General features: G+C 44.5%; 5 protein-coding genes and 77 non-coding genes across 85 annotated transcripts; 4 read left to right on the top strand and 78 right to left on the bottom strand.

The window, feature by feature from the left end:
* The first annotated feature begins 16,353 nt into the window (after nt 1-16,353).
* On the top strand, nt 16,354-37,136 carry zgc:110158 (uncharacterized protein LOC553590 homolog). Of its 2 annotated transcripts, none has more exons than XM_068339011.1 (18): nt 16,354-17,394; nt 21,995-22,067; nt 22,418-22,479; nt 24,935-25,019; nt 31,051-31,140; nt 32,864-32,947; nt 33,827-33,886; nt 33,969-34,035; nt 34,642-34,706; nt 34,806-34,867; nt 34,949-34,994; nt 35,293-35,328; nt 35,599-35,650; nt 35,834-35,904; nt 35,988-36,066; nt 36,159-36,187; nt 36,280-36,381; nt 36,978-37,136. In XM_068339011.1, exons 1-18 carry the CDS (start codon nt 17,339-17,341, stop codon nt 37,005-37,007), a joined length of 1,149 nt encoding a protein of 382 aa, XP_068195112.1. In that variant the 5' UTR covers nt 16,354-17,338; the 3' UTR covers nt 37,008-37,136. The 2 variants fall into 2 exon arrangements, with proteins under 2 accessions (XP_068195112.1, XP_068195111.1); XM_068339010.1 differs by having other exon boundaries at nt 35,599-35,653.
* Nucleotides 37,137-41,912: 4,776 nt separating this feature from the next.
* Nucleotides 41,913-47,622, top strand: LOC137611210 (RNA polymerase II elongation factor ELL-like). Of its 3 annotated transcripts, none has more exons than XM_068339282.1 (12): nt 41,915-42,315; nt 43,332-43,376; nt 43,462-43,583; nt 43,840-44,000; nt 44,585-44,883; nt 44,994-45,118; nt 45,411-45,912; nt 45,990-46,071; nt 46,157-46,211; nt 46,311-46,482; nt 46,630-46,674; nt 46,762-47,622. In XM_068339282.1, exons 1-12 carry the CDS (start codon nt 42,181-42,183, stop codon nt 46,870-46,872), a joined length of 1,854 nt encoding a protein of 617 aa, XP_068195383.1. In that variant the 5' UTR covers nt 41,915-42,180; the 3' UTR covers nt 46,873-47,622. The 3 variants fall into 3 exon arrangements, with proteins under 3 accessions (XP_068195384.1, XP_068195383.1, XP_068195381.1); XM_068339280.1 differs by having other exon boundaries at nt 41,916-42,315; nt 45,990-46,077; XM_068339283.1 differs by lacking the exon at nt 46,630-46,674 and having other exon boundaries at nt 41,913-42,315; nt 45,990-46,077.
* Nucleotides 47,623-47,996: 374 nt separating this feature from the next.
* Nucleotides 47,997-48,070, top strand: trnat-agu (transfer RNA threonine (anticodon AGU)). Its single transcript has one exon. It is a non-coding gene; the product is annotated as a tRNA-Thr (tRNA).
* A 15,764-nt stretch (nt 48,071-63,834) lies between these two features.
* On the bottom strand, nt 63,835-63,908 carry trnat-cgu (transfer RNA threonine (anticodon CGU)). Its single transcript has one exon. It is a non-coding gene; the product is annotated as a tRNA-Thr (tRNA).
* A 229-nt stretch (nt 63,909-64,137) lies between these two features.
* Nucleotides 64,138-64,211, bottom strand: trnan-guu (transfer RNA asparagine (anticodon GUU)). The gene has a single exon. It is a non-coding gene; the product is annotated as a tRNA-Asn (tRNA).
* Nucleotides 64,212-64,532: 321 nt separating this feature from the next.
* trnat-agu (transfer RNA threonine (anticodon AGU)) lies at nt 64,533-64,606 on the bottom strand. Its single transcript has one exon. It is a non-coding gene; the product is annotated as a tRNA-Thr (tRNA).
* Nucleotides 64,607-64,766: 160 nt separating this feature from the next.
* Nucleotides 64,767-64,840, bottom strand: trnat-ugu (transfer RNA threonine (anticodon UGU)). The gene has a single exon. It is a non-coding gene; the product is annotated as a tRNA-Thr (tRNA).
* Nucleotides 64,841-65,069: 229 nt separating this feature from the next.
* trnan-guu (transfer RNA asparagine (anticodon GUU)) lies at nt 65,070-65,143 on the bottom strand. Its single transcript has one exon. It is a non-coding gene; the product is annotated as a tRNA-Asn (tRNA).
* Nucleotides 65,144-65,343: 200 nt separating this feature from the next.
* trnat-cgu (transfer RNA threonine (anticodon CGU)) lies at nt 65,344-65,417 on the bottom strand. The gene has a single exon. It is a non-coding gene; the product is annotated as a tRNA-Thr (tRNA).
* A 452-nt stretch (nt 65,418-65,869) lies between these two features.
* On the bottom strand, nt 65,870-65,943 carry trnan-guu (transfer RNA asparagine (anticodon GUU)). Its single transcript has one exon. It is a non-coding gene; the product is annotated as a tRNA-Asn (tRNA).
* Nucleotides 65,944-66,173: 230 nt separating this feature from the next.
* On the bottom strand, nt 66,174-66,247 carry trnat-cgu (transfer RNA threonine (anticodon CGU)). Its single transcript has one exon. It is a non-coding gene; the product is annotated as a tRNA-Thr (tRNA).
* A 197-nt stretch (nt 66,248-66,444) lies between these two features.
* On the bottom strand, nt 66,445-66,518 carry trnat-agu (transfer RNA threonine (anticodon AGU)). The gene has a single exon. It is a non-coding gene; the product is annotated as a tRNA-Thr (tRNA).
* A 160-nt stretch (nt 66,519-66,678) lies between these two features.
* Nucleotides 66,679-66,752, bottom strand: trnai-uau (transfer RNA isoleucine (anticodon UAU)). Its single transcript has one exon. It is a non-coding gene; the product is annotated as a tRNA-Ile (tRNA).
* A 504-nt stretch (nt 66,753-67,256) lies between these two features.
* On the bottom strand, nt 67,257-67,330 carry trnat-cgu (transfer RNA threonine (anticodon CGU)). The gene has a single exon. It is a non-coding gene; the product is annotated as a tRNA-Thr (tRNA).
* A 452-nt stretch (nt 67,331-67,782) lies between these two features.
* On the bottom strand, nt 67,783-67,856 carry trnan-guu (transfer RNA asparagine (anticodon GUU)). The gene has a single exon. It is a non-coding gene; the product is annotated as a tRNA-Asn (tRNA).
* Nucleotides 67,857-68,086: 230 nt separating this feature from the next.
* trnat-agu (transfer RNA threonine (anticodon AGU)) lies at nt 68,087-68,160 on the bottom strand. The gene has a single exon. It is a non-coding gene; the product is annotated as a tRNA-Thr (tRNA).
* Nucleotides 68,161-68,364: 204 nt separating this feature from the next.
* trnat-agu (transfer RNA threonine (anticodon AGU)) lies at nt 68,365-68,438 on the bottom strand. The gene has a single exon. It is a non-coding gene; the product is annotated as a tRNA-Thr (tRNA).
* Nucleotides 68,439-69,174: 736 nt separating this feature from the next.
* trnat-agu (transfer RNA threonine (anticodon AGU)) lies at nt 69,175-69,248 on the bottom strand. The gene has a single exon. It is a non-coding gene; the product is annotated as a tRNA-Thr (tRNA).
* Nucleotides 69,249-70,078: 830 nt separating this feature from the next.
* On the bottom strand, nt 70,079-70,152 carry trnat-ugu (transfer RNA threonine (anticodon UGU)). Its single transcript has one exon. It is a non-coding gene; the product is annotated as a tRNA-Thr (tRNA).
* A 214-nt stretch (nt 70,153-70,366) lies between these two features.
* On the bottom strand, nt 70,367-70,440 carry trnan-guu (transfer RNA asparagine (anticodon GUU)). Its single transcript has one exon. It is a non-coding gene; the product is annotated as a tRNA-Asn (tRNA).
* Nucleotides 70,441-71,106: 666 nt separating this feature from the next.
* trnan-guu (transfer RNA asparagine (anticodon GUU)) lies at nt 71,107-71,180 on the bottom strand. Its single transcript has one exon. It is a non-coding gene; the product is annotated as a tRNA-Asn (tRNA).
* A 617-nt stretch (nt 71,181-71,797) lies between these two features.
* On the bottom strand, nt 71,798-71,871 carry trnat-agu (transfer RNA threonine (anticodon AGU)). The gene has a single exon. It is a non-coding gene; the product is annotated as a tRNA-Thr (tRNA).
* A 197-nt stretch (nt 71,872-72,068) lies between these two features.
* Nucleotides 72,069-72,142, bottom strand: trnat-agu (transfer RNA threonine (anticodon AGU)). The gene has a single exon. It is a non-coding gene; the product is annotated as a tRNA-Thr (tRNA).
* A 231-nt stretch (nt 72,143-72,373) lies between these two features.
* On the bottom strand, nt 72,374-72,447 carry trnan-guu (transfer RNA asparagine (anticodon GUU)). The gene has a single exon. It is a non-coding gene; the product is annotated as a tRNA-Asn (tRNA).
* Nucleotides 72,448-73,233: 786 nt separating this feature from the next.
* On the bottom strand, nt 73,234-73,307 carry trnan-guu (transfer RNA asparagine (anticodon GUU)). Its single transcript has one exon. It is a non-coding gene; the product is annotated as a tRNA-Asn (tRNA).
* Nucleotides 73,308-73,628: 321 nt separating this feature from the next.
* On the bottom strand, nt 73,629-73,702 carry trnat-agu (transfer RNA threonine (anticodon AGU)). Its single transcript has one exon. It is a non-coding gene; the product is annotated as a tRNA-Thr (tRNA).
* A 197-nt stretch (nt 73,703-73,899) lies between these two features.
* On the bottom strand, nt 73,900-73,973 carry trnat-agu (transfer RNA threonine (anticodon AGU)). Its single transcript has one exon. It is a non-coding gene; the product is annotated as a tRNA-Thr (tRNA).
* Nucleotides 73,974-74,515: 542 nt separating this feature from the next.
* Nucleotides 74,516-74,589, bottom strand: trnat-agu (transfer RNA threonine (anticodon AGU)). Its single transcript has one exon. It is a non-coding gene; the product is annotated as a tRNA-Thr (tRNA).
* Nucleotides 74,590-75,225: 636 nt separating this feature from the next.
* Nucleotides 75,226-75,299, bottom strand: trnat-agu (transfer RNA threonine (anticodon AGU)). The gene has a single exon. It is a non-coding gene; the product is annotated as a tRNA-Thr (tRNA).
* A 294-nt stretch (nt 75,300-75,593) lies between these two features.
* trnat-agu (transfer RNA threonine (anticodon AGU)) lies at nt 75,594-75,667 on the bottom strand. The gene has a single exon. It is a non-coding gene; the product is annotated as a tRNA-Thr (tRNA).
* Nucleotides 75,668-76,490: 823 nt separating this feature from the next.
* trnat-ugu (transfer RNA threonine (anticodon UGU)) lies at nt 76,491-76,564 on the bottom strand. Its single transcript has one exon. It is a non-coding gene; the product is annotated as a tRNA-Thr (tRNA).
* Nucleotides 76,565-76,779: 215 nt separating this feature from the next.
* trnan-guu (transfer RNA asparagine (anticodon GUU)) lies at nt 76,780-76,853 on the bottom strand. The gene has a single exon. It is a non-coding gene; the product is annotated as a tRNA-Asn (tRNA).
* Nucleotides 76,854-77,215: 362 nt separating this feature from the next.
* Nucleotides 77,216-77,289, bottom strand: trnat-agu (transfer RNA threonine (anticodon AGU)). Its single transcript has one exon. It is a non-coding gene; the product is annotated as a tRNA-Thr (tRNA).
* Nucleotides 77,290-77,486: 197 nt separating this feature from the next.
* trnat-agu (transfer RNA threonine (anticodon AGU)) lies at nt 77,487-77,560 on the bottom strand. Its single transcript has one exon. It is a non-coding gene; the product is annotated as a tRNA-Thr (tRNA).
* A 230-nt stretch (nt 77,561-77,790) lies between these two features.
* Nucleotides 77,791-77,864, bottom strand: trnan-guu (transfer RNA asparagine (anticodon GUU)). The gene has a single exon. It is a non-coding gene; the product is annotated as a tRNA-Asn (tRNA).
* Nucleotides 77,865-78,652: 788 nt separating this feature from the next.
* Nucleotides 78,653-78,726, bottom strand: trnan-guu (transfer RNA asparagine (anticodon GUU)). Its single transcript has one exon. It is a non-coding gene; the product is annotated as a tRNA-Asn (tRNA).
* Nucleotides 78,727-79,084: 358 nt separating this feature from the next.
* On the bottom strand, nt 79,085-79,158 carry trnat-cgu (transfer RNA threonine (anticodon CGU)). Its single transcript has one exon. It is a non-coding gene; the product is annotated as a tRNA-Thr (tRNA).
* A 197-nt stretch (nt 79,159-79,355) lies between these two features.
* trnat-agu (transfer RNA threonine (anticodon AGU)) lies at nt 79,356-79,429 on the bottom strand. Its single transcript has one exon. It is a non-coding gene; the product is annotated as a tRNA-Thr (tRNA).
* A 768-nt stretch (nt 79,430-80,197) lies between these two features.
* Nucleotides 80,198-80,271, bottom strand: trnat-agu (transfer RNA threonine (anticodon AGU)). The gene has a single exon. It is a non-coding gene; the product is annotated as a tRNA-Thr (tRNA).
* A 294-nt stretch (nt 80,272-80,565) lies between these two features.
* trnat-agu (transfer RNA threonine (anticodon AGU)) lies at nt 80,566-80,639 on the bottom strand. Its single transcript has one exon. It is a non-coding gene; the product is annotated as a tRNA-Thr (tRNA).
* Nucleotides 80,640-81,458: 819 nt separating this feature from the next.
* trnat-ugu (transfer RNA threonine (anticodon UGU)) lies at nt 81,459-81,532 on the bottom strand. The gene has a single exon. It is a non-coding gene; the product is annotated as a tRNA-Thr (tRNA).
* Nucleotides 81,533-81,749: 217 nt separating this feature from the next.
* Nucleotides 81,750-81,823, bottom strand: trnan-guu (transfer RNA asparagine (anticodon GUU)). Its single transcript has one exon. It is a non-coding gene; the product is annotated as a tRNA-Asn (tRNA).
* Nucleotides 81,824-82,358: 535 nt separating this feature from the next.
* On the bottom strand, nt 82,359-82,432 carry trnat-agu (transfer RNA threonine (anticodon AGU)). The gene has a single exon. It is a non-coding gene; the product is annotated as a tRNA-Thr (tRNA).
* A 160-nt stretch (nt 82,433-82,592) lies between these two features.
* trnat-ugu (transfer RNA threonine (anticodon UGU)) lies at nt 82,593-82,666 on the bottom strand. Its single transcript has one exon. It is a non-coding gene; the product is annotated as a tRNA-Thr (tRNA).
* Nucleotides 82,667-83,170: 504 nt separating this feature from the next.
* Nucleotides 83,171-83,244, bottom strand: trnat-agu (transfer RNA threonine (anticodon AGU)). Its single transcript has one exon. It is a non-coding gene; the product is annotated as a tRNA-Thr (tRNA).
* A 462-nt stretch (nt 83,245-83,706) lies between these two features.
* trnan-guu (transfer RNA asparagine (anticodon GUU)) lies at nt 83,707-83,780 on the bottom strand. Its single transcript has one exon. It is a non-coding gene; the product is annotated as a tRNA-Asn (tRNA).
* A 321-nt stretch (nt 83,781-84,101) lies between these two features.
* trnat-agu (transfer RNA threonine (anticodon AGU)) lies at nt 84,102-84,175 on the bottom strand. Its single transcript has one exon. It is a non-coding gene; the product is annotated as a tRNA-Thr (tRNA).
* Nucleotides 84,176-84,373: 198 nt separating this feature from the next.
* trnat-agu (transfer RNA threonine (anticodon AGU)) lies at nt 84,374-84,447 on the bottom strand. Its single transcript has one exon. It is a non-coding gene; the product is annotated as a tRNA-Thr (tRNA).
* Nucleotides 84,448-84,678: 231 nt separating this feature from the next.
* Nucleotides 84,679-84,752, bottom strand: trnan-guu (transfer RNA asparagine (anticodon GUU)). Its single transcript has one exon. It is a non-coding gene; the product is annotated as a tRNA-Asn (tRNA).
* A 787-nt stretch (nt 84,753-85,539) lies between these two features.
* Nucleotides 85,540-85,613, bottom strand: trnan-guu (transfer RNA asparagine (anticodon GUU)). Its single transcript has one exon. It is a non-coding gene; the product is annotated as a tRNA-Asn (tRNA).
* Nucleotides 85,614-85,934: 321 nt separating this feature from the next.
* On the bottom strand, nt 85,935-86,008 carry trnat-agu (transfer RNA threonine (anticodon AGU)). Its single transcript has one exon. It is a non-coding gene; the product is annotated as a tRNA-Thr (tRNA).
* Nucleotides 86,009-86,205: 197 nt separating this feature from the next.
* On the bottom strand, nt 86,206-86,279 carry trnat-agu (transfer RNA threonine (anticodon AGU)). Its single transcript has one exon. It is a non-coding gene; the product is annotated as a tRNA-Thr (tRNA).
* A 160-nt stretch (nt 86,280-86,439) lies between these two features.
* trnai-uau (transfer RNA isoleucine (anticodon UAU)) lies at nt 86,440-86,513 on the bottom strand. The gene has a single exon. It is a non-coding gene; the product is annotated as a tRNA-Ile (tRNA).
* A 229-nt stretch (nt 86,514-86,742) lies between these two features.
* trnan-guu (transfer RNA asparagine (anticodon GUU)) lies at nt 86,743-86,816 on the bottom strand. The gene has a single exon. It is a non-coding gene; the product is annotated as a tRNA-Asn (tRNA).
* Nucleotides 86,817-87,017: 201 nt separating this feature from the next.
* trnat-cgu (transfer RNA threonine (anticodon CGU)) lies at nt 87,018-87,091 on the bottom strand. Its single transcript has one exon. It is a non-coding gene; the product is annotated as a tRNA-Thr (tRNA).
* A 160-nt stretch (nt 87,092-87,251) lies between these two features.
* Nucleotides 87,252-87,325, bottom strand: trnat-ugu (transfer RNA threonine (anticodon UGU)). Its single transcript has one exon. It is a non-coding gene; the product is annotated as a tRNA-Thr (tRNA).
* Nucleotides 87,326-87,828: 503 nt separating this feature from the next.
* trnat-agu (transfer RNA threonine (anticodon AGU)) lies at nt 87,829-87,902 on the bottom strand. The gene has a single exon. It is a non-coding gene; the product is annotated as a tRNA-Thr (tRNA).
* Nucleotides 87,903-88,670: 768 nt separating this feature from the next.
* Nucleotides 88,671-88,744, bottom strand: trnat-agu (transfer RNA threonine (anticodon AGU)). The gene has a single exon. It is a non-coding gene; the product is annotated as a tRNA-Thr (tRNA).
* A 291-nt stretch (nt 88,745-89,035) lies between these two features.
* On the bottom strand, nt 89,036-89,109 carry trnat-agu (transfer RNA threonine (anticodon AGU)). Its single transcript has one exon. It is a non-coding gene; the product is annotated as a tRNA-Thr (tRNA).
* Nucleotides 89,110-89,936: 827 nt separating this feature from the next.
* Nucleotides 89,937-90,010, bottom strand: trnat-ugu (transfer RNA threonine (anticodon UGU)). Its single transcript has one exon. It is a non-coding gene; the product is annotated as a tRNA-Thr (tRNA).
* A 215-nt stretch (nt 90,011-90,225) lies between these two features.
* trnan-guu (transfer RNA asparagine (anticodon GUU)) lies at nt 90,226-90,299 on the bottom strand. The gene has a single exon. It is a non-coding gene; the product is annotated as a tRNA-Asn (tRNA).
* Nucleotides 90,300-90,965: 666 nt separating this feature from the next.
* trnan-guu (transfer RNA asparagine (anticodon GUU)) lies at nt 90,966-91,039 on the bottom strand. Its single transcript has one exon. It is a non-coding gene; the product is annotated as a tRNA-Asn (tRNA).
* Nucleotides 91,040-91,656: 617 nt separating this feature from the next.
* Nucleotides 91,657-91,730, bottom strand: trnat-agu (transfer RNA threonine (anticodon AGU)). Its single transcript has one exon. It is a non-coding gene; the product is annotated as a tRNA-Thr (tRNA).
* A 197-nt stretch (nt 91,731-91,927) lies between these two features.
* Nucleotides 91,928-92,001, bottom strand: trnat-agu (transfer RNA threonine (anticodon AGU)). The gene has a single exon. It is a non-coding gene; the product is annotated as a tRNA-Thr (tRNA).
* A 1,091-nt stretch (nt 92,002-93,092) lies between these two features.
* trnan-guu (transfer RNA asparagine (anticodon GUU)) lies at nt 93,093-93,166 on the bottom strand. Its single transcript has one exon. It is a non-coding gene; the product is annotated as a tRNA-Asn (tRNA).
* Nucleotides 93,167-93,487: 321 nt separating this feature from the next.
* trnat-agu (transfer RNA threonine (anticodon AGU)) lies at nt 93,488-93,561 on the bottom strand. The gene has a single exon. It is a non-coding gene; the product is annotated as a tRNA-Thr (tRNA).
* A 755-nt stretch (nt 93,562-94,316) lies between these two features.
* On the bottom strand, nt 94,317-94,390 carry trnat-agu (transfer RNA threonine (anticodon AGU)). Its single transcript has one exon. It is a non-coding gene; the product is annotated as a tRNA-Thr (tRNA).
* Nucleotides 94,391-94,684: 294 nt separating this feature from the next.
* On the bottom strand, nt 94,685-94,758 carry trnat-cgu (transfer RNA threonine (anticodon CGU)). Its single transcript has one exon. It is a non-coding gene; the product is annotated as a tRNA-Thr (tRNA).
* A 620-nt stretch (nt 94,759-95,378) lies between these two features.
* Nucleotides 95,379-95,452, bottom strand: trnat-agu (transfer RNA threonine (anticodon AGU)). The gene has a single exon. It is a non-coding gene; the product is annotated as a tRNA-Thr (tRNA).
* Nucleotides 95,453-95,773: 321 nt separating this feature from the next.
* Nucleotides 95,774-95,847, bottom strand: trnan-guu (transfer RNA asparagine (anticodon GUU)). Its single transcript has one exon. It is a non-coding gene; the product is annotated as a tRNA-Asn (tRNA).
* A 271-nt stretch (nt 95,848-96,118) lies between these two features.
* trnat-cgu (transfer RNA threonine (anticodon CGU)) lies at nt 96,119-96,192 on the bottom strand. Its single transcript has one exon. It is a non-coding gene; the product is annotated as a tRNA-Thr (tRNA).
* A 1,070-nt stretch (nt 96,193-97,262) lies between these two features.
* On the bottom strand, nt 97,263-97,336 carry trnat-ugu (transfer RNA threonine (anticodon UGU)). The gene has a single exon. It is a non-coding gene; the product is annotated as a tRNA-Thr (tRNA).
* A 230-nt stretch (nt 97,337-97,566) lies between these two features.
* On the bottom strand, nt 97,567-97,640 carry trnan-guu (transfer RNA asparagine (anticodon GUU)). Its single transcript has one exon. It is a non-coding gene; the product is annotated as a tRNA-Asn (tRNA).
* Nucleotides 97,641-98,425: 785 nt separating this feature from the next.
* Nucleotides 98,426-98,499, bottom strand: trnan-guu (transfer RNA asparagine (anticodon GUU)). Its single transcript has one exon. It is a non-coding gene; the product is annotated as a tRNA-Asn (tRNA).
* A 708-nt stretch (nt 98,500-99,207) lies between these two features.
* On the bottom strand, nt 99,208-99,281 carry trnat-agu (transfer RNA threonine (anticodon AGU)). Its single transcript has one exon. It is a non-coding gene; the product is annotated as a tRNA-Thr (tRNA).
* Nucleotides 99,282-99,478: 197 nt separating this feature from the next.
* On the bottom strand, nt 99,479-99,552 carry trnat-agu (transfer RNA threonine (anticodon AGU)). Its single transcript has one exon. It is a non-coding gene; the product is annotated as a tRNA-Thr (tRNA).
* Nucleotides 99,553-99,689: 137 nt separating this feature from the next.
* Nucleotides 99,690-99,763, bottom strand: trnat-ugu (transfer RNA threonine (anticodon UGU)). The gene has a single exon. It is a non-coding gene; the product is annotated as a tRNA-Thr (tRNA).
* Nucleotides 99,764-99,992: 229 nt separating this feature from the next.
* On the bottom strand, nt 99,993-100,066 carry trnan-guu (transfer RNA asparagine (anticodon GUU)). The gene has a single exon. It is a non-coding gene; the product is annotated as a tRNA-Asn (tRNA).
* A 185-nt stretch (nt 100,067-100,251) lies between these two features.
* trnat-agu (transfer RNA threonine (anticodon AGU)) lies at nt 100,252-100,325 on the bottom strand. Its single transcript has one exon. It is a non-coding gene; the product is annotated as a tRNA-Thr (tRNA).
* Nucleotides 100,326-100,667: 342 nt separating this feature from the next.
* d2hgdh (D-2-hydroxyglutarate dehydrogenase) lies at nt 100,668-104,362 on the bottom strand. The gene is made up of 10 exons (XM_068338915.1): nt 104,197-104,362; nt 103,328-103,706; nt 103,181-103,238; nt 102,957-103,096; nt 102,679-102,872; nt 102,420-102,588; nt 102,190-102,333; nt 101,962-102,104; nt 101,663-101,828; nt 100,668-101,580 (listed from the first exon to the last, which is right to left on the bottom strand). The coding sequence occupies exons 1-10, from the start codon at nt 104,197-104,199 to the stop codon at nt 101,300-101,302; spliced, it is 1,677 nt and encodes a 558-aa protein (XP_068195016.1). The 5' UTR covers nt 104,200-104,362; the 3' UTR covers nt 100,668-101,299.
* A 380-nt stretch (nt 104,363-104,742) lies between these two features.
* On the bottom strand, nt 104,743-110,306 carry acvr1l (activin A receptor, type 1 like). The gene is made up of 10 exons (XM_068339135.1): nt 110,174-110,306; nt 109,499-109,597; nt 108,417-108,674; nt 108,130-108,341; nt 107,947-108,046; nt 107,392-107,538; nt 107,002-107,277; nt 106,722-106,919; nt 106,509-106,639; nt 104,743-106,416 (listed from the first exon to the last, which is right to left on the bottom strand). Exons 2-10 carry the CDS (start codon nt 109,584-109,586, stop codon nt 106,285-106,287), a joined length of 1,542 nt encoding a protein of 513 aa, XP_068195236.1. The 5' UTR covers nt 109,587-109,597; nt 110,174-110,306; the 3' UTR covers nt 104,743-106,284.
* A 1,957-nt stretch (nt 110,307-112,263) lies between these two features.
* Nucleotides 112,264-115,441, top strand: otomp (otolith matrix protein). The gene is made up of 9 exons (XM_068339567.1): nt 112,264-112,351; nt 112,484-112,620; nt 112,768-112,870; nt 112,947-113,132; nt 113,270-113,444; nt 113,569-113,636; nt 114,513-114,697; nt 115,031-115,202; nt 115,333-115,441. The coding sequence occupies exons 1-9, from the start codon at nt 112,264-112,266 to the stop codon at nt 115,341-115,343; spliced, it is 1,125 nt and encodes a 374-aa protein (XP_068195668.1). The 3' UTR covers nt 115,344-115,441.
* The last annotated feature ends 17,152 nt before the right edge of the window (nt 115,442-132,593 follow it).

Here is a 132,593-nt window from a genome sequence, read left to right as displayed (position 1 = left end):
AGTCTCTGATCGGATCGTCAACTGTTGCGTAACAGCCTGCAGCTCGCCGGCGGGGGGGTTGGTGTGTGTGTGTGTATGTGTGTGTGTGTGTGTGTGTGTGTCGGGATTAACGCGTCCATAGGAGCAGGATGTCAAAACATGCCGTTTTATTTTAAAGTATCTTCACGGGGGGGTAAGGAAGCCCAAAGGGGTCAAAACATTTCGGCGTTATCGTTCAGAATTAAAGGTTGGATGAAGATGGAATCCAACATCTATAGGGTCTGTAGGGGTGGGGGGCTTTAACTGGGGAGGGGGGGGCCCTTATAGCTAGGTTTGTGTAGGTGTGACCTTGGGAAGTGATGACCTCATCAACATCCCCGCCTGCAAAGCTAATCTGCTGCGTTCTGAAGGATGCTCCTGCGACGGAGCCGTCCGTGAAGGTGACATTGGCGAGTGGACCGGCGGCGTGGAACCACACCCCTCTCCGAGGAGCGTTCAGATGGGGGGGGCGTGCACACGGAGGCCTGTTGTGGCTGCACATGCATGCAAATTCTGCACGCATATTAATCGTGTGGCACAGCTGTGAGGATGCGTGTACACCGACGGCGTAACCGTGGTAACTACATGCAACGTGACTGGAGTCAGCTGACCGATGCCTGCAGCAGGTGTCGAAGCCCGGGGGGGCGGGGGGTTAAAAGGTCAGATGGCGACCTCTTAATCCAACCAGATTCCTGATCATGGGCATCTCTGGATTCGAACCAGCAACCCCCCCCCCCAGAAAGAGTGCGATGAGGGAGTTGTTGTTTTTTTACCTGCCCTGACCCGACCTGAGCCGCACGACGCCGTCAGCTCCTCTGAATGTCTCCCACCCTTCTGTGAACAGATGCCCTTGAGCAAGGCACATCCAGCTGATGTGGGGGGGGGGGTGGACCGGGGAGAGGCAGCAGACAGATGGTGAAGCCGTCCTCTGTTGCTATGAATGGAGCAGAACGAGTGGGAAGCGTCTCACAGCATGAATAAACGTCCACAGCTTCTATGTCGCTGCATAAGTTTCACCAACACTCTTTAAATCATGACACCCCCCCACCCCACCCCCCCACTTCATGTTGTTGTTATTATTTATTTATTTATTGCCTATGAATGTTTGTGTGATAAACAACACACATCCACTTAACAGACACGCGCGCGGGAGCCCCCCACCCCCACCCCACCCCTTCCTCACTCCTCATCCTCACCGTTACATCCTCAACCGCTCCAACGGACGACGGTTATAACGCGGCGCCAAGCGCGCGTGTCGTGAAATGTGTGACGTGACATTTTAAACGACACATCTTTTTATGTCATTTTTAAAAAAAAATTAAATAATAATTATTATTATTGTTATATTATAAATTATTATAAGTGTTTAAATGCTGCAGAATGTGTTCAGGATGATTTTTTTATTTTTATTTTTATTTTTTAAAGGCTTGCTCTGTGACTTTTTATTAATCCACAACCGCGCGTGTTTTGCGGGTTTTTCTTTTTTAGTTTGTTTTTTTTTTAACGCGTGTTGCGTGGCGTGATGGTTCGAAATGCCTTGCGTGAGTGAATGGAGGCTGTCTTGTTTTGTGCATGTAGAGCGGCCGACTGGTCTGCGCCTTCCCTTCCACGGTGTTTCTCTCAGACTCGGAGGAAAGCATGAGTGGCCGGTTTCAAGCTCCCCTCTCGCTGAATTGATTCTACTATGGGTCCTCCAGAAACGCGTTGCTGCCACACGGGGGAGTTCAACTCCCAGTTACTCTTTATAAATCCAATTTAAAACACATCCAACACGCCATATGTGATAAAAGTATATTTATTGCGTGTTTATGAACGTTTATATTCCATTAAAACATACCTGTATGCAGACGAGACGCACCTTCCAGCCAACACACGTTTGCAGCTCCCCCTCTGTACCCAAAGATGGTACGTTCCACAATTTATTCCAGGGAAAGACTGACAGTTTTTTGGGTCATGAAGCAGCTGTTCAAGTCAGTGGTTCGCCCTCCCGCCGCAAGAATAAGGAATTAGTACATTTCAAATTAGATAACTACAAACGTCGTCGCTGGGAGAGATAAAGTATGACATTGTGGCCGTGGTGGAAAAATAACAATTCCAACTCGATCAAGAAAATATTTATTATGAATAAATAATAATAAAAAAAAAAATTAAAAAAATCCACAGTTGATTTTTTTTTTTTAGCACATCCACATGAACAATGTTGGGTGTGTTGTTTATATTTAGCTGTAGTTTAAGTGCAGTAAATTCCTTGTTGAATTCTTGTGATATTAGAGGCGAACGGCTCGCGTCTCTTCCACACACACACACACACACACCCTACTGTAGTCGACCTACAGTAGAAAGTGGAGTTGAACAATGGTGGAGTAACTGTTTAGTAGCTCCAGTCAACGTCAATCCATCAGCCGTCGTCTATCGGCTCAAATCAGACGTTTCATTCTTTGCTCTCTCTCTTTTTTTTTATTTTAAAAAGCAGACGCTTCAAACATCCGGGCCGGACTCAACCTGGTTATTATAAAATTTCACGATCAATCAATACGGATTGCCAGATTGCCTTTCCAGTCAGGAGTGAATGAATGTGTGCATATAGTGCTGCATACTGGTTTATTCCCTTGCATGTGTGTGTGTGTGTGTGTGTGTGTGTTTGCAACATGGGTCAAGCCCCTTGGAAACAACAGCAGAGGTCCTCTGCTTTTAAGTGGATTAAAAACTCCAGCACAATCCCCCGGGCCAGCCGGCGTTGGACGGAGCGGGTGTAGTTTAGATGAGGACTTAAGACTGATTATCTCTCATGCTGCCTTTGTTTTTGCTGCTACTGTGGCGTATACGGGTAATACTGGCAAGGATGTGGAAATCTGTCCGCTATATTAGCGCTGTTGTCGTGTTTGGACCATCTGTGTTGAATCTTTTGCTAAACTTTCAGCAGAGATTCCTCAGCTCTGGAGCTCTGTACCTGCAGAGGCCTGATGTTTAGTCTGCCATCCTGCAGTCGCCTGGTCTTATCTCTGCCTCAATATGTGAGCCTCTGTTTTGGTTTCCCTGGATCCCAGAGTGTCATTCCCATAATTCCTGCTCCGTCTCAGCACCGATTAACCAGGTCAATACATCTGGACTCCATTTGTTGCATGCTACAAAAAAAAAAAAAAAAAAAAATCTAACCCGCTAATGTCTCGTAAAATTCAATTTTTCGTGAATGTAAATATTTATTTCATTGTTTTTATATCTCAGATATATCAGTTTGCATGAGATACAATCTCCGTTTGAACGATTAAAGGTGCGGCGTGTGGGATTTACAGGGATTTGGAGAGAAAAATAGGATTTATATCTAGAATAATTTTTCATTAAAGGGATGAAAATAACAAAAACAACTTTTTTTGACAGTTGGCATTTTTAGTAAACACTGCAAGGGGAGGGGTGACCGGTTAATTCACAACTGTGTCTGCTAATTCAATAAATTTGCAGCTAATTCAAAGAAATAAAAAATTCGGGAGAAGCTCAAAATAACCCTAAAAAAGCGGTTATTTTATTTTAGCCATTGGTTAGACGTCACGCCTTTTTTTAGATGCTAGCATATTCATTTTGTTAAACCTGAGGGTTTTTAACACCCTTCTTTGAAGGACTTGTGTGACACCCCCCCCCCAGGCTATTGTCCGCCGTATACGACCCAACGACGCAGAGACGCCATAAAATCTGTGTTTAAGGAAGTAATTCTGATTCCAAACGGCAGGGATTCCAGCCCAGCAGATAACAAAGTCTTTGGTGTTTGGAAGTCAACAAGTTCCACTGATCTGATGGCATACTTGAAGACGCCGATGCAGCGTCTTGTGTTTGGGGTTTTAGAACAGGGGTCCCCAACCCCCGGGTCGTGGACCGGTACCGGTCCGAGGGTCAGTCGGTCTTATTTCCGTTTTCTTTCTGACCTGATTCCGAACGATGTTTAGTTTTAAACGAGTGGATTCCCTCCTCCACATCTGTCTAGGAGTCACTCTTGACGCTTGTGGAGATGCTTGCCTCGGTCACATGACTACCCTCTTAAAGGGGCCGCTCCGGCTGCTAACACAGAATACATTAGCGCTACATTGAAACTCCCAATCTAGTACAACCAACAAGAAACAAACGTTGGTGTGACGTTATGAGGACGCTGCTAGTAAAGTTGGTACAAACTGGATTCACGTTTATTATTATATTTAGAAAAAAAATCAGTTTTTATGACGGTTGTATCTTTTTGTTTTTTTGTGTTTATCTACCACGTCTTAAAGGACAGTCTATGAAAATATTTTCTGACGTTAAACCGGTCCATGGAGAATTTTTTTTCTTTATTTATAAGGTAAAAGATGATATTTATGATAGTGTTAAGGCGGCAGATTAAATCTACCGACAAAGGATGTCAGTATCAGTAGGGTTGGCTTGTGATGCTGCCCCCTACAGGCAGTCGAGAAAATCCCGACTCATTTTGATTTCCGTATTTGTGAATGGCAGGAGACGTTTTATTCTGCTGACTCGTACGAAACGACGCCGAGGCGTTGCGTTTCCGAGCTGGCGGGGCGACAAACTTTTCACGTTCCCTCAGGATTTGCTTCCGTCGTCGTTCCGTCTGAATTCCGGTTGGGTCCCAGCGAATCCTCCAGCGTCGGGATCGAGTTACAGTCGTTGCACAACGCAGCATATGTGGGAAATAAAATCATAGCTGGAGCCATCTTTGTTTTCACTGTGACACCCACAGCACCCCCCCCCCCAAAAAAAAAAATCTCACCCCAACCCTCACCCCTTCGCCATAGGGAGGCATTTCTCTCTCAACCAATCAGATGCGGTTTCTGTTTGTTTGTTGTTTTGTTTGTGCATCAGGTAGGATCACACAAAAACACCTTGATGGGTTTTTAAGGAAGCTCGGTGGGAGGGGCTTGTAACAGTCAGGATAAAGGGGCGGGGCTTTATTTTCTTTTTACATTGATGAGATTTTTAAAAATATTTTCCAGCCATTGGGTAGAAAGCCAAACATTTTGGACCAAAATTTTGCAATTTTTTTTCCCCATAAGATGAAATTTTTTGCTGATTTTATATAAACTACTTCACATATTTCTATATTATATGTAATTCTTCAATATAATACACCAAATGTTCTGGTTCCAATACTTTTCATCTTTTCCTTTAAGACTTCTTCTTATCAGTTGGACTCAAACCTGTCAACAGATTTCCATCAAGCCTGTCGGTTTAGGCTAATACCTGGAATGGGATTAGAGTTTAATTGAATTAAAACAGATCATTGAGCCTTTCTGGATCCATCGCGCGTATCGATCGCGTCCTGTAAATGAACTTTTTAATACATTTCAGGTAGTTTTTTATGTCCGTCTCCATCGGCTCCCATCCTCAGGACACATCTGGATCCTCGGGTCGGGAATGATGAGGATGATGTCACCGACCTCGCCGTCACATGGGTCGCTCTGGAGGAGCAGGTAGAAGCGGACGCAACTTTTGTTTTTGTGATAAAAATACTCGAAACTTCCTCCCAACGCCGGCGCCCCATTGGTGGAAAAGCCTCGGGGGGCGAAACGGGATCAGGCCCCACCAAATGTGCGGTGGATGCACATAGACCTGCGTGCATGTGTGTGTGCTTCACATGCATGTGTGTGCGCACGTGTGTGTGTGTGTGTGTGTGTGTGTGTGCACATGTGGGGATGTGGGCGTGGATGAAGGTGCATGTGCAAAATGTGTGTGAGTGTGTGTGTGTGTCTGCTCCCGCCAGCCTCTAATGGGGATCATGTGTGGAGTCAGCAGCGCAGACACACAAAAACATGCTAACCTCCACACCCCCCTACACACACACACACACACACACACACACACACACACACATGCACAGTGCGCATTAACACGCACATGCAAACACACACAGGCGTGCACAAAAAAAAAAAAGAAGCACACACCCAGAGCGTGCCTCAGTCAGCGAGAAGAACTCCTAGGGGAGATAAAGCACCAGCTTCTCTGTGTGTGTGTGTGTGTGTGTGTGTGTGTGTGTGTGTGTGTGTGTGTGTGTGTGTGTGTAGTAGAACACACACTCTGTTTCAGAAGGATGGGGGTTTGGTGGTGGTGGTGGTGGTGGGGTGGAAGGCGGTGGGGGAAGGGAGAGAGAAGAAGGGGGGGGGGTGTGGAGAGAGAAAAGAGAAAGATATGGGCAGTGAGCACAGGCGAAGGGATGGAAGGTGTGTGTGTGTGTGTGTGTGTGTGTGTGTGTGTGTGTGTGTGTGTGTGTGTGTCCGTGTGTGTTAAAGAGAAGGAGAACAAGTAGAGAAGGAGAGAAAGCAGAAGATCGGGGGTGAGGATAGAGTGAACGGCTGAGAAAAGAGAGAGAGAGAGAGAGGGGTTGAGGGGCCCCGTCGGGGGGGTGGGGGGTGGGATGGGGGGTGGGGGTGAGGCCCTGTAGTTTTAGCCGAGGGGCGAGACAGTCAACAACACAAGTATCCAACGCTCCACACACAAACCGAGACGACAACACGGCCGAGCGCACAAACCTGCTCTGCGTGTTCAGTCATCCCTCCATCATTTGTCTTTTATTCTCATTTGTAATCATTGAGACGTTACACACACACACACACACACACACACACACACACACACACACACACACACACACCAAACTTTTAAAAAAATGTAACACAAAACACCTAAAAATCCTCCCCTCCACATTTTAGATTAGTTAGCGTAGCCGCCGAGCATCCATCGATGACGCCGCAACGGCGGCGGTTGGAAAAACGGGACGCCTGACGCGCCGTTTTTTTTCCAGAATGGTGACAGAAATCCATCCTGAGAAGAAACGAGTCGACCAGTTTTGAAAGAAACACAACATCTGTCGGCCGTGCAGACAATTATACCGCCACACACTCCTGTTTGCGTCTGGGATTAAAACTAAAAACAGGTCCAGGAACTTGTTCAAACGTTTTTTTCCCGGGGATAGAAAAGTCTGGATCCAATTTGACGTCCGAGTCGACGCGTCTGTGTCGCCGGCGTTCAGGTCCGATGTAAGACTGTGAGAACTTTATGTCGAGATTCCGCACGCCGAAGGAAACCGAAATTCACCGCAGGAGCCGAGTTCGTTTCCAAATATGTGAGTTAATGATGTGTGAGTGAAAAATAAGGCTTTAAGTTTGAGGAGGAAAAGAATCTTGGGGTTTTTTTTAAGGCGGGCCCATTTTTGCTTTCATTCTGACCCAACTTGTAGCTTGTTAGCAGGTAGTGGCAGTTAGCGGCTACCTTTTTGTTTTTCAGGACTTTTGTTTTCTCCTTTATTAAATATGTTCTAATAAAAAAAATTATATTTTAATCTGTTTTGTGAGACATTTAATTAAATAAGAAGTAAAAAACAAATAAACTTTATTAGGGATTGATAAATATTTAGCATAACTACGTTACAGGACGGTAGCATTTAGCAGCTTGTAGCGGTTAGCAGCTAACTTTTTCAAAGGCGGTTGGTGTCATATTCTAGTTTCATTTTTAAAAAATAATTTTTAATAACTGAAGAATATGTTCGTTTTTGTAAAACTTTTAACAAAAATAAATAATATTATTATATAAATTAAGCGAACATACCAGGATTTGTTCAGTGTGTACTGCTGCTAGTAGCAGTTAGCAGCTAGCCTCTTTTTCAAAGGCGGTTGGTGTTGTCATATTCTATTTTTTATTTTTTTTTAATATTTTTTAAAAACAGGAATATTTTCATTTTTTTTGCCAAACTTTTAACAAAAAACCCCCAAATAAATTAATAATACTATCATATAAATTAAGCTAACTTACCAGGTTTTGTTCAGTATGTACTGGGACAGAAGTTCTTATCGTCCAATCAGAAGACGGGCTCAACTGTCATGTGACATGGAGAGTATATTGTGTTTTTATTACACTGTTCTCTCCTACGGAAGACGCTGCCTGACACACATGCTATGATGTCACACTGGATCTAACAAGGCCAATAAACACCAGCTAGCGTTAGCGTAGCTCGGTCTCGACTGAAGACGTGAAACCGTCTCAGTGAAAACTAACCACGTCGTCTGATTGTGATTAACACTTTGTACTTCCATTAATTTAGTGCAGTCCTGTCACTTTTGGTTTTTGGCTCCGAATGTTAGTGCTTTCCCGTGACGTTATTAAAATTATTTAAAAATTAAAATAAGATGTCAAATTCTGCTGAATATGAACTGCCTCGGTTTGGCTGGAGCGACACTCTCCGATTATGATCCGCATAAAGTTCCTAAAGCTAACCCAGAGCCCGTATCCTACAGGGGAGGTATTAGCGCTCGTGGCGCGGTCCAGGTTGTAGACGGGTTCAAGAAACACTAAAAACGGGAACGCAGACGTGACGGAATTCACTTTAACGCCTGAAGCTGTTCGCGCATGTTCACTTTAAACAGTTAACCTGTCACCACTTTTATTACCACTTTGAATGTGTCACATCGAACGAGTGTTAATTTAAATAAAAACAGTAACAGATCCTGAGTTTGAGCATGAAATATCTCGTGTTTCTGCTGTTTTAAGCAGCGTTTCAGTTAACTTTACGTCCTTTAGGCAAATAGACAAACAAACTGATGGGATGCTAAAAAGCCCGGAACGGCTGAATGAGGTGAAAGGTTGGTAACTTACATATTAGTTTGACACGGGTCGGTGTGTGTGTGTGTGTGTGTGTGTGTGTGTGTGTGTGTGTGTGTGTGTGTGTGTGTGTGTGTGTGTGTGTTTGTACTTGTCACTCCCCGGAGGCGTTTTGCCGTCAACCCCAGGAACTTGTGTGTCTGACTGTAAGTCAGTCCTGCCCCGTCACAAATAGGCCGGGTTACGTTAGAGAATGTTTCATAAGCTGAAGCTGACCTCTTTCCGTCATGCGTTCCCCCCCCCCCACCCCTCATAGTCACCCCCCCTCAACACCCTTCCCCCCTTACTCTTAGTGTTTCCTGCACACCCAAACATCAAACCCATCGATACACAAACTATCCTCTACCTCTTTGTGTTGTTTTCTCTTTTTGTGCGTCTCCTCTCCACAACTTCCTCCACAACTCCTCCTGTCGTCACGTTCAACCCGTACGAACCTTCTCGTTAATATTTCCTGCTTTCCGTTTTGCTGTTTTTTTAGCTCCAGACCAAAACCTGCAGACAAAACTCGGGGTAAAACACCTGAATGTGCAGCAGCAGCAGAAGTTTTCATTTTATAAAAAAACACACCAAAAAATGAACATGCGTGTCTGCGTGTGCAGGTGTGTATGCACCTTCATCCCGAAATGTGTGTATGCACTCTGCATGTGCGTGTGTGTGTGTGTGTGTGTGTGTGTGTGTGTGTGTGTGTGTGTGTGTGTTAGCATGTAATTGCATGCATGTGTGTCCGGGTTTGTGTCCGACTACCACTTGACTGCCATCTGAATCTGTGGCACGTACAGCAGAGCTGTGAAACAGCAGATAGACAGACAGGAGGAGGGCGGGTGAGGGGTGGGGGAGTGGGAATGGGGGTGGGGGGGGTGAAGGAGTAAGAGAACAAGTGAGGAAGAGGTGGAGGGGGTGAGGACAGAGAGGAGGAGAGGCAGGCAGAGACAGAGAGTGAGCATGAGAGAGTTAGACAAATAGAGATACAGAAAGAGAGAGACAGGCTCTGTGGGGGGGTTTTGGGGTTGGGGGTGCTGGGGGGGGCCATCAGCACACAGAGGCAGTCTGTGGTCTTCCAAGCGGCAGCAGCAGCAATAAAAATAGGGGAGAAGAAAAACAACGATTGCATGAAAGATTAAATTCCTGTTGGAATAGGAAGTACAGGGCGGGTGAGGGGGGGTGGTGGTTAGGGTGAAGGTACCGGGTACGGGACACCTTCACCGTAAGAGGCCCCCCACCTTGGATTATGGGTACCTGGTTGCCGGTGATGAAAGTCGAAGTTCGTCCGAATGGTTTTCAGAAAAAGAATTTCCCAGAGATCAGCTGACTCGCCCTCAAAGACGTGAGTCATCACAAATCGATGAGGCGCAGCAGCTTTTTAGCTTTAGATCAAATTTGTGTCTGCTCATGTCTTTGCATCGATCGACTCTTTTGGCGAGGGCCTTCGCTGATCAATTCACGCGTTTCAGTCTGAACTCAGACCGACTCGTTTCCGTTCGCTGTGAACAGAATCCAACAAGTTGAAGCACATTAACCGCTGGGTGGCAAAGAGAAGGAGATTCTCGGAAAGCGTAGGAAATTACTGAATGAGAAATGGTTCGCAAGTGTTTGCGGCGTTCTAGCTGTTGTTACTTGTTCAACCCAAGATGCTTTCTTTTTTTTTTCTTTTCTTTTTCGTGCTATAGAGGGAAGTCTTTTGCAAACGAATTCAGAAAGAATCAACCTAAAATTCTACTTCCTGTTATGTTAACGTCTTGGAATCCTTCAGATTTAGACTTGGTGAAATATAAATTTGATATGAGCTAAGTGTTAGAGCGTGGCAGGTTGTGTCTTACATTTGAGGATCTCTTGGAAATTCTTTTACTTTATATTTTGAGGTTCTATGTGGCGGCACAAAACCTCGATCTTTGTCTATCTTTGACTTTCCACTTTTGGACACCTTAGATCGCCCAAAGCCTCATTGATGCTTTGTCTACCTCTGTCTATGCATCCATACTTCTGTTGCTCTTGATGTCGGCATCATTACGACCGGCGGAGGGCATTAGGCTTCAGTCTGTCCGGCCTTTAGGTCCATCACGACTGGAGGAAAGAGTCGAACAATAGACGAGACAATTATAGCACACGTATTGTGAAGAGACGTAATGTCTTTTGGCGCTCAGACCCAACAGGAAGTAGATCACCAACGGAAGACGTCTCATTGAGTCTGTCCTGCCAGTTGGAAGGAGACTTCCTCTCCCCAGTAGAATCTGGGTAATGGTTGTGGTGAGGAGTATCTCAGTGGTCGGACGACTCTCTAGAGGGTTGTCCTAATGGGGGTAGGGGTTTCTTTGGAGGTGGCCAGGGATCACGGGCTGAGGTGGGGCAGGGATGGAGCCGAGTCACGGTTCTGGAAAGACGGCATCCTACAAGTTTGATAGTTTAAAGCCGGGAATGACGGGGAAGTCCGCTGGATATTGAGGAGGGAGCTGGTCTTCCTGTCTGAACTTCTTCCAAGCTTTGTTTGTCACGTCTTGCTTGAACTGAAGCAACAATCCTCCCCTGCAGTTTCCAGTGCTGCTTCGTTTCTGTCGGTATTGAATAGAACACAGGAGACAATCTGTGTACTGTAGGTTCATAGTCATCCAAAACTGTTCAAATCAATCCACTGGACTCGAAGAAAGTCTCTTGAAGATGTTTTGCCTCTCATCCAAGAGGCTTCTTCAGTTCTCATGGTGACTCGTCTTGTCCCAGTTTATGGGACACTTTCTTAAAGTCCAGTGTATTGATTTAAACAGCTTTGGATAACAGGTGACATTCAGAAACATTCGTACGTGTCCTTATTTGTTTTCAACGTGGATCATGAATGGGCCTTCGGATGACGGTACATCCCAAAGTAACGCATTAAAAACCAACAGGAAACAGTCCAAAGCTTTTAGGCGATTGGTTTCGTTTAGTTGGGGATGATATTTCCTCAAATATCGATGCGCCATCTCGTTTTCTGAAACAACAGTTTGGAGGTTTTTTTTATTGTTTAATCAACGGCGGTACGGCACAAAGAAAATCATTGTCCTTGTGTTAACAGCAACTCTTAAAGGAAAAGCAGGTTCGCACAAAGGAACGCAGAGGGGCGGTGGGAAGGAAGTGATTCGCAAAAAAGCTGGCTCTGGTCCCGCGTCGCCTCTCACGACGGAGACGCTCCGACAAACGGACTGATTGGCGCCGCCAATGGCGCAATTCAATTACAAATGAACATGTGAACGCCTCCGAGAGCGAAGTGGAGTGATGAAAAATACAGGTTTGGCATGATTGAGCTCAAACCTGTTTAGAGCTGGCTCGTGTGTGTGTGTATATATATGTGTGTGTGCGTGTGTGTGTGTGTGTGTGTGTCTTTGCATGTGTGTGTGTGAGAAAGTAGGGGCTTCGTTAGGAGTAATTACAGCTTTGCCATGTAAATAAGCTTGTCATAGAGGAGGTAGACACACCCACCGCTTTTTCAGACCCAATTAACCTAAACTCCCCTGGAATTCACTCACCTAACAATCTGCAGCACTTGCAGATACATTCCAGACTCTTCCCCGCACTTAATTAAAGTGTAAATATACGTACGCTCCGGCTCGGGGGTTAAACTTTCCCTTTCCACGATGAAACAGATGGTAAAGTGTGTGTGTGTTGGGAAAGTTGTGAATCTGTGTGTGGCGAGCGGCTAAAGCTAGCCAGGTGATATCTGGATGCAGAAGGCATCGCCCCCCCCGGGGTAACTGGATGCTGCAGCCGGGGTGAGTAGCATCTATCATCTCAGCCGTTGATGAATGTCCGTCCGGAGCGGGGACCGTGGTGGAGGGGTGGTGGAAGGGGGTAGGGGGGGGGCAAGAAATGACTTGTGGTGGTGGAAGGAGAAAGGAGAAGAAGAAGGGGAGGTGGAGAGATGGGGGAGAAAGGGCAAACGGCTGGAAGATGGGGGGGTGAGATGGAGATGGAGGTCCGAGAGTGGCAGAGATGAGAAAACCAGGATGGAAGGATGAGAATCCAAAAGTAGAGGAAGAGAGAAGAGATGGAGGAAAGAGGTGAGGAAGAGGAGAAAAAGACAATGTGGAAGAGGAGGATGGTGGGATGGAGGGGGAAGTTTGGTGGAACAATCAGGTGAGAAACAGGTAAGAACCCAAAAAAAGACTCCATTGTTCCTGGGGCGACACGCCCAGAACAAAAATATTTGTGGATGTGGACCAAAGGTCTGCCGTTCGCGACGCACCAATCAAACTGGTTACAGGTACAACATTCTTCCTGAACCGTAACCGGCGACCAACGGAACCCGGAAACGAGGTGAACTCCTGAACCCAACAGTCACCAAATATGAAAACAAGAGCGGGGAGTGGGAGGTTCTCTATTCAACGCAAAGTTCAAACGAACGTCTTGAAGGCCATTAATCAACGTTAAAGATGACAATGGGAACGATTATAAATGAATGAACGCACTGTAGAAACCACAGAGGACTTATGGGATATATTTAGTTTATTTCCTCATGTCTCTGTAGAGTCGATGACGCCAGCTGAAGCGAGTCGAAGCTGTTGAGGTTGTCATGTTGTTCTTTATTAAATTTTTTTGGATTTACATTTAACCCTTTAAAGACCATGAACTAATTGCCACAAAAATCAAATTTTTGAAAAAAATTTTTTGTCCTAATGGAACCTTCTGACAAATTTGTCAAAAAATATTTTAACATAAATTTGTTTTATTGACGCATTCTTAAAATAATAACTTAAGTCTTTTTTTCCCAGATTTTTCAGGAAACAAAAAAAGAAGAAGTATTTGTTGATGATTTAGGCAAAAAAAGTTTTTGTAAAAAAAGACTTGGGGATTCATTTCAAGAGGGCTTTAATTTGTATAATATTTTACTAAATATTGAATTTTCCTGCATGCAAAATGCAGATGCATGCATCTAATTGTATACATCAGGTCTTTCAGGTAAAATATATCAAACGTATGAGGTAGAAGCCTCAAAATCCTGAAAGACCTTAAAGGGTTAAACCCTTTTTTCATACAAACATAAATTCCTCTTTAATTCACGCTTTGTTGAGCTACAATTTTTCAAAATATTCATGTGCATAGAGATAATTTATTCACAATTAAGTTTTTATTCACCTCAAGATGTTCTCAACAAATTTCAATTACATTTGAGGAGAAAATCTGAGAAAAATAATCAAAAACTGGAGAAAAACTAAAAATAAAATAACATTCAGGCATTAAAAAAAATATGTTGAGATGAATGTTTGCGGGAATTATTCACAGATGGGGAGGAAGTTTGTGTCCTTCTATTTACAAATACGGTCAAAAAAACACCCACAAAAATGTTGGAACGCCGTCAGAAGATGGAAGAACTGAAGATGGACGGATAAACCTTCATTTTCTCCTCTGCAGAGAGGACGGAAGGAACGAACCTCCACAACGGAGCTGATGGTGTCTGTTCCGTGCCGGAGCGTTCCCGGCGTTCTCGGAGATCCGTGCGTTTTCCGATCAATACGGAGCGACGATGAGACAGTGATGGAGTTTGTGGTGGAGCTTTAAAGACATCTCCAGCATCTGCCTCCATCCAGATTGTCTGGAAAACCTTCAGTCGGCCTCCGCAGGAAAAATGTGGATTTGGTCTCAGAGCTAATTTTTGTGTGGAATTTCAAATTTGTTGAAAGTTTTTAGACATAAAGAGAATTGCAAAATTTTCTGTCTTTACTTGGAACTTTGGAAAAATGAGGTGAAAACACAATAGCAGATTAATATTCATCATCTAGAACACGTGTATCAAACTCAAGGCCCGGGGGCCAAATATGGCCCGCCACGACATTTTATGTGGCCCGCAAGGGCATAAAAGGTCAAATTGTCTAAAAATAAATAGATCAAAAGTGTGCTTTGACCAAAACTACATTTCCCACAATGCAGTAATTCAGCCCATTTTAACATCGACAAAAACGTTTTGAACAAAGTTAACGTCCTAACTTGTGTTTGATGTTATTTTTCTTTATTCATTGATAGTTTGATCCTTGATTGATTAATTTCTGTGGGTTTGATAACCTGATAAATTAAAAGGATTTATGTTAAAACAGAGAAACAGGGAAACATATTTTTTTTTCTATGTGTAGCTGTAATTTATGTCACTTGAATAAGTAATAAAATCAGCTATTTATCATTAAGGAGTAGTTACATTTATTTTACAAAACATTGAGTTACATTTATTTAAATTTATTAGTTACATCTGGCCCTTTGAGGACAGACGTTATGCTGAGGAGGAAATTCCAGGATTTGTTCCTCGTTATTGTGACTTAAACTGGATCAAACCTCAACGATCTTTTTTCAAACTGTTGTTTTGAACCCGTTTGCTCACGTGAAGCCGATTCCGGTCGGACGGCTGTCTGACAGCAGATCGTTTTGGGTTGGGCTCCTGGGCTCGTCGCTCCCCGCCGGCGGTTTGACATCGCCGAAGGGGAGCGACGAGCAAAGCGACAAATTGAACCGGCTCCTGTTCAGTTTTTAGTGAAATGGATCCGACCCCCCCCCCCCACCCAACCCCCTCAACAGACAAGGACCGACCACGACAATAACCCAGAATTCAGAGCGACAAATGACTCTGACCCTCTGACGGGAGGGTGACATCACTGGAAGCAGGAAATGATGTCACACTTGACCGGAAGGTGACATCATCGGGAGGTCGTGCCAATTTGTGAGGAGGAGGATTACTGACGGGAAGGAAGAACATCGCTTCATGTTCCATAATTATTCTTCTTCTTCTTCTTGTTTCAACGTGATTATCTTGTAATTTGGCTTTTATGAATAAATGTACTTTTAAAAATCAATTAAAAATCAAATCTTCTTCTTCATTAAGTCTGCACATGTCGAGGTGTTTATATTTTCACCTTAAAAACAGTTTTGAGGGTATGTATTCTATAACTCCGTCAAACACACAAACACACACACACACACACAAGCACACACACACACACACACACAGTCAGCTGTGTCCTTCCCACAGCTAGTACCACAAAAACAGAACACACTGCCTGTCCCTGCCTTACATGCACACACACACACTCACACACACACACACACACACACACACACAAGCACACAGACATGCACACACACACACACTCACACAAACTCTGCAACTGCCCTCTACACACTCTTAAAGGGACATGCCGCAGACTTACACTTAGCGTCACCTATAGCTACATCCCATATCGTCATGTTGTGTATTCTCACACACGACACACACACACACACACTCTGACACACACAGCGGCGTGGCGTCTGCAGGAATGTTCAGGGAGCGGCTGAGAAGATAATCACTTTATTTTTTAACACTGCGATAACAAAACAGGAAAGGGACAGCGTGATTTTGTGTTTGCGTGTTTTAATTGTTGTGTTTTGTTAACGTGTTAATGAATGAATGAATGAATGAATGAATGAATGAATGAATGAATGAATGAATGAATGAATGAGTTAGGTGCGAGTGACACCATGAATGTTAAAACTGATCCACTGGATGTGACTCCTTTAACAGACGTCTAAAAACGGATGGAAAAAAAAAACTTCCAACATGTAAAAATAACAGGAGTATTTTTGAGATTTTGTCTGAAAATGAAGCAAAAATTAAAATCATGAAACTGTCAAGAGGCAGAAAGTTTAAAAAATGTGCAACCGGATACCAGTTTGAGAATAAATATTGAATTCTTATTAATTAAAATAGAATTAAATATGATCTGACATTCATATTTCCAACTGAATAAACTGAGTTAGAACAAGAACATCTCAGAATTTAACATTCTGCACTGAGGGCGAGTCACTGTGGTGACAACTGGGGTATCAGGATACCTCAGGTGGGCAATAAATGCCCCCCAGGTGTCACATGACTAGAAAACAAAACCTTGAAACTCCCGTGAAGTAAACACGTCTCCTGCTACGCAACGATCAGAGGCGGGGGACATCCCGTATGGGTCGCCAGTTCACAATGGAACAAACATCTGAGCATGTTAGAGTCACCAGTTGTTCTTTATTACATGTGAATGTGGCGGAGAACACGCTAACAACACGCAAACTTCACACGGCATAGCTCCAGGTCAGGATTTGAACCCCTTGCCAAAAAAAAGGAGGCTTTATCCACCTTAACCCCAGTTGTATGTGCATCCGCTTAACATTTAAATAATTAATATATATTAAAAAAAATAGAAAACATATATATAAAATATATAAATAAATAAAATATATAAATAAATTCACTATTTATATAAAAACAAATCTAAACTAATCCCTGAACTTGAAAGTGTCCAGAAGACAACATGAACTTGAGCGAAGTCGACAAAAAAAAACAAAAAAAACAAAACAAAACTGAGACGCTGTCTCTTTAAGAAGCCCCCACCGTTTCACAACAGGGGGGGTGGGAGAAGAATCCAGGAACAGCGATTGAAAAAAAAAAAAAAAAAAAAAAAAAAAAAAAAACTCCACCAAGTGGACCGTTTCAAGTTCCCCCCTCCGGCTGAAACCCTGCCTGATTTGTGGGCAATGTTGGGGATGTAGAAAAAAAAAAAAGAAAAAAAAAAAAAGAAACCGGAGCGAAGAGAGCGCGAGCCAGAAGTCGCGAGACAGCACTAACTGGGTAGCTATGGAGATGGTCGGTTTTCCTGCTAGCTTCCTTTGACAGGTGTCGAGTGGGGTAAAATAAAGTAGCAGAACAGCCTCCAACATGTACGGCAAGGGCAAAGGAGCCGTGGTCCCCTCCGACAGCCAAGCGAGAGAAAAGTAAGTCCGTTATCGCGCTGTCACAACACGGGTAGACGCGGCGAGAGCGCTCGCTAAAACTTGCTAACTGCTCGCGGGGCGCTCGAGGTACTTGCCCCGGTGTGTTTAGCTAGCTGCCCCCCGCTCGGGTAAGGAGCGTGGAAAGGAGGAGAAAAAAAGGAGAAAAAAAAAGAAAAAAGTCACGCATGGGGTAGTTTATTCTACCCCCCCACCCCACCCCTCCAAAGCGACTCGTTTCCATCCTCCCAACTCACGCAGGGTATGGCTGCTAAGTTAGCCGGAGCGCAGCTAGCCGCCGCCGCGCAGCCGCCGCCAGCTGCGCTCCGTGTTGTTCCTCCGGTGGAGCTACAACAACAACAACAACAACAACAACAACAACAACAAAAGGAGGAAAGAATGGCAGCTTTGGGAGTTGTGTCTTCTTCGTGGAGGAGGTGGTGGTGGTGGGGGGGTTGTATCTCCACGTGTTTCCAGGGGTTTTTAAACGTGAATGCGCACCGGCGGTGGAGGAGCGCAGCGGCGGGTGAGTCCCACTCGTCCACCCCCCCACCCCCCAGGTGAAGGGGAACAATGCTGCTGGAGGGACGCGGTGCGTTAGCTAGCTGGCTTTTGTGTTGGGAGCAGCAGGTAAAAATAGAATACAGCTGTTTTATATTGGGGGGGGGGGTTGATAAGAAATTGCACCAGAACACCTTTCGGAGCGTTCCGTGTTGCCCCGCCGGTTGCGGTGCATCCGGTCGGGGGGGGGAAGCCTGAGTCGTAACTTTCACGGCCCCCGTTCCGTGTCGCTTCTGTCATACCGAGTTGTGTGAATGACTTTTTTTCCTGGGGAGGGAGGGAGAGATGATGATGATGGTGGGGGTGGGTGGGGGGTAAACTCCTCGTGACTGTCCCGGGAGAGGCAGATGTCGGGGTGTTTTATCGGTGGCGGTAGCTTTGGGGGTGGTGGGGGGGGTGAAGCCGGAGCCCTCCGATCCCTTTGTCTCCACGCCGCCTCTTGTTCGCTCGGGAGGCGCGTGTCGCTCGGTTTACGATCGGTCACGATTCCCGCGGTTCGCACGCGAGCTTTGAGGCGTGAATTCGAACTACTTTTACCCGCGGACGCGCGCGTCTTCGTGCGTAACGGGGTAATTACGCACCTGAGGAGGTAAATAAAAGCATCAGCGCACGTGAAGGGGTTTGGGTTTACCCCTCCCCACCACCACTGAGGGGGAGTTGGATCACCGGTAAATACCCCCCTCACCGGGGGGTCACCGGATCGGGGTACCGGGGGAGGGGGGGGGTGGGGCATTTTCCTCCCATCTTTTGCGCCTCAAACTCCTCATCGCTTTCCTGTTGAATTATTGAGACGCAGCGGAGCAGCTGCGCTCCACTTTGCGTCAGAGTTGGGAGACAGGAGAGGATGGGGGGGGGGGGTCATCCATGTTTAAAGCGGGGGGGCAGGATGTAAGGTGTGTTTGGTGGTGAACGTGTGGAGGTGGAGGCGTATGCGCCCTCTGGATGTCCCGTCTGGGAACAGAAGTGGGGGAGGAGAGGAGTGAGGGCCGGAGGTCAGGAGGTCACCTTGGGTTGGAATGGGGGGTGGATAGAGGGCGGGGGGGGGGGGTATGCAGGCAGATGCGATCAAAGTTCACAAGTTTTGTGATTCTAGCGTTATGGTGTAGAAAAATGATGTCACAGGTCATAAAACTCCAAAAACTCATGAATAAGTGTATAGATCACCCCCCCCCAAACAACCCTCCCCCACCAGGATCCAGTCAGAACTATCCCATATCTGCTTCTTCCTCTCCACTGCCTCCTCTTCCTCCTCCGTGAGCTAGCCTCTGAGCTTTAATAATGCAGCAAGCCAGGTGCATACACACACACAGCTCCTTCTGCAACACACACACACACACACACACACACACACACACACACACACCACACATACACCTCACATACACCACACACACACACACACATAAAAATTTCATTGAAGGCCTCTTGGGGAGGGATCTACAGTGTGATCCTCCATCCTGGGACTGAAGACCGGGTGTAACGGCTCCCCTCTGCCCTCCCTGCAGGAAGCTGGTGTCTTAAAGCTTCCTGTGAGTCTTTACCAGAGGTTTACAACAAATCAGTCAGGTGGGGCTGTGTGTATGGAGAGGGGGGGGGGGTCTTGATCAGTAAACAGAAACGTGCATTGATCCGTCCATCGGTGCTCAATTTACCTGGAAGCAGCTGCGTCCTCCACTCCGGACCGCCCGTCACTGGGAGGACAGAGGTCGGATTCCCCTGGATGAGTCGTGTGTGTGTGTGTGTGTGTGTGTGTGTGTGTGTGTGTGTGTGAGCTGCAGCCTTTATACTCCTGGGTGTGTTGGTCATACGTGCAGTGATCATTATATCCCACTATGTGTTGCAATCAGTGAACAGACGGAGTCCAGGCGTGGGTATTGTGTGGGGTGATACCCAGATCGTCTCCGTTCCTTCATTCATGTTTCATATCTCGGTGCTAATCTGTTTATTACCCCCTCAGAACGGGACGACCCACTGCACATAAACATACAATGCACCCCTCATGATGCATGACGTCCCAAATCCTTATTACACCTGTAATTAACCCCTTCATAGCACCAGACCGGCTCGTGTCTGAGGTCCAGGGAATGTTCCCGATTAATTATAAGATGACAACAAAATGACATTGAACTCCAAGTGAGAAAAGTCTTGGCCCTTTTCCTGCATTTGCACTCGCTGGAAGTTTGATTAATGAAGCCAAAGATGCCCAGCAGAAGGCGTGTGGATAAATTCACAACCTGATTGGACGGCGTTAGTGACTTAATATGCAATGGAAGCCACCAACGTGTTGTTAGGAACTCGCTTTAGTAGTCTTCCAAGTCCTGTGTTACACAAACAAAGTTTTGCTGCAGGGGTTGGGGGGGGTCATATCCTGGTTCTTTGGTCTTCATACCTGGACCCACTTTATTGGCGACGTCATGCTTCACCACGCTTGTTGACATGAGCGTGTTCCCAGAAACACGCGTCACGGTCAGACAAGATTTACATCATGGAGGGTGGATGTACATCCGCCAGCTGTCCTCCCCCCCACCTATCCACGCCACAGTCATGTGAAGGATGGGGGTGTGATCATGTGACACCATTCGGCAGTTACTGTCTGTTAGCTTATCCACGTCGTACAGACTAGATTTGCATACCAGCAATTCAGACTTCACACATTTGCATAACGTTAGCAGTGGCAGCACGCCGGCGGCGGATCGCCTCTCCGTCGCTCCACGGAGGAATTTTTAAAAAAAAAATTCTCTTAAATACAACATGGGTCTTAAATGCTGATGCAGCGATTATAACAACTCGTGATGATTAAAAACCAGAGCGCCTCCTCAGGTCAGACGTACGATTACGGATAATTAACATACAGAAATAAAGATTAGCCTCACAATCGCCAAAATACAACCGTTTCCTCGTCTTTAAAACCAGAATTGTCCAATATTTTTAGACGGAGTGCACACCAGCTTTATTATCTCCAAGCATGTTCCATTGATCAGCTCATTGACTAATGATTGGGGGGGGCGCGGAGCTACTGTCCCTCTCATTAGGACCTTATTGGCCCATCAGGCGGCTGCCGGCTCTAGATGCTGTCATATCCACGCCGCCGGTCGATTGATGGTCCATTAACAGCCTATTAAACACAGAGCGGAGGCGACGGGACAATGTGAGGCCGATGGGGGTTTCCCGCCCCCCAGCATGGTTCTGATGTGTTAATAGACCCACGTGGGTCGCCTGTGGAGACAGGTCTGTTCAAAAAGTCCGGCCAAAGAGAAAGTGTTGGGTTTTTGTTAAACCTTTTGCTCCGATGTGATGTTCCCTAAAGATGTAGTGAAGGGATTGTGGGGCCACAGATGTGCTGCTGGGATGTTGGGGCCCCCTGTACAAGTCCGGAACCTCCCCAGGAATCTTTGGTTCCGGCTCAGGAGCTTCACTACAACAGTTTATTCCCTCAAACCTGCACCTGAAGAAGAACGTGAACATCTGCCATCAAGCCCGTCACTACAGGGACGACAAATTTAACGGTGGTTTTGGTCTGTCGTGGTCACGGTCGGTGGACTCTGGAAGCTTTTTGTCATCATCATTATTAGCGGTGGTTTGTTTGTAGACAATTCCATTGATAAAACCGGTGCCTTCATCAAACACAAACCACCGCCTTCAGGTGAAGACGATTCCCGTCTCACAGTCCATCGGCAAGGACGGTGCCGTCAGGATTATTAAACTTTAAGAAGCTTTTGAAACTCATCAGAATATGGGGAAAGCAACATGGTAACTGGTTAGCCTAGCCGAGCCTAGCTTGCCTCTCTCTACCTAAATACTCTCTCTCTACCAGATGATTTTTAACAACCTTAAATCAAAGTGTTGACACTGAGACGGACATCCTGACTCGTCCAGCGTCCCTAAAATCCAAACTTTTACCTTCTGGTCCCTTCAAACCCGTTCTTACGTGAACGTCTTGATCGGTTTCTTCCTGTAGGTTTTCCATCTCTTCAATAGCCACATATTTACATAGTTTGCCCATCTTTTCCTCTGCTAACAGTTTCTTTTTTTTGCCTTGCAGGTTAGCGTTATACGTGTACGAGTACCTGCTACATGTGGGAGCACAGAAGTCCGCACAGACCTTCCTGTCCGAGGTAGGATGACATCCATGTTTGTGCAGACATTCGATGACCGTGTACAGTCCTGTCATCCGGCCGCAGTGGATGTTTACAGCAGCTAGCACGCTGAACATGAGCGCACAGCATCAATTTTTCACGAGGAAAAGCCTCCAAACTCAGAGCGGATCGCGCTTCCTGCTGCGGTTGGCGCGCGATTAGCAGAGCGCAGCATCTCGGGTTTGACTCAACGTCGGCGCCCGTCCTCGCGTCTCCAGCATCGACAGATTGAGACGGACTGATTAGATGTTCTTAACCTCAGGACCTGCAGACGTAATCCTGTCTCTAGTGGCCAAACTGACTCTCCTCCTCTTCCTCACCTCCTCCAGATTCGATGGGAGAAGAATATTACGTTAGGGGAGCCGCCTGGATTCCTCCATTCGTGGTGGTGGTGAGTGTCGCTTTAAATAAAGCTGGAATTTTATGTTTTGTTCTTTTTTAATTTCACAAACACATCAGAATTGATTAAATTCACATTTTATTTTTACATCCTAACATTATAAAAACTTTAAATGACCATATTTGGTGGTTGTTGATGACACGTGTTGTTATCCATGGCTCCCATTGGCTGGAGGTTACTGTCCAGACTCACAGAGGGGCGTGACCCCCCTGCCTCCTCATGTCCTCCTCCCCTCCTCCCATTCTCCATTTCTTCACCCCGTTCCTGAAACAATAGCCCCAGATGGTTAGGGAATGGACCCCCACCCCACCCCCACCCTCTTGTTACCCTTTGTGTGCCCCCACCTCCCACTTTTCTCCTTTGTTCACGCGGGAGAAGAATTCTTAGCAGATTAAGCCGATGCATTCCATCTTCCTTTGTGCCACCTCCGTCTCCTTCCTGTCATTCCTGCCCCTGGCTAGGGTTTGACCTTTAGGGTCGCCCCCCCCAGGCCGCCGTCAGCAGTTCCTCTCCTTTTAGTCATGAGGTTTATGAGGATTAAAACACGTTTACATACAGCTGATCGGTTACCCAAACCCATGAAGAACACATCTGACTAAAATGGGAAATCCAGCTTCTGATCATAACTGTGACGCACAAAGTTTGATTTGTTTCCCTTCAACCAGAACTGATGGTTTAAATATCAATTCTCTACTTGTTTGCCTTGTTGACTCACATGTCTGATTTAGGCTCTCCTATTGGCTCCAGTCCATTCCATCACAACCAATCAGAGTGTCTGATTCATGTAGAAGAAGCTCATATTCTTAATAATAATATTTTTCTTTCTGAATTTATGTGATTTTTTTATTCATTATTATTAATTTATCATTGGTTCAGATGTTACTTATTACCTGTATATATTTTTTTTTAAAATTTTGTCGTCCCATCAATATTTTTATCCTTCCTGACAATCTTAAATAACCAGTCATAAATATATGATTCAATTTTTTTAATGGTTGAATGATGAGTAGGCGAAAAATATGTTGTGAATAACAAATAGTGTTTTTTATGATTTTTTTTTAAATTAACAGATTATGATGAATGTGTTTATGTTTATGTGACAATTATAGTTTTTGAAAAACATTTGCAAATTTGAAATTTTTGTTTTCTTTTCTCAGTCGATTTGTTTTCTTCGATAAATAAACAGTATTTCTCGCTTTTTTTAAAATCTCAGTCGACAGCCGTTAAATCAAATTAAAACTTCCGTAAACTTGGGAACGTTTCCATTGGGTGTGTGTGTCACATGACGCTCGCTGTCTCGCCTCGAGCTCCATTATGAAAACCAGTCGGCGATGGCGGGATCCAAATTTAATCCGGTTTGTGATGGTGCGTTCAGGAAAGTCACAGAATGGATTCCGACTATAAGGCTGTAATTTAAAGGAGCAAATATTTAAATTTGTAAAAACACCTTTAAATGCTCGTTAAAAGTTGAGCGACGCACGTCTTTGCCGTGAAAATATTCCTCAAACTGCAGCTTGGAGCGTCTTTGTGATCTCATCCCGGGAATGTCTGAAGTCTGAAGTCTCCCAAATATGTCCGTGTCTTATGAAAAGCAGCGGCGACTGAGAAACTCCAGATGTGTGGGATTCGGCGCGTCTTTGTGCGCCGCAGACTGCCAGGCCTGGTGAAGTGCTTGCGTGATTAGCGCTCTCGTTAGCGCTCTCGTTAGCCATGTGGCGGCTTCCTCGCTGTTTGCAGCACTCGAGCTAAATCGATGCACAAAGACCCGTTTAATTAAGACCTCTTAGGTGGCACACCAGCCGTTAGCTCTGGTTTCCACTTAGCGGAACAGGATGGAGTCAGCTGACGTGTGACATCATCGGCCGCTCCTCTGGGTCCACCTGAACAGTGGAGTGTTTGGTCCAGCAGGTCGGCCATGTTGGAAGGGTCGAGACTCATTCTGTCAAACGACCAAACTTGACTTAAAATAAAACACCTACGACGATCTAAACACTAATGCGGTTTTCCTCAAGTGATTGTTAGCTTAGCCAGCTAGCCTCTCATCCACTAGCAGGTCAGGTAGAAAGCAACCAATCACATCACAGCACTGGGATTTAAATAAAACAACCATCCTTTTTCAAGTTACTGAAACAGGATGTGACAAAAAAGGTAGTGAATGAAGTCCATGTAGATTCAGTAGCATCTCTGTGTGTGTGTGTGTGTGTGTGTGTGTGTGTGTGTGTGTGTGTGTGTTGTGAGTGAGTGTGAAGTTGATTGGGAGGGTCCACTCTGCCATCCCACCGCCCTCCCAGCGATACTCAAGTGTGTAAGTGCGTTTTTAAGAGCCTAGCGAGACGATGAGTGTGTGTGAACGGCTCGTGAAAAGCTGTTGTACATTTGTGGTATTGCTCTTTTTGATAACCTTTGACCTGTCACTCTCCCCTCCCACCTCCCCCCTTGATTACAGTGTATTCTGGGATTTGTATTGCGCGGCTCCAGACCGGAGGGAGACCTGCGAGCACTCCAGCGAGGCCAAGGCCTTCCATGACTACGTGAGTGACCCTCCTTCCTCTCCTCTGGGCTGCAATCAGTCGCTGCTCTTTGTGGACTCAGCTGTTTCTGTCCTCATGCATGAAAACTTTTATTTTCTGCCTTTGAGATGGACTTGAAAGAAAAATTCTTGCTGCTGTCTGAGGTCAGAGGTCGCAGTATAGCGTTGGTAGCGATCCAGTGCCGCGTCGGAGGACGCTTCGGTGGGGCGTCTGCCTGCTGTCGTGGCTAAAAGCCCACTCAGGATGGGAATAATGTTAGTCCTCCACCAGGGGGTGGAGCTACAGCCTGTGTGTGTCCGTGTATGTGTGTGTTGGTGCCATGTGTCGTGATTGACACTGTGCATCTTCTCTGAATAGTGTGGGGAGATAATGGAATAGAGTTCTAATCCTGTAATCCCGGCACTGGTCCGAGGCTAAGCCAGGGATTTGTTGGTGTGTGTGTGTGTGTGTGTGTGTGTGTGTGTGTGTGTGTGTGTGTGTGTGTGTGTGTGTGTGTGTGTGTGTGTGTGTGTGTGTGTGTGTGTGTGTGTGTGTGTGTGTGTGTGTGTGTGTGTGTGTGTGTGTGTGTGTGTGTGTGTGTGTGTGTGTTATTGGATGGGAGGCGTCTTGGCGAACGGCCCGTAGGAGGGTGGAGGGGCTCACCCCCTCACAGCCAGAGTGCTAGTTAACCCTGTGTGTGTGTGTGTGTGTGTGTTTGTGAACACGCCTTGCGCTGATAAAGTGCAGGAGAGGGGAGGGTTTGCCTCTAGGCTCCGCCTACCTGAGACATCAGAAGAAGTCTTTTTAGTGATGCTACATGCTAAGCTAACGTAAATTTAACAGAAACCGTTGGACTGTTAGAGTTTGGGGTTTATGGAAAGATTGAGTTTTAGAAAATTAGACTTTTGTTAACTTTTTAAAGTATTCCAGAAACAGAAGTTTGACAAAAAAAATTTGACGTAACTTTTAAAAAACTGTTTTCTTAATCAAATCAAATATTGTGATATTTTAAAAGGAGGAAGTATCTATCTATCTATCTATCTATTGTTTATTTACAGATATTTACATCTTTTGTGATGTCATGTGACCATAAATTTCTTTTCTTCCTGCGTTTGTCACGATGTTGTGAAAACTATCAAGTTTAAGAGGTTAGAAGTTCAAAACCTGAACATTTAATGACCTAAATAACCTTTGAGGTTATTTATAAGAGAAATAAAGATATAACTAAAACTTAGAGGAATAAATTCTGGCCTTGAAGCCAGTTCCCATAATTCATTCATACATTCATTCAGACTCCTGCTTCTCTGGTCCCTGCCTCCTCCTTTTACCCCCACCCTCACCTTCTTTACCTGAACCCCCCCCCATCACCTCATCCATCTTTCTCCTCGTCCCCTCCCAACTGAACCGCTATTACTTCTGTCCTCCAGAGAAGATTGATTGGCTAATCTAGCTGTTTGCCCACAATGCCGAGCAGCGCAGAGGAGCTCAGACATGGAAACACAAAAGAGGGAGAGATGACGATTTTCCAATGTGAATATGATCAGAGAGTCAGAGAGGAGTGTGTGCGTGTGTGTCCGTTAATATTATATTAACTCCCGTGTTTATTCGGTGTCCTCTGATGCCTTGCTGGTTGGTTCTGGGGTAGTGTTATCTTTTCCCATAGCCGTACATGTTAACGAAGTATTTTATCAGCGGCTGAAGGTCTGTTTCACGGGTCGGACTCTGTTCATAAACTCATTTCTAAAAATAAGTCCTTCATAACGAGCTCAATCACGTTAGGATTTTTTCCGACTCTTCCCGTCGCCGCCGCAACCAACTTCATCCCGTGTGCATTTTTCCCAGGAGGCGGTTGCTTTTGCTCCGACGCCGTCACTGTGCTGTAATGGAAAAAGTGAAAAGAGCTCCATTAAAGCTGATAATTAGCTGCGTGATAAAATTTGGAAATACTGTCAGGCGCGTGTTGAACAGCCTGACGAGGCGACGCAAACCAAACACCACCTGAACTGAGGATGGAGAATCAGATGGACCTCCATCGATATGGAAAAGAAAACATTCAACCATCTGACGTGAAGAACTCTGATCCTGTGACCCAGTTTCAGTTCTAAAACAACCTGTCATAAAAACTGATTCGGTTTTTATTTCCCCCTGGAACAGGTGGAGTCCGTAAAGTTTGGCTGCACTTGTGTTGGATTTTTAGCCACGAAAAGAGAGATGCTGACATTTTCTGTTACCATCTGCTAATGGTATCAGTGCTAGCGAATGCTGGTGCACTTGTGCTTCATGCAAAAGCAGTTAATCCTCTAATTAAATGTAAATAATGCACTACTTTGTGTGTTTATGGTTTTAAAATGCGTCCACCTGCTGCTACACGTTGAACATCTCTGCGTAGCATTGATGCTACAGGAACGCGCTCACATCCCCAATAGCGACGGGATCTATTTCTTGGTCTTTTGGAGTGTTGGCTGAGTGGATGCTGTGTCTCCGGCGTGCGTTCGGGTCGTCATCATCCGTGAGCGCACGTGTTGGCGTGTGCACGAGTCCGTCTGTCTGGTGCGGCGCTGCGACGCTGGCACAGGCGTTTTGGGAAAGAGTGTGTTTGGTGTGCCATTGTAGAGGACCAGCTGGGCTTTCAGAGTGTGTGTGTGTGTGTGTGTGTGTGTGTGTGTGTGTGTGTGTGTGTGTGTGTGTGTGTGTGTGTGTGTGTGTGTGTGTGTGTGTGTGTGTGTGTGTGTGCACGCGCGCGGGCGTGCGTGTGTGTGTGTCAGACGTGTCGGTGAGAGTAGCAGCCGTATCCTGTTGCTCTGAAGCGAAACACGCTGTTTTGACTGGGCTGATAAATTAGCCAGATCGCCACAGTCAGCGATTTTTCCTCTTCTCTCCTCACTCTCCTTCTCCCCCATCCTTACTCTTTCACCCCCCCACCTCCCCACCCCCTACTCTTCCTCCTCCTCCTCCTCCTCCTCCTCCTCCCGCTCCGAGCGTCGAGGACAGCGGGTCAAGGAGACAGTGATGAGGTACATATCAGTGTGAACCAGAATGTAGATTAGTACCCTCTCCAGGCAGGGACACACGTAAATACAGACACACACCCGGATGCTTCCTCCTCCTCCTCCTCTTCCTCCCCCTCCCTCTCTCCATCCAGTGTTTACGTCTCTGTCTTCCTCCTGTGAAAGGTATCCAGCCCAAGGGTCAATAATGTGTTGAGCACTATTGATCTGTCCGATAGCCCCCCCACCCTGCCTCCTCCTCTATGGGCGAGGGAAGCAGAGGGGGCGGGATCAATGCTGCTGTGTGTGGCCTCATCTACATACCGGACCGGATCGGCCAATCAGATCGTTAGACTTTTGTCCCCTGATGGATTATCCATCAGCGACTGGAGTTCGGCAAAAGATGAAAGTCAGACGCAGCGTGACAGCCTGGTGATGTCACAGTGGGGCGGGGCTTATTTATGATGTGTGCAACTTTAAGAATCAAGTGTTTTTTTGGGGGGGGGGTTTTCGCGTCTGTAGCTTTTATCCTAGCTGCTAACTGCTACTAGCCGCTAGTTTGGGGTCAAAGCCGGTTTGCTTTTTTTGCTTTTTCTCCCAAGGACTGGTTTAACATCAAACAATAGTTACACAAATCGTCCTTTAAGGTGTGGTGGATAAATACAACTAATATGATACAACCAGCATTAAACAGTTTTATTCTAAATATAATAATAAACCTGAATACAGTTTGTTTCAACTTTTATTAGCAGCGTCCTCGCAACGTCGCACCAACTTTTGTTTCTTGTTGGTTCTGCTAGCCTGGGAGTTTCATTTTAGCGGTAATGCGTTCTGTGTTAGCGGCTCGAGCGGCCCCTTTAAGAAGGTAGTCATGTGACCGAGGCAAGCATCTCCACAAGCATCTAGAGTGACTCATAGACAGATGTGGAGGAGAGAATCCACTCATTTAAAACTAAACATTGTTCAGATCTGTTTAGCTTCCAGCGTCGGTGAAAGTAACTCGTTCTTTCCTCTCTACCGAACCACTTACGCCTTTCAAGTCATCCTCCGTTCATTTTACGGACATTCAGCCCCGAGCAGAATAATTCAGCACCGCTACAGGAAGCCACGTTCTCCATCCGGGCTCATTAGCTCGGCGTGTCGTCGTTGTTTGCCTAAAGATCGTTTCCTTGTTTGCCTGCGACACGTTCCTGCAGGTTCACCCGGCAGATCCAGTTCTCCTGATTCACAAAGTTTGACAGGAAATTTAGAGGCGGGCTTTAATCAGAAAACACAACTGGATCCTTTGGTCCAATCAGGAACCTGCATAACTCTGAAGCTGATCATTAATAATCAATAACAGCAGGCTGATCGATCAGGAGCCCACGTTCCTCTCCTTCATCTTTCTCCTCTTCTTCTGCATCTTCTTCTTTCTGTGCTCCTGGAGCGGGGGATGCCAGGGGGACAGTGTGGATTGGACCTGTCTCCATGGCAACAGCTTCTGCAAGCTGCTGACACCCCACTGGGGGTGGGGGGTGGGGAGGGGTACAGGGGTGGGTTGGGGCACTGGTGAAGGTGTTTGAGCGCCGGCGTTGGGAAAATGAGTGGAGAGGGTCACAGGAAGGAGAAAAGACGGAGGAGATGTGGGGGGGGGGGCAGCCGACCCCGCTCCCTCCCCAAGGGACTCTGTGGCCCGCTCCTGTTTGCTAGCATGATTAGCATAAAGACAGGGGGAGGTGTGTGATTGTTCTGTTACTACGTGTTGTTCTGGAGAGGAAGGGCAGCGAGTGTGTTGGAGAACACGCCTGTGGCTGGTAGCGTGTTGTCGCCCATATGCACATTGTGTGTCACATGACCTAGTGTGTCCTTAGGTGTGTGTGCTGATGAGAAAGTGTGTGTGTGTGTGTGTGTCTCAAACCCCCTCCGCTGTCCCGGCGTCTCTCTGCTGAAAGGCGTCCCTTTACCATCATGTGATGCAACTCTTTGTTTGTCTGTGTGTGTGTGTGTGTGTGTGTGTGTGTGTGTGTGTGTGTGTGTGTGTGTGTGTGTGTGTCTGTTTGCACGCGCTTGTGTGTTTGTTCCGGCACGCTTATGTAAGCGCTGTGAACGCACGTCTACATCTATGTGTGGACAGGAATAGTTCCATCACTGAACTCCTGGCGTTTTTCCTGTGGAACATTTTTTAGTTGTTAGTTTTTAGAGTTGTGATAGAGTTTTTTGAGTCTGTTAATGTTGGATAATCAATAATCTAGTCTGGTTAATACATTCTCAATATTCTTTCCACCTTATTTGTGAAGATTTTCTGATAAAAAAGTAAATAAAACTTGACTGGAAGCAGGTTTTTCTTTCAAAATGACATTCAGAGATCCTCTAGGAGGAGGAGGCGTCACTCTGTTGGTTTTGTTGAAACCAAATGTTCTCCTGCGGTTCTTCAGGAGTTCTCCAGAGCGATGCTCCTTTATTGTATTAATGTTCCATCTTTTTTACCCACACATGAACATAAACTAGCAGCTGATGCTACCTAACATTTAAAAGGCGCCGCCTGCTTTACTTTGTCGCTGCTGATCTATTCAGATGCTCATTGATTGGCCCAGATGCTGTCATGTGATCAGTGATTGGGTCAGGGCAGCCCTACGTTTAAACACAAACCCCTCTGTAAAATTCAGATTTTATAATTGAAGAATGAGAAATTATGAAATTAAAGCTTCAGTTGTACACAATTTTTTTGCTGTATTTCTATGAAGCATCATTTAATTATATCTTTATCTCATATAATTATAATCGTTAATTTGACATATGGCCATATAAATAAAATAGACAGCCCTAACAGATGTTTACTGTCTCGTATATACAGACTTGACGTTTGAGGCTGCAGGAAGTGTTTGATGACATCACTGCGGTCTTCACTTGGTGGACCTGCAGGAACTTCATCAAAGTTTCTGTGTGATCTGAACTTCTTCCTTTTCTTCAGGGTTGGTTGTGGTTGCAGGTGCAGACACTGCCCCCTGTAGGAATTCACCGGCGGTGCATGGTGTATGTAATTCATGCACACACACTCATTTAATCAGCACGTTTGTGTGTTCCAGAGCGCGGCGGCGGCGCCCAGCCCGGTGATGGGCAACATGCCCCCCAACGACGCCATGCCAGGTGGTCCCATGCCCCCAGGTTTCTTCCAGGTACGACCCGCCCTCCCTTTCCACCGTCCTCTCACCTACTTCATCCCTTAATCACCTACAGAAACACTCCCGCCGCTTTCCTCCACCGCTCATCCGTCTCTCAAAAACAAATCATCAAAGTTTAGGCAACATTAAAAAATATTCCAGCTTCAGTCGACGATTTAATTCTTGATTTTAGTCGCGTTTGAGTGTTAAGGACTGATATCAGGCTGTTTATCAAACCTGCATCACAGGACTGAGGTTATAATGAACAGGCTCTTCTAATTAACTCCCTCCTTTTACAATCCGTCCCAGAGTTCCGTACCGGAACCTCGGCTCCGTCTTTCCCACTTATTTTCCTTTTCCCAACACATTTTTCCAACCATAGTTCATCCAGATGTTGACACCCCCCCCCCTCATATACTCGCTCTCCGGGGTCCATCAATCCCGTTTGCCATCCCACTGTCCCGCATCCGTCCATCTCCTTCGTTTCCATTTACACGTTCGTCCGGCTCTGTGAAGGGAAAGGTTTTAGCTTGGGGGTGGGGGTGGGCTTTAGGGGGGCAAATGCACCATGTGATAGACAGCACTGGCATTTAGCACAAGGGGAGGGGTGATAAGGTGGCGGAGAGGAGCGAGGGAGTAGAAAGGCAACCATCGAATCGTGGCCCGGTGTTGGTTTCTGTGGCTGAATGCGACTCCATTGTTTGTTAGCTGGTGGGGGGGGGGGGATTAGTCAGTGTATGACTGTGAATAAGCAAGGGAAAGGGGGGGACGGGTGAGGAGAGACATGGAAGCGCTATTTATAACGTGTGAGATCGGGCGAGGGTGTGTGTGTTTGTGTGTTGTGTTCAGGGGACTTCAGTGTGATGGAAAGACTGGGGGGGGGGGGCTCGCTGCAGATGTGGGCCCGGCTAAGTCCAATTAGAGTTCAAGCATTTTATTTGTTAAAAAGCTCACTTTTTTTCCGTCTCACGTTATTTTTAACAAAAAAGGTCGACTCCATGCAACGTGGTCAACGCCAGCAGTCGGTCCATTGAAGGGTTAATTTTTCCTGAAACGAGCATCAGGTTGTTTTTAGTTCCGTCGTCATGGGAGACGTCCAGTGACATCATCCAGGTTTTAATCTGAACCTGCTCGTACGATCAATTCACCGTGAATTAAACTAATATCTCTATCGGTAACTGAAGTTTACGACAGTCCCTGAACGCCACATCTCAGGTGTCTTCCTCATCGAGATGCTGATTGGCTCATAAATCCCCCGGTCTTTGCCCCCGCTGTCCATGAAGGATCCTGTGGCATAATGAGTTATTTATTAGGGGTCGTTGACCTCTTGTCTGGGGGGGCACATGGCAGCAGTAACCCAGCAGGGGGGGCGCCTGTTTTATCACCCAGCAGCAGGTTTACACCAACAAAGCAGAACTCCGTCGCCTTTTTTTTTCTGGTTTTGTTTTTGTGGTTTAAACTTGTGGCCGAAGCTTTGGCGACGCTGCCCCCGTGTGGTCGAGAGGGGTTCTGCAGGCACCCACCCTCCCAGAGAGTCCAGCAGCTGCTCTGGTCTCTTTAATGCTGTGGTTTATTTTAAATAAAGAATCAGCCCAAAATGTCCCAACTTCACCCCCACCCCATCCTTTCTCCCCCCCCCCCCTCTGATGATTATTAAACTGGGTAATTCCTCCAGGTGTAACCCACCCCACCCCCCTGTGGTCCCTCCCCTCTCTGATGTCGCTCTTCTTTCTTAAAGGGACCACCCGGCTCTCAGCAGTCCCCCCACGCACAGCCCCCCCCACACAACCCCAGCAACCCCATGATGGGACCTCACGGCCAGGTAAGACCAGCACTTTCTCTCAAACACTCTTCCAGCCCCCCTCACCCACACACAAGATATTTCTTATCGTTCACCACTTGCACACACACACACACCCCCCTCCCTCCCTGGAGCTCGGTAGCTCAAGCTACCCCCCCCCCTCCAGTAACAAGCGGGGCCCGTTCCTCACCAGAGCCCCGAGCCGGTTGTCCCCGCGTGGGATGAATAATTCACCTGCTGCCCCGCCCCCCCCGGAAGAGGCTTGTGTTGGGGGGGTCGAACAATTCTCTGCTCCTCCATTCTCACACACACACACACACACACACATAAACACACACACATAAACACACACATAAACACACACTCCCTTCCACTCCGCTTGCTGGTCCTCGCAGCTTATAAATAAAACAGCAAGGAGGCGCTGAGGACACACGCACACACACACACACACACACACACGCACACACACACACACACACACACAGCTTTATATTCATGCTAACAATCAAAGAAAAGCTAATCCAGCCTCAGAATGCTTACATTTGGTTAGCACGTGTTTTAGCATGCTAGGACGTCTGTTAGCCGTTAGCATCGCAGCACGTTGCTCATGTGGTTTCCTGTTTCCTCTTCGCGTGAGGAAGCAAGGAAACGCTTCCTCTCAGGTTTTGGACGGACCGAATCATCCTATACCACAACCACTAGCGTGTGTGTGTGTGTGTGTATCTGCACGCGCACACACACACACACACACACACACACACACTGCGGTGTTCTCCCGTCGCCGTCATCCGTCATCACACCACGCCGTGTCCATCTGTGCGTCTTCTAACCGCCTCCTGATCGATGCTCTGGAGTTGATCAATAATGAAGTCTCCTCCCTCCTGCCCCCCCTTCCTGCAGCCCTTCATGTCGCCACGGTATCCAGGTGGGCCACGCCCCTCGCTCCGAATGCCAAATCAGGTACGCTGGTGGGGTTTGTCAGTTGTTCCTTCTTCTTCTCTGACGGATCTCTGCTCACCTGATGTTCGGTGTCTCCCCTCAGCCTCCGGGAGGAATCCCCGGATCTCAGCCTCTCCTGCCAAACAGTTTGGACCCGACGAGACCGCAAGGTGAGACCGGTTCAACAGAACAATCAGTAGCTGGACTGATTAAGTTTATTCAGACACTTAAATTACTTAAAATTTAATAAGAATTAAATGAAGAACAAAATAAAAAGGTGAAATATGACAACCAACAGAGCACGATGGAATCAATTCAGTTTTTATCCTCAAATTCAAAATTAAACAAAAAACTATAATTCAGAAAGATTGAAGTGATTACATCAGCTGGTAAACATTGGAAATCACTGGGTTTTTATGGAATAACTTCAGTTGATCAATAAAACTAGTTTATCAATAATAGCACAGATTATTTATTTATTAACCATGACCCCCCCCCCCCAGTTGAGATCACTGATTTAGTTTGTGATTCTTCTTCTTTGTCAGAGATTAATTGGTTGCATTTTACTCGGCTTTGGTGTTTGGTGCTAGTTCCTAGGTTGAGGGGGTCTGGAGTGGGAGGGGGGGGGGTCTGGGGTGGGTTTTAGCTGCAGATTACAGCTCCGGGGATCCGACTAATGGGATTAGAATAATCCGGCGTGGGGGCGGGTGCTGGTTCCTGACCGTTAAGGAGGAGTGGATTCACCTCAGAGAGTGACCCTGTGCTTATGCTTTCAGGACATCCTAACATGGGAGGGCCTATGAGGATGAACCCCCCCAGGGGAATGGCCATGGGCCCACAGGTGTGACGCACCTGCAGAGACACACATGTTGATTTGTTGTTATTTATTGTTTATTGTGTGTTTAACGCTAATGTTGTTCATCCTTCTATTTCACCTCAGAATTACGGCGGTATGAGGCCTCCCCCCAACTCCATGGGGGGTCCCATGCCAGGAATGAACATGTAAGTTACAGTTAGAGCCTCTGCTCCAATGTCCCCTGTGTGATCCACAGTCGTCTTCATCATCCTCTTCTTCTGCCTCAGGGGTCCTGGAGGAAGAGGGCCTTGGCCAGGACCTAATGCAAATTCAGTAAGTCAGAAAACGTGACCTTTGACCTCAGCAGGAAGTGGTGATGCCATGTCGACTCTTCCTGCATTTAGACGCTCTCGATCGTCAAGGTCCCGTTACGTCATCACTGATCACTGATTCATCTTTTCTCCGTAATGTGGGAAAAGTTTCTGCTTCCTGTGCAGTCATGGCAGGAATAGAACTTTTACTGTCTGTTAACAGATTTCTTAACAGTTGGTCATGAATTATTTTGGAGTTTTAGGTGTTCTCCACCCTCTTTGGCTTCCTATGAATGACTGTCTCCTCTTTGCTCCTGCAGATAGCCTACTCCTCCTCATCTCCAGGAAACTACGTGGTGAGTTCAAAACACCAGAGCAGCTCTGCTTTTTTATTACTATTATTATTACGATTATTATGTTTTATTATTACTATTATTTTTATTTTTATTATTATTACTACTATTATTATTATTTTTATTATTTTTCTTGTTATTATTATTACTGCTATTATTATATATATATATATATATATTTAAATTATTACTACTACTATTATTACCACTATTTAATTACTATTATTATTTATTATTATTATTTACTTTATGTTGTGTTGTTTTACTCCCCAGGGCCCCCCAGGAGGAGGAGGTCCACCTGGAACTCCCATCATGCCAAGCCCAGGTGGTGCGTCAGCTAACTATGTCCCCGACACTAACACCGTCTGTCTGGTTCCTCCCCCCTTTAACACGCATGAATTAACCCCAACCCCACCTTCGTTTCCGTCATTCATGTTTAACATGTTGATGTTTTTCTATTTTTTAATGTTTCTGATTCTTTTGTAAACAAACGTTTGTTTTCTTCCAGATTCGACGAACTCCAGTGAAAACATTTACACCATGATGAATCCCATCGGCCCGGGTGGAAACAGACCCAACGTCAGTCTCTGGTTATTTCAAACATTTTAACTATTTCAGGTGGAAATGTTGTGTGTAAACGTCCCACCTCTGTTTCTCTTTAGTTCCCGATGGGACCGGGGCCCGACGGGCCCATGGGGGCCATGGGGGCCATGGAGCCACACCACATGAACGGATCGCTAGGTGGGTTTTCCTCCTCTAGAGTGACTGCTGTTGCTAAAAATGGATAAAGTTCACCTTAAAACTCTAAACCGCTCCTTCCTGCCCCCCTCCAGGGTCCGGGGACATGGACGGGTTGCCAAAGGTGAGTCAAAACCTCCTCCAACTAAACACATTTACGTACCTCAAAGACATTTTTTGTCGCTCACGTTGCCCTCCCCCCTCTTCCCCCTCCAGAGCTCTCCTAATAACATGGGGGGCATGAACAACCCTCCAGGAACGCCGCGGGACGACGGCGAAATGGGCGGGAACTTCTTGAACCCATTCCAAAGCGAAAGTGTGAGTAGAGTGGATCACATGACAGCCCCCCCCCCCAATGGTTGTCCTGAACCAGAACGCTCGCTGAGGGTCACATGACTCCTTTAATAATGATGTCAGGGTAGTGATGATGATGAAGATAAAGGCTAGTTTCAGGTCTAGTACTCGATTACTTGGGAAACAAGTTTGTTTAAAGGAACAGTTCACTAAATTCAGTGGGTGTGGCCTAAAGTAAAGGGACAGGCTTTTTTAGGTCGACTGCTTCCAGCCAATGAAAATCCTGGAAACACCCAGAGTCTCCGCCTCCCAAATGAACCCAAATCTGTGAGGCTAAGTGATCCATTACCCAGAATGCAATCTTCTGGTGTGATTCAGGTCTTTATAGTAAAGTTGAATTGAATCATACGCTTCAAACTGACCCTGGAGCCTCAGGGGTTTCAGCCAATCAGGGATCAGTAGAGAAACATGTTTCTGCCGCCTTGTAATCAGAAAAGTTTCCTGTCAGGAGTTCTGAGGCTCCTTCTGCCAGGTCGGAGCGCCATCTGGTGGTTGAACGTTGTCGGTGACACCCACTCATCTGTGCCCCCCCACCCCCCTCCCTCTCTCTCTCTTTGCAGTATTCACCCAACATGACGATGAGTGTGTGATTTTATTTTTCCTTTTTATTTCTGTTTATTTTTCCTCCTGTTTTTACGTCCCCTGCACCTTTTTTTTATTTTTTACTTTTTACTCAACCTTCACTTCACCTTGGATTGGACCCCCCCCCACCCCCCCAACAACCCCCTCCATATGGGATCCACTCTGCCCCCTCCCCTTCTTCCTTACCTGTCTCCCCCGGGACTGCACAGCCTTCTGGGACGGCCCTAGAGCATCCTGGGACTCTGATTAAGGCGGGCCCCCCCGGGGCGTGCAAGATGGCCGGCGGCATGAACAGGAAGCAGTCGCAGAGCAACAGGAAGAGCCTCCTCTCTGACTCCGCCCCCGGCCTCCCTGGCTTCCTGTCAGGTTCTAGACAATGAGCGAGGGGAGGTAGACAGACAGAGGGGCGGGGACAGGAGGCGACCCCGCCCTCCTCTTACTGGAAGCTTCTCAAACACAAATTTTGGACTTTTTAAACATTTTTTATTTTATTTCTGTGTCGCCGTTCGTCCAACAGAATCGGCCGAGGGTCGGACGGACCTTTAACAGATTTTCTGATGAAATTTTTTTTTTTTTAAATTTTATGTATTGTATCATTGCTATTTTTATTATTGTATTGTTATTGATTATATTGATGATCATTTTGAGAACGGGCACATTGTTACGATGAAGGCGTCGCTGAACACATCAGAACTGGTTTGCTGTAAACGTGGCTCCGCGCGAGCACGCCGCCCCCTGCAGGTAGGATTTCGCCCTCCACGGTACTGATTGGTCCCTTTTTGAATTTTTTTCCTCACTTTTAAAAACACCTAAAAAAAAAAAAATTTCTGTCTTATCCATCCCAGAAGAAGCGTCTCCTGTTTTTCTTTGCTTCTAATGCAGTGAAATGCACACTTCTATTTATTTATGGACTTTAAATTTGTCTCTTTTTTAAGTGTTACCCTGGTTTTTTTGTTTTGTTTTGGGTTTTTTTTAACTGCAGAACTCGTAGCAACTGTGTAAACATGCAGATCCAGCCCCTCCCCCTCCATCCCAACTTTTATTTTGACCTCTTGCTGCTTCCGCTGCTCCCCTCCGCCCACCAGGGGACGCTATTGGCACCCGTCTCCTGACCTCTGCTGATGCGTCGTTTCCGTTGTTGATGAAACACACTGTGATGTCTGTGCTTCGGTTCACCCCTCCCTCCAAAAACACGTCCAGTGGAAGGACTTCCTGCTTACTGCTGATTGGCTCCCCGGTGTCACATCGTCTAGAGCAGACGAGAATTGTTGCTCTGATTGGCCACTCTGCTTCTTCTTTCCTTTTTTTTCTTTTTTTGGGATCCGCCCCCAGCCACGCCCCTCTGATTTTTTTTTTTTTTGTACGACTTTCCATCGTCTTGTTTTGACCTTTTTTTTTTTTGTAAATACTGTAAAATGCATTTTGATATCATTGACATGTTTTTTGATATTTTCAAATCGCGGCGACTCGTCGGTCGGAGGCGTGTCGCGTGTTTTCGTTCGGACGGTGCATCGTTTTCGCTCGTGGGGGGGGGGCGGGGTCAGGATGATGAGAAACAGGAACTGGAGCTGCTATGGACTATGATGCTACTTCCTCTCATTGGGGGGCTTTTCTGTGTGTGTGGGGGGGGCGGTGGATTGGGGAGGAAGTGATACAACATCACACGTTTCCTACATAGACCCTAAACATGACACGTCACTCCGCGGCCACGCCCACTTGGCGTTACTCTGACAGGGAATTTGAAGTTCTTTCCAAATCCTTCCCCCTCCGTCGCTGCATTCCAGCTCCCCCCCCCCACCCCACCCGCACACGGAAGCGGGACACGCCGTCTCTGAATCCAACTCACCCGGGACCAGAGAACACACTTTATGAAGGATTTTTTTTTAATCTATTTAAAACGGTGCAGGAGGGGTTGGGGGGGTGTTTTAGGAAAAGCGTCGGGGGGAGGAAATCCGGCCCCCCCCTCCCGGCGTCGGATGCTGTTGTATAAATGCAGTGAACTTCTCTCTATCTTTCTGTCCTGTAAGTAAAGCGTCACACGTTCATCATTTCTGTATTTCTCTTGTGCTGATGTATAATACTGTAACATTCAGGGGCGGGGGGGTCAGAGAGGAGTTTTTTGATGACAAAGCAGTATTGACTCTGAGGCCGTGTGACCGTGGGGAGTTGCTTTGAATCTCATGTTAGGATAGTTTCAGTTCTAAATGTCTCGTGTAGTAAAATAAGAGGTTCCTTCTTTGTATGTTTCTTTATATTGTAAAGTTTCTTTAGACACAAAATGTTGTTTATTGGAAAAAAGGTGGGAAAACTGCATTAATAGTAAATGTAATTTTTTTTTTTTTGTTCTGTTTACTTTTCATCAAGTTGTCGGTCGTTTTTGCCTTGTTGTCCCCCTTGTTGTAGATACATATTAAAACAAATAAATGACTTCACTCCTTTTGCCATGAACACACGCCTCACGGGTTTACCTTCAAATACTTTAAACTGGATTATAGTAGATTACCTTTTATTACATTGGATTATACTAGAGTATATTAGATTACATTAAATTATACTAGATTATAAGAGATTATACTGGATTAACTTCAAGTACCTTACATTAGAGTATACTAGATCTCATTAGGTTATACTATATTATTATATACTATTACTATATACCGTACTAGTTAGATTATCTTCAAATCTGGTACATTAGATTATACTATAGAATCCTATATTACATTAGATTATCCTATACTAGATTACCTTCGAATACTGTTGTTATACTAGATTATATTACGGTATATTGTCTATCATTTATCCATTTCTTAAACATAATGACTAATTGTCTACAAGAAATGATTGATATTAACCAAATGATGAACTGATTTGCTTTAATAATATCGGCTATTGGTAATATCAGGTATTAATAGTATCAAGTATTAACATCAGGTATAAATAGTATTAGGTATTGATGATATCAGGTATTGATGATATCAGGTATGATCATAAATTTTCTCTCATTTTTAGCTGTTGAAACAATGAACATTGTTAGAAGGAAGGATGAAGAGTTTAAATAAAAACAAATACGCCGACACAGTTTTATAACCTGTAAAATGATGAAGAGGTGAATGAGGAAGAGGAGGGGAAACAATATTAAATGAGCTGCCACACAGATAATCTAACATTTGGCGTTCAGGGTCACTACCTGGAGATGGATTCTGATTGGTCGACCCCAGCTCAGTCAGGGGGGTGAGGGAGGGGGCACCTGGGACCCCTCCTTTGAGCTTCGTCGCTCTTTTCCATCCTGCACTCAGGGCAAACTTGGCTCCTCTTCCCTCCACTCTCCTCCTCCTCCTGGGGATTCGCCTCCGTCAGGTTCGACCCGGATCACAGGAAGGAAGTCTGCTGCTACTTCCTGCTCCGCCTAGACGACGGGAGGAAAATGTCTGCATTTCAATCACACATATTTCACTTCCTTTCCTGTTGACAAACAAATTCACATATTTATGTCCCATCAGGACGAATTTGAGTCTGCTGCTGACGTCCATGTAAGGCCATATAAATTAAAAAAATGTTTATTCCTATTCTATTCTTCCTGATCTAACTTTTCGTGACAAATTGATCTGAAGCAGAAGAGGGAAACTTTTCCTTCTCACAACAATGATTTCAACCTCCTGGAATTTGTTCTCCTCTGTCTCGACTTGCCTTCATTAAAAACCGTCCTGCCTTTTCCTCGGGGGCCGAGCCTCCTGAACCAACAGGCTTCTTCATGATGTCATGAACGGGTGGTGATCAGTTCTACTCACCCGGCTCGGTCCCGTGCATCTGGATCCCCCTGGTTGGTGCAGAGGGGGGGGTGGGGGGGACCTTCAATCTTTGGTTGCTCCCGTTGACCTCAGCGCCTCCTTCCACCAGCAGGCGAATGAGACAACGTTTACCTGCTGCACTGATTGGGGGGCTGCACTCTGACAGGGTGTGCCCCATAGCCATGGAGGTGAAGTGCATCTCCATGGCAACAGTTACAACAGCCAATCACATTTTGTGTTCTTTATTTCTAATCCCATGATGATGATGATGATAGTCTTTTTTATCCTAAAGAGGAAGTCATAACAAAAACATAAAATCTGAATCATTTTGTTTGAATGAAGTAGAATCTGATTTTTTACTTTTTTCTTCCTCTTTTTATTTTAACTTCTTCATACGTTCAGCAAAATGTTTTTTAGTTTAATAACTCATCGGAGCTAGAGATTAAATTATTTTAAATCTAAAAATGGACACGCAGTTTCCACGGGTGATCGGAAACACACACACACACACACAGAAAATGATGGAGCTCTCTTCTGTGAAATCATGAAGTCTGGCTTGAATGACGTCAGACATTCAGACAGGAAACGATTTCTGCAGACCTCAAATACCAGATGTGCAATTAACACAAACAGCAGTCAGAAAACCAGCAGGAGGTCACGTCAGTGTGGTTGTCCTCCGTGTTTAACACGCAAAACGTGTAATAAAGGTGATAATTCCCCTCGTAAAGATTTTAAGTCTGCATCTATTAAGAGTGTGAACTTTACAAATGAGTGTGAATGCTGAGTGTGTGCGTTTAGACTTTCAAAATTAATGGAAAGCATGTCCAACCATGTTTCTAATTACAAATAAAAAACAATATTTTCATTTAAAGTGAATTTCTTTTTAATGAAATAAATCCAGTCATTTGTTTTTAAAGAACTAAATTTAAAAAAACTGATCTCCTTTATTAGTCTCGTAATAAATAACGAAAGCAATGTCATTGAAATTATCAGAAAATTTTAAAGTTTTAAAATGAAAATAAAATTCTTTATTAAAAATAAATAATACAAAAATAAATAAATAATACAAATAAACAATACAAAAATATAAAAAGCATTTTAAAGATAGAAATCCATTTCCGGTTTACACAGAAGGCAAATACGTCACAGCTCGGCGAAAGAGGCGGAAGAAGAAGCGGTTACGTAAACCCTACGTAAGGGTTTATTTATTTCTCTGGGCCAATAAAATCCCTTCTGAGCCCCGCCGTCATGACGTCACGCGCTCGACTCCAGAATAGCGCGCGGCTGAGAAGCAGCCTGCGGAAACGTCTCTGCCCTCCGCTCCTCCGGCCAATGTTTGTTTGTTGGCTTCCGTGCGGTCCGTTCTGCCGGTGTCGGGGGGCTTCGGGCCGGGATGTCGGCGTTGCAGGAGAACCGGAGCTACGGGCTGTCCGGCGGGGACCCGAGCCGCGGCGGTAACGTCTCCGTTTTTCACGTCAAACTCACGGACAGCGCGGCGCGAGCTATCGGCTCCCTCCAAGGCGGAAAGGTGGGTTCATTTTTTAACATTCACCCCGGAAACACGGACCCGAACCAGTTGGTTCCGGTCCGTCGCTCACGGGGAAGCGGGCGGACTGAAGGTGGGGGGGAGGCGGGCTTTCGGTGCTCATTTTCCGGGTGAACTTCAGGCTCTTCCCGGGCTTGTTGTCTCCTGCGAGCCTCCGTTAGCTACCAGCCCATAATGTTGCGTAACGCGGTGCTCCGGTTCCCCGCATGAGCACCGTGGATGCTAATCGGTGCCGGAACCAATCACCGAGCTGCTTTTTATTTATTTATTTATTTATATTATTTATTTATTTTTATTATTCCTTGGGAATCACAAACACCCAGTTTGTTTTTATTTGTTTGGTTTTTTTTTTGTTTGGTTTTTTGTTTGAAGCTCCAGATCCACCATCAAACATCAGATCCAGCCAATCAGGCGTGAATCAAAACGAAGCAGGAAGTGCAAGCAGAAAGCAGTCAGGAACACTTCCTCAATTCTGTAATTCCTGCTCACACAGGGAGGAAAAGTGCAGCCAGGCATTTAGCGGTGGGAGTGGAATCCACGCCTCCACCGCTGTCACACCTCTGGTTTTATTGGGGTAGCCTCCAAGCGTGCACATAATACGTGCACCGTGCACACTAGTAGTGTCTTTATTTAGCTCTAAGTGCATCTATTCATAACCAACTCGGCCCGATCTGGACGAAGAAACTCATCAACAGGTGGACTCGTAAATCCTCTCAGTGAAAAGGTCATGTGGATTCTCGTCACGGCGCGCCTCCTTCCGTCAGGGAGTTACTTCACTCCTGTCGTGACGCTGGTGTGGAACCGGTTACCACAGCTATTTCCAGAACATTTTTATGATTATTTACACGTGTTTATTACCATGGCAACAGTGTTGGAATCAGTCGTCGTTCGTGTCTTTTTTTTTAATCTGATTTTTACGTCCGATTGTCGTCTTTGTCGATGGTTTTGTGAGACCGTGTCGGTCCAAACTCAACCGTTTGTTTCCTGTTTTCCTCCAGGGTCGGTTGTCGCATCCCAGCATCAGTTTTAACGGGGACCAGGGGGTAAGAAGAGCCGACGGACCGGACATGAAACACGGTAGAGTCGCCTGACGCTCTGAGGTCACGTCTAACTGTCCTCCTGTCACAGAGAATCGCCGTCCCCTGCTCGGACAACGGAGACCAGCTCAGGATCTTCACCTTCGGCGTCACCAACGTCGCCCGTGACAACCCACATGGAAGCTTCGACTGCGTCCAGCAGATCAGCGTTAGGTAAAAAAAGAAACGCCGATTCTGACAATAAAAACGCTGACAATTTAAGCAAAGCAAAGGCAAACTCTGAGAGCACTTCCTGTTTAAATACCAGAAGAAACCCAGGATTCCTGTCTGAACAGGTCCAGGGAGCATGGAATTGGAGAGAAGTGATTTCAATGACACGAAAAGTTCAGGAATCATTAAATCGGATCGAGTCTCGTCTGACTTTTCCAACTCACACCTCTAAAATGCCGTTCCCTCCTCTTCCTCACAGTGGCGCCAAAGAGCTTTCGTGTCTGGGGGTGATCCAGAAGAAGATGACGATCAACGCCACCGACGACTCGTACGACAAAGCCCGTCAGAGCATGGCTCAGGCCGAGGAGGAGACCCGTAGCCGGGCAGCCATCGTCATCAAACACGAGGGCCGCTTCCGGGGTAAGGGTGACGACGAACGTATCGAATGGGTTGCCGTAGTAACACACGTATGTTAAATCAAATCCGCCTGTGGATGAACCGCTGGTGTCATTAGAGTACGGCGGTTTTAACTCCACAAACAGAACGAAACCAGTGATGGAGCTGTTTTCTAACCACCGAACCACTTCCTACTAAACAGATATTTTAGTCTCCGTCATCTTGTTTCAGAGAACACACACACACGCGCACACACACACACACACACACACACACACCAATGTGATGATTTTAGTCTGATCAGAGGAAGCAACTTCGTGGGTTTTCCCAAAATTAGATTGCAACTTTTGCTCAGCAGGACGTCTGCACGTCTTGGTAACACGAGGTGAGATGAGTTCCCTCTTCTCCGCCGCGGGACAGGATCCACTTCCTGTGATGTCATCACTCCTTCATCGGCGGTTTCATACGTTCATAGTGGGGACTTTTGTCGTTCGTCTGTTTTCTTGTGAAGAGAAGAGGAAGAACGAAACCTCCACAGGATTTCCTCTGACGGTGCTTCTGTCTTTGCGTTGGTTTTGATGTGATGTGTTTGCCCCCCCCCCCCATAGGTAAGAAGGTGACTGTTCGAGCCCCGGCCCCCGCTCTGGCCGGCCTGACCAAACCCAGACCGTCATCCCGATCACTCATCAGAGACATCAAGGCGGGGGTCGGCTTGTCCAAGTTGAGGAAGGGTGGGGCTTGTGCTCTGAACAGGAACCTGGAGGACGTTCAGAGGCGACCGCTCAGGGAGAGGGTGTCACACCTTCTGGCTCTGAGGCCCTACAAGAGACCCGAACTCATCCTGAGGCTGCAGAGAGACGGGCTGCCGGCCGCAGAGAAAGACACCCTGGAGTCGATGCTGATGGAGGTGAATCTCTCTCTTCCTTAACCAGATAAAAACACAGAAACGACACAGGAAGGAGACTTCTGGAGCTGAGTAGAGCTTCATTTTTCTCTGCCCTCATGTTTGTCTTGCAGGTTGGACAGCTGAACAGCAGAGACAACACGTTTGTTCTGAAGGACAGTCTTTACAAGGAGCTGCAGAAGGACTGGCCGGGATACACGTCAGGAGACCAGCAGCTGCTGAAACGCATCCTCGTCAGGTAACCAGAGCCTCGGTGTCGTGTTGATGAAAAACCTGCTGCTCACTTTGAAGGAAAGAATGATCGCAAAACCGTTTTTTATGAGACAAACGGTTGCGTCAAGCAGATTGTTCAGAAGCTAAAACAGGAAAAACGGGTGCATAGTTTCCAGAATTCACACAGACTTCTCAGTCACGTGTCACGCAGAAGTCTAGACTTGCAGATGTAGAATTGTGTAAAAAGGCAGCAAACACTTCCTGTCAAGACCTCTGGAGACCCGTCCGTTCATTTTCTGTCCTCTTCTGCCCCTCAGGAGGTTGTTTCAGCCACAGCAGAACCTCCTCACCATCCCCGAGGCCCAGGTCAGTCCCCTGAGAGACACCCCCAACTCCTCACCAGCACATCGTCCCCTGCCTCACCCACCGGAGGAGTACACCGACCCCCTGCTGAGTAAGAAGCCCAGGATCTCACACCTGTCCGTCAAGACGGTTGCCGGCAAGTCGAGAGCGAGGACGTCCAAAGATGCGACTCCAAAAGACGTTACGACGACGGCAGCAGCGGCAAACGAGAGGCAAACGAACTCGCTCGATCCCCGGAGGCTTTTTGACTCCCTGTCGGCGGTCTGCCAGCGCGAGGCGGAGGCAGCCGAGAGGCTCGAACCGACGCCCTGCAGCGAGTCGCCTCAGGAGGAGACCAAACCCACCGCCGTCAAACCCCAACCTGAGCCCGAGCGACCTCCGTCACTGCTAATCGTTCCTGAGCGGAGCAGACATACAATCAAGAGGAAGAAGAGCAAACACAAACACAAAAATCAGGTGAGGAACCTCGTCTACGGTTGTTTGTTTGTTTTATTCTTGTTTTGCGTTGGTAACTGGAGGTTCTCTTAATCAAGGAAAAGGATCTGCGCAGAGACCGGAAGTCGAGGAAGAAAGATCCAAGTCCAGAGGTTACAAACGACAAAATCTCTCTGGACGGTGAGGGTGAGCGTCTGTCTGTTGGTCGACACGACGTCGGTTCTGTCGGTTGTTTTTTAACGTTTCTTTTCTTGATTTCCTTCAGAGGCGGAAGAAAAGAACGCTTTTGAACCGGAAGAGGAAGTAGCGGACTACCTTCTGTACGTACACCCAAAATGCATCCAAGCGTTTACGTGAAAATGCGCGGAATGTCTTCTCAATGGTGCTCATGGTTGTGTTCCGTTGTGTTGTCCAATCAGGACGTACTCCCCCATCCTGAGTCCCGCCCAGCGGCAGAGCTACAAGCAGGACTTCAACCGCGAGTACAGCGAGTACCGAGACCTCCACGCCCACATCGACGGCGTCACCCGGCAGTTCATGGAGCTGGACTCGCAGCGCAAACGGCTTCACCGCGAGTCGCACAAGTACAAGGTGAGACAGAGCTTCATCTGTCGCCCTACATACCACAGGGTGGGGCAGTTCCACGCATTTAAAGAGACGAACAACAGAAACTGAAAGATAAAAATGTTTGTATTTATCTGAAAATATCACATCTGTTTGAATGCCTTCTTGTTTCAGACGGTTCATAATAAAATTCTCCACGAATATCGCAAAATCAAGAAGGTAACCGCTTTTCTTTACTCGTGTATTGATCCCATGATTGATCCCATTGATAAAACTCTTCTTTTTTTTTTTCGTCCTTCCTTTTAGTCGAACCCCAACTACGACCAGGAAAAGAGTCGCTGTGAATATCTACACAACAAACTGGCTCACATCAAGAAGCTCATATCGCAGTACGACCAGCGGCAACTCGGGGACTGAACGTGCCCCCCCTCCAGGGCGGGGCTGGATGGCAGCTTCACACGGCTCAGCTGGAGTGTTTGATCACAGGATGGGAGTCATTCGTCAGAAGGCGGGACATTACCTTTAGAAAATAATGGATCGACCAATGGGCTGCAAGTCACATGATGTCACCAAAGACGTTTAAGGGATAACCACGGTTTTACGGCGGCTCCTGACCTTTAACCTCTCTCTCCTGGAAATGCAAGCAGACCTGGAGTTGAGGCAAACCTAGAAACATTTGTAGATTCCCGTCGTCACGTTTTTATCTTTTTGTGGATTGAAAGCTGGTTCCTCGCTTTGGTTTTAACCACGTCGGTGTTTATGTTGGAAGCACAACGGTTGGCTGTACATACCCAGACAGCTCGCACGATTGGCTGGTGGTGGACGGGGGAGGCACGCGTGAACACCTGGAACTCAAACCTGTTCTTTTTTTAGGGTCTTTTTGAAAGTGTTTCTGATTCTGACTGAGTATTCCACTGGTGTTTCTGCTGCTGAAGCACAAAAAACTCAATTAATTCTTGTATTCAGGGAATTTACAGTATGATCTGAAGGACTGCATCAACTTAATGCTGGTTTTTATTTGTTATCGCAGTACAGGAAGTATTTGTTGCTGTGGGCGGAGCCTGTGGAGACCAGTAGGAGGATTTCATTGCATGCTGTGTACGTGACAGAATGCATGAGGAGTAAAGCAGAAGTTTTGTCGGTTTCAAATAAATTGATTTGTATTCATTTGGTGTGATTGTTTTCCTACCGCCTCAGTATTGGAGAGGTTTTCTGATCAAATGGATCCAAACTGAAGCTGATCATAATGATTGATGTTCATGAGGCCAATCAGAGCTGACTGGTTCGCCTCTCAGCCAGTCAGTGGTGCTGAAAACAGGGCCAGTTTCACACGATCATTCATTCATCTTATAAATGCTTCTGGTCTTAGGTGTTGGTGGAACATATCCCAGTTGGGGTACACCCTGGATGAGACGCCAGCTCATCGCAGGGCCATAACACTGAATCCTTTGGTGAAGTAGACTAAGATTTAAATGAAAGCGCTAAGAGAATTTGCTTTTCAAAAGTTCACAAGAAAATGGTTGACTGGTGAAGACACCAGTGGCGCTGTGGCTTAGCTGGTCAAAGCGCCTGTCTAGTAAACAGGAGGTCCTGGGTTCAAATCCCAGCAGTGCCTAGGGATAAATTTTATGACAATCAATACGATTCTGTTCCTCAACCGCAACCTTTTTATTTGTTCACGTCAAAACAAAGCAACAAGATTTGACTGAGTTGCATCGGCTGTGTGCTCAGCTATTATCCAGGCGGTTTTTGGTTCAATTCTACCTACTTGGTGACGTTGACTGTGACATGGTGTGGCAAATCAACACTGGGTCCGTCGATTAAAGTTATTTTGAAAGTCATAACCGGAAGCTATTGACAATCTAACAAAGTCTAACTTTAACTTAATGTTGTAGTTACCCACTATGTCCACAAGAGGGCATCACGATTACAAATGCTTCAAGAACGTAGAATAACATTGACACGTCTCCTAAAATAACTTTGTTCTGTAGTTTTCCACGGAATGTTTTAACAGATACAGTCAGAGCTTTTTGTGTCTGTCTTTGTCTTTTTGTGCTGTTTTTGGTTTTTGAGTTCACCTCAGGAGTCACATCCTTTAATTGTTGACTTAAACCTATTCAACAATCAAGAATGTTGCACTGTTGAAATGATAACTCACCATTTACATCGAACCAAAAGCGTCCCATGAACTCCAACTTTGAAGAAATTATTTTTATTTGTGTCGTTCATCTTAATAAAATGTTGCCTTCTACCAAGTCAGAAAAATACATAGTAGTGTTTGAGTTATTAGGATATATAAAGTGACATTAAAATAATTTTCTGAAGTTTTATTTACAATATTTCATCCAGACGCACTGGGATCGTGTTACATCCGCATCAAATGAAAAAGAAACATTTGTAGTTCCTCACTTTGGCCACAAGGGGGAATCAAACGCGTTTACCATCGAGAGCCTTCTGAATATTTTATCAGCAATGGAGTTTAACATGTCTTAATATTTGAAATGTATACAATCGTAAAACTGCTTGAAATGCTAACTAGCATTAGCCCCCTCTCCCTTCTCGTTAGACTTTCCTAAAGATAAAGTAGATGATTGTTCGTCTGGGTTCGGACACTAAGACAGAGTAAAGCTAAAATGTGTAATACGGCCATTGACCACAGGAGGGCAGTGTCACCAATATGTGTTCATTTCCGGTTGTCGCTCAAAATAAAAGCATCAAACGAACAGGAAATATATTGGAATCAATTTCACGATAAAAGTACGACCAAAAACTGGTGACGAGTTTTTGATGTTTTTACATCATTTTTGATTGTTTGTTACCGTCCAGATAAAGACGTGTAGGGAGGATTAAGGGAGGGGATTCATAACGTGTCAAAATCTGTTAGATTCTAGTGTTAAAGTGTTAAAGTTGTGGGTTAAATCTACTGGTCAAAACCAAGAGGAAGGTTCAAAGATTTTCAAGTAAAGCAGAAGTTAGTAGAGTCAAATAGTGCAGGAAGTAAAAAGAGGTTTGGATATTAGAGGATGTAGGAAGTGTGAATTGTTTTTTAAGTTGTCCTCGTCCTCTCATCAGGCAGAACCCAGACAAACAATCATCTACTTTATCTTTAGGAAACTATAACGAGAATGGAGAGGGGGGGGGGCTACTGCTAGTTAGCATTTCAAGCAGTTTTACAATTGTATACATTTCAAATTGTAAGACATGTTAAACTCCATTGCTGATAAAATATTCAGAAGGCTCTTGATGGTAAACGCGTTTGATTCCCCCTCGTGGCCAAAGTGAGGAACTACAAATGTTTCTTTTTCATTTGATGCGGAAGTAATGCGATGCCAGCGCGTCTGGATGAAATATTGTAAATAAAACTTTAGAAAACGATTTTAATGTTACTTTACATAGCCTGATAACTCAAATATTACTTTGTATATTTAGACTTGATAGAAGGCAAACTTTTATTAAGCTGAAAGACACAAATTAAAATATTTTCTTCAAAGTTGGAGTGCATGGGACACTTTGATTCGATGTAGATGTAGAATTATCATTTCAACGTGCAACATTCTGGATTGCTGGATAAGTTAAACCGATAATTAAAGGATGCTAATCCTGAGATGAACTCAAAAACCAAAAACAACACAAAAATACAAAAACAGACACAAAAAGACACAAAAAGTATGAAAAGAAATAAAACACAGGCAAAATGAGACATGCATGCTGCATTCATATTCCAGTCCTGATCTCGGGTAAATGTACTCAGACCACTTCCTGCTCAGTAAACACATTTACTACCATCCTGTGTCCAGACAGAGCAAATACAACAGCAACAACACAGAGCTGGACGCAAATTAATTAACACAAGTACTGATATGCTTTAAGTACATCACCAAAAGCCTTAAGACAAATATAATAGTAACGTTGAATTTTCTGGGTTTATATCTGTTACATCCAACATGAAACCTAAAGCGTCCCGTGCAGTCCAGCAGCAGAAAATATTTAAATTTGTGTCGTTCATCTCAGTTAAAGTTTGTCTTCTAGCAAGTAAAAAAACCCCATAGTAATACTTGAGTGATTAGTATATGTAAAGTAACATTAACATCTTTTTTCTGAAGTTTTATTTACAATATTTCATCCAGACGCACTGGGATCGTGTTACATCCGCATCAAATGAAAAAGAAACATTTGTAGTTCCTCACTTTGGCCACAAGGGGGAATCAAACGCGTTTACCATCGAGAGCCTTCTGAATATTTTATCAGCAATGGAGTTTAACATGTCTTACTATTTGAAATGCAATAGTAAAACTGCTTGAAATGCTAACTAGCCTTAGCCCCCCTTCTCCCTTCTCGTTAGAGTTTCCTAAAGATAAAGTAGATGATTGTTCTTCTGGTTTCGGACACGTAGAATGAGTAAAGCTAAAATGTGTAATACGGCAATTGACCACAGGAGGGCGGTGTCACCAATATGTGTTTGTAACCCAGGTTTATAGTAATTAATTTAAATTACAGACACTCCCTAAATGCCTGCATCTTGTAGACGCTCCCTGAGTGGAGGGGGGGGACGTTCCCTAGAACCAGGAAGTAAAAAATAAAAACCAGGACGGCTCTGGTGGACAGGTGAAGCTGGAGGGATGCATGGAACGGCAGAGAGAGAGAGAGAGCTCCGTGATATCTGTGTTTTTTCATCAGACACAGTCAAAAAGGGAAAGTGAATAACTTCTGAATATGTTGTAGCTGGAGGTTGGTAACGTGGTGTTCCCAGTGTTACAAGAGAGACACAGCAGAGCCAGTTGGCGTTTTTTCTTTCAAGTGTTTTCCATTGATTATCCTGGCTGGGTTTTTTTTTTTTGAGGGAGAACTCTCCCTGATGACCAAGTGGATGATCCTCAACACCAACCCTGGGAAGACTTCACCCCCGACCAGTAGTTGAGCCGTTCAGGAGGTCGGTAGGAATAAACTGATAAGAGACTTCAAGGAAGAGCACTTCTTTCCCCCCTTCCGTGGTGAATTTGGAACTTTTGTTGTTGTTTTTTTCTCCACTGAGATCTCAGAATATATATATATATATTTTTAATTTTTTTTTTTTGGGCCCAACGACGGATAATTGGAAAGGTTAAAACATATTAAGGTTGACGGTTGACTGGATATTTTTTTTTGCATTTTTCCTGTGTACACTCACTTATTTTATTTTTTGCAGCATTGTTGTGTATTGTTTATAAATTTGAATTTCCTAGTTGAGGTATAAGAAAGAAGTGACATACTTTGATGAAACCAAAGAAGGGAAGTGGAAAAAAGGGAGTAAACTGAACAAAACTGATACATTTAAATATATTTTTCTTATTATACTTCCACCACGGTGTCTGTGTGTTTTTTTGTGTGCTGGAGGTCTTACTGCTCTATATAGAGTTGCTACGACCAATCTCCTTATTGAACCTAAAGATCTTAATTCACAGAGTTCCAAATATTGATGATAATGATAAGCTACAGGTAAACCAGGGTTACATGTTCATTTCTGGTTGTCGCTCAAAATAAAAGCATCAAACGAACAGGAAATACATTGGAATCAATTTCAAGATAAAAGTACGACCAAAAACTGGTGACGAGTTTTTGATGTTTTTACATCATTTTTGAACGTTTGTTACCGTCCAGAAAAAGACGTGTAGGGAGGATTAAGGGAGGAGATTCATAACGTGTCAAAATCTGTTAGATTCTAGTGTTAAAGTGTTAAAGTTGTGGGTTAAATCTACTGGTCAAAACCAAGAGGAAGGTTCAAACATTTTCAAATAAAGCAGAAGTTAGTGCAGTCGAAAAATGCAGGAAGTTAAAAGGGGGTTTTTGGATATTAGAGGATGTAGGAAGTGTGAATTGTTTTTTAAGTTGTCCTCGTCCTCTCATCAGGCAGAACCCAGACAAACAATCATCTACTTTATCTTTAGGAAACTAACGAGAATGGAGGGGGGGGCTACTGCTAGTTAGCATTTCAAGCAGTTTTACTATTGCATTACAAATAGTAAGACATGTTAAACTCCATTGCTGATAAAACATTCAGAAGGCTCTCGATGGTAAACGCGTTTGATTCCCCCTTGTGGCCAAAGTGAGGAACTACAAATGTTTCTTTTTCATTTGATGCGGAAGTAATGCGATGCCAGCGCGTCTGGATGAAATATTGTAAATAAAACGTTAGAAAACGATTTTAATGTTACTTTACATAGCCTGATAACTCAAATATTACTTTGTATATTTAGACTTGATAGAAGGCAAACTTTTATTAAGCTGAAAGACACAAATTAAAATATTTTCTTCAAAGTTGGAGTGCATGGGACACTTTGATTCGATGTAGATGTAGAATTATCATTTCAACGTGCAACATTTTGGATTGCTGGATAAGTTAAACCGATAATTAAAGGATGTTAATCCTGAGATGAACTCAAAAACCAAAAACAACACAAAAATACAAAGACAGAGACAAAAAGTATGAAAAGAAATCAAATACAAGCAAAATGAGACATGCATGCTGCATTCATATTCCAGTCCTGATCTCGGGTAAATGTACTCAGACCACTTCCTGCTCAGTAAACACATTTACTACCATCCTGTGTCCAGACTGAGCAAATACAACAGCAACAACACAGAGCTAGACGCAAATTAATTAAAACAAGTACTGATATGCTTTAAGTACGTCACCAAAAGCCTTAAGACAAATATAATAGTAACGTTGAATTTCCTGGCTTTATATCTGTTACATCGAACATGAAACCTAAAGCGTCCCGTGCAGTCCAACAGAAGAAAATATTTAAATTTGTGTCGTTCATCTCAGTTAAAGTTTGCCTTCTAGCAAGTAAAAAAACCCCATAGTAATACTTGAGTAATTAGGATATGTAAAGTGACATTAACATCATTTTTCTCAAGTTTTATTTACAATATTTCATCCAGACGCACTGGGATCGTGTTACATCCGCATCAAATGAAAACGAAACATTTGTAGTTCCTCACTTTGGCCACAAGGGGGAATCAAACGCGTTTACCACCGAGAGCCTTCTGAGTATTTTATCAGCAATGGAGTTTAACATGTCTTACTATTTGAAATGTATACAATCGTAAAACTGCTTGAAATGCTAACTAGCATTAGCCCCCTCTCCCTTCTCGTTAGAGTTTCCTAAAGATAAAGTAGATGATTGTTCTTCTGGGTTCGGACACTAAAACAGAGTAAAGCTAAAATGTGTAATACGGCCATTGACCACAGAGGGCAGTGTCACCAATATGTGTTTGTAACCCAGGTTTATAGTAATTAATTTAAATTACAGACACTCCCTGAATGCCTGCATCTTGTAGACGCTCCCTGAGTGGAGGGGGGGGGCGTTCCCTAGAACCAGGAAGTAAAAAATAAAAACCAGGACGGCTCTGGTGGACAGGTGAAGCTGGAGGGATGCATGGAACGGCAGAGAGAGAGAGAGCTCCGTGATATCTGTTTATTTTCTTCAGACACAGTCAAAAAGGGAAAGTGAATAACTTCTGAATATGTTGTAGCTGGAGGTTGATAACGTGGTGTTCCCAGTGTTACAAGAGAGACACAGCAGAGCCAGTTGGCGTTTTTTCTTTCAAGTGTTTTCCATTGATTATCCTGGCTGGTTTTTTTTGAGGGAGAACTCTCCCTGATGACCAAGTGGATGATCCTCAACACCAACCCTGGGAAGACTTCACCCCCGTCATGTAGTTGAGCCGTTCAGGAGGTCGGTAGGAATAAACTGATAAGAGACTTTAAGGAAGAGCACTTCTTTCCCCCCTTCCGTGGTGAATTTGGAACTTTTTTTGTTGTTGTTTTTTTCTCCACTGAGATCTCAGAATATATATATATATTTTTTTTAATTTATTTTTTTTTGGGCCCAACGACGGATAATTGGAAAGGTTAAAACATATTAAGGTTGACGGTTGATTGGATATTTTTTTTTGCATTTTTCCTGTGTACACTCACTTATTTTATTTTTTGCAGCATTGTTGTGTATTGTTTATATATTTGAATTTCCTAGTTGAGGTAAAAGAAAGAAGTGACATACGTTGATGAAACCAAAGAAGGGAAGTGGAAAAAAGGAGGAAACTGAACAAAACTGATAAATTTAAATATATTTTTCTTATTATACTTCCACCACGGTGTCTGTGTGTGTTTTTTTGTGTGCTGGAGGTCTTACTGCTCTATATAGAGTTGCTACTACCAATCTCCTTATTGAACCTAAAGATCTTAATTCACAGAGTTCCAAATATTGATGATAATGATAACCTACAGGTAAGCCAGGGTTACATGTTCATTTCCGGTTGTCGCTCAAAATAAAAGCATCAAACGAACAGGAAATACATTGGAATCAATTTCAAGATAAAAGTACGACCAAAAACTGGTGACGAGTTTTTAATGTTTTTACATCATTTTTGAACGTTTGTTACCGTCCAGATAAAGACGTGTAGGGAGGATTAAGGGAGGGGATTCATAACGTGTCAAAATCTGTTAGATTCTAGTGTTAAAGTGTTAAAGTTGTGGGTTAAATCTACTGGTCAAAACCAAGAAGAAGGTTCAAACATTTTCAAATAAAGCAGAAGTTAGTGCAGTCGAAAAATGCAGGGTTTTTTTCTTAAAAGAGGTTTTTGGATTTTAGAGGATGTAGGAAGTGTGAATTGTTTTTAAGTTGTCCTCTCCTCTCATCAGGCAGAACCCAGACAAACAATCATCTACTTTATCTTTAGGAAACTATAACGAGAATGGAGGGGGAGGGGGCTACTGCTAGTTAGCATTTCAAGCAGTTTTACTATTGCATTTCAAATAGTAAGACATGTTAAACTCCATTGCTGATAAAATATTCAGAAGGCTCTTGATGGTAAAAGCGTTTGATTCCCCCTTGTGGCCAAAGTGAGGAACTACAAATGTTTCTTTTTCATTTGATGCGGAAGTAATGCGATGCCAGCGCGTCTGGATGAAATATTGTAAATAAAACTTTAGAAAACGATTTTAATGTTACTTTACATAGCCTGATAACTCAAATATTACTTTGTATATTTAGACTTGATAGAAGGCAAACTTTTATTAAGCTGAAGGACACAAATCAAAATATTTTCTTCAAAGTTGGAGTGCATGGGACACTTTGATTCGATGTAGATGTAGAATTATCATTTCAACGTGCAACATTCTGGATTGCTGGATAAGTTAAACCGATAATTAAAGGATGTTAATCCTGAGATGAACTCAGAAACCAAAAACGACACAAAAATACAAAGACAGAGACAAAAAGTATGAAAAGAAATCAAATACAAGCAAAATGAGACATGCATGCTGCATTCATATTCCAGTCCTGATCTCGGGTAAATGTACTCAGACCACTTCCTGCTCAGTAAACACATTTACTACCATCCTGTGTCCAGACAGAGCAAATACAACAGCAACAACAGACAGCTATACGCAAATTAATTAACACAAGTACTGATATGCTTTAAGTACATCACCAAAAGCCTTAAGACAAATATAACAGTAACGTTGAATTTCCTGGCTTTATATCTGTTACATCCAACATGAAACCTAAAGCGTCCCGTGCAGTCCAGCAGAAGAAAATATTTAAATGTGTGTCGTTCATCTCAGTTAAAGTTTGTCTTCTAGCAAGTTAAAAAAACCCCATAGTAATACTTGAGTAATTAGGATATGTAAAGTAACATTAACATCTTTTTTCTCAAGTTTTTTTTACAATATTTCATCCAGACGCACTGGGATCGTGTTACATCCGCATCAAATGAAAAAGAAACATTTGTAGTTCCTCACTTTGGCCACAAGGGGGAATCAAACGCGTTTACTATCGAGAGCCTTCTGAATGTTTTATCAGCAATTCAGTTTAACATGTCTTAATATTTGAAATGTATACAATCGTAAAACTGCTTGAAATGCTAACTAGCATTAGCCCCCCCTCTCCATTCTCGTTAGAGTTTCCTAAAGATAAAGTAGATGATTGTTCTTCTGGGTTCGTACACTAAGACAGAGTAAAGCTAAAATATGTAATACGGCCATTGACCACAGGAGGGCAGTGTCACCAATATGTGTTCATTTCCGGTTGTCGCTCAAAATAAAAGCATCAAACGAACAGGAAATACATTGGAATCAATTTCAAGATAAAAGTACGACCAAAAACTGGTGACGAGTTTTTGATGTTTTTACATCATTTTTGAACGTTTGTTACCGTACAGATAAAGACGTGTAGGGAGGATTAAGGGAGGGGATTCATAACGTGTCAAAATCTGTTAGATTCTAGTGTTAAAGTGTTAAAGTTGTGGGTTAAATCTACTGGTCAAAACCAAGAGGAAGGTTCAAACATTTTCAAATAAAGCAGAAGTTAGTGCAGTCGAAAAATGCAGGGTTTTTTTCTTAAAAGAGGTTTTTGGATTTTAGAGGATGTAGGAAGTGTGAATTGTTTTTAAGTTGTCCTCTCCTCTCATCAGGCAGAACCCAGACAAACAATCATCTACTTTATCTTTAGGAAACTATAACGAGAATGGAGGGGGAGGGGGCTACTGCTAGTTAGCATTTCAAGCAGTTTTACTATTGCATTTCAAATAGTAAGACATGTTAAACTCCATTGCTGATAAAATATTCAGAAGGCTCTTGATGGTAAAAGCGTTTGATTCCCCCTTGTGGCCAAAGTGAGGAACTACAAATGTTTCTTTTTCATTTGATGCGGAAGTAATGCGATGCCAGCGCGTCTGGATGAAATATTGTAAATAAAACTTTAGAAAACGATTTTAATGTTACTTTACATAGCCTGATAACTCAAATATTACTTTGTATATTTAGACTTGATAGAAGGCAAACTTTTATTAAGCTGAAGGACACAAATCAAAATATTTTCTTCAAAGTTGGAGTGCATGGGACACTTTGATTCGATGTAGATGTAGAATTATCATTTCAACGTGCAACATTCTGGATTGCTGGATAAGTTAAACCGATAATTAAAGGATGTTAATCCTGAGATGAACTCAGAAACCAAAAACGACACAAAAATACAAAGACAGAGACAAAAAGTATGAAAAGAAATCAAATACAAGCAAAATGAGACATGCATGCTGCATTCATATTCCAGTCCTGATCTCGGGTAAATGTACTCAGACCACTTCCTGCTCAGTAAACACATTTACTACCATCCTGTGTCCAGACAGAGCAAATACAACAGCAACAACAGACAGCTATACGCAAATTAATTAACACAAGTACTGATATGCTTTAAGTACATCACCAAAAGCCTTAAGACAAATATAACAGTAACGTTGAATTTCCTGGCTTTATATCTGTTACATCCAACATGAAACCTAAAGCGTCCCGTGCAGTCCAGCAGAAGAAAATATTTAAATTTGTGTCGTTCATCTCAGTTAAAGTTTGCCTTCTAGCAAGTAAAAAAAACCATAGTAATTCATGAGTAATTAGTATATGTAAAGTAACATTAACATCTTTTTTCTGAAGTTTTATTTACAATATTTCATCCAGACGCACTGGGATCGTGTTACTTCCGCATCAAATGAAAAAGAAACATTTGTAGTTCCTCACTTTGGCCACAAGGGGGAATCAAACGCGTTTACCATCGAGAGCCTTCTGAATGTTTTATCAGCAATGGAGTTTAACATGTCTTAATATTTTAAATGCAATAGTAAAACTGCTTGAAATGCTAACTAGCATTAGCCCCCTCTCCCTTCTCGTTAGAGTTTCCTAAAGATAAAGTAGATGATTGTTCTTCTGGGTCCGGACACTAAGACAGAGTAAAGCTAAAATGTGTAATACGGCCATTGACCACAGAGGGCAGTGTCACCAATATGTGTTCATTTCCGGTTGTCGCTCAAAATAAAAGCATCAAACGAACAGGAAATATATTGGAATCAATTTCACGATAAAAGTACGACCAAAAACTGGTGACGAGTTTTTAATGTTTTAACCTCATTTTGAACGTTTATTACCGTCCAGATAAAGACGTGTAGGGAGGATTAAGGGAGGAGATTCATAACGTGTCAAAATCTGTTAGATTGTAGTGTTAAAGTGTTAAAGTTGTGGGTTAAATCTACTGGTCAAAACCAAGAAGAAGGTTCAAACATTTTCAAATAAAGCAGAAGTTAGTAGAGTCAAATAGTGCAGGAAGTAAAAAGAAGGTTTTGGAATTTAGAGGATGTAGGAAGTGTGAATTGTTCTTGACGTTGTCCTCTCCTCTCATCAGGCATCATGGTAAACGCGTTTGATTCCCTCTTGTGGTCAAAGTCAGGAACTACAAATGCCTCATTTTCATTTGATGCGGATGTAACACGATCCCAGCGCGTCTGGATGAAACATTGTTTAAAAAAAAATTCGAAAAAGATTTAATTACTTTTATTAATTTACATGTCCTATTAACTTAAACATTACTATGCATTTTTTGACTTGATAGAAGGCAAATGGGTTAAGTCAAAAGGAACACAAAGACAGCTGGGATTTGATCCTACATCCTTCAACAAACACCTGTTAATGAAATGCTATCCTATTGAGCTGTTCAGGAGCTTCAATAACGTGGGTTAGTTAATGTATTTATTATTCACAACATTCTGGAGAAAATGTAAAAGTGAACACTGGGATTTGATTCCATGACTTCAGATTTGTGAGTTCCTCTTCTCATCTCTCTGAGCTAAACCTTCAGCTGTTGTGATTTGTTTCAGAACTTGTATTTATGGGGTTCACAGCCCTGAGGGGGAACCACAAAGTCATGACAAGACTCTTCTTCATCCAGGAAGAAATGGAACGCGTCCCAAAATTACCACAGCTCGAGAAAACATGGCCAAAATGTTAATGTAACCAGGTTTAGAACCAATTCCCCACTACAATGACAACCTGGGTGTGTCCTCTCACCCCCTCTCATACTTATGTTCAGTTTAGCACAGCTATGTGCGTGTTTCTACAACCCACCAGACACGTGGAGAACATGCAAACTCCTCACAGATGTAAATGGAGAATTATCGTTTCAACGTGCAACATTCTGGATTGCTGGATAAGTTAAACCGATAATTAAAGGATGTTAATCCTGAGATGAACTCAAAAACCAAAAACAACACAAAAATACACAAAGACAGACACAAAAAGACACAAAAAGTATGAAAAGAAATCAAATACAAGCAAAATGAGACATGCATGCTGCATTCATATTCCAGTCCTGATCTCGGGTAAATGTACTCAGACCACTTCCTGCTCAGTAAACACATTTACTACCATCCTGTGTCCAGACTGAGCAAATACAACAGCAACAACACACAGCTAGACGCAAATTAATTAACACAAGTACTGATATGCTTTAAGTACGTCACCAAAAGCCTTAAGACAAATATAACAGTAACGTTGATTTCCTGGCTTTATATCTGTTACATCGAACATGAAACCTAAAGCGTCCCGTGCAGTCCAACAGAAGAAAATATTTAAATTTGTGTCGTTCATCTCAGTTAAAGTTTGCCTTCTAGCAAGTAAAAAAAAACATAGTAATTCATGAGTAATTAGTATATGTAAAGTAACATTAACATCTGTTTTCTGAAGTTTTATTTACAATATTTCATCCAGACGCACTGGGATCGTGTTACATCCGCATCAAATGAAAAAGAAACATTTGTAGTTCCTCACTTTGGCCACAAGGGGGAATCAAACGCGTTTACCATCGAGAGCCTTCTGAATATTTTATCAGCAATTCAGTTTAACATGTCTTACTATTTGAAATGTAATAGTAAAACTGCTTGAAATGCTAACTAGCATTAGCCCCCTCTCCCTTCTCGTTAGAGTTTCCTAAAGGTGAAGTAGATGATTGTTCTTCTGGGTTCGGACACTAAGACAGAGTAAAGCTAAAATGTGTAATACGGCCATTGACCACAGAGGGCAGTGTCACCAATATGTGTTCATTTCCGGTTGTCGCTCAAAATAAAAGCATCAAACGAACAGGAAATATATTGGAATCAATTTCACGATAAAAGTACGACCAAAAACTGGTGACGAGTTTTTAATGTTTTAACCTCATTTTGAACGTTTATTACCGTCCAGATAAAGACGTGTAGGGAGGATTAAGGGAGGAGATTCATAACGTGTCAAAATCTGTTAGATTGTAGTGTTAAAGTGTTAAAGTTGTGGGTTAAATCTACTGGTCAAAACCAAGAGGAAGGTTCAAACATTTTCAAGTAAAGCAGAAGTTAGTAGAGTCAAAAAGTGCAGGAAGTAAAAAGAAGGTTTTGGATTTTAGAGGATGTAGGAAGTGTGAATTGTTCTTGACGTTGTCCTCTCCTCTCATCAGGCATCATGGTAAACGCGTTTGATTCCCCCTTGTGGTCAAAGTCAGGAACTACAAATGCCTCATTTTCATTTGATGCGGATGTAACACGATCCCAGCGCGTCTGGATGAAACATTGTTTAAAAAAAAATTCGAAAAAGATTTAATTACTTTAATTACTTTACATGTCCTATTAACTTAAACATTACTATGCATTTTTTGATTTGATAGAAGGCAATAGGTTAAGTCAAAAGGAACACAAAGACAGCTGGGATTTGATCCTACATCCTTCAACAAACACCTGTTGATCAAAGACGATCCTACTGAGCTGTTCAGGAGGTTCAATAACGTGGGTTAGTTAATGTATTTATTATTCACAACATTCTGGAGAAAATGTAAAAGTGAACACTGGGATTTGATTCCATGACTTCAGATTTGTGAGTTCCTCTTCTCATCTCTCTGAGCTAAACCTTCAGCTGTTGTGATTTGTTTCAGAACTTGTATGTATGGGGTTCACAGCCCTGAGGGGGAACCAGGAAGTCATGCAAGACTCTTCTTCATCCAGGAAGAAATGGAACGCGTCCCAAAATTACCACAGCTCGAGAAAACATGGCCAAAATGTTAATGTAACCAGGTTTAGAACCAATTCCCTACTGCAATGACAACCTGGGTGTGTCCTCTCACCCTTTTTCATTCTTATGTTCAGTTTAGCACAGCTATGTGCGTGTTTCTACAGCCCACCAGACACGTGGAGAACATACAAACTCCTCACTGATGTGAATGGAGAATTATCGTTTCAACGTGCAACATTCTGGATTGCTGGATAAGTTAAACCGATAATTAAAGGATGTTAATCCTGAGATGAACTCAAAAACCAAAAACAACACAAAAATACACAAAGACAGACACAAAAAGACACAAAAAGTATGAAAAGAAATCAAATACAAGCAAAATGAGACATGCATGCTGCATTCATATTCCAGTCCTGATCTCGGGTAAATGTACTCAGACCACTTCCTGCTCAGTAAACACATTTACTACCATCCTGTGTCCAGACTGAGCAAATACAACAGCAACAACACAGAGCTATACGCAAATTAATTAACACAAGTACTGATATGCTTTAAGTACATCACCAAAAGCCTTAAGACAAATATAATAGTAACGTTGAATTTCCTGGCTTTATATCTGTTACATCGAACATGAAACCTAAAGCGTCCCGTGCAGTCCAGCAGAAGAAAATATTTAAATTTGTGTCGTTCATCTCAGTTAAAGTTTGTCTTCTAGCAAGTAAAAAAACCCCATTGTAATACTTGAGTAATTAGGATATGTAAAGTAAGATTAACATCTTTTTTCTGAAGTTTTATTTACAATATTTCATCCAGACGCACTGGGATCGTGTTACATCCGCATCAAATGAAAAAGAAACATTTGTAGTTCCTCACTTTGGCCACAAGGGGGAATCAAACGCGTTTACCATCGAGAGCCTTCTGAATGTTTTATCAGCAATGGAGTTTAACATGTCTTACTATTTGAAATGCAATAGTAAAACTGCTTGAAATGCTAACTAGCATTAGCCCCCCTCTCCCTTCTCGTTAGAGTTTCCTAAAGATAAAGTAGATGATTGTTCTTCTGGGTTCGGACACTAAGACAGAGTAAAAATGTGTAATAAGGCCATTGACCACAGAGGGCAGTGTCACCAATATGTGTTTGTAACCCAGGTTTATAGTACAGTAATTAATTTAAATTACAGACACTCCCTTAATGCCTGCATCTTGTAGACGCTCCCTGAGTGGAGGGGGGGACGTTCCCTAGAACCAGGAAGTAAAAAATAAAAACCAGGACGGCTCTGGTGGACAGGTGAAGCTGGAGGGATGCATGGAACGGCAGAGAGAGAGAGAGATCCGTGATATCTGTGTTTTTCCATCAGACACAGTCAAAAAGGGAAAGTGAATAACTTCTGAATATGTTGTAGCTGGAGGTTGGTAACGTGGTGTTCCCAGTGTTACAAGAGAGACACAGCAGAGCCAGTTGGCGTTTTTTCTTTCAAGTGTTTTCCATTGATTACCCTGGCTGGGTTTTTTTTGAGGGAGAACTCTCCCTGATGACCAAGTGGATGATCCTCAACACCAACCCTGGGAAGACTTCACCCCCGTCCAGTAGTTGAGCCGTTCAGGAGGACGGTAGGAATAAACTGATAAGAGACTGGCGGTGTCACCAATATGTGTTCATTTCCGGTTTTCGCTCAAAATAAAAGCATCAAACGAACAGGAAATATATTTGAATCAATTTCACGATAAAAGTACGACCAAAAACTGGTGACGAGTTTTTAATGTTTTTACGTCATTTTTGAACGTTTGTTACCGTCCAGATAAAGACGTGTAGGGAGGATTAAGGGAGGGGATTCATAACGTGTCAAAATATGTCAAAATCTAGAACCCACCAGACACGTGGAGAACATGCAAACGCCTCACAGATGTAAATGGAGAATTACCGTTTCAACGTGCAACATGCTTTATTGTTGGACAGGTGAAGTCAACAATTAAAGGATGTGACTCCTGAACTCAAAAACAAAAAACAACACAAAAAGACACTTAAAAAAAGAAAAGAAATAAAGAACAAGCAAAATAAGACATGCATGCTGCATTCATATTCCAGTCCTGATCTCGGGTAAACGTACTCAGACCACTTCCTGCTCAGTAAAAACATTTCATACCCTCCTGTGGCAAGACTGAGTAACTACAACAGCAACAATACAGAGGCATGCTGTACGAGATTAAATGAACACAAGTACTGTATCTGTTAAACCATTCAGCGGAAAACTACACAAAAAAGTTATTTCGGGAAACGTGTCAATAATGTTATTCTACCACTTGAAGGATCTGTGATCGTGATCCCCTCTAGTGGACATAGTTGGTAACTACAAAAATATTGAAATAAAGTTAGACGTTGTTAGATTGATTAAAACTTCCGGTTTGACTATCAAAATAACTTTAATCGACGGAACTATTACGTGTTTGCCACAACATTTCAGTCAAAGTCACCAAACACAAAAATGTAGCTGAGACATTGAATCACATTAATTTCAACAAGTATATTATAAATAACAAATTGGCACTGCTGGGATTTGAATCCAGGATCTCCTGTTTACGAGACAGGCGCTTTGACCAGCTAAGCCACAGTGCCACCTGCTTCCAAATTAGAAAGGACGACTGAAACACAGTCAGATCCAACAGACCCCTTCTGAAACTGCAAAGGACAACAGGATTACGGAGGTGAAATGAAAAACCAGGGAGTCGTTAAAGGTCAAGGGACAATATAGTCCTGATTCCTGGGTTTTTCAGGACGCCAAGGTGGGAAAAAAGAGTTTTAGCATATGGCAGTGGTATTGTACCTTAAAACTCTTGACAAAGCTCGTCCCTGGGTGGGTTTGAACCACCAACCTCTCGGTTAACAGCCGAGCGCGCTGACCCATTGCGCCACAGAGACATAGGTTTTGGCTGCGTGGTAATCACTTTTGACTCAAACACGTGTCTTGGTCAGGTCATTGTGGACATGCTGTCCACTCATTCTCCACACAATGAATAGACAGTAACTCCACCACAGGACCATTCTGATAGTCCAGCAGGAAGAACAGTAGAAGCACAAAACTTTAACAAAGTTGTTAGAGAGCTAAAGCAAGAAATGTTCTTTCTGGACCATTTTCTTTGCTGTTCAAGAAGAGACTCATTCTGTGGTGAGGTGATTATGATGAAATGAGTTGGAGACAAAGTTGGTCTCCAGCGATGAGACCCACAAAAAGTAACAGTCAGGCACTGCTGGGATTTGAACCCAGGATCTCCTGTTTACTAGACAGGCACTTTGACCAACTAAGCCACAGCTCCATTGGTGTCTGCTGCAGACTGCAGTTTCTTGTGAACTTCTGAAAACCAATAAAATTCAACCTAATCTCATTCAATTCACATTTGATGTCACCAAACAAAAAGGTTGTGGTGAGGCATTGAATCACATTGATTTTCCACAAGTGTCATAAAAGTCATCCATAGGCACTGCTGGGATTTGAACCCAGGATTTCCTGTTTACAAGACAGGCACTTTGACCAGCTAAGCTACAGTGCCACTGCTTTATCATTGGCAAAAAACCACTGAAACACAGTCAGATACAACAGACCACTTCCAAATCTTCAAAGGAAAACATGATTACGGAAGTGAAGTGAAAACCCCAGGGAGTCATTAAAGGTCAAGGGACAACATGGTCACGATTTCTTGTTTTTTCCGGAGGCCAAGATGGGAAACAAAGCTTTAACAAATTGCGAAGGTATTGTCCCATAAAACTTCAGAAAGACTTTGTCTCTGGGTGGGCTTGAACCACCAACTTCTCAGACAACAACCGAGCACCCTGACCAATTGCGCCACAGAGACTAAGCTCAAATGCCTTCTGCAGCAGACTGTAGTTTCTTGCAAACTTCTGAAAATCAATAAATTCAATTTAAGAAAATTTATTTTTTGAGCATTTTCTTCACTTTTCAAGAATAGACTCATTCTGTGGTGAGTTGATTATGATGAAATGAGTTGGAGAAAAAGCTGGTCTCCAGCAATGAGACCCAAAAAGAGTACCAGTCAGGCACTGCTGGGATTTGAACCCAGGATCTCCTGTTTACGAGACAGGCACTTTGACCAACTAAGCCACAGCGCCATTGGTGTCTACAGCAGACTGTTGTGTCTAGTGAACTTCCGACAATCAATGCAATTTAACGTAATCTCATTTAAATCACAGTTGACATCACCAAACAAAAAGGTTGTGGTGAAGCATTGAATCACGTTGATTTTCCACAAACTTCATAAAAGTCTTCCATAGAAACTGCTGGGATTTGAACCCAGGATTTCCTGTTTATAAGACTGGAACTTTGACCAGCTAAGCTACAGAACCACCTGCTTCCAATTTACAAAGCACCACTGAAACACAGTCAGATCCAACAGACCCCTTCTGAAACTGTAAAGGACAACAGGAGTACGGAGGTGAAGTGAAACACCAGGGAGTCATTGAAGGTCGGGTGACAACATGGTCATGATTCCTGGGTTTTTCAGGAAGCCAAGGTGGGAAAACAAAGTTTTAGCATAATGCACCTTAAAAGTCTTGACAAAGTTCGTCCCTGGGTGGGCTTGAACCACCAACCTCTCGGTTAACAGCCGAGCGCGCTGACCCATTGCGCCACAGAGACTCAACTTTTGTGAATTCTAACTCCTCCAGAGGACTGTTCTGTCAATCCAGCAGGAAGAACACTACAACTACGACACATTAAGAAAGTTGTTTCTAAAGAAAGAAAATTTCTTTTTTGAGCATTTTCTTCACTATTTAAGAAGAGACTTATTCTGTGGTCAGGTGATTATGATGAAATAAGTTGGAGACAAAGGTGGTCTCCACCGATGAGACCCAGAAAAAGAAACAGTCAGGCACTGCTGGGATTTGAACCCAGGATCTCCTGTTTACGAGACAGGCACTTTGACCAGCTAAGCCACAGAGCCATTGGTTTGGTAGTAAAGAGAAGTGTTGGTCGGGTCATTGTAGCCAAGCTGGCCATTAGTCTTCCACACAATGAGTGTAACTCCACTTGCAGGATTGTTCGATTCTTCAAGAAGAGATTCATTTTGTGGTGGCTATGATGAAATGAGTTGGAGAAAAAGCTGGTCTCCAGCAATGAGACCCAAAAAGAGTACCAGTCAGGCACTGCTGGGATTTGAACCCAGGATCTCCTGTTTACTAGACAGGCACTTTGACCAACTAAGCCACAGCGCCATTGGTGTCTGCTGCAGACTGCAGTTTCTTGTGAACTTCTGAAAATCAATAAAATTCAACCTAATCTCATTCAACTCCCATTTGATGTCACCAAACAAAAAGGTTGTGGTGAGGCATTGAATCACATTGATTTTCCACAAGTGTCATAAAAGTCATCCATAGGCACTGCTGGGATTTGAACCAAGGATTTCCTGTTTATAAGACAGGCACTTTGACCAGCTAAGCTACAGCGCCACTGCTTTATCATTGGCAAAAAACCACTGAAACACAGTCAGATACAACAGACCACTTCCAAATCTTCAAAGGAAAACATGATTACGGAAGTGAAGTGAAAACCCCAGGGAGTCATTAAAGGTCAAGGGACAACATGGTCACAATTTCTTGTTTTTTCCGGAGGCCAAGATGGGAAACAAAGCTTTAACAAATTGCGAAGGTATTGTCCCATAAAACTTCAGAAAGACTTTGTCTCTGGGTGGGCTTGAACCACCAACTTCTCAGACAACAACCGAGCACCCTGACCAATTGCACCACAGAGACTAAGCTCAAATGCCTTCTGCAGCAGACTGTAGTTTCTTGCAAACTTCTGAAAATCAATAAAATTCAATTTAAGAAAATTTCTTTTTTGAGCATTTTCTTCACTTTTCAAGAATAGACTCATTCTGTGGTGAGTTGATTATGATGAAATGAGTTGGAGAAAAAGCTGGTCTCCAGCAATGAGACCCAAAAAGAGTACCAGTCAGGCACTGCTGGGATTTGAACCCAGGATCTCCTGTTTACGAGACAGGCACTTTGACCAACTAAGCCACAGCGCCATTGGTGTCTAAAGCAGACTGTTGTGTCTAGTGAACTTCCGACAATCAATGCAATTTAACGTAATCTCATTTAAATCACAGTTGACATCACCAAACAAAAAGGTTGTGGTGAAGCATTGAATCACGTTGATTTTCCACAAACATCATAAAAGTCTTCCATAGGCACTGCTGGGATTTGAACCCAGGATTTCCTGTTTACAAGACAGGAACTTTGACCAGCTAAGCTAAAGAACCACCTGCTTCCAATTTACAAAGCACCACTGAAACACAGTCAGATCCAACAGACCCCTTCTGAAACTGTAAAGGACAACAGGAGTACGGAGGTGAAGTGAAACACCAGGGAGTCATTGAAGGTCGGGGGATAACATGGTCATGATTCCTGGGTTTTTCAGGACGCCAAGGTGGGAAAAAAAAGTTTTAGCATATTGCACCTTAAAAGTCTTGACAAAGTTCGTCCCTGGGTGGGCTTGAACCACCAACCTCTCGGTTAACAGCCGAGCGCGCTGACCGATTGCGCCACAGAGACTCAACTTTTGTGAATTCTAACTCCTCAAGAGGACTGTTCTGTCAATCCAACAGGAAGAACACTAGAACTACGACACATTAAGAAAGTTGTTTCTAAAGAAAGAAAATTTCTTTTTTGAGCATTTTCTTTGCTCTTCAAGAAGAGACTCCTTCTGTGGTGAGGTGATTATGATGAAATGAGTTGGAGACAAAGGTGGTCTCCACCGATGAGACCCAGAAAAAGAAGCAGTCAGGCACTGCTGGGATTTGAACCCAGGATCTCCTGTTTACTAGACAGGCACTTTGACCAGCTAAGCCACAGCGCCATTGGTTTGGTCGTAGAGAGAAGTGTTGGTCGGGTCATTGTAGCCAAGCTGGCCATTAGTCTTCCACACAATGAATGTAACTCCACTTGCAGGATTGTTCGATTCTTCAAGAAGAGATTCCTTCTGTGGTGAGAGTCGATTATGATGAAATGAGTTGGAGAAAAAGCTGGTCTCCAGCAATGAGACCCAAAAAGAGTACCAGTCAGGCACTGCTGGGATTTGAACCCAGGATCTCCTGTTTACTAGACAGGCACTTTGACCAACTAAGCCACAGCACCATTAGTGTCTGCTGCAGACTGCGGTTTCTTGTGAACTTCTGAAAATCAATAAAATTCAACCTAATCTCATTCAATTCACACTTGATGTCACCAAACAAAAAGGTTGTGGTGAGGCATTGAATCACATTGATTTTCCACAAACATCATAAAAGTCATCCATAGGCACTGCTGGGATTTGAACCCAGCAGTGTCTGATGAAAATAGCTGGTCAAAGTACTTGATAATTAGACAAGAACTTTGACCAGCTCCATCGATGTCTGCAGCAGACTGTAGGTTCTTGCAAACTTCTGAAAATCAGTAAAATTCAATTTAATCTCATTAAAATAACAGTTGACGTCACCAAACAAAAAGGTTGTGGTGAGGTAGCCTTCTTCCCTGGGTGGGTTTGAACCACCAACCCTTTGGTTAATAGGCAAGCTCGCTGGCCAATTACCCCACAGAGACACAAGTTTTGTGGCTTGTATTAATCACTTTTGACCCAAACACGTGTCTAGGTCGGGTCATTGTGGACATGCTGTCCACTGGTCCTCCACACAATGAATAGACAGTAACTGTCAGTCTAGCTGGAAGAACACTAGAACCACGACACAATAAGAAAGTTTTTGACTAGAAATATGATTCCTTCAGGACTTTCGTACTCTTCAAGAAGAGACTCATTCTGTGGTGAGATGACTATGGTGAAATGAGTTGGAGAAAAAGCTGGTCTCCAGCATTAGACCCACAAAAAGAACCAGCCAGGCACTGCTGGGATTTGAACCCAGGATCTCCTGTTTACTAGACAGGGACTTCAACCAACTAAGCCACAGCACCATTGGTCCGGCTTAGCTGATGTTGGTCGGCTCATTGTAGACAAGCTGGCCAGTAGTCTTTGAAAAAATTAACATAACTCCACTCGCAGGATTTTTTGATTCCTCAAGAAGAGACTCATTCTGTGGTGGCTCACAAATTTCCCCACTGTGGGACAATAAAGGTTTATTATTATTATTATTATTTATTTATTTTTTTTATGACATGAGTTGGAGGAAAACAATGGACTCCAGCAGTCAGAAGAAAATTACTTTTCATGTCTTCATTCGTTGTGTTTCAGGGAGACTTTTCCTGAAGCTTCAATGATTGAATGGTTCTCTTCATTAACATATAAAATACTGGTCAGACGCTTGTTGGATTTGAACCCAGCAGTGTCTGATCAAAGTAGTTCGTCAAAGTGCTTGATAATTAGACAAGCACTTTGACAAGCCACGGTTTGACGGATGACTGCAGCAGACTAGTTTCTTGTGAACTTCTAAAAAAACAATGCAATTCAATAAAATCTCTTTTGTTCTCCATTTAAATCACATTCGACATCCCCAAACAAAAAGTTTGTGGTAGTCTGGTTGAGGTATAAAATCGTGAGAAAAGTAATGCATAGGCACTGCTGGGATTTGAACCCAAAATCTCCTGTTTACGAGGCCGGTGCTTTGACTAGCTAATCCCAAGCCCCATTGGTGTCTGCAGCAGACTGTAGTTTCTTGTGAACTTCTGAAAATGAACGCAATTCAACCTAATCTAATTTAAATCCCAGTTGACGTCAACAAACAAAAAGGTTGTGGTGAGGCATTGAATCACATTGATTTTCCATAAACATCATAAAAGTCATCCATAGGCACTGCTGGGATTTGAACCCAGGATTTCCTGTTTACAAGACAGGCACTTTGACCAGCTAAGCTACAGCGCCATCGGTTTCTCAATTGCAAAGCACCACTGAAACCCAGTCAGATCCAACAGACCACTTCCAAAACTAAAGGACAAGGTGAAGTGAAACACCAGGGAGTCATTGAAGGTCGGTGGATAACATGGTCATGATCGCTTGGTTTTTCAGGACGCCAACGTGGGAAAAAAAGTTTTAGCATATTGCAGTGGTATTGTACCTTAAAAGTCTTGACAAAGTTCGTCCCTGGGTGGGCTTGAACCACCAACCTCTTGGTTAACAGCCCAGCGCGCTGACCGATTGCGCCACAGAGACTCAAGATTTGTGAATTCCAATTCCACCAGAGGACGGTTCTGTCAGTCCAGCAGGAAGAACACTAGAACTACGACACATTAAGAAAGTTGTTAGAGAGTTAAAGCAAGAAAATTTCTTTTTTGAGCATTTCAGGCAGCCTTCGTCCCTGGGGGTGTTTGAACCACCAACCTTTTGGTTAATAGGCAAGCTCGCTGACCAATTACCCCACAGAGACTAGAGACCAGAGAGCTGACTAAACTAAGAAACATTCTTCCTTCAAGACTTTCGTACTCTTCAAGCAGAGACTCATTCTGTGGTGAGACGACTATGGTGAAATGAGTTGGAGAAAAAGCTGGTCTCCAGACCCACAAAAAGTACCAGCCAGGAACTGCTGGGATTTGAACCCAGGATTTCCTGGTTACTAAACAGGCACTTTGACCAGCAAAGCCACAGCACCAACGGTTTCTCAATTGCAAAGCACCACTGAAACACAGTCAGATCCAACAGACCACTTCCAAAACTGTAAAGGACAACAGGATTACGGAGGTGAAGTGAAACACCAGGGAGTCATTGAAGGTCGGGGAATTACATGGTCATGATCGCTGGGTTTTTCAGGACGCCAAGGTGGGAAAAAAAAAGTTTTAGCATATTGCAGTGGTATTGTACCTTAACAGTCTTGACAAAGTTCGTCCCTGGGTGGGCTTGAACCACCAACCTCTCGGTTAACAGCCGAGTGCGCTGACCGATTGCGCCACAGAGACTCAAGATTTGTGAATTCCAATTCCACCAGAGGACTGTTCTGTCAGTCCAGCAGGAAGAACACTACAACTATGACACATTAAGAACGTTGTTAGAGAGTTAAAGCAAGAAAATTTCTTTTTTGAGCATTTTCTTCACTTTACAAGAAGAGACTTATTCTGTGGTCAGGTGATTATGATGAAATGAGTTGGAGACAAAGCTGGCCTCCAGCAATGAGACCCACAAAGAGTAACAGTCAGGCACTGCTGGGATTTGAACCCAGCAGTGTCTGTTCAAAATAGCTGATCAAAGTACTTGATAATTAGACAAGAACTTTGAGCAGCTCTATCGACGTCTGTAGCAGACTGTAGTTTCTTGCAAACTTCTGAAAATCAATAAAATTCAATGTATTGTTAGACAGCTAAATCCACCACAGGACCGTTCTGGTAGTCCAGCAGGAAGAACAGTACAAGCACAAAACTTTAACAAAGTTGTTAGACAGCTAAAGCAAGAAATTTTCTTTTTTGAGCATTTTCTTTGCTCTTCAAGAAGAGACTCCTTCTGTGGTGAAGTGATTATGATGAAATGAGTTGGAGAAAAAGTTGGTCTCCAGCAATGAGACCCAGAAAAAGTACCAGTCAGGCACTGCTGGGATTTGAACCCAGGATCTCCTGTTTACTAGACAGGCACTTTGACCAGCTAAGCCACAGCACCATTGGTTTGGTCGTAAAGAGAAGTGTTGGTCGGGTCATTGTAGCCAAGCTAGCCATTAGTCTTCCACACAATGAATGTAACTCCACTTGCAGGATTGTTTGATTCTTCAAGAAGAGATTCATTCTGTGGTGGCTATGATGAAACGAGTTGGAGAAAAAGCTGGTCTCCAGCGATGAGACCCAGAAAAAGTACCAGTCAGGCACTGCTGGGATTTGAACCCAGGATCTCCTGTTTACTAGACAGGCACTTTGACCAGCTAAGCTACAGCGCCAATGGCTTCTCAATTGCAAAGCACCACTGAAACATAGTCCGATCCAACAGACCACTTCCAAAACTGTAAAGGACAACAGGATTACGGAGGTGAAGTGAAACACCAGGGAGTCACTGAAGGTCGGGGGATAACATGGTCATGATCGCTGGGTTTTTCAGGACGCCAAGGTGGTAAAAAAATTTTTTTTAGCATATTGCAGTGGTATTGTACCTTAAAACCCTTGACAAAGTTCGTCCCTGGGTGGGCTTGAACCACCAACCTCTCGGTTAACAGCCGAGCGCGCTGACCGATTGCGCCACAGAGACTCAAGTTTTTGTGAATTCCAACTCCTCCAGACGACTGTTTTGTCAGTTCAGCAGGAAGAACACTACAACTACGACACATTAAGAAAGTTGTTAGAGAGTTAAAGCAAGAAAATTTCTTTTTTGAGAATTTTCTTCACTTTTCAAGAAGAGACTTATTCTGTGGTCAGGTGATTATGATGAAATGAGTTGGAGACAAAGCTGGCCTCCAGCAATGAGACCCACAAAGAGTAACAGTCAGGCACTGCTGGGATTTGAACCCAGCAGTGTCTGTTCAAAATAGCTGATCAAAGTACTTGATAATTAGACAAGAACTTTGAGCAGCTCCATCGACGTCTGTAGCAGACTGTAGTTTCTTGCAAACTTCTGAAAATCAATAAAATTCAATGTAATCTCATTTAAATCACAGTTGACGTCACCAAACAAAAAGGTTGTGGTGAGGCAATGACTCACATTGATTTTCCACAAACTTCATAAAAGTCATCCATAGGCACTGCTGGGATTTCAATCCAGGATTTCCTGTTTACAAGACAGGAACTTTGACCAGCTAAGCTACAGAACCACCTGCTTCCAATTTACAAAGCACCACTGAAAAACAGTCAGATCCAACAGACCCCTTCTGAAACTGCAAAGGACAACAGGATTACGGAATGAAGTGAAACACCAGGGAGTCATTAAAGGTAAAGGCACAGTATAGTCCTGATTCCTGGGTTTTTCAGGACGCCAAGGTGGGAAAAAAAGTTTTATCATATTGCAGTGGCATTGTACCTTAAAAGTCTTGACAAAGTTCGTCCCTGGGTGGGCTTGAACCACCAACCTCTCGGTTAACAGCCGAGCGCGCTGACCTATTGCGCCACAGAGACACTGGTTTTGGCTGCGTGGTAATCAATTTTGACTCAAACACATGTCTTGGTCAGGTCATTGTGGACATGCTGTCCACTCATTCTCCACACAATGAATATACAGTAAATCCACCACAGGACCGTTCTGATAGTCCAGTAAGAAGAACAGTAGAAGCACAACGTTTTAACAAAGTTGTTAGAGAGCTAAAGGAAGAAATTTTCTTTTCTGAGCATTTTCTTTGCTCTTCAATAAGAGACTCCTTCTGTGGTCAGGTGATTATGATGCAATGAGTTGGAGACAAAGTTGGTCTGCAGCGATGAGACCCAGAAAAAGAATCAGTCAGGCACTGCTGGGATTTGAACCCAGGATCTCCTGTTTACTAGACAGGCACTTTGACCAGCTAAGCCACAGCGCCATTGGTTCTGTCGTAAAGAGAAGTGTTGGTCGGGTCATTGTAGCCAAGCTGGCCATTAGTCTTCCACACAATGAATGTAACTCCACTTGCAGGATTGTTCGATTCTTCAAGAAGAGATTCATTCTGTGGTGGCTATGATGAAATGAGTTGGAGAAAAAGCTGGTCTCCAGCAATGAGACCCAAAAAGAGTACCAGTCAGGCACTGCTGGGATTTGAACCCAGGATCTCCTGTTTACTAGACAGGCACTTTGACCAACTAAGCCACAGCGCCATTAGTGTCTGCTGCAGACTGCGGTTTCTTGTGAACTTCTGAAAATCAATAAAATTCAACCTAATCTCATTCAATTCACACTTGATGTCACCAAACAAAAAGGTTGTAGTGAGGCATTGAATCACATTGATTTTCCACAAACATCATAAAAGTCATCCATAGGCACTGCTGGGATTTGAACCCAGCAGTGTCTGATGAAAATAGCTGGTCAAAGTACTCGATAATTAGACAAGAACTTTGAGCAGCTCCATCGATGTCTGTAGCAGACTGTAGTTTCTTGCAAACTTCTGAAAATCAATAAAATTCAATGTAATGTTAGACAGCTAAATCCACCACAGGACCGTTCTGGTAGTCCAGCAGGAAGAACAGTATAAGCACAAACCTTTAACAAAGTTGTTAGAGAGCTAAAGCAAGAAATTTTCTTTTTTGAGCATTTTCTTTGCTCTTCAAGAAGAGACTCATTCTGTGGTGAAGTGATTATGATGAAATGAGTTGGAGAAAAAGTTGGTCTCCAGCAATGAGACCCAGAAAAAATACCAGTCAGGTACTGCTGTGATTTGAACCCAGGATCTCCTGTTTACTAGACAGGCACTTTGACCAGCTAAGCCACAGCGCCATTGGTTTGGTCATAAGGAGAAGTGTTAGTCGGGTCATTGTAGCCATTTGTAGGGATTTGAACCCAGCAGTGTCTGATGAAAATAGCTGCTCAAAGTACTTGATAATTAGACAAGAACTTTGACCAGCTCCATCGATGTCTGCAGCAGACTGTAGGTTCTTGCAAACTTCTGAAAATCAGTAAAATTCAATTTAATCTCATTTAAATCACAGTTGATGTCACCAAACAAAAAGGTTGTGGTGAGGTAGCCTTCTTCCCTGGGTGGGTTTCAACCACCAACCCTTTGGTTAATAGGCAAGCTCGCTGGCCAATTACCCCACAGAGACACATGTTTTGTGGCTCGTATTAATCACTTTTGACCCAAACACGTGTCTAGGTCGGGTCATTGTGGACATGCTGTCCACTGGTCCTCCACACAATGAATAGACAGTAACTGTCAGTCTAGCTGGAAGAACACTAGAACCACGACACAATAAGAAAGTTTTTGACTAGAGAGTCGACTAAACTAAGAAACATGCTTCCTTCAGGACTTTCGTACTCTTCAAGAAGAGACTCATTCTGTGGTGAGATGACTATGGTGAAATGAGTTGGAGAAAAAGCTGGTCTCCAGCATTAGACCCACAAAAAGAACCAGCCAGGCACTGCTGGGATTTGAACCCAGGATCTCCTGTTTACTAGACAGGCACTTTGACCAGCTAAGCCACAGCGCCATTGGTCCAGTTTACCTGGTCTAGGTCGGGTCATTCTCCACATGCTGTCCACTCGTCCTCCATACAATGAATATAACTACACCAGAGGACCGTTCTGATAGTCCAGCAGGAAGAACACTAGAAGCACAACACTTAAACAAAGTTGTTGAAGAGTTTACTAAAACAGGGAACATGCTTCCTACAGGACTTTCGTACTCTTCAAGAAGAGACTCATTCTGTGGTGAGATGACTATTGTGAAATGAGTTGGAAACAAAGGTGGTCTCCAGCGATGAGACCCACAAAAAGTACCAGTCAGGCACTCCTGGGATTTGAACCCAGGATCTCCTGTTTACTAGACAGGGACTTCAACCAACTAAGCCACAGCGCCATTGGTCCGGCTTTGCTAATGTTGGTCGGCTCATTGTAGACAAGCTGGCCAGTAGTCTTTGAAAAAATTAACATAACTCCACTCGCAGGATTTTTTGATTCCTCAAGAAGAGACTCATTCTGTGGTGGCTCACAAATTTCCCCACTGTGGGACAATAAAGGTTTATTATTATTATTATTATTTTTTTTTATGACATGAGTTGGAGGAAAACAATGGACTCCAGCAGTAACAAGAAAACTACTTTTCATGTCTTCATTCCTTGTGTTTCAGGGAGACTTTTCCTGAAGCTTCAATGATTGAATGGTTCTCTTCATTAACATATAAAATACTGGTCAGACACTGGTTGGATTTGAACCCAGCAGTGTCTGATCAAAGTAGTTCGTCAAAGTGCTTGATAATTAGACAAGCACTTTGACAAGCCACGGTTTGAGGGATGACTGCAGCAGACTAGTTTCTTGTGAACTTCTAAAAAAACAATGCAATTCAATCAAATCTCTTTTGTTCTCCATTTAAATCACATTCGACATCCCCAAACAAAAATTTTGTGGTAGTCTGGTTGAGGTATAAAATCGTTAGAAAAGTAACGCATAGGCACTGCTGGGATTTGAACCCAAAATCTCCTGTTTACGAGGCCGGTGCTTTGACTAGCTAATCCGAAGCCCCATTGGTGTCTGCAGCAGACTGTAGTTTCTTGTGAACTTCTGAAAATGAACGCAATTCAACCTAATCTCATTTAAATCCCAGTTGACGTCAACAAACAAAAAGGTTGTGGTGAGGCATTGAATCACATTGATTTTCCATAAACATCATAAAAGTCATCCATAGGCACTGCTGGGATTTGAACCCAGGATTTCCTGTTTACAAGACAAGCACTTTGACCAGCTAAGCTACAGCGCCATCGGTTTCTCAATTGCAAAGCACCACTGAAACCCAGTCAGATCCAACAGACCACTTCCAAAACTAAAGGACAAGGTGAAGTGAAACACCAGGGAGTCATTGAAGGTCGGTGGATAACATGGTCATGATCGCTTGGTTTTTCAGGACGCCAACGTGGGGAAAAAAAGTTTTAGCGTATTGCAGTGGTATTGTACCTTAAAAGTCTTGACAAAGTTCGTCCCTGGGTGGGCTTCAACCACCAACCTCTTGGTTAACAGCCGAGCGCGCTGCCCAATTGCGCCACAGAGACTCAAGATTTGTGAATTCCAATTCCACCAGAGGACGGTTCTGTCAGTCCAGCAGGAAGAACACTAGAACTACGACACATTAAGAAAGTTGTTAGAGAGTTAAAGCAAGAAAATTTCTTTTTTGATCATTTCAGGCAGCCTTCGTCCCTGGGGGTGTTTGAACCACCAACCTTTTGGTTAATAGGCAAGCTCGCTGACCAATTACCCCACAGAGACTAGAGACCAGAGAGCTGACTAAACTAAGAAACATTCTTCCTTCAGGACTTTCGTACTCTTCAAGCAGAGACTCATTCTGTGGTGAGACGACTATGGTGAAATGAGTTGGAGAAAAAGCTGGTCTCCAGACCCACAAAAAGTACCAGTCAGGCACTGCTGGGATTTGAACCCAGGATTTCCTGGTTACTAAACAGGCACTTTGACCAGCTAAGCCACAGCACCATTGGTTTGGTCGTAAAGAGAAGTGTTGGTCGGGTCATTGTAGCCAAGCTGGCCATTAGTCTTCCACACAATGAATGTAACTCCACTTGCAGGATTGTTTGATTCTTCAAGAAGAGATTCATTCTGTGGTGGCTATGATGAAACGAGTTGGAGAAAAAACTGGTCTCCAGCGATGAGACCCAGAAAAAGTACCAGTCAGGCACTGCTGGGATTTGAACCCAGGATCTCCTGTTTACTAGACAGGCACTTTGACCAGCTAAGCTACAGCGCCAATGGCTTCTCAATTGCAAAGCACCACTGAAACATAGTCAGATCCAACAGACCACTTCCAAAACTGTAAAGGACAACAGGATTACGGAGGTGAAGTGAAACACCAGGGAGTCACTGAAGGTCGGGGGATAACATGGTCATGAATGCTGGGTTTTTCAGGACGCCAAGGTGGAAAATTTCTTTTTTTAGCATATTGCAGTGGTATTGTACCTTTAAACCCTTGACAAAGTTCGTCCCTGGGTGGACTTGAACCACCAACCTCTCGGTTAACAGCCGAGCACGCTGACCGATTGCGCCACAGACACTCAAGTTTTTGTGAATTCCAACTCCTCCAGACGACTGTTTTGTCAGTTCAGCAAGAAGAACACTACAACTACGACACATTAAGAAAGTTGTTAGAGAGTTAAAGCAAGAAAATTTCTTTTTTGAGAATTTTCTTCACTTTTCAAGAAGAGACTTATTCTGTGGTCAGGTGATTATGATGAAATGAGTTGGAGACAAAACTTACTCTCCAGCAATGAGACCCACAAAGAGTAACAGTCAGGCACTGCTGGGATTTGAACCCAGCAGTGTCTGTTCAAAATAGCTGATCAAAGTACTTGATAATTAGACAAGAACTTTGACCAGCTCCATCGACGTCTGCAGCAGAGTGTAGTTTCTTTCAAACTTCTGAAAATCAATAAAATTCAATGTAATCTCATTTAAATCACAGTTGACGTCACCAAACAAAAAGGTTGTGGTGAGGCATTGAATCACATTGATTTTGCACAAACTTCATAAAAGTCATCCATTGGCACTGCTGGGATTTGAATCCAGGATTTCCTGTTTACAAGACAGGAACTTTGACCAGCTAAGCTTCAGAACCACCTGCTTCCAATTTACAAAGCACCACTGAAACACAGTCAGATCCAACAGACCCCTTCTGAAACTGTAAAGGACAACAGGATTACGGAAGTGAAGTGAAACACCAGGGAGTCATTAAAGGTAAAGGCACAGTATAGTCCTGATTCCTGGGTTTTTCAGGACGCCAAGGTGGGAAAAAATGTTTTATCATATTGCAGTGGCATTGTACCTTAAAAGTCTTGACAAAGTTCGTCCCTGGGTGGGCTTGAACCACCAACCTCTCGGTTAACAGCCGAGCGCGCTGACCGATTGCGCCACAGAGACACTGGTTTTGGCTGCGTGGTAATCAATTTTGACTCAAACACATGTCTTGGTCAGGTCATTGTGGACATGCTGTCCACTCATTCTCCACACAATGAATAGACAGTAAATCAACCACAGGACCGTTCTGATAGTCCAGTAAGAAGAACAGTAGAAGCACAACATTTTAACAAAGTTGTTAGAGAGCTAAAGGAAGAAATTTTCTTTTCTGAGCATTTTCTTTGCTCTTCAATAAGAGACTCCTTCTGTGGTGAGGTGATTATGATGAAATGAGTTGGAGACAAAGTTGGTCTGCAGCGATGAGACCCAGAAAATGAGTTGGAGAAAAAGCTGGTCTCCAGACCCACAAAAAGTACCAGCCAGGCACTGCTGGGATTTGAACCCAGGATCTCCTGTTTACGAGACAGGCACTTTGACCAGCTAAGCCACAGCACCATTGGTTTGGTCACAAAGAGAAGTGTTGGTCGGGTCATTGTAGCCAAGCTGGCCATTAGTCTTCCACACAATGAATGTAACTCCACTTGCAGGATTGTTCGATTCTTCAAAAAGAGATTCATTCTGTGGTGGCTATGATGAAAAGAGTTGGTGAAAAAGCTGGTCTCCAGCAATGAGACCCAAAAAGAGTACCAGTCAGGCACTGCTGGGATTTGAACCCAGGATCTCCTGTTTACTAGACAGGCACTTTGACCAACTAAGCCACAGCGCCATTGGTGTCTGCTGCCGACTGCAGTTTCTTGTGAACTTCTGAAAATCAATAAAATTCAACCTAATCTCATTCAATTCACACTCGATGTCACCAAACAAAAAGGTTGTGGTGAGGCATTGAATCACATTGATTTTCCACAAACATCATAAAAGTCATCCATAGGCACTGCTGGGATTTGAACCCAGCAGTGTCTGATGAAAATAGCTGGTCAAAGTGCTTGATAATTAGACAAGAACTTTGACCAGCTCCATCGACGTCTGCAGCAGACTGTAGGTTCTTGCAAACTTCTGAAAATCAGTAAAATTCAATTTAATCTCATTAAAATAACAGTTGACGTCACCAAACAAAAAGGTTGTGGTGAGGTAGCCTTCTTCCCTGGGTGGGTTTGAACCACCAACCCTTTGGTTAATAGGCAAGCTCGCTGGCCAATTACCCCACAGAGACACAAGTTTTGTGTCTCGTATTAATCACTTTTGACCCAAACACGTGTCTAGGTCGGGTCATTGTGGACATGCTGTCCACTCGTCCTCCACACAATGAACATAACTCCACCAGATGACCGTTCTGTCAGTCTAGCTGGAAGAACACTAGAACCACGACACAATAAGAAAGTTTTTGACTAGAGAGTCGACTAAACTAAGAAACATGCTTCCTTCAGGACTTTCGTACTCTTCAAGAAGAGACTCATTCTGTGGTGAGATGACTATGGTGAAATGAGTTGGAGAAAAAGCTGGTCTCCAGCGATGAGACCCACAAAAAGTACCAGCCAGGCACTGCTGGGATTTGAACCCAGGATCTCCTGTTTACTAGACAGGCACTTTGACCAGCTAAGCCACAGCGCCATTGGTCCAGTTTACCTGGTCTAGGTCGGGTCATTCTCCACGTGCTTTCCACTCGTCCTCTATACAATGAATATAACTACACCAGAGGACCGTTCTGATAGTCCAGCAGGAAGAACACTAGAAGCACGACACTTAAACAAAGTTGTTGAAGAGTTTACTAAAACAAGGAACATGCTTCCTTCAGGACTTACGTACTCTTCAAGAAGAGACTCATTCTGTGGTGAGATGACTATTGTGAAATGAGTTGGAAACAAAGGTGGTCTCCAGCGATGAGACCCACAAAAAGTAAGAGTCAGGCACTGCTGGGATTTGAACCCAGGATCTCCTGTTTACTAGACAGGGACTTCAACCAACTAAGCCACAGCGCCATTGGTCTGGTTTAGCCGATTTTGGTCGGCTCATTGTAGACAAGCTGGCCACTAGTCTGAAAAAATTAACATAACTCCACTCGCAGGATTTTTTGATTCCTCAAGAAGAGACTCATTCTGTGGTGGCTCACAAATTTCCCCACTGTGGGACAATAAAGGTTTATTATTATTATTATTATTATTTTTATGACATGAGTTGGAGGAAAACAAAGGACTCCAGCGGTGACAAGAAAATTACTTTTCATGTCTTCATTCGTTGTGTTTCAGGGAGACTTTTCCTGAAGCTTCAATGATTGAATGGTTCTCTTCATTAACATATAAAATACTGGTCAGACACTGGTTGGATTTGAACCCAGCAGTGTCTGATCAAAGTAGTTCGTCAAAGTGCTTGATAACTAGACAAGCACTTTGACAAGCCACGGTTTGAGGGATGCCTGCAGCAGACTAGTTTCTTGTGAACTTCTGAAAATCAATGCAATTAAATCAAATCTCTTTTCTTCTCTATTTAAATCACATTCGACAAACCCAAACAAAAAGTTTGTGGTAGTCTGGTTGAGGTATAAAATCGTTAGAAAAGTAACGCATAGGCACTGCTGGGATTTGAACCCAAAATCTCCTGTTTACGAGGCCGGTGCTTTGACTAGCTGATCCGAAGCCCCATTGGTGTCTGCAGCAGACTGTAGTTTCTTGTGAACTTCTGAAAATGAACGCAATTCAACCTAATCTCATTTAAATCCCAGTTGACGTCAACAAACAAAAAGGTTGTGGTGAGGCATTGAATCACATTGATTTTCCACAAACATCATAAAAGTCGTCCATAGGCACTGCTGGGATTTGAACCCAGGATTTCCTGTTTACAAGACAGGCACTTTGACCAGCTAAGCTACAGTGCCAACGGTTTCTCAATTGCAAAGCACCACTGAAACCCAGTCAGATCCAACAGACCACTTCCAAAACTGTAAAGGACAAAGTGAAGTGAAACACCAGGAAGTCATTGAAGGTCGGTGGATAACATGGTCATGATCGCTTGGTTTTTCAGGACGCCAACGTGGGAAAAAAAGGTTTTAGCATATTGCAGTGGTATTGTACCTTAAAAGTCTTGACAAAGTTCGTCCCTGGGTGGGCTTGAACCACCAACCTCTTGGTTAACAGCCGAGCGCGCTGACCGATTGCGCCAAATAGACTAAAGATTTGTGACTTCCAATTCCACCAGAGGACTGTTCTGTCAGTCCAGCAGGAAGAACACTACAACTACGACACATTAAGAAAGTTGTTAGAGAGTTAAAGCAAGAAAATTTCTTTTTTGAGCATTTCAGGCAGCCTTCGTCACTGGGGGTGATTGAACCACCAACCTTTTGGTTAATAGGCAAGCGCGCTGACCCATTGCGCCACAGAGACACAGGTTTTGGCTGCGTGGTAATCACTTTTGACTCAAACACGTGTCTTGCTCAGGTCATTGTGGACATGCTGTCCACTCATTCTCCACACAATGAATAGACAGTAACTCCACCACAGGACCGTTCTGATAGTCCAGCAGGAAGAACAGTAGAAGCACAAAACTTTAACAAAGTTGTTAGAGAGCTAAAGCAAGAAATGTTCTTTCTGGACCATTTTCTTTGCTCTTCAAGAAGAGACTCATTCTGTGGTGAGGTGATTATGATGAAATGAGTTGGAGACAAAGTTGGTCTCCAGCGATGAGACCCACAAAGAGTAACAGTCAGGCACTGCTGGGATTTGAACCCAGGATCTCCTGTTTACTAGACAGGCACTTTGACCAGCTAAGCCACAGCGCCATTGGTGTCTGCTGCAGACTGCAGTTTCTTGTGAACTTCTGAAAATCAATAAAATTCAACCTAATCTCATTCAATTCACATTTGATGTCACCAAACAAAAAGGTTGTGGTGAGGCATTGAATCACATTGATTTTCCACAAGTGTCATAAAAGTCATCCATAGGCACTGCTGGGATTTGAACCCAGGATCTCCTGTTTACAAGACAGGCACTTTGACCAGCTAAGCTACAGCGCCACTGCTTTATCATTGGCAAAAAACCACTGAAACACAGTCAGATACAACAGACCACTTCCAAATCTTCAAAGGAAAACATGATTACTGAAGTCAAGTGAAAACCCCAGGGAGTCATTAAAGGTCAAGGGACAACATGGTCACGATTTCTTGTTTTTTCCGGAGGCCAAGATGGGAAACAAAGCTTTAACAAATTGCGAAGGTATTGTCCCATAAAACTTCAGAAAGACTTTGTCTCTGGGTGGGCTTGTACCACCAACTTCTCAGGCAACAACCTAGCACCCTGACCAATTGCGCCACAGAGACTAAGCTCAATTGCCTTCTGCAGCAGACTGTAGTTTCTTTCAAACTTCTGAAAATCAATTAAATTCAATTTAAGAAAATTTATTTTTTGAGCATTTTCTTCACTTTTCAAGAATAGACTCATTCTGTGGTGAGTTGATTATGATGAAATGAGTTGGAGAAAAAGCTGGTCTCCAGCAATGAGACCCAAAAAGAGTACCAGTCAGGCACTGCTGGGATTTGAACCCAGGATCTCCTGTTTACTAGACAGGCACTTTGACCAGCTAAGCCACAGCGCCATTGGTGTCTGCTGCAGACTGTTGTGTCTAGTGAACTTACGACAATCAATGCAATTTAACGTAATCTCATTTAAATCACAGTTGACATCACCAAACAAAAAGGTTGTGGTGAGGCATTCAATCACATTGATTTTTCACAAACTTCATAAAAGTCATCCATAAGCACTGCTGGGATTTGAATCCAGGATTTCCTGTTTACAAGACAGGAACTTTGACCAGCTAAGCTTCAGAACCACCTGCTTCCAATTTACAAAGCACCACTGAAACACAGTCAGATCCAACAGACCCCTTCTGAAACTGTAAAGGACAACCGGATTACGGAAGTGAAGTGAAACACCAGGGAGTCATTAAAGGTAAAGGCAAAGTATAGTCCTGATTCCTAGGTTTTTCAGGACGCCAAGGTGGGAAAAAATGTTTTATCATATTGCAGTGGTGTTGTACCTTAAAACTCTTGACAAAACTCGTCCCTGGGTGGGCTTGAACCACCAACCTCTCGGTTAACAGCCGAGCGCGCTGCCCGATTGCGCCACAGAGACACTGGTTTTGGCTGCGTGGTAATCAATTTTGACTCAAACACATGTCTTGGTCAGGTCATTGTGGACATGCTGTCCACTCATTCTCCACACAATGTATATACAGTAAATCCACCACAGGACCGTTCTGATAGTCCAGTAAGAAGAACAGTAGAAACACAACATTTTAACAAAGTTGTTAGAGAGCTAAAGCAAGACATTTTCTTTTCTGAGCATTTTCTTTGCTCTTCAAGAAGAGACTCATTCTGTGGTGAGGTGATTATGATGAAATGAGTTGGAGACAAAGTTGGTCTGCAGCGATGAGACCCAGAAAAAGAAACAGTCAGGCACTGCTGGGATTTGAACCCAGGATCTCCTGTTTACTAGACAGGCACTTTGACCAGCTAAGCCACAGCACCATTGGTTTGGTCGTAAAGTGAAGTGTTGGTCGGGTCATTGTAGCCAAGCTGGCCATTAGTCTTCCACACAATGAATGTAACTCCACTTATAGGATTGTTCGATTCTTCAAGAAGAGATTCATTCTGTGGTGGCTATGATGAAATGAGTTGGACAAAAAGCTGGTCTCCAGCAATGAGACCCCAAAAAAAGTACCAGTCAGGCACTGCTGGGATTTGAACCCAGGATCTCCTGTTTACTAGACAGGCACTTTGACCAGCTAAGCTACAGCGCCAATGGCTTCTCAATTGCAAAGCACCACTGAAATATAGTCAGATCCAACAGACCACTTCCAAAACTGTAAAGGACAACAGGATTACGGAGGTGAAGTGAAACACCAGGGAGTCACTGAAGGTCGGGGGATAACATGGTCATGATCGCTGGGTTTTTCAGGACGCCAACGTGGGAAAAAAAGAAGTTTTAGCATATTGGAGTGGTATTGTATCTTAAAACCCTTGGCAAAGTTCGTCCCTGGGTGGACTTGAACCACCAACCTCTCGGTTAACAGCCGAGCACGCTGACCGATTGCGCCACAGAGACTCAAGTTTTTGTGAATTCCAACTCCTCCAGACGACTGTTTTGTCAGTCCAGCAGGAAGAACACTAGAACTACGACACATTAAGAAAGTTGTTAGAGAGCTAAAGCAAGAAAATTTCTTTTTTGAGCATTTTCTTCACTTTTCAAGAAGAGACTTATTCTGTGGTCAGGTGATTATGATGAATTGAGTTGGAGACAAAGCTGGCCTCCAGCAATGAGACCCACAAAGAGTAACAGTCAGGCACTGCTGGGATTTGAACCCAGCAGTGTCTGTTCAAAATAGCTGATCAAAGTACTTGATAATTAGACAAGAACTTTGACCAGCTCCATCGACGTATGCAGCAGAGTGTAGTTTCTTGCAAACTTCTGAAAATCAATAAAATTCAATGTAATCTCATTTAAATCACAGTTGACGTCACCAAACAAAAAGGTTGTGGTGAGGCATTCAATCACATTGATTTTGCACAAACTTCATAAAAGTCATCCATAAGCACTGCTGGGATTTGAATCCAGGATTTCCTGTTTACAAGACAGGAACTTTGACCAGCTAAGCTTCAGAACCACCTGCTTCCAATTTACAAAGCACCACTGAAACACAGTCAGATCCAACAGACCCCTTCTGAAACTGTAAAGGACAACAGGATTACGGAAGTGAAGTGAAACACCAGGGAGTCATTAAAGGTAAAGGCACAGTATAGTCCTGATTCCTGGGTTTTTCAGGACGCCAAGGTGGGAAAAAATGTTTTATCATATTGCAGTGGTGTTGTACCTTAAAACTCTTGACAAAACTCATCCCTGGGTGGGCTTGAACCACCAACCTCTCGGTTAACAGCCGAGCGCGCTGCCCGATTGCGCCACAGAGACACTGGTTTTGGCTGCGTGGTAATCAATTTTGACTCAAACACATGTCTTGGTCAGGTCATTGTGGACATGCTGTCCACTCATTCTCCACACAATGAATATACAGTAAATCCACCACAGGACCGTTCTGATAGTCCAGTAAGAAGAACAGTAGAAACACAACATTTTAACAAAGTTGTTAGAGAGCTAAAGGAAGAAATTTTCTTTTCTGAGCATTTTCTTTGCTCTTCAAGAAGAGACTCATTCTGTGGTGAGGTGATTATGATTAAATGAGTTGGAGACAAAGTTGGTCTGCAGCGATGAGACCCAGAAAAAGAAACAGTCAGGCACTGCTGGGATTTGAACCCAGGATCTCCTGTTTACTAGACAGGCACTTTGACCAGCTAAGCCACAGCGCCATTGGTTTGGTCGTAAAGAGAAGTGTTGGTCGGGTCATTGTAGCCAAGCTGGCCATTAGTCTTCCACACAATGAATGTAACTCCACTTGCAGGATTGTTCGATTCTTCAAGAAGAGATTCATTCTGTGGTGGCTATGATGAAATGAGTTGGAGAAAAAGCTGGTCTCCAGCAATGAGACCCAAAAAGAGTACCAGTCAGGCACTGCTGGGATTTGAACCCAGGATCTCCTGTTTACTAGACAGGCACTTTGACTAACTAAGCCACAGCGCCATTGGTGTCTGCTGCAGACTGCAGTTTCTTGTGAACTTCTGAAAATCAATAAAATTCAACCTAATCTCATTCAACTCCCATTTGATGTCACCAAACAAAAAGGTTGTGGTGAGGCATTGAATCACATTGATTTTCCACAAGTGTCATAAAAGTCATCCATAGGCACTGCTGGGATTTGAACCAAGGATTTCCTGTTTATAAGACAGGCACTTTGACCAGCTAAGCTACAGCGCCACTGCTTTATCATTGGCAAAAAACCACTGAAACACAGTCAGATACAACAGACCACTTCCAAATCTTCAAAGGAAAACATGATTACGGAAGTGAAGTGAAAACCCCAGGGAGTCATTAAAGGTCAAGGGACAACATGGTCACGATTTCTTGTTTTTTCCGGAGGCCAAGATGGGAAACAAAGCTTTAACAAATTGCGAAGGTATTGTCCCATAAAACTTCAGAAAGACTTTGTCTCTGGGTGGGCTTGAACCACCAACTTCTCAGACAACAACCGAGCACCCTGACCAATTGCGCCACAGAGACTAAGCTCAATTGCCTTCTGCAGCAGACTGTAGTTTCTTGCAAACTTCTGAAAATCAATAAAATTCAATTTAAGAAAATTTATTTTTTGAGCATTTTCTTCACTTTTCAAGAATAGACTCATTCTGTGGTGAGTTGATTAGGATGAAATGAGTTGGAGAAAAAGCTGGTCTCCAGCAATGAGACCCAAAAAGAGTACCAGTCAGGCACTGCTGGGATTTGAACCCAGGATCTCCTGTTTACGAGACAGGCACTTTGACCAGCTAAGCCACAGCGCCATTGGTGTCTACAGCAGACTGTTGTGTCTAGTGAACTTCCGACAATCAATGCAATTTAACGTAATCTCATTTAAATCACAGTTGACGTCACCAAACAAAAAGGTTGTGGTGAAGCATTGAATCACATTGATTTTCCATAAACATCATAAAAGTCATCCATAGGCACTGCTGGGATTTGAACCCAGGATTTCCTGTTTACAAGACAGGCACTTTGACCAGCTAAGCTACAGCGCCATCGGTTTCTCAATTGCAAAGCACCACTGAAACCCAGTCAGATCCAACAGACCACTTCCAAAACTGTAAAGAACAACAGGATTACGGAGGTGAAGTGAAACACCTCGGAGTCATTGGAGGTCGGGGGATAACATGGTCATGGTCGCTGGGTTTTTCAGGATGCCAAGGTGGGAAAAAAAAGTTTTAGCATATTGCAGTGGTATTGTACCTTAAAACTCTTGACAAAGTTCGTCCGTGAGTGGGCTTGAACCACCAACTTCTTGGTTAACAGCCGAGTGCGCTGACCGAATGCGCCACAGAGACTCAAGATTTGTGAATTCCAACTCCAACACATTACGAACTACGACACATTAAGAAAGTTGTTTCTAAAGAAAGAAAATTTCTTTTTTGAGCATTTTCTTCACTATTTAAGAAGAGACTTATTCTGTGGTCAGGTGATTATGATGAAATGAGTTGGAGAAAAAGCTGGTCTCCAGCAATGAGACCCAAAAAGAGTACCAGTCAGGCACTGCTGGGATTTGAACCCAGGATCTCCTGTTTACTAGACAGGCACTTTGACCAACTAAGCCACAGCGCCATTGGTGTCTGCTGCAGACTGCAGTTTCTTGTGAACTTCTGAAAATCAATAAAATTCAACCTAATCTCATTCAATTCACACTTGATGTCACCAAACAAAAAGGTTGTGGTGAGGCATTGAATCACATTGATTTTCCACAAACATCATAAAAGTCATCCATAGGCACTGCTGGGATTTGAACCCAGCAGTGTCTGATGAAAATAGCTGGTCAAAGTACTTGATAATTAGACAAGAACTTTGACCAGCTCCATCGACGTCTGCAGCAGACTGTAGGTTCTTGCAAACTTCTGAAAATCAGTAAAATTCAATTTAATCTCATTAAAATAACAGTTGACGTCACCAAACAAAAAGGTTGTGGTGAGGTAGCCTTCTTCCCTGGGTGGGTTTGAACCACCAACCCTTTGGTCAATAGGCAAGCTCGCTGGCCAATTACCCCACAGAGACACAAGTTTTGTGTCTCGTATTAATCACTTTTGACCCAAACACGTGTCTAGGTCGGGTCATTGTGGACATGCTGTCCACTCGTCCTCCACACAATAAACATAACTCCACCAGATGACCGTTCTGTCAGTCTAGCTGGAAGAACACTAGAACCACGACACAATAAGAAAGTTTTTGACTAGAGAGTCGACTAAACTAAGAAACATGCTTCCTTCAGGACTTTCGTACTCTTCAAGAAGAGACTCATTCTGTGGTGAGATGACTATGGTGAAATGAGTTGGAGAAAAAGCTGGTCTCCAGCGATGAGACCCACAAAAAGAACCAGCCAGGCACTGCTGGGATTTGAACCCAGGATCTCCTGTTTACTAGACAGGCACTTTGACCAGCTAAGCCACAGCGCCATTGGTCCAGTTTACCTGGTCTAGGTCGGGTCATTCTCCACGTGCTTTCCACTCGTCCTCCATACAATGAATATAACTACACCAGAGGACCGTGATAGTCCAGCAGGAAGAACACTAGAAGCACGACACTTAAACAAAGTTGTTGAAGAGTTTACTAAAACAAGGAACATGCTTCCTTCAGGACTTTCGTACTCTTCAAGAAGAGACTCATTCTGTGGTGAGATGACTATGGTGAAATGAGTTGGAAACAAAGGTGGTCTCCAGCGATGAGACCCACAAAAAGTACCAGTCAGGCACTCCTGGGATTTGAACCCAGGATCTCCTGTTTACTAGACAGGGACTTCAACCAACTAAGCCACAGCGCCATTGGTCCGGCTTAGCTGATGATGGTCGGCTCATTGTAGACAAGCTGGCCAGTAGTCTTTGAAAAAATTAACATAACTCCACTCGCAGGATTTTTTGATTCCTCAAGAAGAGACTCATTCTGTGGTGGCTCACAAATTTCCCCACTGTGGGACAATAAAGGTTTATTATTATTATTATTATTATTATTATTTTTATGACATGAGTTGGAGGAAAACAATGGACTCCAGCAGTGACAAGAACATTACTTTTCATGTCTTCATTCGTTGTGTTTCAGGGAGACTTTTCCTGAAGCTTCAATGATTGAATGGTTCTCTTCATTAACATATAAAATGCTGGTCAGACACTGGTTGGATTTGAACCCAGCAGTGTCTGATCAAAGTAGCTCGTCAAAGTGCTTGATAACTAGACAAGCACTTTGACAAGCCACGGTTTGAGGGATGACTGCAGCAGACTAGTTTCTTGTGAACTTCTGAAAATCAATGCAATTCAATCAAATCTCTTTTCTTCTCCATTTAAATCACATTCGACATCTCCAAACAAAAAGTTTGTGGTAGTCTGGTTGAGGTATAAAATCGTTAGAAAAGTAACGCATAGGCACTGCTGGGATTTGAACCCAAAATCTCCTGTTTACGAGGCCGGTGCTTTGACTAGCTAATCCGAAGCCCCATTGGTGTCTGCAGCAGACTGTAGTTTCTTGTGAACTTCTGAAAATGAACGCAATTCAACCTAATCTCATTTAAATCCCAGTTGACGTCAACAAACAAAAAGGTTGTGGTGAGGCATTGAATCACATTGATTTTCCATAAACATCATAAAAGTCATCCATAGGCACTGCTGGGATTTGAACCCAGGATTTCCTGTTTACAAGACAGGCACTTTGACCAGCTAAGCTACAGCGCCATCGGTTTCTCAATTGCAAAGCAACACTGAAACCCAGTCAGATCCAACAGACCACTTCCAAAACTAAAGGACAAGGTGAAGTGAAACACCAGGGAGTCATTGAAGGTCGGTGGATAACATGGTCATGATCGCTTGGTTTTTCAGGACGCCAACGTGGGGGAAAAAAGTTTTAGCATATTGCAGTGGTATTGTACCTTAAAAGTCTTGACAAAGTTCATCCCTGGGTGGGCTTGAACCACCAACCTCTTGGTTAACAGCCGAGCGCGCTGACCGATTGCGCCACAGAGGCTCAAGATCTGTGAATTCCAATTCCACCAGAGGACGGTTCTGTCAGTCCAGCAGGAAGAACACTACAACTACGACACATTAAGAAAGTTGTTAGAGAGTTAAAGCAAGAAAATTTCTTTTTTGAGCATTTCAGGCAGCCTTCGTCCCTGGGGGTGTTTGAACCACCAACCTTTTGGTTAATAGGCAAGCTCGCTGACCAATTACCCCACAGAGACTAGAGACCAGAGAGCTGACTAAACTAAGAAACATTCTTCCTTCAGGACTTTCGTACTCTTCAAGCAGAGACTCATTCTGTGGTGAGACGACTATGGTGAAATGAGTTGGAGAAAAAGCTGGTCTCCAGACCCACAAAAAGTACCAGTCAGGCATTGCTGGGATTTGAACCCAGGATTTCCTGGTTACTAAACAGGCACTTCTACCAGCAAAGCCACAGCACCAACGGTTTCTCAATTGCAAAGCACCACTGAAACACAGTCAGATCCAACAGACCACTTCCAAAACTGTAAAGGACAACAGGATTACGGAGGTGAAGTGAAACACCAGGGAGTCATTGAATGTCGGGGGATTACATGGTCATGATCGCTGGGTTTTTCAGGACGCCAAGGTGGGGAAAAAAAAGTTTTAGCATATTGCAATGGTATTGTACCTTAACAGTCTTGACAAAGTTCGTCCCTGGGTGGGCTTGAACCACCAACCTCTCGGTTAACAGCCGAGCGCGCTGACCGATTGCGCCACAGAGACTCAAGATTTGTGAATTCCAATTCCACCAGAGGACTGTTCTGTCAGTCCAGCAGGAAGAACACTACAACTACGACACATTAAGAACGTTGTTAGAGAGTTAAAGCAAGAAAATTTCTTTTTTGAGCATTTTCTTCACTTTTCAAGGAGAGACTTATTCTGTGGTCAGGTGATTATGATGAAATGAGTTGGAGACAAAGCTGGCCTCCAGCAATGAGACCCACAAAGAGTAACAGTCAAGCACTGCTGGGATTTGAACCCAGCAGTGTCTGTTCAAAATAGCTGATCAAAGTACTTGATAATTAGACAAGAACTTTGACCAGCTCCATCGACGTCTGTAGCAGACTGTAGTTTCTTGCAAACTTCTGAAAATCAATAAAATTCAATGTAATGTTAGACAGCTAAATCCAACACAGGACCGTTCTGGTAGTCCAGCAGGAAGAACAGTACAAGCACAAAACTTTAACAAAGTTGTTAGACAGCTAAAGCAAGAAATTTTCTTTTTTGAGCATTTTCTTTGCTCTTCAAGAAGAGACTCATTCTGTGGTGAAGTGATTATGATGAAATGAGTTGGAGAAAAAGTTGGTCTCCAGCAATGAGACCCAGAAAAAGTACAAGTCAGGCACTGCTGGGATTTGAACCCAGGATATCCTGTTTACTAGACAGGCACTTTGACCAGCTAAGCCACAGCACCATTGGTTTGGTCGTAAAGAGAAGTGTTGGTCGGGTCATTGAAGCCAAGCTGGCCATTAGTTTTCCACACAATGAATGTAACTCCACTTGCAGGATTGTTTGATTCTTCAAGAAGAGATTCATTCTGTGGTGGCTATGATGAAATGAGTTGGAGAAAAAGCTGGTCTCCAGCGATGAGACCCAGAAAAAGTACCAGTCAGGCACTGCTGGGATTTGAACCCAGGATCTCCTGTTTACTAGACAGGCACTTTGACCAGCTAAGCTACAGCGCCAATGGCTTCTCAATTGCAAAGCACCACTGAAACATAGTCAGATCCAACAGACCACTTCCAAAACTGTAAAGGACAACAGGATTACGGAGGTGAAGTGAAACACCAGGGAGTCACTGAAGGTCGGGGGATAACATGGTCATGATCGCTGGGTTTTTCAGGACGTCAAGGTGGGAAAAAAAGAAGTTTTAGCATATTGCAGTGGTATTGTATCTTAAAACCCTTGGCAAAGTTCGTCCCTGGGTGGACTGAACCGCCAACCTCTCGGTTAACAGCCGAGCACGCTGACCGATTGCGCCACAGAGACTCAAGTTTTTGTGAATTCCAACTCCTCCAGACGACTGTTTTGTCAGTCCAGCAGGAAGAACACTACAACTACGACACATTAAGAAAGTTGTTAGAGAGTTAAAGCAAGAAAATTTCTTTTTTGAGAATTTTCTTCACTTTTCAAGAAGAGACTTATTCTGTGGTCAGGTGATTATGATGAATTGAGTTGGAGAAAAAGCTGGCCTCCAGCAATGAGACCCACAAAGAGTAACAGTCAGGCACTGCTGGGATTTGAACCCAGCAGTGTCTGTTCAAAATAGCTGATCAAAGTACTTGATAATTAGACAAGAACTTTGACCAGCTCCATCGACGTCTGCAGCAGAGTGTAGTTTCTTGCAAACTTCTGAAAATCAATAAAATTCAATGTAATCTCATTTAAATCACAGTTGACGTCACCAAACAAAAAGGTTGTGGTGAGGCATTGAATCACATTGATTTTGCACAAACTTCATAAAAGTCATCCATAAGCACTGCTGGGATTTGAATCCAGGATTTCCTGTTTACAAGACAGGAACTATGACCAGCTAAGCTACAGAACCACCTGCTTCCAATTTACAAAGCACCACTGAAACACAGTCAGATCCAACAGACCCCTTCTGAAACTGTAAAGGACAACAGGATTACGGAAGTGAAGTGAAACACCAGGGAGTCATTAAAGGTAAAGGCAAAGTATAGTCCTGATTCCTGGGTTTTTCAGGATGCCAAGGTGGGAAAAAATGTTTTATCATATTGCAGTGGTGTTGTACCTTAAAACTCTTGACAAAACTCGTCCCTGGGTGGGCTTGAACCACCAACCTCTCGGTTAACAGCCGAGTGCGCTGACCGATTGCGCCACAGAGACACTGGTTTTGGCAGCGTGGTAATCAATTTTGACTCAAACACATGTCTTGGTCAGGTCAATGTGGACATGCTGTCCACTCATTCTCCACACAATGTATATACAGTAACTCCACCACAGGACCGTTCTGATAGTCCAGTAAGAAGAACAGTAGAAACACAACATTTTAACAAAGTTGTTAGAGAGCTAAAGGAAGAAATGTTCTTTTCTGAGCATTTTCTTTGCTCTTCAAGAAGAGACTCATTCTGTGGTGAGGTGATTATGATGAAATGAGTTGGAGACAAAGTTGGTCTGCAGCGATGAGACCCAGAAAAAGAAACAGTCAGGCACTGCTGGGATTTGAACCCAGGATCTCCTGTTTACTAGACAGGCACTTTGACCAGCTAAGCCACAGCGCCATTGGTGTCTGCTGCAGACTGCAGTTTCTTGTGAACTTCTGAAAATCAATAAAATTCAACCTAATCTCATTCAATTCACACTTGATGTCACCAAACAAAAAGGTTGTGGTGAGGCATTGAATCACATTGATTTTCCACAAACATCATAAAAGTCATCCATAGGCACTGCTGGGATTTGAACCCAGCAGTGTCTGATGAAAATAGCTGGTCAAAGTACTTGATAATTAGACAAGAACTTTGACCAGCTCCATCGATGTCTGCAGCAGAGTGTAGGTTCTTGCAAACTTCTGAAAATCAGTAAAATTCAATTTAATCTCATTTAAATCACAGTTGATGTCACCAAACAAAAAGGTGGTGGTGAGGTAGCCTTCTTCCCTGGGTGGGTTTGAACCACCAACCCTTTGGTTAATAGGCAAGCTCACTGGCCAATTACCCCACAGAGACACAAGTTTTGTGGCTCGTATTAATCACTTTTGACCCAAACACGTGTCTAGGTCGGGTCATTGTGGGCATGCTGTCCACTGGTCCTCCACACAATGAATAGACAGTAACTGTCAGTCTAGCTGGGAGAACACTAGAACCACGACACAATAAGAAAGTTTTTGACTAGAGAGTCGACTAAACTAAGAAACATGCTTCCTTCAGGACTTTCGTACTCTTCAAGAAGAGACTCATTCTGTGGTGAGATGACTATGGTGAAATGAGTTGGAGAAAAAGCTGGTCTCCAGCGATGAGACCCACAAAAAGAACCAGCCAGGCACTGCTGGGATTTGAACCCAGGATCTCCTGTTTACTAGACAGGCACTTTGCCCAGCTAAGCCACAGCGCCATTGGTCCAGCTTACCTGGTCTAGGTCGGGTCATTCTCCACATGCTGTCCACTCGTCCTCTATACAGTGAATATAACTACACCAGAGGACCGTTCTGATCGTCCAGCAGGAAGAACACTAGAAGCACGACACTTAAACAAAGTTGTTGAAGAGTTTACTAAAACAAGGAACATGCTTCCTTGAGGACTTTCGTACTCTTCAAGAAGAGACTCATTCCGTGGTGAGATGACGATGGTGAAATGAGTTGGAAACAAAGGTGGTCTCCAGCGATGAGACCCACAAAAAGTAAGAGTCAGGCACTGCTGGGATTTGAACCCAGGATCTCCTGTTTACGAGACAGACGCTTTGACCAGCTAAGCCACAGCACCACCTGCTTCCAAATTGCGTAGCACCACTGAAACACAGTTAGATCTGACAGACCCCTTCTGAAACTGCAAATGACAACAGGATTACAGAGGTGAAGTGAAAAACCAGGGAGTCATTAAAGGTCAAGGGACAATTTGGTCCTGATTCCTGGGTTTTTCAGGACGCCGAGCAGGGAAACAAAGTTTTAACACATTGCAATGGTACGGTACCGTAAAACTTTAGATAGACTTCATCCCTGGGTGGACTTGACCCACCAACCTGTCAGTTAACAGCTGAGCGCACTGAGCAATTGCGCCACACAGACACCAGTTCTGTGGTGTGTGGTAAGCAGTTTTGACTCAACATGTGTCTTGGTCGGGTCGTTGTGAACATGCTGTCCACTCGTCCTCCATACAATGAATATAACTCCACCAGAGGATCATTCGTACAGTCCAGCAGGAAGAACAATAGAAGCACAACAACTAAAAAAAGTTGTTGAAGAGTTTATAAAACAAGGAACATGCTTCCTTCAGGACTTTCGTGCTCTTCAAGAAGAGACTCATTCTGTGGTGAGGTGATTATGATGAAATGAGTTGGAGCCAAAGTTGGTCTCCAGCAATGAGACCCAGAAAAAGAATAAGTCAGGCACTGCTGGGATTTGAACCCAGGATCTTCTGTTTACTAGACAGGCACTTTGACCAGCTAAGCCACAGCGCCATTGGTTTGGTTGTAAAGAGAAGTGTTGGTCGGGTCATTGTAGCCAAGCTAGCCATTAGTCTTCCACACAATGAATGTAACTCCACTTGCAGGATTGTTCGAGTCTTCAAGAAGAGATTCATTCTGTGGTGGCTATGATGAAATGAGTTGGAGACAAAGTTGGTCTCCAGCAATGAGACCCAGAAAAAGTACCAGCCAGGCACTGCTGGGATTTGAACCCAGGATCTCCTGTTTACTAGACAGACACTTTGACCAGCTAAGCTAAAAAATTTTTTTTAGCATATTGCAGTGGTATTGTACCTTAAAACCCTTGACAAAGTTTGTCCCTGGGTGGACTTGAACCACCAACCTCTCGGTTAACATCCAAGCACGCTGACCGATTGCGCCACAGAGACACAAGAGTTGGGTCCGTGGTAATCAGTTTTGACTCAAACACATGTCTTGGTCAGGTCATTGTGGACATGCTGTGGACATGCTGTGGACATGCTGCTAGAAGCACGACACTTAAACAAAGCTGTTGAAGAGTTTACTAAAACAAGGAACTTGCTTCCTACAGGACTTTTGTACTCTTCAAGAAGAGACTCATTCTGTGGTGAGATGACTATGGTGAAATGAGTTGGAAACAAAGGTGGTCTCCAGTGATGAGACCCACAAAAAGTAAGAGTCAGGCACTGCTGGGATTTGAACCCAGGATCTCCTGTTTACGAGACAGGCGCTTTGACCAGCTAAGCCACAGCACCACCTGCTTCCAAATTGCAAAACACCACTGAAACACAGTTAGATCTGACAGACCCCCTCTGAAACTGCAAATGACAACAGGATTACAGAGGTGAAGTGAAAAACTAGGGAGTCATTAAAGGTCGGGGGATAACATGGTCATGATTCCTGGGTGTTTCAGGACGCCGAGCAGGGAAACAAAGTTTTAACACATTGCAATGGTACGGTACCGTAAAAGTTCATCCCTGGGTGGACTTGACCCACCAACCTGTCGGTTAACAGTTGAGCACACTGACCAATTGCGCCAAAGACACACAAGTTCTGTGGTGCGTGGTAATCAGTTTTGACTCAACATGTGTCTTGGTCGGGTCGTTGTGAACATGCTGTCCACTTGTCCTCGATCCTTGTCCAGGATCTCCTGTTTACTAGACAGGGACTTCAACCAACTAAGCCACAGCGCCATTGGTCCAGCTTAGCTGATGTTGGTCGGCTCATTGTAGACAAGCTGGCCAGTAGTCTTTGAAAAAATTAACATAACTCCACTCGCAGGATTTTTTGATTCCTCAAGAAGAGACTCATTCTGTGGTGGCTCACAAATTTCCCCACTGTGGGACAATAAAGGTTTATTATTATTATTATTATTATTATTATTATTATTATTATTATTATTATTATTATTATTATTATTATTTTTATGACATGAGTTGGAGGAAAACAATGGACTCCAGCAGTCAGAAGAAAATTACTTTTCATGTCTTCATTCGTTGTGTTTCAGGGAGACTTTTCCTGAAGCTTCAATGATTGAATGGTTCTCTTCATTAACATATAAAATACTGGTCAGACACTGGTTGGATTTGAACCCAGCAGTGTCTGATCAAAGTAGTTCGTCAAAGTGCTTGATAATTAGACAAGCACTTTGACAAGCCACGGTTTGAGGGATGCCTGCAGCAGACTAGTTTCTTGTGAACTTCTGAAAATCAATGCAATTAAATCAAATCTCTTTTCTTCTCTATTTAAATCACATTCGACATCCCCAAACAAAAAGTTCGTGGTAGTCTGGTTGAGGTATAAAATCGTTAGAAAAGTAACGCATAGGCACTGCTGGGATTTGAACCCAAAATCTCCTGTTTACAAGACAGGCACTTTGACCAGCTAAGCTACAGCACCAACGGCTTCTCAATTGCAAAGCACCACTGAAACATAGTCAGATCCAACAGACCACTTCCAAAACTGTAAAGGACAACAGGATTACGGAGGTGAAGTGAAACACCAGGGAGTCACTGAAGGTCGGGGGATAACATGGTCATGATCGCTGGGTTTTTCAGGACGCCAAGGTGGAAAAAAAAAAGTTTTAGCATATTGCAGTGGTATTGTACCTTAAAACCCTTGACAAAGTTCGTCCCTGGGTGGACTTGAACCACCAACCTCTCGGTTAACAGCCGAGCGCGCTGACCGATTGCGCCACAGAGACTCAAGTTTTTGTGAATTCCAACTCCTCCAGACGACTGTTTTGTCAGTTCAGCAGGAAGAACACTACAACTACGACACATTAAGAAAGTTGTTAGAGAGTTAAAGCAAGAAAATTTCTTTTTTGAGAATTTTCTTCACTTTTCAAGAAGAGACTTATTCTGTGGTCAGGTGATTATGATGAAATGAGTTGGAGACAAAGCTGGCTTCCAGCAATGAGACCCACAAAGAGAAACAGTCAGTCACTGATGGGATTTGAACCCAGCAGTGTCTGTTCAAAATAGCTGATCAAAGTACTTGATAATTAGACAAGAACTTTGACCAGCTCCATCGACGTCTGCAGCAGAGTGTAGTTTCTTGCAAACTTCTGAAAATCAATAAAATTCAATGTAATCTCATTTAAATCACAGTTGACGTCACCAAACAAAAAGCTTGTGGTGAGGCAATGAATCACATTGATTTTCCATAAACTTCATAAAAGTCTTCCATAAGCACTGCTGGGATTTGAATCCAGGATTTCCTTATACAAGACAGGAACTTTGACCAGCTAAGCTACAGAACCACCTGCTTCCAATTTACAAAGCACCACTGAAACATAGTCAGATCCAACAGACCCCTTCTGAAACTGTAAAGGACAACAGGATTACGGAATGAAGTGAAACACCAGGGAGTCATTAAAGGTAAAGGCACAGTATAGTCCTGATTCCTGGGTTTTTCAGGACACCAAGGTGGGAAATAAAGTTTTAAAATAATGCAATGGTGTTGTACCGTAAAACTCTCGTTAGACTTCGTCCCTGGGTGGGTTTGAACCACCAACCTCTCGGTTAACAGCCGAGCGCGCTGACCAATTGCGCCACAGAGACACAGGTTTTGGCTGCGTGGTAATCAATTTTGACTCAAACACGTGTCTTGGTCAGGTCATTGTGGACATGCTGTCCACTCATTCTCCACACAATGAATAGACAGTAACTCCACCACAGGACCGTTCTGATAGTCCAGCAGGAAGAACAGTAGAAGCACAAAATTTTAACAAAGTTGTTAGAGAGCTAGGCGGCACGGTGGCGCAGTGGTTAGCGCTGCTGCCTCACAACACGGCGGACCCGGGTTCGAGTCCCGCTCTGTGCGGAGTTTGCATGCTCTCCCCGTGTCTGCGTGGGTCTCCGGGTTCTGCGTGGGTCTCCGGGTTCTCCGGCTTCCTCCCACCTCCAAAAGCATGCGCTTCAGGTTGATTGGCCGGTCCCAAATTGACCATAGGAGTGAGTGTGTGAGTGAATGATTTGTTTGTTTCTATGTGGCTCCGCGGTGCACTGGCGTCGTGCCCGGAGTGTCCCCCGCCTCATGCCCTGAGACTGCCAGGATAGGCACTGGCTACCCCGTGGCCTGCGTTAGCGGATTAAGCGGATTTGGAAAATGAATGAATGAATGTTAGAGAGCTAAAGCAAGATATTTTCTTTTCTGGGCATTTTCTTTGCTGTTCAAGAAGAGACTCATTCTGTGGTGAGGTGATTATGATGAAATGAGTTGGAGACAAAGTTGGTCTCCAGTGATGAGACCCAGAAAAAGAATAAGTCAGGCACTGCTGGGATTTGAACCCAGGATCTCCTGTTTACTAGACAGGCACTTTGACCAGCTAAGCCACAGCGCCATTGGTTTGGTCGTAAAGAGAAGTGTTGGTCGGGTCATTGTAGCCAAGCTGGCCATTAGTCTTCCACACAATGAATGTAACTCCACTCGCAGGATTGTTCGATTCTTCAACAAGAGATTCATTCTGTGGTGGCTATGATGAAATGAGTTGGAGAAAAAGTTGGTCTCCAGCAATGAGACCCAGAAAAAGTACCAGTCAGGCACTGCTGGGATTTGAACCCAGGATCTCCTGTTTACTAGACAGGCACTTTGACCAACTAAGCCACAGCGCCATCGGTGTCTGCTGTAGACTGTAGTTTCTTGTGAAGTTCTGAAAATGAATACAATTCAATGTAATCTCATTTAAATCACAGTTGACGTCACCAAACAAAAAGGTTGTGGTGAGGCAAAAGTCATAAAAGTCATCCATAGGCACTGCTGGGATTTGAACCCAGGATTTCCTGTTTACAAGACAGGCACTTTGACCAGCTAAGCTACAGCGCCGACAGTTTCTCAATAGCAAAGCACCACTGAAACCCAGTCAGATCCAACAGACCACTTCCAAAACTGTAAAGGAAAACAGGATTACGGAGGTGAAGTGAAACACCAGGGAGTCACTGAAGGTCAAGGGACAACATGGTCATGATCGTTGGGTTTTTCAGGACGCCAAGGTGCGAAAAAAACATTTTAGTATATTGCAGTGGTATTGTACCTTAAAAGTCTTGACAAAGTTCGTCCCTGGGTGGGCTTGAACCACCAACCTCTCGGTTAACAGCCGAGCACGCTGACCCATTGCGCCACAGAGACTCAAGTTTTGTGATTTCCAACTCCACCATAGGACTGTTCTGTCAGTCCAGCAGGAAGAACACTAGAACTACGACACATTAAGAAAGTTTTCAAGAAGAGACTTATTCTGTGGTCAGGTGATTATGATGAAATGAGTTGGAGACAAAGCTGGCCTCCAGCAATGAGACCAACAAACAGTAAAAATCAGGCACTGCTGGGATTTGAATCCAGGATCTCCTGTTTACTAGACAGGCACTTTGGCCAGCTAAGCCACAGCGCCACTGATGTCTGCAGTGAACTGTAGTTTCTTGCAAACTTCTGAAAATCATTAAAATCAATCAAATCTCTTTCCTCTCCATTTAAATTAAATTCGACAGCGCCAAACAATTGGTCAGCGCGCTCGGCTGTTAATCGAGAGGTTGGTGGTTCAAGCCCACCCGGGGACGGTGAAGGTTTTTATTTTTTAAATGTCCAAATTACAACAACATGACAACCAGAAATGTCTCCCCCATATAAAATTAAATATACTTTGGAAGGAATCATAGGAAATCTTTCCATGTGAACGCTACATCTCCCATCACGCTACACGGAACAATTAAACTTTAACAAGTCACTCGTTGTTCATGTGGAAGTATTTTTATTCAATGTTATGATCAGATAAAATTTGCGCACGTGTGCCACAATAAATCAATACGATTGAGGAAGAACATTTTCTTTGTCTATTTGTATGCAATAAAACAATTACTGCACTCGTTTCCATGATTAATCGCTGTGTTTTGATTGTAGAAAGAAATAAACGTATGAACTCAGTCAAAAAGTGTCAGAGGACAAAATTCATCCTGATGGTTGTTTTGAAAGTTACTTGTTTCAAGTAAAACTAGTTTAAAAGGGCTTAAAAACCTTTAGTTTACATCTGTCTGCTCTTTTACTGCCCCCTAGTGGCTGTTTGAAGCCACACCACTGCCAACAAACGACAAATACTGTGCAGTTTATGACACTTCCTGTCATGTAGGTGACAGGTGACACAGAATATTTAAAACTAGTTGAAATTCTATGGAATCAGGACTGAATGTGACAAAACGCAGCTCCGTTACGAGGCAGCAGAGGTAGTTAATAAAGTACAAAGTCAGCAGCTTCACGAAGCTTCCTGTCATTCAGGAGAAACTGAGGTTTGTAATTTTTGTCAAATAGCTGATAAAATCTTTAATGGTATTAAATCTGAAACGTGATTCACAGGAAAGTGCTTGAGCTGCTCTACACTTGAGCGCCGACTCGTCTCAGGTCGTCAGGTAGCGTCTTGTACGGGTTCAGGATGCCCTTTGGGTCCAGCAGGGCCTTTACGTCGGCCATCAGCGCCACCGCCTGGCTGGGTTTGCTGTAGTAGATGTAGTTCCTCTTCTTCAGGCCCAGTCCGTGCTCGGCGCTGATGCTGCCCCGGTGGCTGGCGGTCCATTCGAACACGAAGGGCTCGATGGCGGCGAGGAGGGCGGGGTCATTGACGGGAGAGGTGATGTTCAGGTGGAGGTTTCCGTCTCCTTGAAGCAGAAAAGACGTGGTTGGATGGAGTGGAATCAGAGAGACACCGGTCGGATGCGTGCGTCTGTCTCCTGCTCTTACCTACGTGTCCGTACCCCACCACGCTCTTGGCCCGCCCCCCCAGGTGTTCCCTGGTGTCCGTCACCAGCTGGTAGATCTGCTCCACTGGGAGAGACACGTCGTACTTGTACGTGACGCCTTCATGGGTCAGCGCCTCTGGGACGCGTTCTCGCATCGACCAAAGAGCCTGAAGAGAAGGGAATGAAGACGATGACGTCAGAATCAAAAAATTTAGTTTGGTTTGATTCTTAATTCTGTACAGAAGTTTTAATTTTACAGAAAAAGGCGCATTAAGTTAAAAAGTTTAAGACTTCTATCACCTTAATCTTTGATTCTTCTGTTGCCACAGTACCGTCCGTAACCAAGGACGATGCCATCGCCTCCTCCAAGAAGCTGTGGAGTTTCTCTCCGTCGTGTGTCGGGTTGGACCCAGACGTTTCTATGACGACGTAGAATGGACAGTCTGCCAGACGGAGGACAGACTTCAGTGTGTGTGTGTCCTTTAGTGTCTAGTGTGTGTGTGTGTGTGTGTGTGTGTGTGTGTCTACCAGAGATGGGGTTGGGCAGCTTCAGGTACGTATTCAGCAGCTTCATGCAGTCGCTGTCCAGAAACTCATACGCTGAAAGAATTTCTCCCAGCATGCCTCTGCAGAGCTGAAACGTCTGCAGCAGCAGCTCGAAGGTCTCGCACCCTAAAGATGAAGAGAATCAGCTGATTGGTCCGTTGGAGCGGGGAAGGGGAGGAGCCACTGTAAAGGAGAGCAAGCAGAAATCCTACCGAGGAGAACCACGTTCACCGAGTTGGGTTTGCGTGGACACAGAACCGACACTGCGGTGATGACCCCCAGCGTGCCCTCTGACCCGATGAACAGCTGTTTGAGGTCATATCCTGTGTTATCTTTCCGCAGGGTCGCCAAGCAGTCCAGGACACGCCCATCTGCCAACACCTAAACACACAACAACACACACATTTTCTCCTTTAACCCCTTTTCTACTTGAATCCTTTCAAAACTTCCTGGTTCCTTGACTCCACCCACCGCCTCCAGGCCCAGCACCGTCCCGTGTAAGGATCCGTATCGCAGGAGTCGCAGCCCTCCTGCGTTCGTCGCCACGTTCCCCCCGATGTGGCAGCTGCCTTTGGCCCCCAGGTCCAGCGGCATGATGTAGTCCCTCTCCTCCAGGTACAGGGACAAGTTCTCCAGGACACACCCAGCCTGACAGGTCAGGATCCCTGAGCCACGGGAGAACACCGTCCCCACAGATCAGTCCGACGTGCCGCCGCTTTTTATTTTGAAATGTCAGCTTTCAGACTCACCAGAGACGCCGTCAAACGCCAGGATTTTGTTCATCAGGGCGGTGGAGAGGATCACCTCATCGTAGACCGGCACACTCCCCCCGACCAGGCCGGTGTTTCCCCCTTGGGGGTTCACAGCCAGATTCCGGCTGTTACAGTACCTACAAGAGGAAACACATCACCGTTAACCCTCCGTGAACGTTTCAGGTGTGTATTTGTCATTCTGCTTACTATCTGTTGCTTACTTGAGAATCTGAGAGACTTCCTGTGTCGTCTGAGGTCTCAGCATCACTTCACTGGAACCTGCAGAACATGTAGGAGCAGAACAGAACCGGTGAGCTGCTGTGATAACGTAGATCTTCAAATGCGGTCGGACTTCCTGCCGTCATCACCTCTCACTGACTTCATCCAGTCCACATTACTGGACTCCAGCAGGTCCGGGTCAGTGACGACTCTTCCAGGTAGGATCTTCCTGAAGAAAGCCAAATCTTCCTGGGTGATCCTGGAGAAAGGCAGCCTGTCGGGGGCCGCCGCCGGAGACGGTTTGGGTCCATCTGCCCCAGTGTGCAGCTGTTGGCTGCAGACTCCAAACAGCCATGGAGGAGTGGAGAGGAACGGCCGGCGGGGGCCGACCGGTAAATATCTGGCTGTGCTTTGGGATGAGAAGACGCCACCTGGGCTCAGGCGCCTGAGAGCAGGCCTCAGTTTAAGTGTTTTCTGAAGAACCCCCTCCATAAAAGGACAGATTGTACGTAGGTTCACCAAAACAGGCTGCAGAAAGAAAACGGTATGAATCATAATAGTAGAAACTTCAACCAGCGTTCATTTACCTGCTTCTGATCAGAACCAGGAATCTGGAGCAGCTCTAACAGATTATAAATCAACTTTTTTTTACTATAATTATTAACCAAAACTCATCTGTAAACTCTGTGGCCTCAGAATGGAATCAGATTCTTTTATTTTAGCTTTTGAAAACATGTAAACAGACTCCTTCAGCGTTATTCTCCTGGTTACACTCCATTGGATTGATGCTGTACTTGATTATTTAAATATTCATTGTTATTATTAATAATTTAAGGAGATACAGTTCCGTTTATTAGCATTTTATGCTAGCGAGCTAAAATAACAGACCAGCACTGTTGTCATAACAACTAAATAAACAAACATCTCAAGTCCAAGATCGAGTCTCAACCTTGATGAGGTTGTTAGCCTAGCTGCCTAGCTATATTAGCACGATGCTAATACATCTTTATTTACTCACCATATCCGGTCATTTAATGACTCGTATTTCTCCGTCCGAGTGTTTTTTTTTTCTTTCATATCTCTGTGCGAAACTGTCGCAAAGTTCAAGGCTACGTTAGTTACTCGCTAACAGGTTACTTATCATCCCCCGGTTCGTTACTACCTGCTCGGTTTACATCCTTCGGGGGTTGAGTCATGTGATGAGAATAGACCAATCAGAGGCTCTCATTAGAACGAGCCAATAGAAACGATGGTCATTTCCTGTTGCGCAGCCAATGATGTCCAGCAATGACGTCGGGAATCAGGAAGTTAGTCGAGAAAAAGTTTATTTACTTTTTTTTTTTTTTACAAAACAGTTAAAGTTGGAGCCACGCTTATAAAACGAAATTATTTACGACATTTAACCACGGAATTAATATTTAAATTTAATTAGGATAACACTCATCTAATAATAATATTTATTTCTGAGCCTACACCAGTCGTCAATCGTTTGGCACGAAGGTTGACTCACCAAAGAAAATCGTACTAGATTTATCGATGGATAGGTCGATCGATCGATGAATAAATCTATACTCTAATAATCCCGATGACAAATTATTTAGAATGTCTTTAATTTTCTCCAAATGACGAGATAGAAATATATGAAACAATACAAACACGAATGGAAGAAGCTATGTCTGAACCAGATCTAGAAATCAGTACATTTAAGGTGAACTGAGGCCACATCCTCTGCCAATGAACCTCCCCAAAGATTAAGGCGAATTATGACTAAACCTTCGATTTTAGTGCACAATTTATCCAAAATTAAAATTTATGCACAGAATTATGAATCAAACTAAACCAATTTTTGAATCTGACTTCGTCTTCATTCTACTCCTTCCAACCATATCTCTTCTGCTTCAAGTAGAAACTTCCATCTCCACTGGTATGAAGCCCAAATATCACAAGACAAAAGTGCACTAAATGTTTTATTACACGTAAAAAAACAAAAAGACAAGACTGTTTTCCCAAACAAACCCGGCACTGGTGGACAAATCAGTAACAGCACACCGAGGCAAGGTTTGTTGAATGTAGAAGAAAATCATTTGTTTGTTTCGGTGTGACAGAGTTGCATGATGGGAGCTGAAGGGAACACATGGAGACCCTGCCTCCTCCTGATCCAAAAAGCTGGACGTTAAGACGTTTTGTCTCTCCTCCAAGAGACTTCTTCAGTTCTGAAAATTGTACTGGATTTAGATGACGGGAGGAACTGAAGAAGTCTCTTGGATGAGAGACGAAACATCTTCAAGAACTTTCATATCCAGTGGATTGACTTAAACAGCTTTTGGATAACCATGACCTGGATAACTGAGAACCTACAGACGCCTCCTCCTGATGGAACACAAACGCACCTCTTTCCAGGAGACTCCTCTCTCTAAACCGACCGCGGTGAGTTCATGAAGGAGGTCGGGTTAGAGGGTGAAGCCCGTTGGCAGGTTTGTGCCGCGTCTTTTACTCCTGTTGGCACCGCCAACCGTTGCTTTCCTTTTCCTCCACGTCTCCCGACAGTAAGGCGACACACCGGGATGATAAATATTGATAAAAACCCGCCGTCCGCGGTAGAAGGTGTCCATAAATACCACAGCATTTTAAAGACAAACTTGATCCTATTGGCTCTTCTCCTCCTCTTTAGTGAATATACTTGTGTTCTGTAGTGAGTGTGTGTGTGTGTATGTGTGTATGGTTGGTTTGTTCTATTAAAGCTAAAGTGAAACACATGATTGTCTCTGAGCAGATGTTCACAAACACCGGCTTGCGATCCGTGGTGGGCGTGTCTTAAATGGGCGTTAAAGCAGCAGGAAGGGGGGTGTGTGTCCTAGGATGACACGCCCCTTGTGTTTCACACCCGGTAACAGTCTGAAGTCCTGCTCAGTGGAAGGCGTCGCCCGATTGGTTGTAAAAGTTTGCGTCGTTGGAGAGAGGGATGTCGGTGGAAGGCTGAGAGGAAGAAGGATGAAGCTCGTTTCCTCCCGTCAACTGTCTGTCGTCGTCGAACATGGGAGGCGGCGCTCCCCCCCAGGCCGACCCCCGACACCAGGTGACTTCGAGCCCCCTCCGCCCCCGCCTCTCATGACTCCTTGCCCTTCTCCAGAGAGCTATGAATCTTGTCCAGAGTCTTCTTGATGCGCAGCGCGGTCAGTCTGGCAGACGGGTTCTGGTACCAGCACTCCTTCATCAGCTTCACCAGAGCCGAGAGGGTCTGTGAGGGGTGGGGGGGGAGGATGGGAAAAGAGAGACAGGTTATGTGTTGTCGTTCGCGCCGTGGCGTCAGACTCTCCCATAAAGACTCACGGGATCGGAGAACCAGCGGTTGGGGATGAACGGCCTCTGCTGCTCCACACACACCACCTTCCTCATGTCCTCGAAGCTGGGGTCGTTGGGCACCTGGTCGTAGAACGGAGGCTTGTACTCCTCCACGATGCCTGGACAAGAACCACAACCGTCAGGTCTCCTGCTGACTGTCTGAAAACGCTTTTTTTTTTAATCGTGTACGACTCGACTCACCGTTGCTGTAAGTGCGTCGGGCGATCTCCCACAGCACCAGGCCAAACGCCCAGATGTCCACCCTCTTGTAGGCGTCGAAGCAATCCGTCTGAATGGTCTCGTCCAGCACCTCCGGCGCCATGTAGCGCTTGGTGCCGACCTTCGGGTTGTTGCCCACGTCCAGCAGGTTGTCTGCCTGGGAGTGGGTCACAGCCAGGCCTGTGGAGGACGGAAACAAAGCCGCCGATTGGTCAGGAAGCCTCGATGCTAACGGAGTTAGCAGTGGATTAACGCTACTGACCCAGGTCGGCGATACAGCAGCGAAGCTCCTTGGTGACCAGGATGTTTTTGCTCTTCAGGTCGCGATGAGCGATCGCCGGCTTCCCCTCTGTGCCGAAGATCTCGGTGTGAAGATGTACCAGGCCGCACGCGATCGACGCCGCCATCGCCAAGCCCTCCGCCGTCTCCACGGCGACCCGCTGCAGGTAGTCATACAGCGAGCCGTTCTCGTGGTAATGAGTGATGAGCCACAACTGGGTGCTGGAGTTACGGGACGTCATGTCGGATGCCATGAAGCCTGGAGGAGGGAGAAAGTCGACGGATCAGACAAATGCGAGCGGCTTGACGCCATTTATTCGTCCAGTAAAATAAAACGACGTACATCCGATACAAAAAAAGAAATCCCACCCACCCAGGATGTTCTCATGTCTCAGCAGCACGGTGTTGTAGATCTCCGTCTCTCTGAACCAGGACTTCTCGTCTCGTGACGAGAAGATCTTGACTGCGACGTTCTCCCCCTGCCACTGGCCCCTCCACACCTCGCCGTACCGACCCTTACCTGGAAGGCGAAAAACAGACGACAGAAAGGGTGAAAAACAGAAATATGATTTGAAAAGGTAATCGCTGTCTGGAAATTTGCAAAGTGATTACTGGGTAAAGCTATGAATATTTTATTGTCGCGTTCCGCCATTGTGATGACCTGACGTTTCTGCGTCGAAGGCGTGAAGCCACAATCTACCAATTCCAAATTCAAAGTGCAGCGCGTTGAAGTGAAACTTTTAGTCAAAAGAAAGAGAGAACAAACGGACGACTGCAACGCCTGACTGACATTAAACCGGAAAATCAGCTGCCTGCTGGGAGTTTTCTGTCAACCAGCATGACGGAAACGGGTTTGTAAGTTCACCGAGGACGTTATGACGTCAAAGATTCCAGCTGGAGAGCAGACGACATGAGGCTCCTGACCTACCTATACACTCTATCAGACTGATCTGACGGGCCACGGTTCTCTGGACCAGGAAGGGAAGTCCAGAACCGCTGCCTGATGTGCACGAGTGGTCCAACAGGTCCTGAAGACGAACAAATCAGACAATAAGATGCATCTGGGACTCATCCAGAACAGCGGGAACGACAGAGGTTCTCTAACTCTCACCGCTAACGTGCTGTCGCCCACGTTTGAGGTGATGAGGCCATCGATGGTTCCCTGCTCGGTGTCAAACTCCTGCAGCCTCTGCAGACGACCGCGGTGGAGCCTCCTGCAGGCCAGAACCGACACTACAGACAGCAGACCCAGAACCACGACCGGGCCGAGCACAAAGAGAACCACGGTCTCCACGCGGTATGGCACCGGCTTACCTTCTAGGGCTGTGAGAGAAAAACTGTCAGGAACACATTTACTCTATCTGACAACTCAAACGATGCTACCTGTGTCACATCCACCTGTGGGGAGCAGAGACATCAGCGTGCTCCGGGTTGCGTTGCTGTTGCACATGTTCTGGGAGCAGCAGAAAATGGCCTGGCGGGACGACGGCGCCGTGGAACAGTGCAAACGGATTTTCTCCTGCTCCACAAGGCAGCCCCGCTCAAACGCCACCAGGCCGCCGCCGCTGACTTTGACGGAGGAAAAACACTGTGTCCCGTGGCACCGCATGTCCTCCAGGCAGTTGGAGGTATCACACAGACATGCCAGCTGTCGATCTGTGGAGGAGACGACAGAAGCTCACAAAACACTCCTTCACACTGCACAAACAGATCGGGTGCACAAACACACTGTTGTTTCATTTAAAGTCATCAAAACACTTCGTCACACGGCCGTCTTTGTTAAACTGCGTTTCTCTTTCAGTGGTTTTGTGCATTGGAAATTGGAATAATTGATCACCACCCTTCTTTTTTTCTTTCACGATGAATAAAGAAAAGATCGATGTGTATATGGAGATGTTTAAACGTTACTCGAAGTGATTCTCTTACTGGGTCTTTACTGCTACTGATACTGATGACAATACATTTGGATTTAGTCAAATTTGTAATATTGACATAATTTTTCAAAGTTAAGTATTTTAAATATTTAAAAAAAATCAATTCCTGCATGTTGAATAACTTGCAATAAGACTGATCTGTCTTCTGTACCGGTTAAAAATGGCTGTGAGACATATTTGTTTGTCAAAGTTTTAAATTTGCCAAAAAATGTTTGACTTATGTACTTTACTAATTCTGTTACTGAACAAAACAGTTCTGTAAACCTGTTACGTTGACGATCCAACCAATGACAGCTAGTAAGAACTTTTTGATTTACACATATAAATTTGTAAGGCAGTCCAAAAGATAGACACAAAGTTCCAGTACTTGTCACGGGGCGACAAGTACATGAAATCACACAGATCTCCAGAGCAAAAAATATGACTGTGAGATTCTCAGGATCACCAACACCTCGAATCTTATCCATTCTATGTAGCTGCTCTTGATCAGTTTAACTTCCACCAGACAACAGGGACACAGAGTAAAGAGGAAGCCGGGCACCACACCTGCACCTTCAGCCGCTGTGTGCGGGGTCTGCAGCAGGACCAGCAGGAGGAGGAGGAGGAGGACTTGGACTGGACTGCAACGATCCATGATTCAGTGCCCTGGCAGAGGGAAAAGCATCCAGACAGAGTTCACATGAGTACACAGCTCCCACAGAGGATAATCACATTTAGCACTCAGTGTTTCCTAATGATCCCCGTCGAGGCTGCAGACTGAAAGCAAACATCGACTGCAAGCAGAGTCCTGTTAGTCTTTATTTACTACACAATATTAAACACGCACCACCTGGGGTTTAATTAAACTGACACCGGTTTAATGAATCTTATGGATTTATAGTGACGTTTGACTTCTTAGGTGGCTAATTAAAAGCTAATTGTAAGTAATGGTAAATAACAATAATAATACCATATCTCTATAAAGCTACAGCTTTCCAACGCAAGCTAAACCTGCTAGCGATGCTATCAGTAGCGCCTACTGTTCGCAAACCCCGAAAGCTGCGGGACTATTATCTTTCCGTAGCCCACAATCGGTGTCGTTGCCCGGACACTGGCGCCAGACAGACGGCTAGCCGCCGCCGCCGCTGTTAGCACCGCAAGCTAAGCTAGCAGCGACACAAAAGGAACCCCGGAGCCGCGCCAAGGTCGTCAGACCGGGAGCGAAATCAAACTTCTGCCCACCTGTCGCACTCTGAACGCGGCCTCTAGGTCATCCTGCGGCTCTCCGCGGTCCTTTAAAACATTTTAATTCGCTTATCAGCGATGGGAGACGCCGAAAACAAGAGCGCAGACCGGCCCACCCACTTGGCAGTCTTCCCTTCCAGCCACACGTGACGTCACCAAAACATAACACCCGAGTTGCATTGTGGGGCGGATGAGTCCTCCAACAGGTTGTAGGCGGAAGTACCCTCAGTGGAATATCAATAAATAAATATCAATAAATAAAAATTAATAAATAAATAAATAATAAATAACAAATATATTATAATAATAATAAATAATAATCAATAAATAAATAAATAAATATCAATAAATAAATAAATATCAATATTTATGGGGCTCTAAAGGAAAAACTGAAATATAATCTACAATTGAGGCTTATTTCCCAATAAGATTCTGTATAAAATAATCTATGAAATTGTTCTCTGAATATATGTGTCGGTAACTGTTTATTACCGAGTTACAAACAGGAAAAGAGAGCAGTCAGTAAATATTTAGTTTCCCATCTAGTTTATTAAATACCAAATGAAAATTTACAGATTGCATGGTAAAATAACAGATAAAATCAAATAGAATTTTTAGGACAAAGAAATCAGGAAGGCATTGCAATGATTTTATCTTTTCATTATCAAATTAAAAGAATAAGAATAAAATGAAACTATACTATGTACTACTATGTCTTAACTACAACCTATAGGCACTGTTTTTACAAGAGAGACACATTTCTAATGACCTTGATGACTCCGTCCAGCTCTCAGGCTTCATGCACGAGGAGATCGTGAAATGAGCTCCAAGTTAAGGTATAATTTAAAATAAGACTAGGTAGAATACGATAAAATATATTATGATACGATACAACGAAGGGGACATTTGTAGTTTTACAGAAGCAAAGGAATAGAAAATATTTTTAATAACATATAAAAAAAACATTTGATTTATCTTCTTGGTGTAGCTTAAGGATCCTCCAACCGTCTGCTGAGCTGCACAATGAGGAATTTTGATCTATATATATATATATATATATATATATATATATATATATATATATATATATATATATATATATATATATATATATATATATATATATATATATATATATATATATATATATATATATATATATATATATATATATATATATATATATATATATATATATATATATATATATATATATATATATATACACATATGTATATTTTTTTTAAAAATATTATGTATTTATTTATTTATTTATTTATTTTTAATTTCCCAAACTGGGAAATTTAAAAATGTTCTCCCACATCTGTGGCTTTTACTTTCCAACTAATGTTATTGTTTAAAAATCTCCGCATTTTCATCACAGTGATTCTGTTCTTCTTCCTCTCTTCACCCAATCAGGATCAATAGAAGTAAAAACTGAGGTGACCCTGAGTGATCCTGCAGGTCTGACATTAGAGAACGCTTCAACTGCAGGGCGAGAAGATCAATCCATCCCCTGATAGTTTACACTGTTTTTCTAAATCTTGGTCAGCTCAGAAAAATATCCCTAAAGGGGAAAAAAAAAACAAGACAAGAGTCGTATCGAGAAACCAGAATGTTTTCCATCCCCTGGGAACAACAGCCGGGGCTGTTTGTTCCTGCTCACCTGGAGCTCCCGTCTCCGGCCAGGTGAAGCGAGACCCAGCCGGGTTCTGTTCCCAAACTACGGCTTCGGCACAGAGCAGCATTGTCTGCAGCGTTTTTAATTAAAAGCCCGGGGGTGACCTGAACTGCCCCCCATCCCAGCATATGTCCAACGCCATCCTCTCCCCTTTGGATAAATCCCAGCCGATAATTAGAGGTGGAAATGTAATCCTGGAAGGAGGATCCGACTTAAGGAGGCAGGGATGGAGGAATAATGTGATGTTTTCTTCTTTCACTCTCCCACCTCACTCCCCCTCTTTCTGCCTCCGGACCGGGTTACACGAGAGGTAGGTGTGGGGGGGAGGGGGTAGCCAGCCAACTCCACCTGCTCCTCATTTAGTAGGAGAGAGATCATCCTGAGGAGATCTCCGACCACAACCGACATGGAGCGTCCGGAGAGAAGACTGTCTGCAGCCTTCCTCGTCCTCCTGCCTCTTCTATTCATCAGTAGTGCTGCCAATCCGGCTCCAGGTACATCCAGGATAAAACTAAATTAACTCTATTAATATTATTATTATTATTATTGAAGGAAGTTGTGGTGTATCTGCTCTTCTAGATGAAACGTTTTCACTTCATTTTCTCTCCGTTTCCGCCTCCGTTCAGTCGCCTGGTGTGTGTTATCCGACGCTGAGGAGCAGAAGTGTCTGGATTTGGCCGGGAACTCCACGGCTCACAACATCAGAGGGAGTCTGCAGTGCGTCCGCGGCCTGGACCCCAAGGACTGCATGGATAAAATCAAGGTACCCTCAAAATGTGGGATGCAGGTCAATCAAGACATAATTCCACTCGGGATGATCCCAGCTGCATGAGTCTAACGTAATCTGAGGTTGCGTGTTTTAATTGTTGGAGGCTGGATTAACTGAGTGAAAGTGTGTGTTTTCTGTCAGAATGGGACAGCAGACGCCGCCTCCATGTCTGCTGATGACATCTACGCCGCCGGCCTCTGCCACGGGTTGGAGCTGGCGGCGGGGGAGTCCCACAACGGAGTGGGTAAGTCCAGGTTTGAGCTTCTGGAATCCTGCAGAAGGTCCCTTCTAAACGCCCCCCCACCTCCCCTCCCTTCCAGACGGCATCAGCTACTACGTGGTGGCGATGGCGCGCCGCTCCTCCTCCGACCTGTCCCTGCTGGAGATGCATGAGCGAAGCTCCTGTCACCCCGGGATACGGACCACCGTGGGCTGGACCGTCCCCATCGGGTACCTGGTGAACACGTCCCAGATCAGCGTGGGGGAGCAGTGCAACTTCCCCAGAGGTGAGTGTGTGTGTGTGTGTGTGTGTGTGTGTGTGTGTGTGTGTGTGTGTGTGTGTGTGTGTGTGTGTGTGTGGCACCCCACTGACCCCTGTGACCCCTGTGACCCCATCTGACCCCTCTGACCCGTTCTCCCCCAGCTGTGGGGAACTTCTTCGGCTACAGCTGCGTCCCGGGGGTGAAGGACGCCCAGCACGACCCGAGGGGCAACAACCCCAAGAACCTGTGTGAGGCCTGCATCGGGGACGAGAACGACCGCCACATCTGCGCCAAGGACCACCGGGAGCGGCACTACGGGGAGGCTGGCGCGCTGAGGTAACAGCCGGGGGGGTGGGGGTGTCCTCCATCCTCTCCCTGAGTTCAGATCGATCCCAGCCAATCGTCTCCATTCACAGAGGAGTGAAGTGAGGAGTATTTAAATTCACCTTTGACCTTTCAGGTGTGTGGCAGAGAACCTCGGCGACGTGGCCTTCATCAAACACACGACCATCTTCGACAACGCGGACGGTGAGACCCCGCAGACACACACACACACGTCCGACACACACTCGCCGATACGGACAGATATTAACCCCTGGTGGGAAGCAGGACGTCAGTGTTTCAAGGTGTGTGTGTGTGTGTGTGTGTGTGTGTGTGTGTTCAGAGAGGATAAGATTAAAGGAATTAGAAATGAGAAATAACCAGAGCAGGACGGGGACGGATGAATCTGCATCCACTGCTGCGCTTCGGCTCCCGTCTAAAATTAATGGCGGTCATTAGCGCCGTCACGCCACACGGCCCCCCCAGGCGCAGGCGGGGGTGGGGTGGGGGTTTGACACTGGCTGCACAGACGCCGTGGGTGTTTAACCAGAAACATCCAGAGCTGCACCAATTAGGAGGTCAGGACGACACGGAGGGTCCGCGCTCCCGTCGGGGGGAGACGAAGAAAAATGGCTTCCAGTGCTTCTGTCGCCACCCCCCCACCCACCCTTCTAATGAACCGTTTGTTTGGAGGGCTTCAGTTTATTTCCTGTTATCGTCGTCAGTTAAATCGGCCTTTAAAGCGCGGCGGATAAATACGACAAAATAAAGAATGAAACTGTTTTATTCTCAATATAATAATAAACCTGAAACCAGTTTGTAGAAACTTTATTAGCAGCGTCCTCGTAGCATCGCGCTAACGTTTGCTTCTTGTTGATTCTGCTGCTTTGAGAGTTTCAGGTTAGTGGCCCCTTTAAGAAGGTGGTCATGTGACCGAGGCAAGCATCTCCACAAGCCTCCAGAGGAGAGAATCCACTCATTTAACACTAAACATGCTTCAGAATCAGATCAGAAAGACAACAGAGATAAAGGAAGCTGGTTGCCATGGTGACTCCTCTACCCCCTCCCTCCCCCCCGACCCAGGTCGGAACCAGGAGTCGTGGGCTCTGGATCTGGAGCTGGAGGACCTGAAGCTGTTGTGTCCCGACGGGACGGAGGCGGGGCTCCATCAGTACGAACACTGCCACCTGGCGGCCGTCCCGGCCAACGCCGTGGTGGTGCGTCTGGAGAACAAGTGTCGCGTCTGGAAGTACCTGGAACGCTTACAGGTGTGTGTGTGTGTGTGTGTGTGTGTGTGTGTGTGTGTGTGTGTGTGTGTGTGTGTGTGTGTGTGTGTGTGTGTGTGTGTGTGTGTGTGTGTGTGTGTGTGTGTGTGTGTGTGTACTGCCCAGCAGAGGCCATCTGGGAGCATTATGTCTCTGTGGAATCTGTTGTATCGATCCGGAGGTGGGTTTCTGCTAAGTGTTCATTTGTCTTCCTTCTGTGTGTGAGATGCTGGGATGACACACACACACACACACACACACACACACACACACACACACACACACACACACACCCTCTCTGATGCATTACATCCTGTCACGCTTCCTCTGCTGCAGAACGCTTTTGGAAACGCCACCGAAGGTTTCAGCCTGTTCAGCTCAGCGGGCTACGGCGCCGCCGATCTGCTCTTCAGCGACGCCACCCACCACCTGCAAAGGATTGTGGGTAGCTACACGTCTTGGCTGGGCCCTACTTACACCACCGTGCTGCAGGCCTTCGAGTGTGAGGGTAAGAGAGCAGGAGTGTGTGTGTGTGTGTGTGTGTGCGTGCGTGTGTGTGTGTGTGTGTGTGTGTGTGTGTGTGTGTGTGTGTTCAGCCACTGCAGCTGTTCTCATTATCACCCTGTCTCTTCCAACAGGCTTCTGCTGATGGAACAGGAGGAAGACCTCCAGCGCTCCATCTCCCACCCATCCCTCCGTCTCCATCTCCCCCTCTGCCCCCCACCCCCTACTGACCATCTGCCCCCCCCACCACCACCACCACCAGTGTGTCCCTCCACTTCTCATCCTTTCTACTTTGCTTCTTGTGTGTCTTCTCCAAGACCTCTCCAACGCCCGACTTATGAAGTCTTAAATTAACTCCAGTGGATCTAGATTTTAAATTTGGGCTCATAAATATCCAAACAAGGAAGAACAAATATTATTATTATTTTCAAAAATTCATCATTACTCTGAGAAAAATTTTTTTTAAAAATTGTCCAAAAATATTTTATCTAACAAAAAAAAAAAAAATCTGGCTCCGCCTCTTTACCCAGATCTTCAATAAAATAAAATAAAAATAAAAATAAATCTTCATTCTAATCTGTTTCAGATTCCTCTATGTTGAAATGCATGCTGGGAAACGGACAAGAAAAGGACATGAACGATAAATGATTAATGATTTTGATGCGACTCTAAGTGGCAAGAATTGATGTTAAATGTTTGTACACTGTCGCTGCCGTCCCGTCCCCCCCCCCGCCCTCCTCCTGCCCCTATACCCCTCCCATCCCACCCCCGTGCCCCACTCACCCTCCTCCACCAGGGTCCGTCTCTGGCACTGAACAACTGGGTGCTATTAACGTAGATTTCTGCCCCTACAGTTACAGTATGAATGTGTGTGTGTGTGTGAGTGTGTGTGAGTGTGTGTGTGTGTGTGTGAGTGTGTGTGAGAGTGTGTGTGTGTGTGTGTGTGTGTGTGTGTGTGTGTGTGAGTAAACACCGTTTTCCCACAGCCATTAATGCTCTAATTGGAAGTCTGGCATATGCCACTGCTTGTGTGTGTGTCTATGTGTGTGTGTGAGTGTGTGTGTGTGTGTGTGTGTGTGTGTGTGTGTGTGTGTGTGTGTGTGCAGGATTTCTCCTTTCTCATGGCTCGTATAACGATTCTGGATCACTGCTTTCTCACGTCTGGCACGGCGGACTGGATTATGTCGGCTCACGGTTTACAGTTACCGTCAGGAGAAACCGGATTAAGGCTTCGTGTTGCCTTCAATGACCCCTGATCGAGCTGGGTTTTTTTTTTAATAAAACTGTTGATTTTACAAGAAAAAAATCGCTAAATGTGCTCTTTTGAATATATTTAGTCCAACCTGCTTCAAAACTTAAAGGAAAATGTGACATTTTTTTAAGCTTTTCCTACAAATGTGTCATTTTTATGAAGCATTTGTCACCAAAATGTTCATTAATATTGATAAATAACCAAATTTGATGGATGATTCTTGGTTCTGCCTTACAAAATAACCTGTAAATGTCCAGTTTTGGTTTATTTTTCTCATTCTGTACCACGAGGCTCGGTAACAGGATGAAGTTTCTCCTCAAACTGCGGTTCTGACTTCATCCTGAGAAGAACGATGGGTTAGGAAAGGAAAGGAAACCGTCCCCGACCTCTTGTTTCTGCCAGGAGGACGTGTTTTTTACGCCTCTTTCTGTCGTTTAAACCTGGTTTAAATCCGTCCCACTGGTGCTCGATGTAAATACTCCTCTGAATGTGTGGCTTCCTTTATCTCCCACCCAAATAAACGAGACCCTATAAAGAAAAACTGGTCTTTGTCTTTTTGCTGCTCCGAAACAGCGGGAACACGTCCGGCTAGCGGCTAGCAGCTAGCGCCAACCAAACCGAATTGCAGCAGAGCGCCTGATTGGTCACCGCTGCGGCAATTGATGCTGATGGGATGACATCAGCAGGTCTTGCGGTGACGGTCTGCATTCCTGGGATGACATCATCGGGAGGCGGAGCCTATCCATGAGGAGGAGGATTACGCACACGCTTGAACCTCCTTCTTCCCGCCCTTTTGAAGCTAACATGCTAATTCCAGTTCAAAAGTGAATGTTTCCGTGGATCCGGGCCGACGGCGGGGGGGTGGGGGGGGTGACGGCGCCGACGGGAGACGTTTTGACCGCAGGCGGCGAGGCGAGAGCGGCGGCGAACGGAGGGATGACAGTGATGGAGGACGAGGAGACGGGAGAGTGACGGCTAATCCATCAGAGGCGTTACTGTCGTTATTCAATTACCACCCATCCTTAGCACTGATGAACCCCCCCCCACCACCACCCCACCCACACACACACACACACACACACACACACACACACACACACACACACACACACACACACAGTGAGAAGTGGTACTGAAGCGGCGGATCATCTTACAGTGGATGGGGGTGTGCTGTGTGGGAGGTGGGGGGAGGCGAGGGGAGGCGAGGGGAGGCGAGGGGAGGCGAGGGGAGGCGAGGGGAGGCGGGGCTTCAGATCTTGGCGCCAGCTCTTTATGTGCTTTTAGTGCAGCAGACCCTTAAATCTCTGCTCCTTCCTCTCCCACGTCCTCCATCGCCCCCTCGCCTCCCTCATCCTTCACTTTACCCCCCCCCCCATCTAATCTTTCTTACCGCCCCCCCACCACCATCTCCAGTCCCCCCTCCCCTCCCCCATTCGTCTCCTGAACCAGGAACAAGGAGGATGATGAGATGCTGGTGACTCTGGGTTTATAGCTGTGCTCCCATAATGCTCCCAGATGGCTTCTGTTGGGCAGTACACACACACACACACACACACACACACACACACACACACACACACACACACACACACACACACACACACACACACACACACACACACACACACACACACACACACACAATCAATTCGAAACATGTTTCGCTGCTCAGGTTGTGTGACGGTGCATGTTGCCTCTGTAATGAAGCAGGATGAAAAATGACTGTGTGTGTGTGTGTGTGTGTGTGTGTGTGTGTGTGTGTGTGTGTGTGTGTGTGTGTGTGTGTGTGTGTGTGTGTGTGTGTTGACGTACCGGTCATTAGGGGGCGCTGTCTCCTCAGCAGTGAGCATCCCATCCATCAGAAGGTCCAGACCGGGTCTCCTCTCCTCCTCCTGATCCCTCCTCTTTCTCTCCTCCTCTGCTCTCCTTTTCTTCCTCATTCCAATTTCCTGTTCTGACACGTATTTATTTCCTCCTTTCCTCTCCTCTAACTAATTCATCATCTCACGTCTGCCGTTCCGATTTTTTCCCTTCATCTCCGCCTTCCAATATTCTCTCATCCTCTCATTCCATCCTCATCCCCCTTTTTCAAACATTCCTTTTCTATATTTCTCTTTTATTTTGATTTATGTTCTCGTTACTCTCCATCCTTTTTTCTTCAACCTGTTCTGTTTATTTTCTCCTCTCTTCTTCCTCTCCTCCTCCTCCTCTCCATCTCCTTCATCCTACTGTACTCCTCTCCTCTCCTGCTCTCATTAATAACCTACGCTCAGAGTCTTTGCTGGTGAAGCGTGAACCTCACACTCGTTTGGGGACAAATAGAGGGTGTTTGATAGTGTGTGTGTGTGTGTGTGTGTGTGTGTGTGTGTGTGTGTGTGTGTGTGTGTGTGTGTGTGTGTGTGTGTGTGTGTGTGTGAGAGAGAGAGAGAGAGAGAGAGAGAAAACAGGATTGATGGTATGATGTACAACAACCATGTGTTTCATCACATTATTTAACGGAGGTGGTTCGGTTCTCAGACTTCTGGTCCAACACATTTAGTCTGGCAATATGGTCTGTGTGTGTGTGTGTGTGTGTGTGTGTGTGTGTGTGTGTGTGTGTGTGTGTGTGTGTGTGTGTGTGTGTGTGTGTGTGTGTGTATGTGGACCGGTGCCAGACGTCCTTGAGTCTGACCCTGATTGGAATCCTTGCCTTTGGGCACCCCAATGCCCAGCGCTCATTACTGCTGTAGGCACACACACACACACACACACACACACACACACACACACACACACACACACACACACACACACACACACACACACACACACACACACACACACACACAGGTAGACTGAGTGTGCGAGTTTTCAGCTGTTTGCTGTAAAGAAATCAAACAAAAGGTTTTGTTGCACATTAAAGAATCTGTTATCATCATCATCACCATCATCATCATCATCATCATCATCATCATCATCACCATCATCATCATCATCATCATCATCATCATCACCATCATCATCATCACCATCATCATCATCATCATCATCATCATCATCATCATCATCACCATCATCATCATCATCATCATCATCATCATCATCATCACCATCATCATCATCATCATCACCATCATCACCATTTATCATCATCATCATCATTATCACCATCACCATTACCACCACCATCATCATCATCATCATCACTATCACCACCATCATCATCATCATCATCATCATCATCATCATCATCCTCATCATCACTATCACCACCATCATCACCACCATCATCATCATCATCATCACTATCACCATCATCATCATCATCATCACTATCACCATCATCATCATCATCATCACTATCACCATCATCATCATCATCATCATCATCATCACTATCACCATCATCATCACCATCATCATCATCATCAGATGGATCCCACTAGGGCCCGGATCCAGAAGAAGTCCTGGATCGTTCTGGAGTCCTCAGACGACTGTGTTTATGGTAAACAGCTGATAAACACGTCTAATAAACAACTGAGCTCTTCTGGCCAACGATAAAGTTTGTGTTGTTGAAACAACAGGGAGGTGCGCTGCATCTATGCTCCTGCGTCTCCCTATCTCCTCCCACGCTCCATAATGAGTCAGGGAGCAGGAGCCAGCAGGCCGGACACTGACTGATGCAGCGCTAATGCTATCTCACACACACACACACACACACACACACACACACACACACACACACACACACACACACACATACACACACACACACACACAGCAGTATTGTATTGTACACTAAGCGTTGCCTAACCTCAGCAGTTTGCTCCGTTTTGGCAGAGGAGGAGACGCCGGATGAGGAGGTGATTAAATAGTCTAGTTAGTCCTCCGAGTGGTGGAGAACATTAGGAGCCGGGCCATTCGTCAGGATAACACACACACACACACACACACACACACACACACACACACACACACACACACACACACACACACACACACACACACACACACACACACACACACACACACACACACACACACACACACACACACACACACACACACACACACACACACACACACACACACACACACACACACACACACACACACACACACACACACACACACACACACACACACACACACACACACCAGCTCATTAAATCTCCTCAAACTCCCTCCCTAACACCTCCTCACCTGTCTCCTGACGGCCGTGGAGGAAGAGGAGGTGAAGCAGGAGAAGCTGTCAAACTGGGGGAAGACGGGGATGGTTGGAAAACAGGAGGAAGAAGCGAGGAGGAGGAGGAGGAGGAGGAGGAGGAGGAGGATTTCCGCAAATAGGATGAAGAATGAGGGGAGGACAAACAGTTTGGAGAAGGGAGGAGAAGAAGAAGGGGAGGAAATGAAAGAAGATAAGGATGAAGAACGGGTGAGAAACGAGGGAGGGAGGTGAGGAAGAGGAGGGGATGATGGTGAGGAGAAGAGATGAATAAATGATGTAGAGAATAAAATGAACCATTAAGGACTGGGAGGTGAAGGAGAAGGGGCGGGGCTTGCCTCAGTGACGGAAGGGGCGGGGCTTCCACCTCCTTATCCAGTAATTCCCAGATATGAAGTCCGTCCTTATCAGCGTTTAATTTTAATCCTCCGTCGTTTTCATTAATGCCGGTTTATTACCTCTTTATTGGCGGGAATATGATGACGGATGTGTTCCAATCCGCCCGGCGTTAATACCATCAGTAGGGACATTAACGCAATCCGTCAGCACGCCGCAGATAATAAGTCATGATTGTTGTGATTTAGTCTCAGCCCCGCAGCAGCTGGCGCTGCGTTCAAGGACCATTAGTTGTGGAGCGATGGCATGAAGGAGGAAAATATACCAGGAAGGGATGGGAAGTGTCCCGGAAGTCAGCAGAGAGGAAGCAGCAGAAGACAGGAAGTGGGTCTGAGTTCTGACAGCCAATGAAATGGCTCCAAAATTACTACTCATTGGTTCCTAAATTATTTAGAAATTTGAATTTAAATCATTAAAATTCAAATGATGCCTAATTTAAAAAAATAAAATAAAATTCTAAACGCGTAAAAAAAATGAGTCCAGGCTTAAAAAAAAAACATCAAAACTCTTCATTAAATTGAAACACACCTCCTTTAAAATTTAAATTAAATTAAATTAAAATTAAATAAAAAATAAAAACATTTTATTAGTGCATGTGCATGTAACACGCTTATGCTCGCATGTAGCATGCTCACGCTGTTTGATAGCATCTACATTTGCAGGCGTGCAGCAGAAATTTAGCTTAGCTTAGCTTCGGCACTCGTTTAGGCACCAAAAAAATGTCGCTCAGATCTACTATTCCGCGGGATGGAAGATTAGCAACGCTGCTAATGCTAAACTATTAGCGACCTCTTTTAGCATGACGCGTTTGTAATCTAACTCTGCATCTACACCAGAAAAACGTGTTTCCAAGAGAACGACACGTCTCCGAAGCCCATCAGACCTACTCCCAAAAAACTTTCTCTCCCGTCGTAGCGTTAGCGGCGCCCCGCCGCCGAACAAAACTCCCAGTGAACTTCTCATTTCGACGTGGGAATGTGTTACATGAGAGAAATGGGGCAGAACGGAGAGAAGCGATCTCGCACAGCTAGCATGAATATTATATCACCGCATCACCAGAGGAGCGGATCAGTGTCGCTCTCGCTCGCTCGCCAACCTCTATATTACACCGTAAGTGGAGCGCTCCTTATGAATATTAGACACTCCTCTGTGTTGAAAGCCTTCCGTCGTCGCCGCGACGACGCTCCGCTGATGTCGAACTCGTGTCGGAAGGCGAAAGGGATGCGACCGCCGAGAGGACGGAAGGGTCGATGGACCGGTGGGAAAGTGGAAACCCCAGCTGCTGATGTGGTATCCATCCGCCAACACCTGGTAAAGAACGAGATCCGGTCTCACCGATGTCGTATCCATCCGCCAACGAGTGGTTGTGTTCCTGTCAATGTTCTGAACAAAATATTGACAGGGCGACGTCTCGTATCTCAAATCACACACAGGTGTTCACAGGAAGGGGGCGGGGCCAGGTATCTGTGCTTTTGATCAAGAGGACGTTTGATTTCTTGTGTTGCGTTTCATGTTTAAAAGCTCTTTAGGATATAAAAACAGTTCCTTCTTTTATCAAAAGTTCTTTTTCTTTTTAAAAAAAATCTAAATAAAAAATCCACTTGTGGCTCTTCCTGCTTTCCAGTTAGGCCCCACCCACTAGTCACCAAATCCTCCAATCAGCACGCCTGCTGTTTGAGAACTTCTAACACCTTTTCACCTTTTTTTGATTGTCGTACTTTTTTCTTTGTCTTTAATTATTTTGTTCCGTGCATCTCAGATTAATGAGCGCTAATTTGTAGCTTCAAGAAATTAATTAGCAGACGTGTGGACAGATGGACGATGGAGACACCCAGACACACACCTGCACTCTGTATCTACACACACACACACACACACACACTCTCTCTCTCGTCTCCCTGGTGACGCATCACGCGGTGGATCTATCTCTTCCCTGCAGCTGAAGCCTTTAGAGTGTCAGACTGGTAGCCTCAAACGCACCACAAATCTATAAGAGGACAAAAAAGACACAGAAAAAAAGCCCTTAAACGCACCGCAGGCCATTTCCTTTGCTCACATCTGGATACAATACACACACACACACACACACACACACACACACACACACACACACACACACACACACACACACACACACGCCTCTCCTTGCAGATGCTTGTGATGACCTTCTTTGCCCGTCCCTCGGTGCCTCGCTCCCGGGGTCGAACCAGCCAGAGGGCGCCGGGCCTCCGCCGGGGCCCCGTGATGGATGTAGCGCTGGTGTTGATGAAGGAAAAACTCTGCCGTGTGGTGTGTTTGCTTTGTTATGTGTCCAGTGTGTGTGTGTGTGTGTTTAATTGTGTGTGTGTGTGTGTTTGTGTGTGTGTGAGAGAGAGTTAGAATAAGGTACAGGTAAAAAAGGGAGTTTGTGATTCGAAGAGGAAAGTTGCTCTAACCTTGACCTCACTGGTGTGTGTGTGTGTGTGTATATATTTATGTTTATATATGTGTGTACGTGTGTGTGTGTGTGTGTGTGTGTGTGCGCAGTGCCGTTTTAAAGGCCAGCGGATGCCCTACCCTTGGCGTAGAATAGGTTGGACTCCCGCCAGCTCCATCTTCACCTTTATCCCGCCGACGCGTTCATCCTTCAGCCGCCTGCACCCAGCCCATATTTCACTCCATGACCCGATCATATTTCTGATGAATCTCCACCGTTAGAACCCAAAAAGAACTCCCTCAACATCACCGCGGAGCTGCACTACCCGGATCCACCTGCTGGGGTCACTGTTGAGCTTCTTTCTCCTCTAATTCTAACGAACCAGTTTACCTCAGCTAGAACCTCCAAACTGTGATGCTGCCCCCCCCCTCATACTGTGTCTCCTGCACACACACACCCCCCCTGCCCTCCTGATGGATGTGCACGCCTGCCAAAGTACTTACGAGACACTTAACAATAATAATGTTGTTATTTTTCATTTACTATTCCGTCGCAGCTTCCATCTTGTCGCTGTGACCGATGCAGGAGGTAAACGATAAAATAACCCACACTTGTCAAAAAATGTCATGTAAGTAATGTAAACGGGGGGGGGGCACATGCTAAACGGAGGGGGGGGGGGCTGCATCCGTATTCTGATGGTGGCTGTGTGAACCGGTGGTGTAAACATGTCCAAATTAGATAATCTGGAGGAGGGGTGGGGGGGAAGAAGAATGAATGAAAAATAAAAAATAAAAATAATAAAAAAACAAACTGGGCTGCAGCTGAGGGGCAAAATGCAAAAAAAAAAACCCCAAAAAAACAAAAAACGACATATAATTTATCTTGTTTTCCTTTTGATGCATCTAAATGTCTCCTTTCTTTTCAACCAATCAGAAGCCGCCGTGTGTTCCTCACCTGCTCCGGGTCCAAACCCATCTGTGTGTGTGGGTTTTTTTTTTTTTTTTTTTGATCTACTCCAAATGAGTGCGTCTGATTATTCAGAAATTATTCCGCGTTAGTGAGTATCAGAGGAATGTTTTGTCTGGTGCAATTATATAGATTCTCCCTGGCAGCGGGGGCCGATGCATTATTAATATCTCCATATTACGCCGCGCCGTCGGAGTAACTGGCAAAGTTCTGCCGCAGAGAGGAAATCAAATGTGACAAATATCTTGTTTTGTCGCCGAGGCGAGCTTTCAACGCCGACTCATAAAAAAAATAAAAAAAGAAGAGAGAGAATGAGAGTGCTTTCTTTCCCAGCAGGCAATTTTCTTTTTCTTTCCGGCCTTAACCCCTTCCCTTGACCCCTTCCCCCTGACCTCCACCCTGTCCGGCGCTGCAGACAAAGAGCACATATCTCATCTGTTCAATCATCGCCGTTGACGTTATGGTCATTGGCTGTGCTGTCAGGCGTGATCACAGTATGTGCTGGTTAACCCCTCGAGGGGTCCTTCCACAGGCGCATTAGCCAACAGGATGCATCCACATGAAGTGGACGCGATCCGCCACACGGGTAACAAAACGCTCCACTGCGTCGTTCGTGGAAGGCCGTCGTCGTCGGAATCCCTTAAAAAATAAACACACACGTAGAAAAGAAGTCATTTAGCTCACGGCGCGCTGCTGGGGGAACAGCAGTCGAGCTGAAAATTGTCGTTATTGATTGCAAGACTGCCAATCAGACTGCTTTTATTTATTTGCAAAAAGATGCCAGAAAAAATAAAAGGAAAGTAATAGCTGAAAATTTGGAAATTACAAAAACACATGAAAGCAGATTGTCATGCAGGTAGAATGCAAATGAATGAAGTTCAATGATCGGTGAAAATTGTTGTTGTTTCTGGACATTTTGGCTCCGTGTCACGAAACTCTGAACACAAAACCACAAACATCAGATGAAAAATATGAATTTCTATAAATATTCAACCTGCTTCTTGCATCAAATTACATTTAAATTGATCTTTTACGCTTGTTTCTTGTACCCAACAAGAAAAAAAAACCTGGAGGAACATCCAGGAAGTTGTTTTTTTTTTTTAAATGAATAAATAAATAAAAAACAGCTGAATTTTAAAGAATAGAAAGAAATGCAAATGTAAAAAGAAGGAATCAGGCCTCCTATGGTTTCAGCTGCTGCCTCATCCACATCACAGGAGATTCTCTCCCCGCTAAACAGGAAGAGGAAGCGTTCCCACACCTCTCATGGAACCGTGGATGCGGTGGGAGATGCGGAGCGATGAAAGTCGTGTGGTCGATGGACCGTTTCTGGCCCCAGCCGGAGGGGAGGACGCCACGAGGAAGGTGATGAAGACGACTGATGGAGGGTGTCGTGATGGGCATCATTTTCTCTTAATGAAATGACGCTAATGCTAGCTAGCGTACCTATACGCCGGCCTCCTGCAGATAAAGAGCATCATGGCTGTCCTCAAAGGGCCAGATGTAACTTATAAATGTAACTAAATGTAACTCAATGTAACATTAAAGTATAATAAATTAAAATAAATGTAATATTCCTTAATGTTATATAGCTCTGAATAAAGTCACAGGATCAAACTGTCTGTGAATAAAGTGAATAATAATAATAATAATAATAATAATAATAATAATAATAATAATAATAATAATAATAATAATAATATAAAGTTGATAATAATAATAATAAATATATAATAACAATAATATATAATAATTAATAATAATATATAATAATCCGTAATAATAATAATAATAAAGTGAATAAAGAAACACAAGTTAAGACTTTAACTTCGTTCAAAACATTTTTGTCAATGTTAAAATGTGCTTAATTATTGCATTGTGGGAAATGTAGTTTTGGTCAAAGCACACTTCTTACTTATTTATTTTTAGACCCTCTGACCTCTGCTCTCGTGGGCCACATAAAATGATGAAGCGGGCCACATTTGGCCCCCGGGCCAGCATTCAGTTGTAGTTAATCGTTTATTTATCTTTGATAGTTTGTTTTTTGTGTTTTACTGATTTATATCTGTCTCTCCTGATGCACATGTTTGCTATCGAGCTTCTCTTGTTTTTTTCAAATCGTCCACACTGTTGAATCAATAAAGTTTATTTTATCTTACGGAGCCAATCAAACACCATCTTTGTTTCTGTACAACAGAAGCATCTCAAAGCATCCCAAAACTGCACACACACACACACACACACACACATGCACACACACACACACACCTCACAGTCAGAGCTGGATAATAATTCCGTCTCTTCTTCTGCACGGATAGAAATGTCACACCAGCGGTCCGTCGCCATTATTTAGTTGCCTAGGTAACCTCACGGCGACTTTAAGACCCCATTAAATTCAGTCAGGATGGAATAAAAAAAAAACAGATCTAACAAAATCCCTCTTAGCCTTTACCGATGCCCCCCTCCCCGCCCCTCCCTCCGCCTCATCCTCTCATCCTCTGCCTCCCCAGACTGCCATTCAAATCCACCTGCTCCTCTTCACCTTCATCAACCTGCATATTTATCTCTCCATTTCCTCTGAACTGACACACCATTAGAACTTCTCCCTCTACTTCTGTGCCTCCCTAATCCCCAGGCTTTTCTGCCTCCTCTCCCCCACCCCACTTCCATGACGCTTCTCCACCCCCCCCACCCCCCCAGCTGCCTGTCTGCTCCCCCTTCTCTCCTCTTCATCACCACTCCGAGATGGAGAGGACGGACCTTCCCTGTCCATCAACCTCAAATATGTTGTTTTTTTCCATCCCTCTGTATCCCTCAGCGTTTCCCTTTAAATGCAGATGCGAGCATAAATAGCACCCCCCCAGCCCCAAGCCCCACCCCCCCACTGATGATTGAAGTCCAGCCATGACCGGTGCACTACTTATCCCTTTGCATCCCTTATCTCCATCCTCCTGGCGGCTGTGAGCGAGCAGCATCCCTCACGCCGGCGTCTCGCCGCCGCGGACGGGAATGAATGATGCGGCGTCATCTGCAAAACATCCAAAGTTGTGTTGTTTTATTCATGCATCGACATTATCTGGCTGCCCTTGGCGGGAGTCACCAGTGCATTCTGATGGGGGGGGGTGGGGGTGGTTTGACACCGTCCTGCCCCAGCTACTGTCACCCTGATGTATGACTTCAAATTACAGCGATAAAAGCGCGGCGCTGCTGCTGTTAGCGCCCACTACAACGCACTTAATGCAGGCCGGGTGTAGGAGGAAGAGGAGGTGTTTGTCGCTGCCCCTCTGGGGGGGGTGGGTGGGGTGGGTGGGGGCACTACAAGGTGATTTTAATGGATCTGCAACCGTCAGCGTGCAGGGGATGTTTTGCGTGCATCTGGTGGGATGATGCACAGGAAGTGGATGACAGGAAGTGGATATGGGCGATGAGGAAGCAAAAGGGAAGAGGAGGGGAAGTGGAGGCGGTGGGGTGCAAAAGAGGAAGGTTTGAGGTTTTATTCCAGGAGCGATGAAGGCCTTTGAAAGAGTTCAGAATACACCTTTACCTGGAGAGACGTGTGATTCTGAAGGCGAAAGGCGACGCACAACATTCAGACACGAGTCATGATGTCAGCGACTACAACAACTTGTCTGTGGAAGGAGAGCAGAAGGAGCAGTCGTAATAAGAGGAAACGTCCAAGAACGGTTTGAGGATTTTCACCTGCAAGAACAGGAACAGGAAGTAAAATGCGAAGCAGCCAATCAGCTCGCAGCATTCATTGAGCTCGATTGGAACCAGAACATCATTTAGATAACGGGACTAGGCTGGGTTTGTGTTTGCATGTTCATTTGGCGGGATCATTTGGTGGGGGTGGTGGTGGGGGGGATGTGGGGGTGTGGTCTCGACACGTTCCACACATGCAGATAACACGTTGGCGTGAACGGCAGTCGCACGGTTAAGAGCACGACTGAAATGAAATTAGCAGGCGGGTTCATTTGTGCTGCTCTTTATCGGAATCAAACGCATGCGGACAAAGAAGAATTCAATTAATTCCATTTGTGTACGGCGGAAATGAAACACTGCACACTACACACACACACACACACACACACACACACACACACACACACACACACACACACACACACACACACACACACACACACACACACACACACACACACACACACACACATAATTAATAAAGTTAACCAAAGTGCACCCAGGAGAATCGATCGGACCAGCGCGCTGGAAGATAGAGAAACTTTTCATTTAGATTTGGAATTATTGTTTTATAAATGTTTGTTCTGCAAACATGCCCCCCCCCCCACCCTCCATCCCCAAACCCCCCCCCCCAAAAAAAAGAGAACCGTTGCTAATGCACTAGCATTTTATCTGGCGTTAGCGTTAGCCTCAGAGACAGTCTGAACGGACCCCAACATGTAAGGCACTCCTGCAGGTTGATGGAGGTCCGCCGCCTGAGACACTGAACAATGCCCCCCCCCCCCCATCCCATCCTCCACCCCCCCATCCCATCGCTTCACACTCATTGATCGCTTTCATCCTGTAATAGCCTCTCCGACCGGCCCGTTCCATCCTTTAACTTTCTCTTCTCTCTTCCATTCTGTGCGAAATTTCCTGTTATCTCTTCAATCGGTCACCCCCCCCCTCCCCACTCCTTACCCCCCCAACTCACCTCAGCCTGCTCTTTATTCCTCCCCCATCCTTACATCCCTCCTTCTCCTTACTTATCATTATCATTCTCTCCGCTCTACTTTTAAACCCCTTTCACCTCCCTCCTCTTCCTGGCCTTCCCCCCCCCCGCCCCCTCCCCAACCCCCTCCCTCAGTATTCCGTCTCTCCTTCGCTTCTCGCTGCTTCTGCTAAAGGTCAGGTTAACGCCGTGAATAAGCTGTAGATTTATGATGCTGCCATCTCCCAGCAATCACCAGCGACCAGGGCCGAGCAAGAACAACATGGACCACCATGGACCGCCAGGGGCGCCTTTTTCCGCCGCCGCGGCGGGGGTTATTAATGAGGCCACGGGCCGCTGCTTTAGAGCTGGGGTGGGATTGGTTGATGCACACATGCCTCTGCACACACACCTTTATGAATAAACACATGTGATGTGCCACCATCACGGGGGGGGGGGGCGGTATTAAATATGATGTTGGCAGAGGAGGAACAACAATAGAAAGTGTGTGACGCAAATGTGTGAAAGTCTTTATTCCATATCTCTGCAGATAAAGAGTCGAACATCAGAGGGTCCTTTTTTTATACACATGGCTCTCCATGGCAACGCCTGAAGTTTAATCAATAGCAGGAATAACAACATATGCAATGTAATATTGACTCTCTAAGCGATATTATAATTAAAGATATCTCTCTTTAATCCTCCCCTGGCGATGATCTTCATTTATTATATCAGTGATTGATATCGTGCTTTTATGGAGCGATTCAAATATTATCATTACAGATATGATCATTTTAATTGTAGATTAAAAAAAAAGTTGAATACTGACATGTGAAAGTTAAATTACTATTCTGGTTGAGGTGAGTCATCGGCCGCCACCGCCACCAGCACCCACTAATTATCACAATAGTTGCTCCTGATTGAAATTCAAAGCTAAAAGCGGCAAACTGAGCAGAATTGTCAGCAACCAGTAACCTAGTAGATAAGTATTCCCTACAAAAAAAATTGCACTTTAAATTGTTAGCTTAAATTTGTGGTTAATCTTTTGATTTATTTATGAAAAAGTAATTTTCGCGTCAAAAATATTGCAGGGGAAAAGCGGAAAGTTGATGTGAGCCTCTCTGAGGTTCGAAGACACAGCGGGGCGCTGACACATCGATTTTATATCGACTATATTATGTATTAACAGAAATACAACCTGACAAAAACAGAAAGAAAGGAAAAAAGAAAACTTCAGGTTTCAGGTCTTCACCTCACTGCAGGTTAATTTCCTCAATTTTTAAAAAAAATTTATCCTTTTGTGCTTATTTGATGAAGCACGAAAGGATAAATTTGTTTGTTTTTTTTCTGGTTGAAAGCTTTTCCTAAATTGAACAACAGATCCAGTCTTTCGGGACAGAATTCTTCTTGTCCTCTTCGATTAAACGCTTGAACGTTTTTCTTTCTCAGGTTTTCTCCTCTTCTTCTTCTCTCACCTTCGTCTGCCATCCAGTTTCATCATCACTCCCTCTTCTTCCTCGCAATTTTCCTCTCCCTGCATCCTCTCCCATAGCAGCATCACACCTCCTTGCAGAGGATGTTTTTCTCTCCTTGTAAGTGTCGGGTCACGGAAGGGTCAACCTCCAGTTGACGGCACGGATTAAAATTTAACCGCAGCCTTGATGCATATTTCATTGTTCTACAGCGTCTATCCATCACCAGGCTTCCCTCCGGCTGCATCGCCGCTCCTCTCTGATGGGAATCGCGCCTTCCATATTTGTCTCCTCGTGTCAACTAATTACACTCAGACACTGAAGCGATAAATAAAGACGTACGGATGAGAGGTAACTACAGAAGTGGGATAATTAAGCTCAGACAAATGTAGTTTTCTATGCAAATTTAACGAAGGCGCACAAAATCAGGATGAGGGAAACATCAGAAAGATTCAACTTCTTCTTCATAGGTTTCTATGTGAGCATTGCCACGCTTGTAAAATGTTAGATTCTACCTTGTTTTCCATTCCTGCAGGGAGTTCTTATCTAAAGCTTTCATTTCCAAAGGATTCCTGAGGATTTAATAGAGATCCTCTGAATCCCGGGTCTCTCTTTCGTCTAAATCCTGGTCCCCCCGTGGGGGAATTCCTTCGTCTGTCTACCTGAGTCGAGTTAGCTGAACTCTGGATGACCTGACAGGCTGGTTTAACCGAGCGGTAACCCCCCCCCCCCCCCGAAAGCTTCACATCGCCCCCACCGGCTCAGGAGGAAACTGCTGACACTCCCTCCACACAGGTTTTATTCATCCGTCGACCGACGGAGTGAGAACGACTCGATAGAAACAGGCGAAAAAACGTGAAAACCGACATTAAAAAAACACTTGAAAGTGTCTGGATTCAACCTGAACCCAACAGCAGAATAAATAAACAGGTAAACAAACAGGTGACGCAAGGGGGCGGAGCCAGTGTGAAGCTGAATTATTCACTGAAACCATTCTTTTCTTCTTCATCGACTTTCAATGCTTGTAATGAAGGCTAGCTCATGCTAACAGTTTGCGCCGCAGGTATGGAGTGAGATCGGACATTTCCCATGATGCACTTGGCTCTCCGTCCTCATGTTACGAACTTGAAGTCACTTGTCGTCCTGTGAATCTGAGTGGTCTCACCGCTCAGCTCACGGTTGACGCCCACTGATGACATCATCATCCTCATTATAATAATCATAATATTGATAATTATTTTGTTTTTTTATACTCCAAACTGTGATATTTCTGTTACAGTTTCCCCATTTTCTTTTCATCCCAGCAGGTAAAACCAAAATAATTTCAATTAACAGGAACGAAAAAACAGGAAAACGCACTAAATCAACACAAAAGACAGACGTGAAAAGAGAGAGAGAGACGTCTTCGGTATCGAGAGCAAATATTATTGTTCAATTTGGCAGAAAATTGGAACGAGCCGGTCGTTAGTGGAGAAGAAAAAGCTTCCAGTTTGTCAAATAAGAGGCCTGGAATAAAAGAAGTGGACGAGTGATTGCTGCTGTAATGCAATGCAAATAATACGCTGTGGAAAAAGACCCGCCCCTGAGTGATCGACTGGTGTGTGTAGGTGTGTGTGTGTGTGTGTGTGTGTGTGTGTGTGTAGTAGCTACACTGCAAGACGTAAATGTTAATTTAGTTGCAGATTTTGCACAATTGTGTCAAATATGTCAAGTCAAAAGTCAAACTTTCTTTATTGTTATTATTCACATACACCGACGGCACGACGACAATCGAAACGAAAAATATGTGAAAAATAACAGTTTGTAAGTTTGTAAAAATTTGTAGTTTCTTCAATTTTTACATGTTTTTGATTAATTTTTGTTTTTTTTCTAGAGGTTAAGAAATGGAAGTGGAAAATAAGCTGCAAATTCAGATACTGAGTGCCCTAAAAAATAATATTAAACTCTAAAAAATAGAGAATTATGCAGCTGTAAATTGACGGTACAGGTTTTTTACAGTGTGTGCAGGTTGTGTGTT

The sequence above is a fragment of the Antennarius striatus genome, chromosome 17, assembly GCF_040054535.1.
Source record: "Antennarius striatus isolate MH-2024 chromosome 17, ASM4005453v1, whole genome shotgun sequence".
Lineage (NCBI taxonomy): Eukaryota > Metazoa > Chordata > Actinopteri > Lophiiformes > Antennariidae > Antennarius > Antennarius striatus.
Note: the sequence above shows the minus strand (reverse complement) of the source record. Positions and strands in the feature narration are given on the sequence as shown.

Excerpts from the sequence above, each read along its gene's own strand:
- zgc:110158 (XM_068339010.1), top strand. The coding sequence starts at position 17,339 with ATGTACGGCAAGGGCAAAGGAGCCGTGGTCCCCTCCGACAGCCAAGCG. Across the intron at positions 25,020-31,050 it reads CCAAGGCCTTCCATGACTAC|AGCGCGGCGGCGGCGCCCAG; the intron begins GTGAGTGACCCT and ends TGTGTGTTCCAG. Across the intron at positions 34,995-35,292 it reads CAGGACCTAATGCAAATTCA|ATAGCCTACTCCTCCTCATC; the intron begins GTAAGTCAGAAA and ends TTGCTCCTGCAG.
- LOC137611210 (XM_068339280.1), top strand. The coding sequence starts at position 42,181 with ATGTCGGCGTTGCAGGAGAACCGGAGCTACGGGCTGTCCGGCGGGGAC. Across the intron at positions 44,884-44,993 it reads TGGAGTCGATGCTGATGGAG|GTTGGACAGCTGAACAGCAG; the intron begins GTGAATCTCTCT and ends TTTGTCTTGCAG. Across the intron at positions 46,212-46,310 it reads GAAGTAGCGGACTACCTTCT|GACGTACTCCCCCATCCTGA; the intron begins GTACGTACACCC and ends TTGTCCAATCAG.
- d2hgdh (XM_068338915.1), bottom strand. Across the intron at positions 103,097-103,180 it reads GAAGTCTCTCAGATTCTCAA|GTACTGTAACAGCCGGAATC; the intron begins GTAAGCAACAGA and ends TTCCTCTTGTAG. Across the intron at positions 102,589-102,678 it reads CGGTGCTGGGCCTGGAGGCG|GTGTTGGCAGATGGGCGTGT; the intron begins GTGGGTGGAGTC and ends TTGTGTGTTTAG.
- acvr1l (XM_068339135.1), bottom strand. The coding sequence starts at position 109,586 with ATGGATCGTTGCAGTCCAGTCCAAGTCCTCCTCCTCCTCCTCCTGCTG. Across the intron at positions 108,342-108,416 it reads GATGTCTCTGCTCCCCACAG|CCCTAGAAGGTAAGCCGGTG; the intron begins GTGGATGTGACA and ends TTTCTCTCACAG. Across the intron at positions 106,920-107,001 it reads CTGCTGTATCGCCGACCTGG|GCCTGGCTGTGACCCACTCC; the intron begins GTCAGTAGCGTT and ends CGTCCTCCACAG.
- otomp (XM_068339567.1), top strand. The coding sequence starts at position 112,264 with ATGGAGCGTCCGGAGAGAAGACTGTCTGCAGCCTTCCTCGTCCTCCTG. Across the intron at positions 112,621-112,767 it reads ACTGCATGGATAAAATCAAG|AATGGGACAGCAGACGCCGC; the intron begins GTACCCTCAAAA and ends GTTTTCTGTCAG. Across the intron at positions 114,698-115,030 it reads AGTACCTGGAACGCTTACAG|AACGCTTTTGGAAACGCCAC; the intron begins GTGTGTGTGTGT and ends CCTCTGCTGCAG.